At 43.5% G+C, this 144,179-nt stretch overlaps 2 protein-coding genes across 3 annotated transcripts; one reads left to right on the forward strand and one right to left on the reverse strand.

Annotated features, from left to right (window-relative positions):
• Window positions 1–3,600: 3,600 nt before the first annotated feature.
• On the forward strand, window positions 3,601–103,646 carry PCSK1 (proprotein convertase subtilisin/kexin type 1). Of its 2 annotated transcripts, XM_073541903.1 has the most exons (15): window positions 3,601–3,763; window positions 3,898–4,121; window positions 58,588–58,692; window positions 59,761–59,871; window positions 62,690–62,836; window positions 62,937–63,013; window positions 63,254–63,342; window positions 77,597–77,769; window positions 87,497–87,709; window positions 90,108–90,208; window positions 92,508–92,741; window positions 96,726–96,883; window positions 96,982–97,115; window positions 97,278–97,439; window positions 98,733–103,646. In XM_073541903.1, exons 2-15 carry the CDS (start codon window positions 3,939–3,941, stop codon window positions 99,060–99,062), a joined length of 2,217 nt encoding a protein of 738 aa, XP_073398004.1. In that variant the 5' UTR covers window positions 3,601–3,763; window positions 3,898–3,938; the 3' UTR covers window positions 99,063–103,646. The 2 variants fall into 2 exon arrangements, with proteins under 2 accessions (XP_073398004.1, XP_073397923.1); XM_073541822.1 differs by having other exon boundaries at window positions 3,601–4,121.
• Window positions 103,647–123,837: 20,191 nt separating this feature from the next.
• Window positions 123,838–133,270, reverse strand: LOC141080416 (uncharacterized). Its single transcript, XM_073565613.1, has 4 exons — window positions 133,234–133,270; window positions 126,822–127,169; window positions 126,313–126,530; window positions 123,838–123,906 (listed from the first exon to the last, which is right to left on the reverse strand). Exons 1-4 carry the CDS (start codon window positions 133,268–133,270, stop codon window positions 123,838–123,840), a joined length of 672 nt encoding a protein of 223 aa, XP_073421714.1.
• Between the last annotated feature and the right edge of the window lie 10,909 nt (window positions 133,271–144,179).

Here is a 144,179-nt window from a genome sequence, read left to right on the forward strand (position 1 = left end):
GGTTACAAAACCAATTTAGTGCTTCAGGAAGTCAGTAAAAAATAGTTGGGAGTGTTCAAATCAAGAAAATGATAAGGGTGCCCATACTTTTGCACTGGTCAAATTTTGTTTAAATGCAGATTGCACATTTTCTGTTAGTACAATAAACCTCATTTGAATCCAGAAATATAACTGAGTCCATCAGTTATTAGATATATGAAACTGAAATAGCTGTTGCAAAAAACAAAATTGTTATAAAGAAAAAAGGTTAACATTAATAGGGGTGCCCAAACTTTTACATATGACTGTATATATTATCGATCTATCAATAATAACTAATCATTTTGTGTATATATACAGTATATATATACAGTATCTATAGTATAACCGGCTAAGCGTCACTCTGTCCGAAGCCTTTATAGACTGCGCAAGCGCGACATGCCTGCACAGTCTGGCTCCAGACAGAATGAGGCAGCCAGCAGTGAGGAGTGCGTATGGCGTCGGAGATGGCGGTACACATACACACTGCATACCGCTATGTCTGGCGCCATATTTACATACCTGACCAGGAGGAGCGTTGCCGCGGCGCTTCACTTCGGCCGGAGACCGGGCAGGAGTGAGGCCGGAATCATGCATGCGCATGGCGCGATCCGGCGCCATTTTACTGAAGACACATTTGCAGTGTGTCTTCAGCAATATGGCACCGGACAGCGCTATGGGCATGCGCATACTCCGACGCCAGACTCCTCCCCTGGCCTCCAGCAGAACGTGACAGGCAGCGCTGGAGCACAGGAAAGAAGGGTGAGTATAATTTTTTTTTTTTGTATGTGTGTAGTTTAATAGGGGTGAGGGGGACCATGCATACCAGGAAAGGGGGTGTGAGGGGACCATGCATACCAAGGAAAGGGGGGTGAGGGGACCATGCATACCACGAAAGGGGAGTGAGGGGACCACGCATACCACGAAAGGGGGGTGAGGGGACCATGCATACCACGAAAGGGGGGTGAGGGGACCACGCATACCAGGAAAGGGGGGTGAGGGGACCACGCATACCACGAAAGGGGAGTGTGAGGGGACCATGCATACCACGAAAAGGGGGGTGAGGGGACCATGCATACCACAAAAAGGGGGTTGATGGGATTATGTATACCAGGATTGGGGGGCGAGGGGACCATGCATACCAGGATTGGGGGGCGAGAGGAGCATGCATACCAGGATAGGGGGGTGAGAGGACCATGCATACCAGGATAGGGGTGTGAGAGGACCATGCATACCAGGATAGGGGGGGCGAGAGGACCATGCATACCAAGATAGGGGGGTGAGAGGAATATGCATACCAAGATAGGGGGTGAGAGGAACATGCATACCAGGATATGGGGGGTGAGGGAACCATGCATACCAGGATAAGGGGGGTGAGGGGACCATGCATACCAGGATTGGGGAGTGAGGGGGCCATGCATACCAGGATAGGGTTGAGGGTGCCATGCACACCAGGATGGAGGGGCAGCACATACCAGGATGGGAGACCATATACCAATAAAAATGCCCACCACCCGGGCGTAGAAAGGGTTCATAGCTAATATATATATGATATCGATCCATAATAACCAGTCGTTGTGTGTGTATATAAAGCTCTGGCAAAAATTAACAGACCACTGCAAAATTTTCAGTTTGTCTGATTTCTCTCTGTATATGTATATTTTTTAGTAAAATGTAAATTGCTCTTTTATTCTATAAACTACTGACATGTGTTCGAATTTTGAAGCATTAAATTTTTTATTTATTTTCAAAAAATGAGAAATGGTCAAAATAACAAAAAAATGCAGTGCTTGCAGACCTCAAATAATGCTAAGAAAACAAGTTTATAATCATTTAGAAACAACAATACTAATGTTTTAACTCAGGAAGAGTTCAGAAATCAATATTTTGTGGAATAACCATGATTTTTAATCACAGCTTTCATGCGTCTTGGCATGCTTTCCACCAGTCTTTCACACTGCTTTTGGGTGACCTTATGCCACTCCTGGTACCAAAATTTAAGCAGTTCTTCTTTGATGGCTTGTGACTATCCATCTTCCCCTTGATTACATTCCAGAGATTTTCAATGGGGTTCAGGTCTGGAGATTGTGCTGGCCATGACAGGGATATGATGTGTTGGTCCTTCATCCACACATTGACCTAGCTGTGTGGCATGGTGTATTGTCCTGCTGGAACAAACAGTGCTCAGAGTTGGGGAACATTGCCTGAGCAGAAGGAATCAACTGTTTTTCCAGGATAACCTTGTATGCAGCTTGATTCAAATGTCCTTCGCAAATAATAACCTGACCAATTCCAGCTTTGCTGAATCATCCCCAGATCATCACCGATCCTCCACCAAATTTCACAGTGGGTGCAAGACATTGTGGCTTGTACTCCTCTCCAGGTCTCCGTCTAACCATTACACGACCAGGTGTTGGGCAAAGCTGAAAATTAGACTCATCAGAGAAGATTACCTTACTCCAGTCCTCTAGGGTCCACTCCTTATGGTCTTTGGCAAACTTCAGCCTGGCTCTCCTTTGCTTCTCATTGATGAAAGTCTTTTTTCTAGCTTTACATGAATTGAGCCCTGCTTCTTGGAGCCTGTTATGAACTGTTCTTGCCATGCACTTCACCCCAGCTGCCATTTGCCATTCCTTTTGTAGGTCACTTGATGTCATCCTGCGGTTGCTGAGTGACATTCGAATAAGATAACGGTCATCCCGGTCAGAGTCGTTTTTGCCCTCTGCTGGTCTGTAGGTTTGTTGTTCCCATTGTCTGCTGCTTGACCTTGTTGTAAAGGACTGCCGTCTTAGAAATTTTAAGGATGGAGGCAACATGAGGCTCAATGTATCCCTCTGCTAGTAAAGCCAGAATTGTGCCCTTCCTTTCCTCCCTCAAGACTTTTCTTTTCAACTCCTTTGGCATGGCTAAAAGTTATTTTTTCATTCCTATTACTTTTGGGATATTACTAGCACTTGTTTTGCCATCCAGGTTGTCCAAATGCAAGAGGATGGTGAACACCACAGCAGTGTTTTTCATACTTTCCTTCGTTAAATAAGATTTGGTTCAGGTGATCACCTAATCAGAAGCACATTAAGTAGAATGAGGTGTCCTCTGGTTGGAATTCAACTGACACTGGAAAGGAATGGCTGTCAGACGTGTAGAGAAGCTGATTTTTATAAAACTGTGCAGTGGTCTCACAATTTTTGCCAGAGCTGTATATAGATAGATAGATAGATAGAATATTGATCTGTCTGTAATAACCAATCATTGTATGTGTGTATATATATATATATATATATATATATATATATATATATATAATTGATCTGTCTATAATAAACCGTCGATATACCATATGCACCATATCTGAGCAAGTCCTACGAGTGTTGCAGTGATTTTGACGTCCTTGGCTCGCGTCTTGCATGTATCTGTTCCTGGAACATATGTAGCACACAAGCATGAATTAGGCAGAACACCACACAGTCCCTGTGGCAGCGAGGCGTGCTATTGCCTCTCAGCAATGGAAGCAGCGATCTGTCGCCTGTTTCAGTGTGATATTGCTGTTTCTTTCAGTCATTGTGGGCGTCTCCTTGCCTAATTACACGAACTGATCTCTCCGTGGGCAGTGCAGCTACGTGAATCCCTGCTTCCTATTATAGCATCTCTCCTCCCTTTGGGAATACCGTATAGATTTAAGACGCTGGATGTGTGCTTGACGTAGTTTTGACGTGTAAATACTCATTTCCATTGAATGTGGAGAAAGGTTCGTGTTGTGGGATTTTTTTTTTCCAGCTATAGACTCCACAAGAGAAACCTGCTCCTGACATCCGCTCACTAGGCAACAAGGCGAAGGCAAAGGGTTTTATATTTATTACAGGTTGCTTCTTTTTTTTTTAGAGAAGTAATCATTTGTGAACATTGTCGAGATACGTGTTGCAATGGAAGGAGGATGCTGGCCTTACAAGTACATTGCTGTGGTGTCTGTCTTATCGTCATGCTGCTTACTACTTGTGTCTGGCATAGAGAGACGATACGTGAATGAATGGGCTGTAGAGGTACCGGGTGGTCCCGAAGAAGCAGAGTTACTAGCCAGAGAACTGGGCTATGAATTACTTGGTCCGGTAAGACAAAAATACTTTAATTTTGATGTATTTGTGTTGTGAAAATGCTTATAACCTGTGGTAGAGGGGAGAAATCAATACGTACACTTAACAATTTGTTAATAGTTTACCATATTCTTCGAAATATCACTTGGTGCTTATAGAACCTGCTCAGATCTGGCGCTTCATACCTGTGCTGCAATGTTTAATCAGTTGCCTTATAAATTATTATTACTATTATTATTTTATTTTTAAAGTCCCATTAATTTCAGTGTGTTGTAGACATGAAAAAGGTTACATACATATTACATATATATAATATATAAACCATATGTAAAATACAGTAAGCAACCTGGCCGACTGGTACAGACGGGTATAGAACCGTGCCCTCACGGGTTTACAATCTACAGGGAATGCAACCTTCTAAATGCAGAACAGACGTCTCTTCAGCCTCCCAGAATAAGGCGTCATTCATTCATAAGTATTGCACTCATTACTACCATCTTTCCGCCATTCTATTGCGATACGTTGCATACCAGGGTATCTAAATATTTTAATTAACCTTACAATGCAAATGATATCACTATGTATTGTCAGGATTCTTTTTATTTAGCATCAAACATGTGAGTTCGGCAAATACAAATACACACGCTGTATAAGTAAAGAAAGCCAGCATTGCCTGGGAAGGTTTATCTCCATAAGATTGGATAAGAGTGTGATATTTGCTCATCATGTGAATATATCTCTATGTGTGATACTGAAAGTAAGGATTTGGTGATGTGATGGAGGAATCCAGCTCCCATCTTTATACATAGTGGTAGGGGTCCGGTCAGGTGGCATCACACCTACTCATACCCATCTTTCCAGTTGTGTTACGAAGGCAATTACATTCTGAGAGTCTGCAGCCCGCAAGACATATGTCGTCTTCATTAACATTAATCTCTGGAGAAGTATCTAGCATATATTATTTTTCCATATTCAATATGGCTGTGCTCGTTACCAGCATCTGCTTGCCGGAGACACTGATCTGAGTCACGCATGTACTGTAAGCTGTATGAGATCGGGGCACCAAGACATTTTGGCTTATATTAAAATGTATAATTCTTACAAGGTATAATGTTAACTATATGAGTGATCGCTCATTTCTCTGATAGCTAAAGTGTATGTGTTCATGTAATTACAGAAAAATAGTTGTTATCTTATACATTAAAGCAGGACGCAAGCATGAAAGATAACTTTTTACCAAGAAATGGTAAAAAAAACATTGGTAAGGTTTAGGCTGTCACTTGGAATTTTTTGGTGTAGGCCTTGAGATAATATAACGTAGACAGTGTTCACAGGAGATTAATCTTATACTTAATCTTGTACCTTGCATTCATTTTTGTTACAATGTACAAAATTCATTGTTGGAAGAAAACTTCATAACCAAAAGCGGCAGATCTTACCACACTAATGTTACTCTTCACTATAAGTCCAAGAAGCCATAATAGTCCAAGAAGCCGAGACATAGGGAGAAGTTAAGCTGTCTTCACACTGGAGAGAAGTCTTAACTGTGACTGGGCCTCGTGGCCAGTATGGAGGGAGCACTATGATTTTCTTCCCCTGACCCTGCTGAGCCACAATTTTGTCTGTCAGGATAAAAATCACTATTCAGATGAACTCTTAGGGTATGTGCAGAAGGTCAGTAAACGTTACGGGTTGGAAGCTGTGTACTTGTACAGCGTCCAACCTGCAGCATCCAGACGTATGGCGCGTCTCTCCAGACCGCAGCATGTCTATTTATTTTGCGGAGATGTGAGCCTTGGCAAGATAAATTTCACCCATACAATCTATTGGACGCGGTGAATCCGCGCAGTTCAATGAACACATGTGGAATCACCTGCATTCTCATCACCGGCAACACTTTGGACGCAGTGGACATGTGCTGCATCCTAAGCGCTGCCAATTCCTGATCGTCAGCACATAACCTTATGAATTTTTTTCAAGTTTTGGTGTGCATAGAAAGTAAGGGACGGTATAGGGGGACAGGTTGCAGGAGTTAGAACAAGGGTTTCTAGATGTCTATTTGCTCAGTTTATAGGTCATTCTATTTTTCTTCCATTTTAAAAATGTCTCACGTTCAGAAAAGGTAAAATTGCAAAGTGCTAGAAAGCACTTTATTAAAAATCCCCCCTGTTCTCAAAGACAGAGGGATTTTTTATTTTATAGTGTACAGCTTCTTGTTTAGGCTACTGGCCACCTCAGAGTGGCCGGTTACCTAGGCAAGGAATGCGCACCACTAGCATGGTGCAGAGGCAAGGCTGACTCAGCTAGCAGCTTGGGAGAGCACTCTGTTTGGACTTGCACCACAACCATGCTTCTGGTCCAAACTGTCAATCTTCAAAAGTGCCCCGCCTCCAACAAGGCAGGAAGCTGCGGCCTTAGGAGCTGTGCTACTGAAATTAAATCTTGAGAACACCCCTTTAAGTAATATTTAATTTTTTCTTAACCTTTAAAACTGTATATGATATATTCACAGGCTATCTAAAAGAGGTGTGATGTCAATGTGGAAAAATGGCCCATCTATACAAACACCTGGAATTACTGTCAGGCAATGAAGCTATTGGTCACTTTTTTCAGGCAAAAATTGCATCTCCACCTTGATTTGATAATCAGCAGTCATATTAATTGGTGGATTAGAGAAAAAGGGACCCTTGTTGCCTAAATAGGTTGGATCCTAGTGGTGGCATACCCACCTATATTAGACTATGAATATCTCATTTGTTTATGCTGAGAAATCCCTGTAAAATAATTCACACGTGAATTGATTTTCTAACAATTCCATAAAGCCATAATTATGTGGGAGGAAGGACCGGAACAATAAGGACAACGGTGTCTCTGAACCTGAACCATGGGGACTGCCACTAGTGTTGCAGGGGGACAGAGAACCTGACTGGGACAGACCTGTGACCTTCGGCTGCCAGGGGCAGGTCTGTAATAAAAAGGGCTGTGCGTGGAAACTCGGGGCTTTTTTTTTCCGGGAAGACAGGAGTTGCAGCAGCTCCCTCTCTGCTGATAAACCGTCTGATGTCAAACTACTCTTGAGTGCGTACTTCCCAGCATCTAGCAACCGCACCAGTGACCGCTTACCGCTGTCGGCCGCCGACCCTATGCAAACATAGGCAGTAAATGCTGATCGTACTGCTTCACGCTTGACCGCTGACTGTGAAGGGTGCACAGAGACTCTGATTCTACAGCCACTTCTGCGGCCTTGGTACTGGATCCCTCCTCCTCCTTCACTGGAACAGCCACTGGTACCCGAACACACAGCAGCCCATCAAAAGTTCCCGGAATCTTCACCGCCGCTAAGAGACAGTGCCTCCGGTACCTCCAGGACCGCTACCTCAACATGACGCGCCATCTGCGGCGCCATCATGGGATCTTCCACCCACCTTCCTCCGGATGACAGAGTCTGATAAGTTGAAATTTACGATTTTCCCCTTTCCCGCCATTAGCCACTCTGTTTTCTTTTCTTCCCATTGTGGACAGCTGAAAATAGGCTGTCACCTCAATAGACTGTTTTTTTTCATATTTTTGTTCACGCAGTACTCCTGTTTATCTTGTATATTTCAACTCACTGAGTGGAGAAAGCGTTGTCATTTTTTCCCTTTAAATATAAAGCACACCCGTTAACACTTGCTCTGCCTCCTGCTCGTCACTTCATTCTACACACCTGCTAGAATCTTACAATTACACAGACTTCCCATGTCTCAAACAGGAACAAGCGAGTAAAGAGAAGCTGTAAAGGCCTCCACAAAGCACTCATAATAAGCTTCATAGACATACTTTATTGCAACACGAGGTAAATATAATATTGAGCCATTTGTAAACTAGTCCGTTTTTTATGTGTAGCTGAACCCTTTATATTACTAGACAGTGGCACAGAACTTGGCAGTTACACTACTCCTAGACTGAGGCACTGAGCTTGGAGGTTACTTTACTAGACAGAGGCACAGAGCTCGGAGGTTATGCTACTAGACAGTGGCCATAAGCTTGGCAGTTACACAACATTATGACAAAGCTTGACAGTAACAGCATGTTGTGACATAGGGCATTGAACAGATAACTCATTTCAGAATACCACACCTGGTAAAGTCTACAATTGCTCACCCACAGGAACAGTCTACATTGTTTACTTTCAAATACAGCAGCAAATCAGAACTTGAAGATACACACATTTCCAGCAGGCCTTTAGGTATAGGCCCCAGTCTTCCTTGATGGGAAGTCATGGAAGGTCCATGATCCAGGCTTAAGTCAACACAAGTGTTTCCAACCACAGCAGAGCTCAATGTCAGAGGCCACAGTCCTATAAAATCTTAGGACACAGCCACTTGGCATTACAGACTAAATGCCATTCACTATTTCATTGTCTAAAACCTTGCTATTCACACCAAAGACAGATTCTAAGTTGAGCTGGTATAGTCAGTCATAACAGGTTACTATAATGCATAACTTTCCTTGTATATGACCAAGTGTCTAAAATTTAGTTAATGGCATTCCTCTAATTCTGAAGTTCTCTCTCAGGTAGTCATGATAGAGCAGTACACAACTATTCTCCCAGCAAGCTCTTTGATATCGGGGGGCTCAAGTTCTCTTCTTGAGGTAACTAATCAGATATGCATCAGATATGCATTTGACTAGCCACGCTATGATAAAGATTTAACTATATCTTCAGTCTACTTCTTCTGAACACAAGGTGCAGTAAATATCTTATTTGATACACTCTACTCACCTACAGTATGGTGTGAGCAGTACCACATTCTTGAGTCCTACACACGTGATCGGTGTCCTCAGCCAGCCTATAAAATCAAAGACGGTGGTTTGCCGGCTCAACTTCTCATAAAAGCCACCTGTATTAATTTCATCCAAGGTTTCAGGTTCCTAATGGGCAAGTGCCCATACCTAGAAAAACATGAACCTAGCATAACCTGAGGTGACCTAACCCAGTTTGGCCAGTTACAATACTTACCTGGTTCACCACAATAAAACAGTTCAGGGGTACTTTTTTCTTATAAGGAGGTGTAGTGACAGTTATGATCAAATGGTTCCTCAGATAACCCCCCTGTACATGTTATTATGGCTTATAGACTTTGATTGGAATAAGGTCTTCATCATTTACACTAAATACAGTATTTCAGTTGCCATACCCAATATTGTAAACTAGGTAATAACCAATAGATGTTTATTAATGCTCTTCACATCAGTGTTGGTTACTTCAGCTGTTCTTCTCAAAAGAGCAAACAAAAAATTAAGCAAGTGCTGGACCCCTTATATGACAAATAATAATGGTGCCCAATGGACCCCACTGACTATAATGCTCTGCTATTTTGTTGGGTATATTTGACAGAATCCATGACAAAGACTCCTAGTCCTAACAATTTATAAAAATGAATGTGTTTTCTTGAAACGTTTCTAGTTTCTATTAAATGTTCTGATTTTGACTTGAGGCATGATAGGGATTGAAATTAAACCACTTAAATGATTTTGCTTTAAAGGTTTTATTATATGGTATTTAAAGAGCTTTTTAAAAGCACAAAAATCACAAATAAACAGAGCCTCACTTATATGTTTAGGTATTAAGGTTCATTTACACTGCATGATTACTGGGAATGAGCACTCATGGAATGTTCAGTTCCCCACAATCCTGCAGTTTAACCAGGTTGCTTGATTAGCTGACAGACAAGGAAAATGCTTGTTCGTTGGGTAAAATGATTTTTTGGTTTGTTTAAAAGGTTTTTCTCAGCAACGCATTGTTCTGTGTAAACAGGACTTACTAAAAGCAATGATAGCCTATGCACAGCACATGATCTATTACTGATCATGCTCATATTATTATGTGGCCCCTCTGTCTAAATAGGTTTTTAAACAATCTTCAGTTGGCAAATATGTTACGATCGTCAGACATTTAACAATGCACATCAGAAAATGGAAATGCATCTTTAGGCTTTATGCACACGTTGCGGTTTTTGATGCGGATCCGCAGCTTTTTTTCGACGAGCGGAATTGCATCAAATCTGCAGTGTAGTGCAGAGCCAATGTTAGTGAACGGTAACTTGCTGCGCACATGCTGCGTAAAAATCTGCGCAGATTTGCAGCATTTTTCTTCCGCAGCATGTCAATTGTTTTTGAGGATCAGCAGCGTTTCTAGCCTGGCTGGTGTGTCTCTCTCTCTGCTCCAGACAAGGAGCACAAGGGATCCGCATAATTTCCGCATGAAATCCGCAAGCGTTTTACCCTGCGTTTTCTGCCAAGAGATGCGGATTCCCTGCAGAAAATTCAGAAGGCTAATCTGCAACGTGTGCACATACCCTTAGGGTAGAAAATTCCTACAAATTGTGAAGCTCATGTGTATTTAAATAACCAAAGAAATCAAATGTCTATGGTTAATGTTAAACTTTCTAGGTATATGGTCACTTTGATACAGTTCATTGCATAATTAATACAGTACCAAGTAATGATAAACAGAAGAGCCATACATTTTCTTTATGACATTGATAAAAAATCATGTAATCTATTGTAAGGTTGGATAATGGAATCTGATTAACTGATGACTGAGCTGAGCAAAAAAAATCATTAAAGTATCACACATGGAAAGGATACTATACATACCTAATAGTAGACTCGTATGATGGCTCATCAAGCCTCGTCAAAGTAATATCTTTCACACAAACACAAGCGTGCAACATACCAATTCTAAACCGTTTGTCTTTCGCCTTATAAGTCAGTTATATTTTATTACCTTTGAAAACACTCCTTCAGGGATTTCAGACGCCCTGAATTTTCCATGTAGACCCCTCAATAAGCTACATGCTAATATTTATGATAAGAGCTAATGTCACAGTATCGACAAATTAAATCCTAAGAGTTTACACCTGCCTGTATAATACATTGCACGGACCGAACTTCCATTCCTGGAGTGTGCCAATTTTTAACCTGAATCAAGAATTTATGGCAAAAAAAATATTATGAAAATATAATTTACATCATTTTCTTATTTATGAGAATGGCACTAAACTGAAGCTACATTGTAAATAACCCAAATATGTTTCCAGGCTGAAATCTACATTAATGAATGACTTTTCTAGTTTCTATTACATGTTGCAATTTATCTTTAGATATGACAATGGGGCAATGATGCAAAACCATTTGATTTTGTTATGGCTTTATTATATTTAAAGGGCACTTGACATGAAAATCAAAAATCACAAGTTGATATAAATAATATTTATACTAGCTCATGGATTGTTCATGTCATTCATTTAGACAATCTTGTTCATAGTTATTTCATACTTATTTTTTCCCCTTCTATGAATTCCAGGTGTTTGACCCATAAGTTCTTTTTGAGAGGCAGTTCGGTTTTGCCACAAATATTCATGCATTTTTTTCCAAATGCATAATGTTGAAAATCATTTTTTCCAAGTTGTAAAAAATAGTGCCCCCTACCTAATTTTTTTTTTTTTACCATTATAATATATTTAAATAAATATAAGGATATTTACTAATGTGGATACGACCTCACACATAACAGGATACATTGTGACCTAAATATCATATACAGTATATACGGTAACTACTTTTTAGGAATCTTCTATACATTTTTTAAATTAAATAAGTAATAACTCTTTGGAGGAAGTACGATGCGTCGACAGTATATTCAGTTTGGTCTGATATTTTTTCTCCCAGCTTATGCAGTAAACGAATGGAAATAAACATTTTAAAATTGCTTTTAATGTTGATGTCACTTTGTGTAAGAAAACTCCTCATTTTGCAGTGACGGTTGTTGTATTCTGGTAAGACTAATTCCCATTTCCACACGTTAACAACTGTCCACTTCTAGATGGGTGGGTGTCTGCCTACTGAGACTAGAAGGGTACACCTATTCCCTGTGTGAAAGAAGGGTCAGTGTTCATGCACAACCGCGACTCTGTTCTTTCTCAATGGAAACGCCTATGAGCTGTGCTCAGTTATCTCCCATAATCCTTTACTATACAGGGTGCATAACACGGTGGTTGATCATGTGCACTGCTACGTCATTCAGAATTGAAGCATTGGTACCCTATTCTGGAGATTGGGTGAGTGCCTCATTGGTCGGACCCCCACAAACCAGCACTTATCAGTGACTACTTTTGGTAAATGTATTCCTTTAGCCGTGTCAGTGCTTCGGGGAGTAAAAACAGATAGTCTGGTTCAATCGAGGTTACTTGGAAAGAAGCGTGTTCATATGCAAATGTCACCATTAATTATAATTACAATAGGATATGAAAGTAAAGAATTTAAGTAAGACCAATTTAGAAGGCTATTATGCAGGCACAGTTTAGCATCGGTGTTACGGCTGAAATACTCAGACCTCCCCAAGATCTACTTTGCTGAAGATAGATAACTCTGGGATTCTATGGCGAATTGTAGGTCATCATGCATTTTTGAGAGCTTTTAGCTGATCAGTTGTTCAAACTCAAGCTATCTCTCCGGACTTCCCTTTGCACATTCATACTTGCTTCAACCAAATGTGCATATGTTTTCAGTTCATCGAGTTAGCCGCTGCTGTCGGAACCTTAAATCCGGCAGGATCGAAAGGATTATGTGTTGAAATTCAACAAGCCCTATCCTTCTCTTCCCTATACATTCAGTGGAGTTGGAACGCCCAATTAGACATTAGAAGGCCAAATTCTGCAGGTTCAAACAACATTAATTTAATGTTCATGGGGTCTTAAATCTGGAGGTCCACGGGAGGTCCACATGTTATGGCATAAAATGGAAGCTACTATAAAATGGTCCCATATAATGATATAATGGCCATCTGAATGGATGCCCATATACATTTATATGGATAACTGACTTCTCTATATACATGAATACTCGGCACCATCAGGAAAAAGTAAGGAGGCATCCATACACGTCAGGTCAGATGGTTGGCCAGACCCACCAAAAATCTGCAAGTTCAACTGATTTTACTCCAAAATGAGTGTTTTGTAAAGCAATTTCTTCCCAGGATAATATATTACTTTACCTGTTCACCTGTTTCTATTTTTAGTTCACCACTTTGGGAAGAGTTCTTGGTTTCCTGAAGTTTTCTTTGATTCACCATTTACAACTTATTGAAAAGTCACAAAATTTGTTGCAAATGTGCTCTAGTCCCTTCTTGGAGTGATTTTAGGCATGCCAAATATTTATGCCATTTTGTGACATGTTCTCTATTTGCGCTTAAAAAAATGAAACATAAAAATAAAGACCAATTTTACTTTGTGTAAAATTCATGAACCACATACACCATTTTGAAGAATTTGGTAACAAAAATGACAATGGACACCAAAACTAAACAAAAAGCAAAAATAACTTAAATGAAAATGCAAATGATAAATTGGGACTTAAGTGTATCGGCCTTCTTCATTACTGCCCTCCTGGCACCACCTTCCTTTTTTATTGACGGCTCTTTTATTTTAGCAAAGCACCTCTTGTGTTGGATGGAAGATCATACATTTTCAATTTTTCAGTCCAAGCAAGCTACAATTACAGTTTCAATTACAGTCACCGATACAATTCATATTGTATGTGATCTCCATATCACTTGACTTCAAAATGAAAAATATAAGTTTTAGAGGAGTCCATTGTCTTTTCCCAGCCACAAAAGAATCTGATATGTTTAAAAAAAATGTAGAAAAATCTCTACAAATGACAGAGCTGTGTACAGCGATACTCTAGAATACATATGACTCTAGCCTGAAACATGGTTCAGATGCGTTCCTCCACTTTCGTTAAACATCCAAACTTCTTTATTATTATATAAATTCATAAAACCATAATTTACAGACAGGCAGACATCTTATCAGTAGGGTGAGATAAGCTATGCAGTTTCACCTGTTACAGATAGGGTGGGATTCGAATTTAGAACCATGACTAAGAACCTAAGATGGAGGTAGGGGAGAGAGGGAAGATTGGAGATGTTTACGATGGTTGTATAGATGGATCCGTTGCTGTAATTGGAAACCAGTGGGTGCCGTAACTGCTGGTGATAGTAGCTGAAAAAGGAAAAAACAAGGGTTGTTTCCAGTACAACGAACTGGATATAAACTGTAAGTTTATTGAATCAAGTTAAAAGTCCATAAAAATTTAAAACCCAATCAACTGAGTTGAGGTTTGTAACTTTTATGGACTGTAAACTTGATTCAATAAACTTACAGTTTTTATCTAGTTAGTTGTACCGGAAACGACCCTTATTTTTTCCTAAGAACCTAAGATATCTGTAAATAAAGGTATTATGGCTTTAGAATAAGTTTGGATTTATATCTGAAGGGCTTGAGCATATCTGGACTATATTTCAAGTTAGGGCTTGAAATCTGTGTGTCATACAGCCTCAGTGTACACACACCACTTTGCCATATTTCTATCAGTAAAATAGATTTATGCTAATTGAGCAAAAAGAGGTCCAGTTGAAGCGCAGAAGCGCGAAACGGCCGTTGTCTACACTCTCCGCATTGCTCCCAAGCCTATGCATTTTTATCCATGAATAAATATTTCTACTTTTAGTAACGGTGAGTGCAATCCTTTTTTCTCTTTTTGCGCAATTGGATTTTGTATATTTCCTTTGGATTGAGCACCCGTTCCATGTAGGTATTAGGCGTTTATTTATCGCGTATTGTGTGAGTTGTCTCTTTAGACGTTTCTAAGAGACTATGGTGGTGCAACGGTGCCGAATCTGTTTCTTTCTTTTGGACCTTATTTAGATATATGCTAATGCCGGTATGCCTCTATATGAAATATGAGACATAAAGAGGTACTATAGGGACCCATAGAAGTCAATCAGTGTTGTTTTATGACTCCTACCGGTAGGTCACCACAATATGATCTTGTACATGAGTTCCTACAGCACTAAGGCTATACACTAGAGTTGAGCGACTTTTGGTTTTTTAGGGTCGCGTTTCGTTTCGTGAAACCCGACTTTTCCAAAAGTCGGGTCGAGCAAGATCGTCCGATTATAGGGAAAAGTCGGGGTCGTCCCGAAACACGAAACCCAATGTAAGTCAATGGGGAATAAAAGTCGGCAGTGAGAGGAGGACAGGAAACACACCAACAGTGCCCATTTGAATGCCAAAAGCATCAATTCTTCTTACTTAAGCTTGTCAACCTTAATTAACTTCATAATACAAGTTATGCACTGAAAAATGGGGGTTATTTGGCTACAGACTGTGGGGGGGGGGAGGGCTGGCTCCAGGTTTTCATGTGCCCTGGGCGAAAGAGCGCCCCTTTAACACATACCACAACTCATCATGCTCCGATACGGCAGAGAAATAGCGGTATAGTACAATGAAAAATACCTCACTTTTTACATCTCATGACGAGGCCCATCTATTTCTCCATACAGAATCATTGGTCCCATATAATGTTTGAAACAGTATATGATGAGCTCCACATAATGCTACAGTATATGTTGGTCCCCATGGATGAAGCTCTACTGTCTTATGGGCCCAAATAATGCTCCAAACATAATGGGCCCCATTTCTAATGCTCTAGTGTATAATGGGCCCTGTAAATGCTGCTCCAGTGTCTGATGTCCACCTTTGGAATGTTCCAGTGTATGGTGGGCCCCATCTATCATTCTCAGACGGTGTTAGACCCAGTATGGATTGCACGTGATTGCACAAAGGTTAGAAAGGGTACCGTATCCCCGGATAACATGTATGGATAGCGTACACATTCAAAATATATGTCTCAGGAGGCAGGCTCAGACGGTGTTAGTCCCAGTATGGATTGCACGTGATTGCACAAAGGTTAGAAAGGGTACCGTATCCCCGGATAACATGTATGGATAGCGTACACATTCAAAATATATGTCTATACATCAGGAGGCCGGCTCAGACGGTGTCAGGCACAGTGCCCGCGCCCAAGAGTCGGCCTACCCACCTGTCCAGGGCAACGGCACTCGCACGGTGTCGTGCGCTAGGTGGTGACCCCGGCCATGGGGGGGGAGGCAGCACAGTTAGGGAGTTTTAGAAAGTGGCATATGTTGATGTTGGACATTCAGCTGATGCAAAAGGCGAAATAGGTGAAGTACCAGGAAGAGGTGGACCAAAGCAAGCCATTTTTCTGTCACCCTATGTGTCATCAGGGGAAGGTGGGACAAAATCCTTGGAAACCCATGCGTGGTTCATTTTAATGAAGGTTAGATCATTCACATTTTGGGTTGACAGACGTGTCCTTTTTTCTGTCAGGATTGATCCAGCTGCACTGAAGACTCTTTCCGATAGCACACTTGCAGCTGGGCAAGCGAGCTCCTGTAAGGCATATTGGGCCAATTCAGGCCAGGTGTCCAGTTTAGCGGCCCAATAGTCAAAGGGGAATGACCTGTGTGGGAGAACATCGATATGGGAGGAAAAGTAGTTTGTAACCATAGTTGACAACTGCTGTCTCCTGTCACTTTCCATCGATGCAGTATTACCAGTTGTGTGAGCGGTATTTGAAAAATCAGTCCACAACATTGTCATGAAACCCCTGTCTCCAACGCCACTTCTGCTGTGTGCACCACGAACACCTCTGCCAAGCTGCCCCCGGCCCGTACGGCTCGTGTGAGAACCATCACCGCTGCTGTGTGCTGGGAATGCCTCAAGCAACCGATTTACCAGAGTTGCTTGTTTATTAGCCAATATTAGGTCAAGGTTCTCCTGTGGCATGATGTTTTGTAATTTGCCTTTATAGCGTGGATCCAGGATGCTGGCCAACCAGTAGTCGTCATCGTTCATCATTTTGGCAATGCGGGGGTCCCTTTTTAGGATCCGCAAGGCATAATCTGACATGTGGGCCAATGTTCCCGGTGTCAATGATGCACTGCGAGTGCTGGGTGGAGGAGCACTTTCTGGCAAATCCACATCCCTCCAGTCACGCACAAACCCTGTACCAGACCTTGCCACGCCAACATTTTCACTTGCCCCACGAGATGCATCCTCCTCCCCTAAGTAATCATCCCCATCATCATCCTCCTCCTCCTCTTCTTCCTCCACCTCGTCCAGGAGAGGTCCCTGAGCAGACAATGGCTGAATGTCATCAAGGATTCCCTCCTCCTCTTCCTCCTCATCAACATTGGCTGCAGACGCCTGCTCCTTAAGGTGCGTCAAAGTTTGCATGAGCAGACGCATAAGTGGGATGCTCATGCTTAGGATGGCGTCGTCTGCGCTTACCAGCCGTGTGCATTCCTCAAAACACTGAAGGACTTTACAAAGGTCTTTCAGCTTCGACCACTGCACGCCTGTCAACTCCATGTCTGCTCTCAAAGTGCCTGGCCGTGTATCCTCCCACAAATGCATTATGGCCTGCCTCTGCTCGCACAGCCGCTCCACCATGTGCAGGGTGGAGTTCCACCTTGTTGCAATGTCGATAATGAGGCGGTGGTTGGGAAGGTGGAGCAATCGCTGCAGCTTCTGCATACGAACGGAGTGTACAGGCAACCGGCGGATGTGCGCGCACAGTCTTCGCACCTTCTGGAGCAGGGCTGTTAACTCCGGATAATTTTTGAGGAAGCACTGCACCACCAGGTTCAAGGTGTGAGCCAAGCAAGGTATGTGGCTGAGTTTTGAAAGGGCTATGGCTGCCACAAAATTATGGCCGTTATCACTAACTACCTTGCCTGCCTCAAGATGTACACTGCCCAGCCATGACTCAGTTTGTCGCTTCAAGTACTCGGCCAGCACCTCGGCGGTGTGTCTGTCGCCCAAACACATCATCTGCAACACAGCCTGCTGACGCTTTCCACTAGCTGCTCGATAAGGGGACACATCGTGTGCAACAGTGGCAGCTGCAGATGGAGTGCTCGTACGACTGCGCTCTGTGGACGAGCTTTCACTTCTGGAGGAGGAGGAGGAGGGTCGAACGCCTACAGCCAACTGTTTCCTATACCGTGGGCTAGGCAGCACTGTCCCACCACCGCTGTCCCCTGTGGACCCTGCATCCACCACATTAACCCAGTGCGCAGTGATGGACACGTAACGGCCCTGGCCATGCCGACTGGACCATGCATCAGTTGTGAGGTGCACCTTTCCGCTCACTGACTGCTTGAGTGCATGGACAATGCGGTCTTTCACATGATGGTGGAGGGCTGGGATGGCTTTGCGAGAGAAGAAGTGGCGACTGGGTAGGTCATAGCGTGGTACTGCATAGGCCATGAGTTCGCGGAAAGCTGTGCTTTCCACCAACCGAAAGGGCATCATCTCAAACGAGATTAGTTTGGCAATGTGGGCGTTCAAACCCAGTGTACGCGGATGAGAGACTGAGTACTTTCTTGACCTACTCATAGTGTCTGGGAGGGTGAGCTGGACTTGAGAGCTGCATATGGTGGAAGTAGCGGTGGACAGGGCGGACTGAGAGAGGGTTGATGATGGTGATGGAGTTGGTGTTCTTTCTGATGGCCTAGAATCAGTCTTTCGTTGATATAACAGTGGGATTCCCTGACTGCTGTGGTCTTGCAACGACACCTCAACATTTGCTGCTGTGCTAACCGGTGGGCTTACAGTGGGGGAAACAATGTAGCGTTGCTGACTACCTTCGTTGTGATCAGTTGCACATGTGGCACTTGAGGTTTGGTGTTGTGTCCACGCTTGCAAGTGCATGCTGGTTAAATGTCTAAGCATGCAACTGGTATTCAAATTTTTCAGATTTTTCCCTCGGCTAAAGGTCTTTGCGCACTTCTTACAGATAACCTTGGCCTGATCATGAGGATTTTGTTCAAAAAAGTGCCACACTGCACTCTTCCTACTTTGGCAGACATTTTGCGGCCTAGCACGCTGTGATCTTTTGACCCTCTGGACAAGCTGTCCAGCAACTCTTTTGATGTTTGGAACCTGTCTTTGGAGTGCTCCGGGCCTGCCAGATAACAGCTGTTGCGATGTCGATGTCTGCTGTGGATGCTCCTCATCTGAGCTATTGGAAGCAGCACCCTCTTCCCCCAATGGATGCCAATCTGGGTCAACAACTGGGTCATCCATCACCTCCTCTTCTATGTCATGTGCACCTTCCTCTGTGTCACCGTGTATGGTGGTATAGTGTGCGGGAAGGGGCACCTGAGTCTCATCAGGGTCAGAATCTGGCTCTGTACACTGCGAGGACAATGTAGTGCTCTGAGTGAATGTACCAGCAGAATCATCCATCAGCGGCTGTGCATCAGTGCACTCCATGTCAGATTCATCTTGGCCTGGGTAATTCACCATTTCACTTGATAATCCAGGCATGGTATGTGAAAACAGCTCCATGGAGTAATCAGTAGTATGGCCTGCGTCATCCTTCAATCTTGGTTGGGGTGAAGGACACAAGGAAAGGTGTGGTTCATGAACATGAGCCTCCAATGACGACTCAGTGCTTTTACTTTTTACAACTGAAGAAGAGGAGGCGATAGAGCTGGAGGCTGAGTCAGCAATGTAAGACAAAACTTTTTCCTGATGCTCTGGCTTTAAAAGCGGTTTGCCAACTCCTAGAAAACTAAGCGTTCGAGGCCTTATGTAGCCAGACGATGACGCAGGGTCAGCACCTCCTGCATTCGGTCCTATTTTGCTCTTGCCACTACCATCAGATCCACCACCAACACCATCATTACCAGCTGCCAACCCCCGCCCAATTCCACGGCCTCTTCCACCAGCCTTCCTCATTTTTGGTAGAAATGTAGACAAAATCCAACAAACTATATAGTAATGTAAAACAAGGTACAAGGTGTCTATAGGACAGGGGAGATTTTGAATTTCTGCAGACACTGGACACTTTTGGATTGTGTGAGGCCCACTGATATCTGAGCGCTATGTGACAGGCTCGATGGCACAGCTGTGACCAAAGTGACTAGAGGATAAGGGAGATTTTGAATCTCTGCACACACTTTTGGACACTGGACACTTTTGGATTGTGTGAGGCCCAATGAATATCTGAGCGCTATGTGACAGGCTCGATGGCACAGCTGTGACAAAAGTGACTAGAGGATAAGGAAGATTTTGAATCTCTGCACACACTTTTGGACACTGGACACTTTTGGATTGTGTGAGGCCCACTGATATCTGAGCGCTATGTGACAGGCTCGATGGCACAGCTGTGACCAAAGTGACTAGAGGATAAGGGAGATTTTGAATCTCTGCACACACTTTTGGACACTGGACACTTTTGGATTGTGTGAGGCCCAATGAATATCTGAGCGCTATGTGACAGGCTCGATGGCACAGCTGTGACAAAAGTGACTCGAGGATAAGGGAGATTTTGAATCTCTGCACACACTTTTGGACACTGGACACTTTTGGATTGTGTGAGGCCCACTGATATCTGAGCGCTATGTGACAGGCTCGATGGCACAGCTGTGACCAAAGTGACTAGAGGATAAGGGAGATTTTGAATCTCTGCACACACTTTTGGACACTGGATGGACACTTTTGGATTGTGTGAGGCCCAATGAATATCTGAGCGCTATGTGACAGGCTCGATGGCACAGCTGTGACCAAAGTGACTAGAGGATAAGGGAGATTTTGAATCTCTGCACACACTTTTGGACACTGGATGGACACTTTTGGATTGTGTGAGGCTCACTGAATATCTGAGCGCTATGTGACAGGCTCGATGGCACAGCTGTGACCAAAGTGACTAGAGGATAAGGGAGATTTTGAATCTCTGCACACACTTTTGGACACTGGATGGACACTTTTGGATTGTGTGAGGCTCACTGATATCTGAGCGCTATGTGACAGGCTCGATGGCACAGCTGTGACCAAAGTGACTAGAGGATAAGGGAGATTTTGAATCTCTGCACACACTTTTGGACACTGGACACTTTTGGATTGTGTGAGGCCCAATGAATATCTGAGCGCTATGTGACAGGCTCAATGGCACAGCAGTGACAAAAGTGACTAGAGGATAAGGGAGATTGGATTGCTTTTAAAAAAGCAGTTTGCGGAGCAGTGGGTAAACAGCAATGCAGGAATGTCATTAAGCCTTAGAAGGCAGCCCAACAACCAACACCACTGATACACCACTATATAGCCTCCCCTTGCACTGCACACACAGTGACTGGTGTGTTGTGCAGGCCAAATCGCTAGCAGCAGAAGCAGTTTTTTTGTCTTCTTCCCTGCCTAACGCTCTCCCTACAGAATCAGCAGCAACCTCTCCCTATACTAAGATCGGCAGAAGTAAGATGGCGGTCGGCGTGCACGCCCTTTTATACCCCCTGTGACGCCCACCAAAGCAAGCCAATCACTTGCATGCCCTTCTGAAAGATGGTGGTGACCCGTGCCTATGTCATCACGTTGCCCACAGTGTCCGTGGATCCTGATTGGCTGAAAAAGAGCGCAAAACAAACTTTTGAAACGCGACTTTGGCGCGTAAGTCGCCGACCTCGTGGCCGACCTCGTCCTAGGGTCGGGTTTCGTTTCATGAAACCCGACTTTGCCAAAAGTCGGCGACTTTTGAATTTTTTCGACTCGTTTCGCTCAACTCTACTATACACTGATAAGTAATAACATCTGCATGGTGTTTGCTTAGGTTTCCTAACAAACTCTACAGATCGTGGTTAGGATAATTGGCTTCCTATCAAATTAGCCCTAGATTAGGAGTATGTGTGTGTTTGTGTCTGTGTGTCTGTATATGTACATTTGAGATACTGTAGGGAAATTGCATTTTAAGCCTATAAACAGGATTTGTAATGAGTCATGACTCTGCAGAGATAAGACAGAATAGATCTCTAGATCTATATACAGTACACGATCTACTTATCCTTCTCTCGTTATAGAATTATTAATATTGAAATTACCTCTGTACCTGTGCTTGCTAATACGTTTTTCTGAAATAGGCGGTTAAGAACAGGCTTGTGCATATGGTAAATTAGGAGCAACCAATGGTTTATTTTTTTTTCATAAATCAATAGAAAATGTGAAAATGAGAAACTTTGCTATATATCGAATTATAGAAATCTGCTCCTTTCTTCTACTAAACTGATCATTCATTCTCAGAATTCTCAATCCCCAGGTAAAATCTGTCTTCATTAAATAAAGATTTTTCCCTTCCTGAGATAGGAGCTGACAGTTGGTGCCTATAAAGTTCTATGGAGAATAGTAAATGTCGTTTCAGGAGAACTTGCAGCAGAAAGTGAGCATCTGCCTCTAGCTACTCCCACCATAGAATTTTAAAAGCACCAACTGCCATCGCCTATGTTCATAATGGGGGAAAAATAAAATCGATCTTCACATTTTACCCATGAACTGAGAGTGAAAGATCAGTACAGGAGAAGAAAGAAGCAGATTTATCTCCTCAGCTATATTGCAACATTTCAAATTTTCACAAGTGCTATTGATTTATGAAATAAAAATTAAAACGATGGGTATTCTTTCACATTGTCTGTCTTGCAATTATATTCTGTTCTCGAGCTATTTGAGCAAGGAATGAAATATTTGCTTTTGCATGTATTTACCAAGTGCCAACATATTGGGTTGCCACTTGCTGTTGTTTGTTTAATCTTCACATCAAAAGTAAAATCAAATATTATTGTAAGATGTGGAGTTTTTAAACCTTTATATTTTTATTTTCCTATAGTTTAGAAAATGGCAGTTTATTTTTTTTTTTAATCATTACTATAAATAAATATATAAACCATATATTTTCCAGAAGTATTTCTAAGTTTAATGCGACTGTCTCTGAAGTTTCTATGGCCTTTAGCGATAAGACATATCACTGGGCTGTTGTAACTTGTAGCCACATTCCACATAAAATGTCACAGAAATAGCAGATCTGTAGAGCCAGTGATTAACAGAAAGATCCAGACAAGAATCATGGGTATTTCATTGGTAAAACAACTTTATTACTGAAGTGTATGCACTGATTGGCTGTGTAGTTGCATCTCTCTACAGTGCGAGTGGGGTACTGCATGGTCTGTACCGCTATTTACCTGTGTGAGGATGAGCTGCCCTATCGGACTCCAGGTTAGAGAGGCTCCATTATAAGAGCCTTTATAAGGCTAGGTTCACATTAGCGTTTGTGTGCGCAGTGTATCGTCTGCATGCGCAAACGCATGTCAAAACGCATACAAACACATGTTTGCACAGCGTTTTTTATCCACATCATCTTACGCATGACGGCAAAAAAACGCTGCGGTTGCGTTTTTTCAGGCATGCGTACGGAGAATTTCCTTGACACAAGCCACACCCAATGGGCGTGTCTCATTTCCCGGACATGATTATGTGAAGTACGCATGCGTATGCATGCATTCCCATAGACAGTAATGCGTTTATTTTACGCACTCATCCGCATGCACATGAAAGCGCATATTTGACGGATTTTTGCCGCTTCCAAAAATCCAACATGATGCGTTTGCCGGACCCCGCCACACGCTGAAAAACAACGCATGCATACACTGACGCATGAACTGATGCAAACGCATGTCCCTGCGTACACCATGTTAAAGATAGGGAAACATGACACATACGGATTGCTGCGGATGAAACACTGCACAAACAGGTGCAAATGTGAAACCAGCCTTAGACTGACAGCCAGGATCTGGCTGGAATGGCCGGGATTGGAGAAATCTCTGATACCACCTATTTAACCCCCTTGGAGGCCAAGGTCAATAACAACATCTAAACAGTTGGAATAAGGAGAGAGGACAGGTTGTTGATGGTTTGCAATGGGACCACATCTATACCAAAGGCCCCCAGATCTATAAAGGCTTTATGCCTATTAGGCAGTGACAAAGGCAGTAAACTAGAGTTGAGCAAAATTCGATTACAATAATTGGAAAATATTGTTTTTGCAATATTCGCCGAACACAGCCGAATGACATTGGAGTCAATGGGTGTAGAAATGAACGAATATGTTCGGAACCAATCATCAAACATACAGTATATTTGTATGAATCGAATATTCAAAAACCACATCATCATCAGGGCCAGAAACTAACGCACATGCAGTGTGGTTCCCTCATAATCAACAAAGAGTGCAAGTGTGGAGTACTCCAAATGGCACCAAAGCAAAGAAAAAACGCCAGAAACATGAAAGATGTTGAGGTTTTTAACTTTTATGGACTTTTAACCTGATTCAATAAACTTACAGTTTTTATCCAGTTGGTTGTGCCATAAATTACCCTCATTATTTAATCTGTCAGATGCAATCACCAGCAAGTACGGCACGCATTGGTTTCTAATTACAGCAATGGATCCATCTATACAACCAGCGTGAACATCTCCAACCTACTCCCTCTCTCCTACCTCCTTCTCGGCCAAGCAAACACTTTGAACAGCCATTGAAGAGGAGTGGACCAACATTCCACAGGCCCCAATCAACAACCTGATCAACTCTATGCAAAGGAGATGTGTTGCACTGCATGAGGCAAATGGTGGTCACACCAGATGCTGACTGTTTTCTGACCCTTCCAGACCCTGTCAATAATGTAAAATTGCCCATTTTAGAGTGTTCAATGTGTTTCAAAGCCATCAGACATGGAGTCCTGAAGAAGGAGTCTGGTGGCTTGGAAACACGTTGACAAATAAACCACCTTGAATTATCCTCTGGCTTGTGGAATCTTTACTGGAATTTCAGCAGAGAAAACCCACTATCCTAATACTGCACTGCGATTGATTCTTGTGGATACCGCAGCCGATGATGTAAGGCAAATATAGTGGTTGTGTTATACAGAAACTCCATCAGGTGAACACCAACTTTTTATTTTTTTCTCAGCATCATAAATATGTGTTCAGGATAGCAAGCCATAAAGTCAGAGGGTACACCCAAAAAGCTTTATTTATGGAAATAAAAAAGTAGGATGGAATAACGTGCTTATTGACACTATATACATATTTACACCTCCAGATACGGCACATATGGGGACCTAGAAGTTGTACAGTGCCTTGTGAAAGTATTCAGCCCCCTGGAGCTTTTCAACCTTTTCCCACATATCATGCTTCAAACATAAAGATACCAAATGTAAATTTTTGGTGAAGAATCAACAACAAGTGGGACACAATTGGAAAGTTGAACAAAATTTATTGGTTATTTTAAATTTTTGTGGAAATTCAAAAACTGAAAAGTGGGGCGTGCAACATTATTCGGTCCCTTTACTTTCAATGCAGCAAACTCACTCCAGAAGTTCATTGTGGATCTCTGAATGATCCAATGTTGTCCTAAATGACTAATGATGATAAATATAATCCACCTGTGTGTAATCAAGTCTCCGTATAAATGCACCTGCTCTGTGATAGTCTCAGGATTCTGTTTGAAGCACAGAGAGCATCATGAAGACCAAGGAACACAACAGACAGGTACGTGATACTGTTGTGGAGAAGTTTAAAGCCAGATTTGGATACAAAATGATTTCCAAAACTTAAAACATCCCAAGGAGCACTGTGTAAGCGATCATATTGAAATGGAAGGAGTATCATACTACTGCAAATCTACCAAGACCCATTCATCCCTCTAAACTTTCATCTCAAACAAGGAGAAGACTGATCAGAGATGCAGCCAAGAGGCCCATGATCACTCTGGATGAACTGCAGAGATCTACAGCTGAGGTGGGACAGTCTGTCCGTAGGACAACAATCAGTCGTACACTGCACAAATCTGGCCTTTATGGAAGAGTGGCAAGAAGAAAGCCTTTTCTCAAAGATATCCATAAAAAGTGTAATTTAAAGTTTGCAACAAGCCACCTGGGAGACACACCAAACATGTGGAAGAAGGTGCTCTGGTCAGATGAAACCAAAATCGAACTTTTTGGCAACAATGCCAAACGATATGTTTGGAGTAAAGGCAACACAGCTCATCACCCTGAACACACCATCCCCACTGTCAAACATGGTGGTGGCAGCATCATGGTTTGGGCCTGCTTTTCTTCAGCAGGGACAGGGAAGATGGTTAAAATTGATGGGAAGATTGATGGAGCCAAATACAGAACCATTCTTGAAGAAAACCTGTTGGAGGTGCAAAAGACCTGAGACTGAGATGGAGATTTGTCTTCCAACAAGACAATGATCCCAAACATAAAGCAAAATCTACAGTGGAATGGTTCACAAATAAACGTATCCAGGTGTTAGAATGGCCAAGTCAAAGTCCAGACCTGAATCCAATCGAGAATCTGTGGAAAGAGCTGAAAACTGCTGTTCACAAGCGATCTCCATCAAACCTCACTGAGCTCGAGCTGTTTGCCAAGGAAGAATGGGCAAGAATTTCAGTTTCTCGATGTACAAAACTGACAGAGACACACCCCAAGCAACCTGCAGCTGTAATTGCAGAAAAAGGTGGTGCAACAAAGTATTAAGTTAAAGGGGCCCAATAATATTGCACGCCCCACTTTTCAGTTTTTTAATTTCCAGAAAAATTTAAAATAACCAATAAATTTCTTTCAACTTCACAAGTGTCCCACTTGTTGTTGATTCTTCACCAAAAATTTACATTTGGTATCTTTATATTTGAAGCATGATATGTGGGAAAAGGTTGGAAAGTTCCAGGGGGCCGAATACTTTCGCAAGGCACTGTATAACACTAGGCGTGCTTGCAGCCTGAAAAGAGTTGCTTTCGGCATTTGTGAGCTTAAATATGCCTGACGTTATACTAGACAGAGTGTGAGCGATCTCATGATAAGTTCAAGGCAATCAGGGCATTTATCATGTGAGGTAGGTTATGTGTTTTTCCCATTATCTAATTTTCTAAAGCTACCTTTTGCTTTCCTTCAGATTTAACCCTGCACTTGTATGATCTATTTGCTCCAGTCTTTTGTCAATATAGACTGAATTTGTGTTATTGATAGACATGGTAAACATGGTTGAACTTTGTCCACAGGAGGACACATGCACAATGTTCACTGTCTCTGCGTAAGCTAATTGTTGTTATTATATCTGCGTATGCAGGCGTATTTTCTATATGGTCATTTAGGGCAGCACGGCGGCTCAGTGGTTAGCACTGCAGCGCTGGAGTCCTGGGTTCGAATCCCACCAAGGACAACATCTGCAAGGAGTTTGCGTGGGTTTCCTCCGGGCACTCCGGTTTCCTCCCACACTCCAAAGACATACTGATAGGGAATATAGATTGTGAGCCCCATCCGGGACAGTGATGAACATGTGTGCAAACTGTAAAGCGCTGCGGAATATGTTAGCGCTATATAAAAATAAAGATTATTATGGTAAGTATATTACAGACTAGCCGTTTTGAGTTTTTGTCAGAGATGTTTCTTAGTTACTGTAGTTTGGTACCAATCAGTTCCTGGAGTTTATATATCTAATATATAAAGCTCAAGTGTGTATGTGTGTGTGTGTCCGGGATTGGCATCCGCACCGTCACAGCTACAGCCACAAAATTTGGCACAGTCACATGTCTGGACCCCGAGAGTGTCCTAGGCTATGTTGTGAGGTGAAATTTTAACCCCGCGCGTTCCAATTCACCAAACAATTTTGCCCATATCTACATAATGGGGAAAAAGTGTGTGTGTATCAAGCCCCCCCCTCATTATATCATAATGGTTGCCATGGCGACGCTGATGTCATCATAGGTTGCAAGCCCCGCCCCTCACTATGATGTCATAATGCTTGACTATGGGATGGAGGATGTGTGATGGGTATATGGGCACTGGACTATGGGATGGAGGATATGTATGACGGGTATATGGGCACGGGACTATGGGATGGCGGATATGTATGATGGCTGGGTATATGGGCATGGGACTATGGGATGGTGGATATGTATGATGGGTATATGTGCATGGGACTATGGGATGGAGGATGTGTGATGGGTATATGGCATGGGACTATGGGATGGAGGATGTGTGATTGGTTTATGGGCACTCAACTATGGGATGGAGGATATGTATGATGGGTATATGGGCACGGGCCTATGGGATCGTGGATATGTATGATTGGTATATGGGCATGGGACTATGGGATGGAGGATAATTATAATTTGCTATAACTAACCAGTTAGTTACTATGCCCGGGCAGCGCCCGGCTCTTCAGCTAGTATATATATATATATATATATATATATATATATATATAGAGAGAGAGAGAGAGAGAGAGAGAGAGAGAGAGAGAGAGCTAGGTCCAGAAATATCTGGACAGTGACCGAATCTCCATGATATAAGATCTGCATGACACTATTTTAGTTTAAATATGAAACAACTAAGATGCAATTGAAGTGGATACTTTCAGGTAGAACTAAAGGGGTTGAACAAAAATATCCTGTGACTAGAGTTGAGCGAAACGGGTCGGTCAAATTCAAAAATCACCGACTTTAGCTAAAGTCGGGTTTTGCCGATCAAAACCCGACCATAGCGTGAGGTCGGCCATGAGGTCGCCGAGCCCAGTTCCAAAGTCGCGTTTCAAATAATGCTGTCACGCGGGGCTTAGGACAACTAAGGCAGAAATACCCGGGGCCCCTGTGGTGTCCCTTTCACTAGGGGAAACCCTGTCTGACCCTCAACCCAGGGTTTTTGCTGAAGGTGCAAATGCCTGAGCCTCCACCCTTTCCTTATCTCCTGCTCAGCCCTGCACTTAACCCTCCACCCTCCACCCAGTGAGGAGACACACCACCAAAGCTCCCACACAAATAAGACAGACAGGGAGAACTTAAACTGCACTGCGCCGCACACACACAGGAATATACAGTAATGTGAACAGGGCACAACTAAACACAAATATGGGAAGGAGAAAGGATAACGACGGATCATACGACACCAGATACGAATCTCTCTCTCTCTGCAACACCTCCACTCCAGACCGGAACCACTTGGTATGAAAACACATGCTATAATCGGCGACGCCCATATGCCAGTATGACTATTTAAAGACCGTGGGTGTGACTAACCTTCCAACCTGGTCTCCAGCAGGATTAACCCCCGAGAGCCTGAAGATCAAGCCGGCGCCACTGAGGCTATAGTGGCTGGAGGTGGAACTACCTCTGCCTGCCGGACGCTGTGTTGTGAACAGCGTCCGACATGACAGTACCCCGTCTTCTACGAGGGACCCCAGGGCCCTCAAGACTCACAGGACCCGGCTTGTCCGGATGACGACGGTGAAAAGAACTGACCAGCCGATCCGCATGTATGTCTGAGGCTGGAACCCAAGACCTCTCCTCCGGACCATACCCCCGCCAGTGCACCAAATACTGAAGAGTACGGCGTACTACTCGAGAGTCCACTACCTTGGCGACCTCGAACTCTAAATCGCCATCCACCATGACTGGAGGTGGCATCGGCGTCGTGTCCACCAAGCCTACCACCTTTTTCAATAAAGCCCTGTGAAAAACGTTATGTATTTTGTACACCGCAGGAAGTTCCAACCGATAAGCCACTGGGTTAATGATGGCAGAAATCCTAAAAGGCCCAATAAACCTTGGACCCAGTTTTAAAGATGGAATTTTGAGTTTTATGTTCTTCGTAGCTAACCACACCCATTCACCCACACACAGGTCCGGACCTAGCACGCGTCTACTGTCAGCCACCCGTTTGTACCTGGCACTCATGCTCAACAAACGCTGTTTCACCCGCCTCCAGACTGATGACAATTGGGCTCCTAGCTGATCCTCCTCCGGGACACCCCCGGAGTCACCCTGACGTAAGGTACAAAACTGAGGATGTTGACCGTACACACAAAAGAATGGAGACTCTCCTGATGACTCTTGGCGGTGATTATTTAACGCGAATTCGGCCAGAGGAAGGAAAGTAGACCACTCCTCCTGGTTGTCGGACACAAAACATCGTAAATACTGTTCTAGATTTTGGTTCATGCGCTCAGTTTGTCCATTAGACTGTGGATGAAACGCCGATGAATGTGACAACTTGATCCCCAACCTTGAGCAAAAAGCTTTCCAAAACCTCGCCACAAATTGCGTACCCCTATCAGATACTATGTCAGATGGTACTCCGTGGAGTCTGACCACCTCCTTCACAAATACCTGAGCCAACGTCTTAGCATTGGGCAAAGAAGACAACGCCACAAAATGCGCCATCTTTGAAAAACGGTCAACCACCACCAGGATGACAGTGTTCCCTGCCGAGGCTGGCAAGTCAGTGATAAAATCCATAGAGATTTCTGTCCATGGCCTATTGGGTACCCCCAGAGGCTGTAGCGTGCCAGCAGGACGGGTTCGGGGTGACTTGGCCCTAGCGCACGTGATGCAAGCTGCCACATACGAGACCACGTCCTGCCGGATTTTGGGCCACCAGAAACGACGCGATACCAGCTCTAAGGTGCCCTTCACCCCTGGATGACCAGCCAGTACCGAATCGTGGTGTTCCTTCAACACCTTAAGCCGAAGATGCAGGGGTACAAATGATTTGTTGGCGGGAAGTCCTGGTGGTACCTCCTCTTGGGCCTCGGCAATCTCCGCCTCTACCTCCGTCGTGAGAGCCGAGACCACTACCCCTTTCTGGAGAATGGGTACCGGCTCTTCCCGAGGTTCTCCCCCCGGAAAACACCTAGACAAAGCATCCGCCTTGGTGTTTTTAGCCCCGGGACGGTACGTCACAAGAAAATTGAAACGAGTAAAAAACAATGCCCAGCGAGCCTGCCTAGGAGACAGACGCTTGGCCGACTCCAGATAGAGCAGATTCTTATGGTCGGTGATAACTGTGACCTGGTGAGCCGCCCCCTCCAAGAAGTGTCGCCATTCCTCAAAAGCCAGTTTGATGGCCAACAACTCCCTGTTGCCGATATCATAATTCCGTTCGGCCGGCGACAGCTTCTTGGAGAAGTAGGTGCATGGATGCATCTCGCTCAAGGACTAGCCTTGAGACAGTACTGCCCCCACTCCCACCTCCGACGCATCAACCTCTACCACAAAAGGTTTAGACACATCTGGTTGCACCAGAATGGGGGCTGAAGCAAAACTATTCTTCAGACGCTCAAATGCACGTATAGCCACCTCAGGCCAGTTCGCCAGATCGGCACCCTTTTTTGTCATGTCCGTGAGCGGTTTGGCGACAGTCGAAAAGTGTTTTATAAATTTCCTATAATAATTCGCAAACCCAAGGAACCGCTGGAGTGCTTTCAGACTCTCCGGCCTCTCCCATTGCAGCACCGCTTGCACCTTAGCGGTGTCCATTTTAAAACCGGCTGCGGACACAATATATCCCAAAAAGGGCAACTCCTGGACAAAAAATAAACATTTTTCCAGCTTAGCATAGAGCTGGTTCTCCCGGAGCAACTGTAACACCTGCCTAACATGCTCCAAATGAGTGTCCCGATCGCTAGAATAAATGAGGATATCATCCAGGTATACAATCACAAATCTCCCCAGGACATGAGCAAATACATAATTAATAAAATGTTGGAAAACGGCAGGCGCGGTGGTCAACCCAAACGGCATAACCAGACTCTCAAAATGACCCTCAGGAGTGTTAAACGCCGTCTTCCACTCATCCCCCTGACGGACCCTTATGAGGTTATACGCCCCCCTGAGGTCCAGCTTGGAAAACCATTTCGCCCCCGCTACCTGGTTGAACAAATCCGGGATCAACGGCATTGGGTAGGGATCACGGATAGTAATCTGGTTTAACTCTCGGAAATCCAGACACGGGCGTAACTCCCCATCTTTCTTCTTAATGAAGAAAAACCCCACGGCTACAGGCGAGGACGAAGGCCGGATGTGTCCTTTGCTCAGACTCTCCGCGATGTAGTCTTTCAGAGCTTGCCTCTCAGGACCAGAAATATTAAACATCCTGGCCTTAGGTAATTTGGCCCCGGGTTTTAACCTAATCGCACAGTCATAGGCTCTATGTGGAGGCAGTTCTGAGCAACCCTTCTCAGAGAAAACATCCGTGAAATCCTGCAAAGCCTCCGGCAGGCTGGGCGTCACGGCGGACACACATGTGGCCAAGCAATTGTCTTGGCAGAAACCACTCCATTGCACTATGTCCTGAGTTTTCCAATCAATTACCGGGTTGTGCCTGGACAGCCATGGAAAACCCAGGACCATTTGAGCTGGGAGATTACGGAGGACCCTACATGTAACCGACTCAGAATGTAGGACCCCAATGTGGAGTTTCACCTCTGCCACAAACTCAGTAATCTCCCCTTGAGGGAGGGGAACAGCATTAATGGTCACCACCTGTATGGGGTGAGGAAGTTTTTCGATCTTAAACCCGGCGGTGTGTGCAAACTCCTCATCTATGAGATTGGTAGCGGAACCGCTATCCACAAACACTGATATAGGTAGCTCTCTGCCGGCGATAATAACCTTGGCAGGGAGCATACATTGAGATACCATCATGGAGGATATGCATACGCTCAGTTGGGTCTCCTCCATACCCTCTGAGCTTAACAGTTTTCCGCCGATGTGACCCTCTTAGGTAGTACCGGGCAAACGTTAACATAATGACCTCTTTTACCACAGTAGAAACATGCTCCGGGCTTCCGGAATCCCGGAGCGCGAGGCTGAACCTGTGCCACGCCAGCAATCTGCATAGGTTCAGGGGACTCATCTACTTCAACCACACCTGCACCTCTGCTTTCCCCCAGAGGTAGCGTCTCCTGTGCCCCCTGGCGAAAACGGCGATCAATACGTATCACCAAACTCATGGCAGACTCCAATGATGCCGGAGTCTCATACATCAGGAGGGCTTGTTTCACCCTCCCTGATACCCCATGAATAAACTGGCTCCGCAGTGCTGGGTCATTCCACTGTGTGTCTACAGCCCAGCGGCGAAATTCCGAACAATAGTCCTCTGCCAAGCGCTCCCCCATGGCGGAGGGCGCGGATTTTAGATTCCGCTAGAGCCAGCCCTACTCGCTGGGCCTCATTACCTGAGGAGATTGGCCGCATGCGGAAGTATAATTTGCAGGCCTCCCGAAATACGACAAATTTGCTGCGATCGCCTGAAAATCATTCTGGCAGGGGAAACTTCAGCTCTGCACCGATACCTGCAGATGCCGTTTGCACCTTTGCTACTACCAGGCCCTGCTGCTGAACTGCCCCTTTCAACTCGGAGACCTGTAAGGACAGCGCCGCCAACTGGCGGGTTATGGAATCCATGGGATCCATGGACTCCTGAAAAAATGTGGGCCGATTATAATGTCACGCGGGGCTTAGGACAACTAAGGCAGAAATACCCGGGGCCCCTGTGGTGTCCCTTTCACTAGGGGAAACCCTGTCTGACCCTCAACCCAGGGTTTTTGCTGAAGGTGCAAATGCCTGAGCCTCCACCCTTTCCTTATCTCCTGCTCAGCCCTGCACTTAACCCTCCACCCTCCACCCAGTGAGGAGACACACCACCAAAGCTCCCACACAAATAAGACAGACAGGGAGAACTTAAACTGCACTGCGCCGCACACACACAGGAATATACAGTAATGTGAACAGGGCACAACTAAACACAAATATGGGAAGGAGAAAGGATAACGACGGATCATACGACACCAGATACGAATCTCTCTCTCTGCAACACCTCCACTCCAGACCGGAACCACTTGGTATGAAAACACAAGCTATAATCGGCGACGCCCATATGCCAGTATGACTATTTAAAGACCGTGGGCGTGACTAACCTTCCAACCTGGTCTCCAGCAGGATTAACCCCCGAGAGCCTGAAGATCAAGCCGGCGCCACTGAGGCTATAGTGGCTGGAGGTGGAACTACCTCTGCCTGCCGGACGCTGTGGTGTGAACAGCGTCCGACATGACAAATGCTTCCAGCGCCTTTTCTCAGCCAATGATGGAGAATGCACACTGTGGGCAATGAGATGACATGTGCAGCGGCCACCACCATCTTAGAGAAGGGCATTGAAGTAATCACAGTGGCTATAAAAGGCCGTGACCGCCGACCGCCATCTTACTTCTGCCAATCTTAGAATAGGGAGATGTGCTGCTGCTGATTCTGAATAAGGGAGAGCGTTAGGCAGGAAATCAGAAAAAAAATTGCTTCTGCTGATAGCGATTTTCACTGTACAGTTAGTGTGCAATGAAAGGGGAGGATTTTTGTGTGCAGCAGCGCTGGTGGGGATTAGGCTGCCTTTTAAGGCTACCTGATAGCTGCATTGCTGTGTGCACACTGATGTTCAAACTGCTTTTTTCAAAGCACTCCAACTTTTATTATTTTGTTCTGGTGAGTTACCGAGCGTTCATTTTTTCACACACCGTATAGCGGTGTACGCTCCTCACACACTACTGTGTACTGACTGGTATCACGGACAAATACAAGCCGTGTGTGACTCTGGAAAAACAAACCGAGGAGATTTTCCATTTTTCCTGCCCTACACCTTATAGAGCTGTCCGCTTTTCAAACAGTTTGTATATCTGCTGTTTGATAACGATCAAAACAATACAGAGACAGCGTGTGTCACTCCGTATAAAAATAGACGGAGATTGACAATTTTCCATACAGACACCGTATAGCGGTGTACGCTCCTCACACACTACTGTGTACCGGCTGGTATCACTGACAAATACAAGCTATCTGTGTGTGACTCTGGAAAAACAAACCAAGGTGATTTTCCATTTTTCCAGACCTACACCTTATAGAGCTGTCCGCTTTTCAAACAGTTTCATATATCTGCTGTTTGATTATGGTCAACACTATACAGAGACAGCGTGTGTCACTCCATATAAAAATAGACGGAGACTGAAAATTTTCCATACAGACACTGTATACAGCTGTCGATTCTCAAACAGTATTGTATATCTGCCGTTCGCATTACAGTCACATTTATACAGATTCAGCGTCTGTGTGTGACACTCCGTAAATACATATATGGAGATTGTTAGTTACACAAAAAACATATACAGCTGTACACTTCTGATACAGTTCTGTAAATCTGCTTGTTGGATTACGGTCAAATACATACTGTGAGAGCGTCAGTGACTAACAAAATATATACGTAGATTTAATTTTTTTAATACACCTTACACAGCTGGACGCTCCTCATACAGTACCATCTCTCTGCTGGTATTTTTGGTACATTTTCCCAAACATGAGGAAGTATGGTGGAAGAGGCCACGTGTTAGGTGTCGGGTTCCTGCCACTGCACAGCAGGAATCCATAGCCTTGCACCCATCGGTCTCCCATTCTTCTTCAGCTGCAGTGGAGCCTGCTCAGCAGATTCGTCGGTCCCGGCGCTCTGCCCAGGCCAACTCCGTGGGTTTGCTTGCTGCTGCCACCTCTGGCACAGCTATGACAATGCATGCTGCTCAGCAGCGAGATTCTCCAGGGACTAAGTCCTCATGTCGGGCCACTGAGCATGCCCATGGAGTGATCTCCCATTGGAGATCGAGGGTCACGTGCTCAGGTCCTGCTCGTGTTCGGATTGGCCCATCCGAGAAGCCAGGAAGGTCCTGGACGCCCGTGGCTATAAAAGGTTTGCATGGCCGCTTGCCCATGCGCTAGGATAGACTGTATTTACAGACTATGTGGAGTGAGTGATGTATGCACGTATGAATGTCTCTGGTGAATGACTCATTAAGAAACCCTTACCCTTGCTATGCATGTGTTGTGCAGCCTAGCCTGCTAGCACCCAGGCTTAGGCGTAGGTAGGTCTGAGGTTGAGTCAGGCATCAGGCCTCACCAGGGACTCGGCACGCCTCAGTGCACGTGCTCCATAGCCAGCGTCTATAGCGGCACTCGCGGCAGCGATGCCGCGCATTCAGTGGGCCTAGAAGGACTCTAACCTCGTGTCCTAGGGGTAGAGTTTTGTGGCTGTACACTGTGCGCTCTTTTGGCCGGGCTCTGTGAGCTTAACAGGCTCCGGCATCTACGTTCAGCGGTGGTGCAGCTCTGTGCAGTAACAGAGTTCGCCCTGTTCACATTGGGTGACGTAACCCACGTGTGACTGGTTTCACACCGCTTAAATCTTCCGCCATTACTTAGCAGCAGTGAACCACCTCTACACGGTGGACCCCGGGCTGCGAATGCACCTATTATTATTTTATAATTTGGTGTGTTCCGCCAGCCCTAACATTATCCTAGCGCCAGGGTCTGGCTAGTAATGGCGGATGAACAGCGGCTGCTGCAGTAAATCCGGCAGCTGCAGGGCAGGTTGGCGGCTCTCGAGCATTCAGCCTCAGCTGCGGATGTTACTGCGGTCGCTGTTCAGGCAGCCACAGAGGCTGTCTCCCGTGTGACCACAGCTATCCCTGCCCCGACTTTGTCCCGCCTCCCGCTGCCCGAGAAGTTCTCGGGTGATAGTGCTTCTTGTAGGGGTTTCGTAAGCCAGTGCTCTATACAGCTGGAGCTGCTGGCCGCACGATTCCCCTCTGAGCGGGCTAAAGTGGGATTATTTTTTTTCCCTCTTGTCGGCCAGGACTTTGGAGTGGGCCACACCGCTGTGGGAGTGTGGTGATCATGTGGTGCAGAGTGTCTCGTGGTTCTTGGACACTCTGAAGCAGGTCTTCCTGGGACCACGAGTCACCCATGACACAGCGCTCCGGCTGCTGGCATTGTCACAGGGCTCGTCCATGGTCAGCCACTTTGCCATTCAGTTCCGGACGCTGGCCTCAGAGTTAGAGTGGCCAGATAAGGGCCTCATTCCGGCATTCTGGAGAGGTTTGGCTGGCCATGTGAAGGACGCTCTGGCCACCAGGGAGATTCCCGCTACACTGGAGGAGCTTATCACTGTCTCCACCCGTATAGATCTTCGCTTTGCCGAGCGAAGGATGGAGCGGGACCAGTGTAGGCAGAGGTTTAGGTTGGCACCTAGTTTTACTAAACCTCTGGAATCTTCCGATCGGGCGTCCGAGCGTCAGGGGGCTTCCCGTGAGGGATCCAGGCCCCGGTCCGCTCGACCTCCTGTGAGCTGTCATGTTTGCCGGCAGTCCGGTCACCTTGCCAACCGGTGCCCACAGCAGCTGGGAGAACGCTCGCGCCTAGTGGCCGCAGGAGGCGGCGCACTAGAATCAGCGACGTTTTCCTCCAAGCTGTCCTTTAAGGGGACACTTGAGTTTGATTCTTCCACTCTGGCGGTGGAGGTTTGCGTGGATTCCAAGGCAGAGGGCAATTTTATGTCGTCAGCCTTCGCTCAACGGCACGCTATACTCCTGGTTATGATGTCTACACCAGTCACCGTTAGAGTGGTGAACGGCGCCACTCTACCCTCACAGATAACCCACCAGACCGCCCCCTTGTTACTCTCAGTGGCTCCATCTCATCAGGAGACGATATCCCTCCTCATCATGCCCGAGGGTATTGACCAGGTACTTCTAGGGGTCCCCTGGCTGCAGTACCACTCCCCCCATATAGAGTGGTTCTCAGGGAGGAGTATTGGGTGGAGTAAATCATGCGAGGGTAGATGTCTGAGGGAGTGCGTTCAGGTTGCCTCCACCGAGGTTCCCGCAGATCTCTCCTCGCTCCCCAAACACTATCGACAGTATGCGGACGTGTTCTCCAAAAAGGCGGCGGAGACCCTTCCACCGCATCGCCCCTATGACTGTCCTATTGACCTCTTGCCTGGTGCTGAGCCTCCCCGGGGTCGAGTCTATCCCCTATCTCTCCCGGAGACAGAGGCCATGTCTCAATCAGGGAGAATCTGGCAAGAGGATTCATTAGGAAGTCAGTGTCACCAGCGGGGGCGGGATTCTTCTTCGTCCAGAAGAAAAGTGGGGAACTACGTCCTTTCATTGATTACAGGGGTCTTAACGCCATCACCGTTAAGAATAAGTATCCTCTGCCCCTGATATCAGAGCTGTTTGGTAGGCTACGGGGAGCGAGGGTGCTTTCCAAACTTGATCTTCGGGGGGCTTACAACCTGATTCACATCCGTGATGGGGACAAATGGAGGACAGCATTTAACACCAGGGATGGGCACTGTGAATACCTGGTGATGCCCTTCGGCCTCTGTAATGCCCCGGCCATCTTCCAAGACTTTGTGAACGATATCTTCCAGGATATGCTTACCACCTCGGTTGTAGTCTATCTGGATGATATTCTCATCTACTCTCCAGATATTGACTCCCACCGGAGAGATGTTTGCAAAGTTTTCGATCGCCTGTGGGCAAACTCCCTCTATGTCAAGTTGGAGAAGTGTGTGTTTGAGCATGAGTCTTTGCCTTTCCTGGGCTATATCATCTCCGCCCGGGGATTGGACATGGATCCTGCCAAGCTATAGGCGGTGATGGATTAGCAGGTACCTCATTCTCTCAAAGCGGTGCAGCGCTTTATGGGGTTCATAAATTATTATCTCAAATTAATCCCCCACTTCTCGACTTTGGTAGCACCCTTGGTAGCCCTCACCAAGAAGGGTGCAAATCCCAAGTTGTGGTTGGAACCGGTCTCCAAGGCCTTCTCCTCCATTAAGTCCCATTTCGCTAGCGCTCCCATTCTACATCTCCCCGATGTAGATAAGCCTTTCATTCTGGAAGTGGATGCCTCTTCCGTCGGTGCTGGAGCCATCCTGTTTCAGAAGGACACGCCAGGTCGGAAGCACCCATGCTTCTTTTTCTCCAAGACCTTCACACCGGCGGAGAGGAATTATGCCATCGGGGACAGGGAGTTGCTAGAGATGAAGTTGGCCTTCTCAGAGTGGAGACACCTCCTGGAGGGGGCTCGCCACCCTTTCCAGGTATTCACCGACCACAAACACTTGGTATATTTGCAAACAGCCCAGCGGCTAAACTCTCGCCAGGCAAGATGGTCTTTGTTCTTTTCCCGGATCCACTTCACCCTCCATTTTCTCTCCAGGGAGAAGAACATCCGGGCCGATGCTCTCTCCCGCTCCGTGGTGTCATCGGAGGAAGAGAAGGAGGAGCCTCGGCTGATCGTCCCATCCGAGAGCCTGAGGACTGTGGCTCCGGCTGCCCTTGAGTCAGTACCTCCGGACAAGACATTTGTCCCTGCCCGTCTGCAACCGGAGGTCCTCTCTTGGGCTCATTCGTCCAGGGTGGGTGGACATTTCGGGACAAAACGGACCTCTGAGCTTTTGGCGAGGACATACTGGTGGCCGCATATTGCCCGTCAGGGACTATATTCAGGCGTGCGTCTCTTGCGCCCAGAATAGGTCCTCTCGGCAGCGGCCCGCTGGGCTTCTTTTTCCTCTGCTGGTAGCGGACAGGCCCTGGGAGATGGTCGGTATGGACTTTGTGGTGGGGCTACCCAAGTCCAGTGGCAGCACGGTCTTTTGGGTTGTCACCGACCATTTCTCTAAGATGGTGCACTTGGTACCTCTCTCCCAGTTACCTTTTGCGTGGGGCCTGGCAGTGTTGTTCATTAAGCATGTTTTCCACCTGCATGGCATGCTTGGCATGCCGGACAAGATTGTCAGTGACCGGGGTCCTCAGTTTGCATCCCGGTTTTGGAGAGAGCTTTGTTCTCTGCTCTGCATTGAGCTGAGTCTCCCATTCTTCTTCAGCCGCAGTGGAGCCTGCTCAGCAGATTCGTCGGTCCCGGCGCTCTGCCCAGGCCAACTCCATGGGTTTGCTTGCTGCTGCCACCTCTGGCACAGCTAAGAAAATGCATGCTGCTCAGCAGCGAGATTCTCCAGGGACTAAGTCCTCATGTCAGGCCACTGAGCATGCCCGTGGAGTGATCTCCCATTGGAGATCGAGGGTCACGTGCTCATGTCCTGCTCGTGTTCGGATTGGCCCCTCCGAGAAGCCAGGAAAGTCCTGGACGCCAGTGGCTATAAAACGTTCGCATGGCCGCTCGCCCATGCGCTAGGATAGACTGTATTTACAGACTATGTGGAGTGAGTGATGTATGCACGTATGAATGTCTCTGCTGAATGACTCATTAAGAAACCCTTACCCTTGGTACGCATGTGTTGTGCAGCCTAGCCTGCTAGTGCCCAGGCTTGGGCGTAGGTAGGTCTGTGGTTGAGTCAGGCATCAAGACTCACCAGGGACTCGGCACGCCTCAGTGCACATGCTCCATAGCCAGCGTCTATAGCAGCGCTCGCGGCAGCGACGCCGCGCGTTCAGTGGGCCTAGAAGGACTCTAACCCCGTGTCCTTGGGGTAGAGTTTTGTGGCCGTACACTGTGTGCTCTTTTGGCCGGGCTCTGTGAGCTAAACAGGCTCTGGCATCTACGATCAGCGGTGGTGCGGCTCTGTGCAGTAACAGAGTTCGCCCTGTTCACATTGGGTGACGTAACCCACGTGTGACTGGTTTCACACCGCTTAATTCTTCCGCCATTACTTAGCAGCAGTGTACCACCTCTGCACGGTGGACCCCGGGCTGCGAATGCACCTACTATTATTTTATAATTTGGTGCGTTCCGCCAGCCCTAACACCGTGGACGTGGGCAGGGGGGGCGCAGCTGGTGCTGAAGGTGGTGGTGCATCGGCTGGTTCTGGCAAAAGCACAATAGCAGCTAAGGCAGAAGGTGTTGAGCCTGCATCATCGTCTGGCCCAAGAAGGCCTGTAAGGTTCCCTTTTCTTGGAGTAGGAAAACCGCTTTTAAAGCCGGAGCATCAGGAACAGGTTTTGGCGTACATTGCAGAAACAGCCACCAGCTCTATTGCCTCCTCTTCTGAACGTTCGAAACCTGCAAGCACGGAGTCATCAGTGCAGGGTTCTGGTCAGGAAATGCGGCAGCCCACACTTCAGATTACTCTATGGAGCTCTTTTCACATACCATGCCTGAATTCCCCAGTCCAAGATGAATCTGACATGGAGTGCACTGATGCACAGCCACTGCTAGATGATTCTGCTGGTACATTGACCCAGAGCACTACATTGCCCTCACAGTCTACTGAGCCAGAATCTGACCCTGAAGAAACTCAGGTGCCCCTTCCCGCATACTATACCACCTTACATGGTGACATAGAGGAATGTAAAGAGGAAGGTGCAGATGACTTTGAAGAGGAGGTGATGGATGACCCAGTTCGTGACCCGGATTGGCATCCATTGGGGGAGGAGTGTGGCGCTGGCAATAGTTAAGATAAGGAGAAGGATCCGTAGCAGGCATTGACATTGCAACAGCGGTTATCTGGTAGGCCCGTAGCTGTCCAAAAACGTGGACCAAAAACTAAAAGAGTTGCAGGACAGCTTGACCAGAAGGTCAACTTAGCACAGCGTGCAAGGACAGAAAATGTATACCATAGTAGGAAGAGTGCAGTGTGGCACTTCTTTGTCCAAAATCCTACTGATGAGGCAAAGGTTACCTGTAAGAAGTGCGGAAGGACCTTTAACCGAGGTAAACAACTCAGAAATTTGAATACCATTGCATGCTTAGACATTTAATCAACATGCACTTGCAAGCGTGGATGGACTACAAAACCTCAGGTAGCACATGTGCACCTGCTCCGACTGAAGGTAGCCAGCATCGCTCCATCGCTTCCCCCACTGTAAGACCACCGCCACCGTTAAGCACACCATCAGCACTAAATGTTGAGGTGTCGTCGCAAGGCCAAAGCACTCAGGGAATCACAGTGGTTTTGCAACACAACACTGAATCTAGGCCATCACCACCAATACCATCACCAACCCCCTCTCACTCCATCCGGTACACTGCTACTTCCCCCATATGCAGCTCTCCAGTCCAGCTCACCCTACCAGGCACTCTGAGTAGGACAAGAAATTACTCATCCTCTCATCCGCGTACACTGTTTGAACGCCTATATTGCCAAACTAATCTCATTAGAGATGATGCCCTACCGTTTGCTTGAAAGCGAAGCTGACCGCGAGTTCATGGCCTACGCAGTCCCACGCTATGACCTAACCAGTCGGTACTTCTTTTCTCGAAAAGCCATCCCAGCCCTCCACCTGCATGTGAAAGACTGCTTGAGTGCATGGACAATGCGATCAGTGAGAGGAAAGATGCAGCTCACAACAGATGCATGGTCCAGTAGGCATGGCCAGGGCCGTTACATGTCCATCACTGCGCACTGGGTTAATGTGGTGGATGTAGGCTCCACAGGGGATAGCAGCGGTGGAACAGTACTGCCTAGCCCACGGTATAGGAAACAGTTGGCTGTAGGCTTTCGACCCTCCTCCTCCATAAGCGAAAGCTCGTCCACAGAGCGCAGTCGCACGAGCACTCCATCCGCAGCTGCCAGTGTTGCACACGAGGTGTCCCACTATCAAACAGCTAGTGGTAAGCGGCAGCAGGCTGTGTTTAAGATGATGTCTTTGGGTGACAACAGACACACCGCGGAGGTACTGGCCGACTACTTGCAACGACAAACTGAGTCATGGCTGGGCACTCTACATCTTGAGCCAGGCAAGGTAGTCAGTGATAACGGCTGTAATTTTGTGGCAGCCATAGCCTGTGCAAAACTCACACACATACCTTGCCTGGCTCACACTTTGAACCAGGTGGTGCCGTGCTTCCTTAATAATTATCCAGAGTTAACATCCCTGCTCAATAAGGTGCGAAGACTGTGCTCGCACATCCGTTGCTCAAACGTCCACTCCACTCGTATGCAGAAGCTGCAGCGATTGCACCACCTCCCCAAGCACCGCCTAATCATAGACGTTGCAACAAGGTGGAACTCCACCCTTCACATGGTTGAGAGGCTGTGCGAACAAAGGCAGGCTGTAATGCATTTGTGGGAGGATACACGGGCAGGCAGTTTGAGGGAAGACGTGGAATTGTCGGGTGTGCAGTGGTCAAAGCTGAAAGACCTCTGTAAAGTCCTTCAGTGTTTTGAGGAATGCACACAGCTAGTAAGCGCAGACGACGCCATCATAAGCATGAGCATCCCACTTATGCGTCTGCTCATGCAAAGTTTGACTCACATTAAGGATCTGGCGTCTGCAGCGGAGGAGGAACAGGAGGAGGATGAGGAGGGAAGCCTAGCTGACAATCAGCCATTGTCTGGTCAGGGAACTATCCTGGATGAGGTGGAGGAGGATGAGGGGGATGATTATTTTGGGCAGGAGGATGCTTCTCAGGGGGCAAGAGAAAATGTTGGCATTCCAAGGTCAGGTACAGTGTTTGTGCATGACTGTAGGGATGTGGATTTGCCAGAAAGTGCTACTCCACCCAGCAGTGGCAGTGCATTATTGACACCTGGAACATTGGCCCACATGTGCGATTATGCCTTGTGGATCCTAAAAAGGGACCCCCGCATTGCCAAAATGATGAAGGATGACGACTACTGGCTGGCCAGCATCCTCGATCCACGCTACAAAGGCAAATTACACAACATCATGCCACAGGAGAACATATAGATAATATTGGCTAACAAACAAGCAACTCTGGTAAACCATTTGTTTGAGGCTTTCCCAGCACACAGCAGCGGTGCTGGTTCTCCCACAAGCCATAGTGGGCACAATGGAAGAGGTGTTCGTGGTGCACAGAGCCGAAGTGACATTGGAGACAGGGGTTTAATGACCATGTTGTGGAATGATTTCTCAAGTACCGCTCACACAACTGCTAATACTGCATCGATTACAAGTGGCAGGAGACAGCAACAGTCAACTATAGTTACAAACTACTTCACCTCCCATATCGATGTTCTCCCTCACAGGTCATTCCCCTTTGACTATTGGGCCTCTAAACTGGATACCTGGCCTGAATTGGCACACTATGCTTTACAGGAGCTCGCTTGCCCTGTTGCTAGTGTGTTATCTGAAAGAGTCTTCAGTGCTGCTGGATCAATCATGACAGAAAAAAGGACCCGTCTGTCGACCCAAAATGTTGATGATCTAACCTTCATTAAAATGAACCATGCATGGGTTTCAAAGGATTTTGTCCCACCTTCCCCTGATGACACATAGGTTGCCAGAAAACTGCCTCGCTTTTGTCCTCCTCTTCCTCGGACTTGCCCAATTCCGCCATTTGCAGCAGCTGAATGTCCAAACTACACATCAACATATGCCATTTTTTAAACCTCCCTAACTGGGCTGCCCCCCCAAGGGCTGGGGTCAACACCTGGCGCACCCGGGCTAGTGCCGTTGCTCTGAACAGGTAGATGGGCCCACTGATGGCCGATGGCACTGGCACAGGGCCCCTCATAGTACAATACAGTGTCTCTGACAGAGGGGGGGCTGTTATGATTGGGTCACCAAGGAGAAAACAAGACCAAGCTAAGCTACAGAAAACCAGAGAGGTTGGTAACTAAGCGGATTGCAGACCCCTGATCCTATCCACACAACTAGCAGTAGCCGTGGAGCATGCCTACGATGATTCTAGATGCCTCGACACAGCCAGAGAACTAAATAAGCCTAAAGCAAGAAAAGGAGAAATCTAAACTGCCCCAGAGCAGACCCCAAAGGAATAGACAGCCCCCAAACATATAATGTCGGTGAGACAAGATGAAAACACAAACACAGGTAGGAAAATAGGCTGAGCAAACGATGGGGCCCACACTAACTAGAAAGGACAGGAAAGGAAAGACACTGTCTGCAATCACGCAAAAAAACCTGCAAAAATGTCCAACACTTCTGATAGCAAAAACTCTGAAGTCACTAGACTTCTCCCACTATATCAGCACTCTGGCATATTCTGAAAGCAGAGCAAAAAGAGGCCAATCTAATAAGGGACAAAAAACAAACTGACACAAACAGTAACATAAGGATGGAAATTCAGCACAGCCCCAGCCAGGGCTGGCTGACCACACAAAACTGAATAGACAAAACCAAATCAAATGTGAACAGTAGCAAAGAACACTTAGCTTGAGCATGCAGGGAATGAACTGGAAACTAAGACCTCAGGAGGCAGGAAAAATCACCAGCAGGGATAGAGGGAGTCAGCTGTCTTAAATTCAGTCAGAGACTCCAGATGTCCAATCGTCATCCTCATTATCAGGTGGCAGGCCTCTGTCAATTAGATCAGCTCCATTACCTCCTGTAACCACCAGAGGGAGCCCAGAAAGAGAACTTGCGACTCCTCTGTCAATACAACCAGCTCCACTACCTTCACTAGCAACCAGAGGCAGGCCAGAAAGTGAATTCACAACAGGGGGCCCACTCGCCGTCAGACACACCAGCGTACTATGAGGGGCCCTGTGCCAGTGCCGTTGCCCATGAGTGTGCCCCCCCTGCTTGGTCATGGCCAGAGCACTTGCAAGTTGCAATACTTATCTCTCCCTGCTCCACCGCTGTGTAGTTTGGCCAGTTAAATCCTTCACAGGGACGGCCACTACAAATTTGGTGTATTGATCAATGATGGTTAAGATGTAGCTATGGCCTGTCCTGCTGGCCTCTACCTTCAGATGATCAATGGCTACCATTTGTAATGGACGTCAACTTACAAGCGGATGCAGTGGTGCTTTATGATCACCTTTCACAGTTGTAATAGTCACAGACGTGTGACATTCCTGCCACCATTTTTCAATGTCTCCTCTCATGCAAATCCAATAGAATCGCCTACGGCCTTTGGCTTCTGTTTTTTGCACTCCAAAATGACCAGACACATCATGATAGGCAGTGAGGACAATGTCTACATCTCTCCCTGTGATCACAATTTGATGGAGACGAGTAACGGTGATGTGATCCACGCTACTGCAATAAAGCAATCCTTTCTTCACAAAGAACAGTTTTCGCTGTCTCCACAGACACAGTAATTGAGGGTCAGCTTCGCCTCTGCAACATCTACCGGGAGGTTTTCCTGCGATGAGTAATTCCCAAATTTCTGCTAACACTCGACGTTCCGTCTGTACTTGTATCCATGTAATTTCCAGTAGCGGAGAGTCTGGACTGGCTTACTGAGATTGAAATATATACGAAGATTTAAAAGTACCACAACACTGTATACTGTTGTACACTTCGAATACCTTTCCCTTTTTCTACTTTTTAAATTCTGGTGTAATACATAGTGAGCCTGTGAGTGTCTTTGTCTGACTCCGGAAGTATAGACGGAAATTTACAATTGCCCCTAGACTGGATACACCTGGCGTATGCTGATACAGTACCTTTGTTCAAAATTTTTTATTACGGTATCATCCATAGTGAGTGACCATGTGTGGTTTATGACTTCTATATATACGGTGAATCGGAGATACCAATTTTTACCCTATACTCGTTACAGCTTGTATCTTGTTATACAGTACCTTTGTTCGACATTTAGTATTAAGGTCAAATCCATACTGAATAAGGGTCTGAGAGTGACTATGTATACGGAGATTTCAATTGTACCCTATAATATATATATACTTGCTAACTTGTTATCCAGTACCTTTTTTACAACATTTTTTATTATGGTCAAACCCAGACTGAGTGAGCGTCTGAAGGTGACTCCGGAAATATATATCGAGATTTCAAATTTGGCCAACACTGTATACAGCTGTATGCTTCTGATACAGTAACCTTTTTTGCTATTTAGATTCTGGTGTAATCCATAATGAGCCTGTGAACGTCTGTCTGTTACTCCGGAAATATATTTGGAGCTTTAAGATTACCCCAATACTGTATACAGCTGTACGCTTGTGTAACATTACCCATTTACAGCTTTTCATATTCTTGTGTAATCCATACTGGGCATGAGAGCGTTTGTGTCTGCCTCCCGAAATATATACGGAGATTCATAATGTTTACACTATACTATATATACCTTGTATCTAATGATACTGTACCCTTTTTCAACTTTTTATTTTATTGTGTAATCCATACTGAGCCTATGAGCATCTGTGTATGACTCATAAAATATATACAGAGATTTACTGTTATCACTAGACTGTATAGAGCTGTATGCTTCTGATACAGTACCATATATCTGCTGGTATTTTGGGTCCATTATCCAAAACATGAGGAAGTATGGTGGAAGAGGACGCAGACGTGGGCGTGGGGGGCCACCTGGTACTGATGGTGGTGGTGGAGCATCTGCTGGTAGTGCCAAAAACAGAATAGCAGCTAATGCAGGAGGTGTTGAGCCTGCATCATGGTGTAGCTCTGGAAGGCCTGTAAGGCTCCCTTTTCTGGGAGTAGCTAGACTGCTTTTAAAGCCGGAGCATCAGGAACTGTTTTTGGCTTACATTGCTGAAACAGCCTCTATCTCTATCACCTCCTCTTCTGAGGTTTAAAAAAATGCAAGCACTGAGTCATCAGTGCAGGCTTCTGGTCAGGAGCAACCCCTTTCCTTGTGTCCTTCACCCACACCAAAAGCGAAGGATGAGGCAGCACACACTTCAGATTACTCCATGGAGCTCTTTTCACATACCATGCCTGGGTTAAATAAAAATGGGGCCCATCATATACTGGAGCATTCCAAATGGGGGACATCAGACACTGGAGCAGCATTTACGGGGCCCATTATACACTGGAGCATTAGAAATGGATCCCATTATATATGGAGCATTATTAGGGCCCATCAAACACTGGAGCATCATCCATGAGGCCCATCATATACTGGAACATTCCAAATGGGGGACATCAGACACCTGAGCAGCATTTATGTGGCTCATTATACACTGGAGCATTAGAAATGGGGCCCATTATATATGGAGCATTATTAGGGCCCATCATACACTGGAGCATCATCCATGAGGCCCATCATATACTGGAGCATTCCAAATGGGGGACATCAGACACTGGAGCAGCATTTACGGGGCCCATTATACACTGGAGAATTAGAAATAGAGCTTTATTTGGGCCCATAAGACACGGGAGCATCATCCATGGGGACCATCATATACTGTAGCATTATGTGGAGCTCATCATATACTGTATGGAACATTATATGTGACCAATTATTCTGTATGGAGAAATATATGGGGCTCATTATTCTGTATGGCGCACAATGTGGTGGCCATAATACTGTATGAAGTAATATACTGTCCTTTTTTTGAGCTATTGTACAATTTAAAATAGATCAGTCATATCATGTAAGCAGTGAAGTATTTGTCATTGTACTATACCTATATTTCTGTGCCGTATCGGAGCATCATGAGTTGTGGTTTGTGTTAAAGGGGTGCATTGACACTCTTTGGCCCAGGGCACACGAAAACCTGGAGCCAGCCCTACCCCCCCCACAACTTTAGCCAAATAACCCCCAGTTTTCAATGCGCAACTATTATTATGAAGTAAATTAAGGTTGACAAGCTTCAGTAATAAGAATTGATGTTTTTGGCATTGAAATGGGCACTGTAGGTGTGTTTACTGTGCTCCACTCCCTGCCGACTTTGCTTCCCCATTGACTTGCATTGGGTTCGTGTTTCAGTTGGCCTCCGACTTTTCCCTATAGTCGGCCGATTTCGTTCAACCCGACTTTTGCAAAAGTCGGGTTTCATCAATCCCGACTCGACCCTAAAAAAGGCAAAGTCTCTCATCTCTACCTGTGACACATTTAAGTATTGCAACCATTTTTCTACAAAGCCTCCTCATTTCTGGGGCTCAAAAGTAATTGGACAAATTAACTTTACCATAGATGAAATGTTCATTTGTAATACTTTATAGAGAATCTTTTTCAGACAATAACTGCCTGAAATACAGTTTTATTGGGTATCAAAAAAAATTTTCCTTTAAAAATTACAGACTACATGACCATATACTCATAACATACCCCAACGGGGAAAATTGCACAGAATCACAATCAGGGAAAATAATCCTTCTAATAATAATGCACACATGCCACCGGAAGAAGCAAGAGGGCGAAACGCGCGTCAGGCGCGGGGGTCGTTGCACTGGACCGCAATCATTACCACACTCCGGTTTAAGGTAAATATTAGCTGCACCGCTATTTTGATTTTCATTTGGGTGTTACAGATCTATTTAGGCTTATGTCACACTGGGGCTTTTAGATGGCTGGATCTGATTTTTTTCCCCCTTTGTTATGCTGCTATAGCGGTTAGATAGAACACCAGAGAACACCAGGTTTTTGTGCTTTATTCCGGAAGTTACATAAGGTTTTTTTGTGATATGAATTGCATTTTTTATACACTGTGGCATGTGTTTATATATGCATTATTATTAGAAGGATTATTTTCCCTGATTGTGATTCTGTGCAATTTTCCCCGTTGGGGTATGTTATGAGTATATGGTCATGTAGTCTTTAATTTTTAAAGGAAAAATTTTTTGATACCCAATAAAACTGTATTTTATATATTTTGTTGGTTCGCTTCATTTGGGGGTTAATTGGTGATTTCCTGTTACCCCAGAGTGTGCATAATTATGGTTGAAGTGCCAAAACTATTTTGAGGACACTAGAGTGTTTTAATAACTGCCTGAAGTCTGGAGCAAGGTTGATGTAACTAAATGCTAGATTTACTCCTTTGTGACGCTTTACCAGGGCTTTACTGCCGTGGACTTCTGTTGTTCCTTGTTTGTGGGTCTTTCTGCCTTAAGTTTAGTCTTAAGCATGTGAAATGCTGCTCGATGGGGTTGAAATCTGGTGATTGACTAGGCTATTGCAGAATATTCCACTTCTTTGCCTTGAAAACTCTTGGGTTACTTTCGCAGTATGTTTTGAGCCATTGTACATTTGGTTGAATCTGAACAGAATTCATCCAGCTGCTTTTGTCTTCAGTCACATCATCAATAAACATTAGTGACCCAGCGCCATTGGAAGTCATGCATACCTATGCCATCACACTGCCACCACCATATTTTACAGAGAGTGTGGTGTGCTTTGTATCTTGAGCTTCTGTCCAAAAAAAGGGCTGTACTTGGCTGTCTTCTTTAGATTTTTTTTTGGCAAGTCTAACTTGGTCTATTTTTAAGGCTGATTAATGGTCTGCACCTTGTGGTGAACCCTCTGTATTTGCTCTCATGAAGTCTAAATAAGTAATAACAACGCATAAAAAACCATGAATAATAATGATAATAAAGCATGATGCCAATAAAAGTGCCCCCAAACACAGCATGAGACTCCACAGTGAATTCCTCCAGTGAATACCCTCCAAATGCAAAGTATGATAACCTTACTGTACCCCCCCCACCTCAATCCACCCACGGCAAAGTATAGAGACCCCCATCACAGTATGAGTCCACAACTGTAATGCCTTTATAGCCCTCCACACAGCATAATGCACTCCACATAGTCTTCCATACAATATTATGGCCCCACATAGTGCTCGACACAGCATAATGGACCACATATAGTCCTCCATACAGTATAATGGTGCCACGTAGTCCTCCATACAGTAAATTGGCACCACATAGTCCTGCATACAGTATAATGGCCCCTTGCATTGCCTTCCATACAATGTTATGACCCCACATAGTCCTCCATACAGTTCAATAGGCTCAGCATTGCCTTCAAAACAGTATAATGACACCACATAGTGCTCTATACAGTACAATGGACCCCACATAAAAATGAATAAATACTTCTCCTCATCTCTGCTTCAGTCTCTGCCGTACATCTTCTGATCCTCTACACTGCTCGGCACAGCGGGCACGTTGCAACATCTCTCTGAGACATCAGATGCAGAGGGAGAATGACAGCAGAGGGAGGATGCCAATACAGTTGAAAGTTCAATGCTGGCTGAGGGGGCGTGCGGTGTTGTGAGCCAAATATGCTCACCCTGCAGCCAGATTTTGCCAATGGCCAGAAATTGACATGTGTGATTTAGATACTGAAAAACTAACTTCCTGGACAGTATTTTTCACTTTGATGGATGTTGTGAGTGGGTTTTTCTTCAATATAGAAAGAATTCTGCGATCATCCACCACTGTTCTTTAGGTTCTTTAGAAGCACGTAGATCTGGGGACTTATTCTGACGAAATATAGGCTGAACTGGATGGACAAATGTCATTTTTTCGGCCTTGCTAACTATGTTATTATGTTACTATGTTGTCTTTTGTGGACGTCAAGGCCTTTTTGAGTTCCCAAGCTCACCAGTGCACTCTTTTTTTTCAGAATGTCCAAAACTGTTCACTGGGCTACTCCTAACATTTCTGCTATGTATCTGATGGATTTCTTTTTTCAGTCTAATGATGGTCTGTTTTTCTTACATTGAGAGCTCCTTTAACTGCATATTGTGGGTTCACAGCAACAACTTCTAAATGCAAGTGCCACACCTAAAATAAAGAGCTATAATTCCTAAATCCTTCCTCCAACTAGGATGTGAATACCCTCTAATTAAGGCTGAGAGTCTGCACTTTAAACCCATATCGATTATAGAACTGTATCTTGAATATGTTTTGGTAAGCAGTTAAAATGACAAAACTTATGTCACTGTCCAAATATCTGTGGACCTAACTGTATCTTGGCCATACAGATTGTATCACAATTTTGCCCAAATTCCAAAATAATCAAATAAAAAGGATTATTTTAGACATTCTATGCCTCATTCAGATGTCAGGGGGGATTTCTTACATATGAGAAAAACAGACCGCGTTTCATCAATAATTTTCTTCAGAGTTTCATCAGATATTTTTCGTTAATGTGAAAAAAGCTTCTCCTATCTCCGTGAAAAGCAGACAGCACTCGGATGGTATCTGAATGCTGTCAGATTTTTTCATGGACATGTAAGGGACACAAAGGAGTGTTCGTAAGTATACAGATATATACGTATATTATATATATATTTAATGTCAGATGTTATGTACCCTTTCCCTTTAACGTTATTCGTACTTATTGTACATACCATGTAAATGTCTATTTATTGTATATGTTATATGTATTTAACATTGGACACTGTTATATAGATAGGGAAAGTGTAGTACCCTAGTTTGCCCACTAGATGGGGTTAGAGATGCTCAGCTTGTAAATAGTTAAAGTAGGAGGGGTTAACAGCTGTTAAATCAGGGAGCATCTGGAATTTGAATCAGTTGGGCGGGAGCACCCTGCCAGAGCTGTTGGCTCCATAATGTTAAAGTCAAGAGCCCAGTCATACAAAATTCAGGCCAGTATCTCATCGGGGAGTAACACCAGGAGAAGCGCTGACAGTGCAGAATTCGTGGGTCTGCAGTTGCCAGGAGAAGACTAAGCAGTATGGGCAGGTCACTCAGAATGTGGCGGCTTATTTCATCTGTGGATACTCTTGAGACCGGGGCTAAACGGTGAAGAGGATGCTGTGATGCTGAACAGGACGGGACGTCCCGCAGACATGCTAAAGGAAGACAGTGAGAGCATAGGGAAAGTGACAGAATTGTGCACCATGGAATCTGAGGTAACAGCTGTAAAGAAAATGGATATGCTTTGTACAAAAATGAGTAAAGCTGTTATTGTTAAAGTTGAATGGGACTGTGACTGTTTGCTCCACATCGTCTGAGGAGAATGTGCAGCGCATTACAGAAAGCCCAAGAATGGAGCTGCAGGTATGCTGACAGGAAGCTGTCATGTCTATGTGAGGGGAGGCCAGGACACCGTTGCCCTGGAGTCCTCGGACATGACTTTGATCCTGGCCGACCCTTACAGACACATAGACCTGCATTGCCAAATTTAGGCCACGTTCATATGTTCGGTATTTGGTCAGTATTTTACCTCAGTATTTGTAAGCCAAAACCAGAGAGTGAGTGATAAAATACAGAAGTGATGACAGGTTTCTATTATACTTTCCTCGAATTACAAATACTGAGGTAAAATACTGAGCAAATACTGAAGAAGGGAATGTGGCCTCCATCTGACACTTGGATCAATATCAGACATGTCTCCACAATTGGACCAACTAGTCTGGGGAAAAATATTGCATGTGCACAGCCTCACAGACTGTCATAGATACAAGTGCTACCCGTACAGAAAACCCAATAGCACTCGTAAAAAAACTGATATGAGGCCTTATATGAATGCAATACACAGCTATCCCTAGTAATATGGCGCCATCTTTCCCACTGGCCTTATTCTCACAGTTTAGTGCAAATGAGACCTATGGGGGAAAAAACTTCCGTAGCTTGATTATCACAAAACAAAGATTTGTTGCAGAAATTTTCCACATGAAAATAGACCTGTCAGTTATTTCTGAAAAATTATATTGTAAAGTTTATCCTTTGCAATGCACGTGTGGATCTAGTTATACAGTCTATTTGCACTGCGGAAAATCTGAATCAAAACCGCTACGTTTGCAAAACTCCTAAGGGGACCAGACCTGCACACAGTCGATCATAACTCCATTCCAAAGGGAACCATCTATGTAACATTCCCCTCCATGATAAATTCCACCAACTACAAGGACCCCCCCTCCCTGACCGCCCCAACCACTGCGACTCACAAGAAAGATTTCTGGAACGTTAAACACAAGCCCAAACCGTCCTCTATAACAAGATATATATATCTATAATAAATGCCCAAATTCCAATTCCATGAAAAAGAGGGTGGGGGGTGGAACTCTTCCCTCTGGGATCCCCCCCCTGCAGAATGGCCTGCTTTCCCACACTTTTTCTTTTATACACCCTCTCTACTTATTGATCCAATCCTAAAGTCCCAATTCAAACTTTATTTTCTCTCCTGGCCCAATCACCGTCATGTTGGCCTCCCCTTTACCACATAACAAACACCACTGCAAACTATAAGGCAGGAATTACACACGCAGCTTTTGATGAAATTTTAGGTGAAGATTTTGCTGCAGAACTGGATTTAGGGTGTGTGCAGACGCTGCGGAATCCGCTGCGGATTAATCCGCACGGATTTTGCAAAAACCGCAGATAAAACCGCAGGTCAAAAGACCTGCGGATTATCTGCAGTTTAGCCTGTGGTTAGGTCCTGCGGAATCACCATCTCCACAATGGTGGAGATAGGAACCCGCTGCGGATTCCGCAGAAAGAATTGATATGTCAATTCTTTCTGCGGTTTCAAAACCGCAGGAAATCCGCGCGGATTAATCCGCACCGTCTACACAGCGGTTTTTGTTTACCATTCATTTGAATGGTACTGTACACCGCAGCTAAAACTGCTGCGGGTCCGCAGCGGCCAAAGCCGCTGCGGAACCGCAGCGGAATCCGCAGCGTGTGCACATACCCTTAGCAGGAATTAGAATTACTAGGGTATGTTCACTTTGCATTTTTTGGGAGGTGGTCAAAACTTCCTTTTTTCAAGCAGAAAATGCTTTAGGATTTGCTCTTTATCTCTGGCTTTTTTTGTCATTTTGTTCTCCCGGGTGCATTTTATGTTCTAAACGCATTGTTAGCATTTTTGGCCATTTCCTGAAGAGCTTTATCATTGTTTTTTTTAATTGTTTTTCCAACGTTTTTTGGCTGTTTTTTGATGAGTATTTTTATAATTATTTTTGAAATCTATTAAATAATACGCTAAGTTTTTTTTTTGCGGGAAAGCGCAAATTGCTCATGAAAAATTATCTACAAGTTGTGTGAAAAAGTGTTTGCCCCCTTCCTGATTTCCTATTCTTTTGCATATTTGTCATATTTAAATGTGTCAGATCACCAAACAAATGTAAATAGACAAAGATTTTTTTTTTGCCTAAAATACAAAGGAAATGTCTCATCTCTTTCCTTAGGTTTTTAGGGATTATTTCATCTTCAACTTGCTAAGCTGTTCACAATAACTGTAATTTTGACAACTGGTGCCCAAACTTGTACATGCCACTCCATCCATCCATCCATCCATCCATCATCCATCCATCCATCATCCATCCATCCATCCATCCATCATCCATATCTTTGCACATTTTTAACACATACAAATTGGTCAATTCTATTCTACATTCTACTCTGGTACGTGTCACACGGGCAGCACATGGATGTCATCTGAGTGCTGTATATGTTTACACGGACACAGACTTTTAATGGGCTTTGTCATACATGATGCCATAAAAAAAAGGATATGTCTACATGTGGGTCACATGGACACACAGCCCCTTAGGTTATAATGGGTACATGTGGATACGTGTCTCCAGTATGTGTGAAAACGGATACCACGTGTATCGGAGACACGTACATGTGAAGGAGGCCCACCAGACTATGTACACAATGCTTTATTTTTATTATCCTGTAATCACTTCTTTTCTAGTCTGAACTCTGTCAACAGCAGACGTGTGTGATTTTAATATTATTAACCCCTTACCTACAATTGATGTAATATTCCGTCCATGTGACCATGGACCTAATTACCATGGACGGAATATTACGTCATCGCGATCAGCGGCGCCCACGTGGTGAGCGCCGCTGATCGCGGCCGAGTGTCAGCTAATTATCATAGCTGACACCCGGCACAATGTGTCAGGGGCGGTCACGGACCGCCCCCGACACGTTAACCCCTTGCACACCGCGATCAAACACAATCGCGGTGTACCGGGGGTTAAAGGGAAGCATCAGCAGGGAGGGGGCTCCCTCCTTGCTTCCCTGAGCCCCCTACGGCAGCGCAATGTGCAGCGCTGCTGCGGGGGACTCCTTTCCTGCAGGTCCCCAGATCCAATATGGCGACGGGGACCTCCAGGGGCCTGCAGGAAGCTGGCTTCCTCAGTGCCTGCAAAGCGCAGGCATGAGGAAGCCTGTGCAGTGCCTGTGACAGATCGCTGATCTGTGATGTGACAGATCAGCGATCTGTCACAGGACAGTGATGTCCCCCCTGGGACATTGTAATAAAGTAAAAAAAAAATAAAAAAAAGTGTAAAAATAATTTTTAAAAAAATCGCCAAATAAAAAAAAAAAAAAAAAAAAAATATTCCCCAATAAATTCATTTTTTGGAAATAAAAAAAACCAAAACAATAAAAGTACACATATTTGGTATCGCCGTGTCCGTAACGACCCGCCCTATAAAACTGTCCCAATAGTTAACCCCTTAAGCGAACCCCTTAAAAAATAAAAATAAAAAACGAAGCAAAAAATAATGATTTATTATCATACCGCCGAACAAAAAGTGCAATAACGCGCGATCAAAAAGACGCATATAAATATCCATGGTACCAATGAAAACGTCATCTTGTCCCACAAAAAACGAGCCACCATACAGCATCATCAGCAAAAAAATAAAAAAGTTATAGCTCGCAGAATAAAGTGATGCAAAAATAATTATTTTTTATATAAAATTGTTTTCATTGCATAAAACCGACAAAACATAAAAAAAGACCTAAATAAGGTATCGCTGTAACCGCACTGACCCAAAGAATAAAACCGCCTTATAAATTTTACCGCACCCGGAACGGCGTAAACGCACCACCCAAAAGAAATTCATGAAACGCTGGTTTTAGTAAATTCTGCGTCCCAAAAAACGAAATAAAAAGCGATCAAAAAATGTCACATGCCCGAACATGATACCAATAAAAGCGTCAACTTGTCCCGCAAAAAATAAGACCTCACATGACTCGGTGGGTCAAAATATGGAAAAATTATAGCTCTCAATATGTGGTGATGCAAAAACTATTTTTACAATAAAAAGCGTCTTTTAGCGTGCGACAGCTGTCAAACATAAAAACCGCCATAAATAGTAAATCAAACCCCCCGTTATCACCCCCTTAGTTAGGGAAAAATAATAAAATTAAAAAAATATATTTATTTCCATTTTCCCATTAGGGTTAGGGCTAGGGTTAGGGTTAGGGCTAGAGTTAAGGTTAGGGCTAGGGTTAGGGCTAGGGTTAGGGTTAGGGCTAGGGTTAGGGTTAGAATTGGGGGTTTCCACTATTTGCGCACATCAGGTGCTCTCCAAATGCAACATGGCATCTGATCTCAATTCCAGTCAATTCTGCGTTGAAAAAGTCAAATGGTGCTCCTTCCCTTCCAAGCTCTGCCATGCACCCAAACAGTGTTTAACCCCTCATCAGGGTATCAGCCTACTAAGGACAATTTGCAAAACAACTTTTGGGGTCCTATTTCTCCTGTTGCCCTTAGGAAAATAAAAATTTTGGGGCAAAAATATCATTTTTGTGGAAAAAAATTTTTTGTTATTTTCACGCCTGGGCGTTATAAACTTCTGTGAAGCACTTGGGGGTTCAAAGTTCTCACCACACATCTAGATAAGTTCCTTGGGGGGTCTAGTTTCTAAAATGGGGTCATTTGTGGGGGGTTTCCACTGTTTTGGTACATCAGGGGCTTTCCAAACGCGACATGGTGTCCGATCTCAATTCCAGCCAAAAAAGTCAAATGGCGCTGCTTGCCTTCCGAGCTCTGCCATGTGCCCAAATAGTCATTTACACCCACATATGGGGTATCAGCGTACTCAGGACAAATTGCACAATAACTTTTAGGGTCCTGTTACCCTTGGGAAAATAAAAATTGGGGGTGAAAAGATCATTTTGTGGAAAAAATATGATTTTTTAATTGAACCGCTGTACATTATAAACTTCTGTGAAGCCCTTGTGGGTTCAAAGTTCTCACCACATATCTAGATAAGTTCCTTAGGGGGTCTAGTTTCAAAAATGGGGTCACTTGTAGGGGGTTTCCACTGTTTAGGTACATCAGGGGCTCTCCAAACGCGACATGGCGTCCGATCAGAATTCCAGCCAATTTTGCATTGAAAAAGTCAAACGGTGCTCCTTCCCTTCTGAGCTCTGCCATGCGCCGAAACAGTGGTTCCCCCCCACATATCAGGTATGAGCGTGCTCAGGACAAATTGCACAATAATATTTGCAGTCCAATTTCTCCTGTTACACTTGGTAAAATAAAAAAAATTGAACCTGAAGTAATTTTTTTTGTGGAAAAAAAGTTAAATGTTAATTTTTTTTAAATATTCAAAAAATTCCTGTGACGCACCTGAAGGGTTAATAAACTCCTTGAATGTGGTTTTAAGCACCTTAAGGGGTGCAGTTTTTAGAATGGTGTCACTTTTGGGTATTTTCTATCATATAGACCCCTCAAAGTGGCTTCAAATGTGATGTGGTCCGTAAAAATAAAATGGTGTTGCAAAAATGAGAGATCGCTGGTCAACTTTTAACCCTTATATCTTACTAACAAATAAAAATTTTGGTTCCAAAATTGTGCTGATGTAAAGTAAACATGTGGCAAATGTTACTTATTAACTTTTTTTTGTGCCATATCTCTGTGATTTAAGGGCATAAAAATTCAAAGTTGGAAAATTGCGGAATTTTCAAAATTTTCGCCAAATTTCCGTTTTTCTCATAAATAAACGCAAGTTATATGAATGAAATTTTACCACTAACATGAAGTACAATATGTCACGAGAAAACAATGTCAGAATCACCGGGATCCACGGAAGCGTTTCAGAGTTATTACCTCATAAAGGGACAGTGGTCAGAATTGTAAAAATTGGCCCGGTAGTTAACGTGCAAACCACCCTTGGTAGTGAAGGGGTTAAACAGCGATTCCTCTTCAAAAGAACAATTCTTTGAGATCACCCCCTAGAAGACCACTTGCTAATTTTCTGCGCTTGTCCCTGTAATTCACTGAATTGAGGATTCTGAATAGCCATAGTCCATCAGCCGCAGCTAAGCAGAAGAATTTAAGAAATGAGCTTTGTTCAGGCTCACATGAGTCAGAAAGCAAATGCCAATCATCCATTGTGTTGTAACGTATCCGTTCCATTAAATGACTCTTCTCTCATAAAGCCATGATGTCAGTACAGTGCAGAAAGGCTAATTGGTTTTATATGAATATGGAGGAAATAACACTTTCTTCAGAGATAGCACTCTGTGTAATTGTCTAGCACTGCTTGCCTGTGGCTAGCAAAAATGATGAATGCATAGAAACAGATGTGGATAGAGGACATGCACTGCAACCGACGTCATCCATTTACTCAAGCCATTACAGGAGTTTACCATCCGAGATATCACCTGAAAAGACACCACTGCTGCACTATTGCTCACATGTGTGAATAATGACTGCTGCTACTTTTATTTTCATTCTATCTATACATATCTATTTTTATTTTTTTTTACAGATTGGATCTCTTGAAAATCACTATCTATTCAGACTGTCAGCACATCCAAGGAGATCACGGAGGAGCGTGCCGCACATAACAAAGCGGCTAACAGATGATGATCGAGTAAGTGTTTTAGTTGGAAGAAAATATATATTATTTTTAGAGAATGCATTGGAAATCTTGGCAATGGTTGTCTAAAGAGCTCAACGAAAAAAACATAAAATGATTTAATCTACGGTAGTTTATAAGGGAAATGAATATATTGGAAAAAAAGGTCATATAATAATGAATGCTATTTAGCGCTTGTGCACATGGCCGTATTTTCGGTCTAAGTGCAATGCAAAAACATCGGAAAAAATAACAGCATACCTGAGTTTGATCCAATTATTGTTTCACACTCGGCCATGCAAGTCAGTGAGTGCGTGGAAAACAATGTACTGCACTTGGATGACATCCGAGTGCAGTTCGATTTTCACGGACTGACAGAATGGAGATGAAGACATTTTTTCCCCACCTTCTTCTCATTTGAGAAAATCGGATCACAATCTGATCGTAGTGAGATTAGCATAATCAGCCCATTTTTCTCAGATGAGAGAAAATATGCTGTTGTGACCCTAGCCTTACCAACATCACTTAATGCTATGAATCTGCCCTAAACCAATGCAACCAATCAGCGTTTGTTTTTGTTTTTTTGTGATAGGGTTGTTCACTATGGAAAAGGGTCCCATAAAATGTAACTGATCATAGGTATTCTGATATTGGGACCTTCAGGAGCCCCAAGTATTTTGCTACTGAGATCCTCTGGTTCATTGATAGATGTCCAAGATCAATTATCAGCTATATCTTCTTTATTAACGTAAAATAGCCTAATAACGTACTTTAAATTAGGTTTTACGAACCAAACAATCCATTTAAGCCAACGGAATCTTACTTTTTGCCTGCAATGACTTTAAAATGTCACAGATTTCAGTTTCTAGACGTTGTTCAGTTCTGCAAGATTAATGACATCTGTCTGAAAGCCTCAGGACTTTAGAGAAAAGAGTGGAGAGGAGGTTGATAGATGTGCCTAGCTCTTTACTGTGCACAGTCTTGGTATCAATACTGTATATTATAAAACAAATCATATAGGCCCAATAACTGCGATTCACATTGTAATGGCCCAAATATCTTGTGTGTTGTTGCTATCTCTAGGTGTTGTGGGCAGAACAACAATATATTAAAGAGAGGAGTAAACGCTCGGTCCTCAGGCAAAGCACAGAGGATCTTTTCAATGATCCCATGTGGAGTCATCAGTGGTATTTGGTAAGTACCATGTAAAAATTGCATTAAAGAAACATTTGACCACCATTTGAAAATTCATTAAATGTGGACAACTACAGATCCATAATAAAGCTACTGTCAGCATATACACTCCTGGCTTCTTCAAGCAATTGCATTAAAGGGTTTTTTGGAATAATGTCTATAGTAAAATAACGCCTCTATATAATTCTTATTTACACCCTGTAAAAATTGTTGGTGACTGCTGAAATTCAGTTCCTCATGCTTGACTGTTGATTACTCCCATATGAACATTATGGATGGCACAATCAAGGCCCACCTCTAGTCCAGGGAGGGACAGCATGGCGTGTACCCCTGCTGCATCATAGCTAGACCCCTGATATTGCCATTCTTACCATACAGTAGACCCCTGATATTGCCATGCTTACCACACAGTACTGCCCTATTATTGCCATACTTACCATACAGTACTCCCATGGTATTGCCATACTTACCACACAGTACTCCCTTGGTATTGCCTTACTTGCCATACAGTAGTCCCATGGTATTGCCATACTTACCACAAAGTACTCACCCGGTATTGCCATTCTTGCCATACAGTAGTCCCCTGGTATGGCTATACTTACCACACAGTACTCCCCTGGTATTGCCATACTTGCCATACAGTATTCCCCTTATATTGCCATACTTACCATACTGTAGTCCCCTGGTATTGCCATACCTACCACAAAGTTCTCCCCTGGTATTGCCATACTTACCACAAAGAACTCCCCTGGTATTGCCATATTTACCATATAGTATTCCCCTGATATTGCCATACTTACCATACTGTAGTCCCCTGGTATTGTCATACTTACCATACTGTAGTCCCCTGGTATTGTCATACTTACCATACTGTAGTCCCCTGGTATTGCCATACTTACCACACAGTACTCCCCTGGTATTGCCATACTTGCCATACAGTATTCCCCTGATATTGCCATACTTACCATACAGTAGTCCCTTGGTATTGCCCTGGTACTGCCATACTTACCACACAGTACTCCCCTGGTATTGCCATACTTGCCATACAGTATTCCCCGGATATTGCCATACTTACCACACAGTACTCCCCTGGTATTGCCATACTTACCATACAGTAGTCTCCAGGTATTGCTATACTTAATCATACAGTAGTCCCATGGTATTGCCATACTTACCACAAAGTACTCCCCTGGTATTGCCATACTTACCATACAGTATTCCCCTGGTATTGCCATACTTACCATACAGTAGTCCCCTGGTATTGCCATACTTACCATACAGTAGTCCCCTGGTATTGCTATACTTGCTATACAGTATTCCCTTTGTATTCCCATACTTACCATACAGTACTCCTCTGGTATTGCCATACTTACCACAAAGTACTCCACTAGTATTGCCATACTTACCATACAGTAGTCCCTTGGTATTGCCATGCTTACCATACCGTACTCCCCATCAGTCCAGTCAATGGCTAAGGATGCCCCATGTGAGTCTGCCGTGGCCAGCAATCAATGTCATTGCCTGTGCTTCCCTTCCTCAAGTTCTCTAGACAGAGGAGGAGGTTGAGAAGGTGAGTGGTGGACACACAGTGCTGATTTAGCTGCACTCACTATAGAGAGATGATCTTGGTGGTGCTGGTGTACTTCCTGCTCTATGCTACTTTTTCTGGGCTAGGCACATGCTTGTTTTCCCTTTATCTCCACCCTGTTCTTTGATTAGCAACTTTGGTTTCATAGGGCCAGAGAGTGGTGGAGATAGATGAAAAACAAGCTGGTGGGAAGGTGTTTTAAAATTATTGTCCACTCTATGGAGCACCGAATGACTGTACTTGGTTTGAACAGTCATTTTCTGCTGACAGAGTTGCTTTGAGGGTATGTGCACACGCTGCGGATTTTGCTGCAGATCCGCAGGCATTGTACAGTACAATGTTATCCAATGGCTTTTAAAAAACGCTGTGCACATGCTGCGGATTTTTCCGCGCGGATTTGCTGCAGTTTTAAATCCGCAGCATGTCAATTCTTTCTGCAGATTCCACTGCGGTTTGACACCTGTTCCATTGTACAGGTGTCAAAACGCAGGGGCAAATCGCAGGCAAATTCGCAGGTAAACCGCGGGGCATTTTACCTGCGGATTTACCTGCAAATCGGCAGCTGAATCCGAACTGTGTGCACTCACCCTAATCCTCCTCCTGGCATTAAATTCAGGGAAGAGGAAATATTACAGGTAATGTGTGAGCAGGTGCACGCCACTGCCATTTACCCTATCCATGGCTGCACTTCTATGTTGCTGCATGCTTCTGCTGTGGCAGTAGCAATGATGTTAGCACAGAGATCTCAAATATTAATAAGAGGCCTTGAAAAAACATTACTTTCTCATGTCTGTGTCCCATTGTTATGTTGAACAGCAAATCAATCAAGCCCATATTGTTATACTTACCATAGGTTATTATTAGTCACATGGACCTCCTCTTCAGGACCCCTTTATTATTGTAGTACCAATGTAGCTGGAACTGGGTCCAGACCTTGCATTTTGGCGTGTACACATTGAAACCAAGCTACTCATTTACTGACACTGAGTTAAAAAATGATCTGTATACCGCCATATAGAAATAATAGGTACATGGTAAATCTTACAGGCTTGTTGTGTATGGGTCAAATGAAAATATGGACTTATGCTAGAGAAATGCACTTGGAATTGTGTGATAATTAAATCTCTCAACACAAAAACACATTTATTATTGCCACTTTACATCATAACACTCAGATATAAAATATTAAATGTCAAAGATGGTATAAGAAATGTACTTTTATATTCCCAGCAAGACACAAGAGTGAACCCAACATTGCCAAAGCTGGATCTCCATGTAATTCCGGTATGGAGGAAAGGAATAACAGGTAAAGGAGTTGTCGTGACTGTATTAGATGATGGATTGGAATGGAATCATACAGACATCTATGCAAACTATGTAAGTTTATTGTTTGTATTCTAGCATCATAAAAAATGGTAGATGTTTTAATGTGTGTCGCAAAATAGTAAAACAATTCAATGCTATCTCTGCTTTCCAGGATCCAGAAGCAAGTTATGACTTCAATAATAATGATAAAGACCCCTTTCCACGATACGATATCACTAATGAGAACAAGTAAGTATATTGCACACCTTATCTCTATGGTATAGTCTATAGTTTATAGGCAGACCCCAGCAAAGTGCGGCAGCTGAAGGGTTAAAACAGTGCCCACGGTCCGCCCCATGCTATCTGCCGCCCAACACCCACACCGGGATATCCTGAGGCTGCAGATAGCTGTGAATACATTGGCCAAGCAGGGAGCCAGTGGTTATTGCTGGGTTTTGTTTGTCTTTTTAATTTTGCTTTGTTTTCTAGACATGGCACCAGATGTGCAGGAGAAGTTGCAATGGTTGCAAATAACGAAAAATGTGGTGTTGGAGTAGCATATAATGCTAAAGTAGGAGGTACATTCCTTTCTTTTGTTGGCTGCTGTATAATCTACTATATAATCGTCTAATTCTGTCTGTCTGTTTGTAATGGAAATCCCGCATCGCTGCTTGGTCGCACCCGGCCAGCCGCGACCAATCAGTGACAGGCACAGTCCGGCCGCGAATTGGCGCGGAATTAGAAAGACGCATGCCATCGCTACCGTCGGGAGATCTGTGGCGCTAGCTGCTGATCTCCCGACGGAAAAAGAGTTACATTATACTCACCCCGGCGTTCAGTCCGGTCCAATGGGTGTCACCGTGCCGTCCGGCGCCTCCCATCTTCATACGATGACGTCCTCCACCTTGCTTCTCCCTCGGCTCCTGCGCACACGTACTTTATTGGCCCTGCTAGGGCAGAGCAGAGTACTGCAGTGCACAGGCGCTGGACCTCTCTGACCTTTCCCGGCGCCTGCGCACTGCAATACTTTACTCTGCCCTCAACAGGGCAGATAAAGTACGCAAGCACAGAAGGCGAGGGAGAAGCAAGGAGGAGGACATCATCGTTTGAAGATAGGAGGCGCCAGATCGGACCGTGACATCCACCACACCCGTCCCCGACCCCCGGTGAGTATAATCTAACGTGTTTTTTTTATTTTTCAGGTTTCATCAGGGACTTATCTACAGCATTACAGAATGCTGTAGATAAGCTCCTGATGGCGGTGGCCCCAGCTTATGGGGCAAAAATGGGGTGACAGATTCCATTTAAATAAACTACATACATATTCTAGAATACCCGATGCAGAATCAGGCCACCATCTAGTAAATTATTGTGAGACTGGAGAGCTCCGGGAGTTGAACCCTCAGGACCGTGACGGCGAACCTCCCTCGGGCGAGCTGGCCAGGTGTACCACCCCCTATACAGGGAGCGTTAGGGGCAGATCCAGGGGAGACTATCGCCGCGGAAGCTGATACCTGCGAACAGCTGGAAGGAGACGCAGGCAGAGGACGTACAGGCGACCAGATGGAAGATGGTGACGACCACAGGGGAGACTGCTGTAGCCGCAGGGACGGAGGTGGACAGCAAGGGAGGAGGCAGGAACGGGTTCTGGGTGAGACACTGGAATAGGCAGACGAAGGCAGGAACGGACTGGACCTGGAAGGGAACACAGGGAGGTCACAAGTAGGGAAACTAGCGGAGGACCAGGAAAGGTACAAAGCGCAGAGACAGGAGGAACACAGGAGAGCGTGGACCCGATATCAAACGTGAACCACAATTGATAGTCAGGCAGAGAGCATAGGGTGAGGCTGCCTGATATAGGGCAAGCTACAGAACTTCCGGTCAGGGTGCAGCAGTGTCATGGGGCCAAGGGATAGGGCGCCTAGACTAGGGGGGTGTGCCTAGATGTGCGCCTGCGTACCCGAGAGGGAGCAGCAGCCGGCCGCAGGACAGGAAGAGAAGCAGTTGATGGACAGGCGCCAGCAGTGGGGGCGGGCCGAGAGGACCGGGAGCGCCGGAGAGCCCTGGGCGGCGTGGAGGCACGGGAGGCGACTGGGACCGCCGGTGCTGTGACAAGAGGAGCCGTGGCAGAGGCGGACAGAGCGGCGGTGGCAGGAGCACAGCCAGGGGGAGCTGCGGCAGCGGTGGTCAGAGCAGTGGCCGCAGAAGCCGCAGGGCGAGTGGGAGCCGTGGAACAAGAAGAAGAGGTGAGCATGACAATTATATAGTTATCATTGATTAATACATATTGCATTAAAATTCAGTGTCATTAGAGGTTGCTGTTACTGGGGTTTTGCAAATCAATGAAAGTTATTAGTATGTTCCATTTACTCATATTTATACTTGTTAACTTATTTTCTACTTGTTATGAACAGCAGAACTGATTACATGCTATCAGTGTGTCAAGAGTGGGAGAAGAGGGTTGCATTGACAATCCAACACAATGAGCAGCACTTTGAACACATTTTATAAGTGGTCATAAACTTGTAAATAACTCATGAAAGAATAAAGATACGTTAAAACCAAGCACACCAGAATTTTTCTTGTGAAATTCTCAATAAGTTTGATGTGTCACATGACCCTCTTCACATTGGAAACAATAAAGTTGGCTCCAAAATGGCCGACTTCAAAATGGCCACCATGGTCACCACCCATCTTGAAAAGTTCCCCCCCTCCCATAAACTAATGTGCCACAAACAGGAAGAATATATAGTATATATATATACACACACACACACACAGTGGGGAAAAAAATTTCTCCCGCTTAAAAAGATGAGAGACGCCAGTAATTGACATCATAGGTAGACCTCAGCTATGAGAGTCAAAATGAGATAACAAATCCAGAAAATCACCTTGTCTGATTTGGTGATTAACAAATGTTTATCTCAATATTTTGTTATATATCCTTTGTTGGCAATGACAAATTAAAGATATAGGGACAATACTATCACAAGCCCATCAAGCCCATGCACCCTTAAACAGAGAGCACAACCTTGACACAAGCCCACATATCAGATTATATATAGATAGTGGAAGTGGTAGAAGTGGCTGACATGGAGAAATCCAACCAATGGCTGGAGAAAGCTGGACTCTGAGACAGCACAGAGACACTAGTGGCTCAAGAGGAAGCACTAAGTACAAGATCCATAGAAGCAGGAATCTACCACACAAGACAAGACCCAAGGTGCAGACTATGCAAAGAAACCTCAGAAACCGTCCAACACATAGTGGCAGGATGCAAAATGCAAGCAGGAACTGCGTATACTGAACACCATAACCAAGTAATGGGAATTGTATACAGGAACATCTGTGCAGCATATGGGCTAAGCCCCCTTAAGTCCAGGTGGGAGACCCCAGAAAAAGTGTTGGAAAATTAAATGGCTAAAATCCTGTGGAACTTCAAGATCCACACAGATAAGCAAGTGTTGGCTAACCAATCAGACATTGTCATAGTAGACAAGGATCAGAAGACAGCAATGATAACAGATGTGGCAGTGCCAAGTGACAGCAACATCAGAAAGAAGGAATATGAGAAGCTGGAGCAATACCAGGGCCTCAAAGGAGAACTGGAGAAGATGTGGAAGGTGAAGTCAACAGTGATTCCAGTGGTGATAGGAGCACTTGGAGCAGTGACCCCCTAGGTTGGAAGAATGGCTACAACAGATCCCAGGAGCAACATCTGAGCACTCTGTCCAGAAAAGCGCAATACTGAGGAACAACTAAGATCTTGTGCAGGACCCTCAAACTCCCAGGCCTCTGGTAGAGGTCCCGAGAATGAGAAAGGACAACAAAGACCACCCCCATTGAGGGGTGAGAAGGAAGGAATGTACAAACCAAATGGGAATAGGACAATGAAGAAAGCATACACCCAAAAACAGCATACAGCAATCTCCAGCAGCAAAAAATGATCTCCAGCTCTGCGCAGCAACTCCAGGAAACCGGGAAGTAAACTTTCACTTATGAGGAAGAGAAGGTCGGGCCAGATTTTATAGAGAGAGGAAATAGCCAGGTCAGAAACAGCTGTGAGATAGAGCTACATGTTTCTAACCAGCATAGAAAGGGTTGTTAACCTCTTCAGCACCAAAGGAAACGAAATTCATTTAATATGGGACACAAAACAGTAGATTAGGTGAGAGAAAACCAAGAGAAGATATGACAAAAATCCTAGTTGACTATGTAGTCAGTATAGATTCAGAACTGGACATATTATATTGCAGTGATGATGGTGTAGCCTGGAGGTCAGGTGTCAAATGAGATGATCCCAGGGCTTTATTAAAAGGAATTGTTGAGTGCTTAGGAGGGGAGCAGAATTTCACAAAACAGCATGCATTCAACCATGAGCTAAATGGTATTATACAGATATATAACACTACATAATAATTCACTTTATTCAAGAGCAGCATTTAGTGCACCATCTGCACATTGCACAAAAGAGTTAAATATTAATTAGAGCTCTGAAAGCAATGGCAAAAAACACTAAAAGCCACTTTAGTTTACGTAGGGTTTATATGTATAGATCATGTATAATTGTTGGAACATGCGGAAATTACACTCTTCAATATTGAAACTGTAACACCAAGAAGGAAAAGTCATGGAATTATTGAAATCACATGATAGATAGGCATGTTAATGATGTGCAAGTGATGAAAAAAGAGAAACAACATTTTCAAACTTTTCAAACCATCTTGATTTCAATGCACGCACCAAATCCCGACACTTCCACAACTTGGCTGCTATCAATCAGGTAATTGATGGTTGTCTGAGGAACTTTCTGCAACAGTGGATGCACTGGGAGACGAGTTACTGAGATACTGTAACACTTAGAAATTGCTGTAGCAATGCTTCCACCGATAAATTCAATATATCATCGAGCTGTTAGTGTACCTGGATTGAAGACTAAAGGAGTCTGGAAAGCGTTCTAATGCAACCTCACACCATTATCACAGAAGTAGGACTAGTGTGTCATTCCCTCAGTGAAGGCCTTTTCATTAGATTCGAACAATAGCAAATAGTGATCCATTCTGTACTACAAGTGATATTAGACATGACCTACAAGTCAGACATCCAGCTGCAGGAATTCCATTGACCTCATGCCACCACTCTCAAAGGTTATCATGGTGCAGAGCAAGAAAACAGGTTTATTAATTTACTAGCTGAAGAGCCCGGTGTTGCCCGGGCTGTTATAAATGGGTCACCGAGGAGGATAGCAGGCCCAGGCTAAGCCACAGAAAACCAGAGGTTGGTAACTAAGCGGATGCAGACCCCTGATCGTGTCCACACAACTAGCAGTAGCCGTGGAGCGTACCTACGATGATCCTAGACGATGATCCTAGACGCCTCGGCACAGCCGGAGAGCTAACTAAGCCTAAAGCAAGAGAGGGGAAATCTAAACTGCCCCGGAGCAGACCCCAGAGGAATAGATAGCCCCCAAACATGTATTATCGGTGAGACAAGATGAAAACACAAACGCAGGCAGAAAAATAGACTGAGCAAATGATGGGGCCCACACTGACTAGACAGGACAGGAAAGGAAAGACACTGTCTGCAATCACGCAAAAAACCCTGCAAAAGTCCAACACGTCTGATGCAAAAAACACTGAAGTCACACGACTTCGCCCCCCACTATATCAGCACTCTGGAATATTCTGAAAGCAAAGCAAAAAGAGACCAATATAAAAAGGGGACAAAACAAACTGGTACATACAGTAAGATATGGGCGGTGATTCAGCACAGCCCCAGCCGGAGCTAGCTGACCTGCACAAAGCAGAGATAAACAAAACCAGATGAAATGAAAACAGAATAGCAAATGAACCACTTAGTTGAACATGCAGGGAAAGAGCAGGAGACATCAGACCTCAGGTGGCACAGGAAAAAAATCACCAGCAGGGATAGAGGGAGTCAGCTGTCTTAAATCTCAATCAGAAACCCCAGATCTCCAATCATCTTCCTCATTATCAGGTGGCAAGCCTCTGTCAATCAGATCAGCTCCACTACCTCCAGTAACCACCAGAGGGAGCCCAGAAAGAGAACTCTCAATCTGACCAGCTCCACTATCTTCAGTAATCACCAGAGGGAAGCCAGAGAGAGAATTCACAACACCGTACATAGTAACTAATTGTTGTTAGTTATAACAAATTATGATTATATCTATATATATAAAGCTGAGTGTAAAGCCACGCCCACTCTGCATAGCCACATTCACTATAATATCTCACATCATCCCATCAGCCAGAGCTACTGGACTACTACCGCTAATATCCCACATCGCCCCATCAGAGCCAATGGACTACTACCCCTAATATCACACATCATCCCATCAGCCAGAGCCACCAGACTACTACCACTAATATCCCACATCATCCCATCGGCCAGAGCCACCAGACTACTACCCCTAATATCACACATCATCCTGTCAGCCAGAGCCACCGGACTACTACCATTAATATCCCACATGATACTTACAAACAAAACTGTCCTAAATTGCACAAAAAATGGCACTTCCAGCAATATAGTCACAAGGAACCTTGTTGTGATTAGACAACAGGCTCAAAGACGAGAACCAAAAATCAATTAAAAATTAACATTTATTAATAGATATTTAAAATTGATAAAGGACCAGAATCATTTATACACTGAAAATACCCAGAGGGGGACGAAGTAGACCAATTCACACAAGCATAGAAATATATTACAAAGCTCCCTATGCAAAAAAATCAATGTAAGGAAACTAATGGATGATCAAATGATATTATAACATCCATACAGTAATAATCTCACAGCAAAAAACCTGAGGCAAATATACAAACTTAATAAAGTGAAATAGTGCTATAAGCATACTATAATAGTAATACCCAGATTCACAATCCTGGTCTACATGAGGACTACACTCAAAGTTGCTATAAAGTGAACATCAGTTACCTGGGCAGTGAAGTCGCATGAAAAACAATTAGAAGACGGGAGTGAAGGTGGTCCAGCCGTTCCCCCTCGCCCCGACGTGCGATTCGCCCTAGCTTCTTCCGGGGGCAGGAGGACTCTACCACAGCATCCTGTCAGAGCCACCGGATTACTACCACTAATATCCCGCATCATCCCATCAGCTAGAGCCACTGGACTACTACCCCTATTATTCCACATCATCCCATCAGCCAGAGCCACCGTACTACTGCCCCTAATATTCCACCTCATCCTGTCAGTCAGAGCCACCGGACTACTACCACTAATTTCCCAAATCATCCCATCAGCCAGAGCCACCGGACTATTACCCCAATTATCCCACATCATCCCATCAGCCAGTGCCACCGGACTACTACCCCTAATATCCCACATCATCCCATCAGCCAGAGCCACCGTACTACTACCCCTAATATCCCACATCATCCCGTCAGCCAGAGCCTCCGGACTACTACCCCTAATATCACACATCATCCTGTCAGAGCCACTGGACTACTACCCCTAATATCCCACATCATCCTGTCCGAGCCACCAAAATACTACCCCTAGTATCCCACATCAGCCAAAGTCACTGGACTACTTCCACTAATATCCGACAACATCCCATCAGCCAGAGCCACCGGACTACTACCCCTACTATCCCTAATATCCCACATCATCCCGTCAGCCAGAGCCACCGGAACACTACCCCTAATATCCCACATCATCCTGTCAGCCAGAGCCACCAGACTACTCCCCCTAATATCCCACATCATCCCGTCAGCCAGAGCCACCGGACTACTACCCCTAATATCCCACATCATTCCGTCAGAGCCACCAGACTACTACCCCTAATATCCCACATCATCCTGTCAGCCAGAGCCACTGGACTATTACCCATAATATCCCACATCATCCCGTCAGAGCCACCCAACTACTACCCCTAATATCCCACATAATCTCATCAGCCAGAGCCACCGGACTCCTACTCCTAATATCCCACATCATCCTGTCAGTCAGAGCCACCGGACTACTACCCCTAATATCCAACATCATACTGCCAGAGCCACTGGACTACTACCCCTAATATTCCACATCATCCCATCAGAACCACCGGACTACTATTGCTAATATCTCACATCATCCCATCAGCCAGAGCCACCGAACTACTACTCCTAATATCCCACAACTTCCCGTCAGAGCCACCGGACTACTACCCCTAATATCCCACATCATCCTGTCAGCCAGAGCCACCGGACTACTACCCCTAAAATCCCACATCATCCTGTCAGCCAGAGCCACTGGACTATTACCCATAATATCCCACATCATCCCGTCAGAGCCACCCAACTACTACCCCTAATATCGCACATCATCCCTTCAGAACCACCGGACTACTACCCCTAATATCCCACATCATCCTGTCAGCCAGAGCCACTGGACTATTACCCATAATATCCCACATCATCCCGTCAGAGCCACCGGACTACTACCCCTAATATCCCACATCATCTCATCAGCCAGAGCCACCAGACTACTACCGCTAATATCCCACATCATCCCCTCAGAGCCAACATTGTTAGTTTGGCACTGTTACACTGATAAAAAGTATACCTGGGTTGAATAAATCCATCTTGTTTCTTTTTTAATCTGTGTTTGAATTTTTAAGTTAATGAGGATGCTTCATGCCAGACAAAGAAAAGTTCCTAATTCCGGGCTCCCCCTGCAGTCTGTGTCAGAGGGTGGTCTGTGTCGGTATGGTAATAAATTGTGTTATTTCCAGCTTTATAGGAGGACTATTACACCATAGAAATGATAAGAATAATAGGCCTCAGTTACCACAACTATCTACAAGGAAAACTGTTGCTCATAGCAACCAATCACAGCCAATCATCTTTTAACCCCTTCACGACCCATGACGCCTACGTAGGAGTCATGAAAAGCCGTGCCCAAATGACCCATGATGCCCCCGTAGGCGTCATGCTATAAATAGCCCCCCTGCGGGTCGGGTGAGCGGGGTTAATGAAAGGTCGCCCGACCCGCACACAAAGGACCCTTTATGCTTCACCACAGGGAGGGTGGCTTAGCCCCCACGTGGCTACGATCGCTCTGATTGGCTGTTGAAAGTGAAACTGCCAATCAGAGCGAAAGTAATATTTCATCAATGAAATTTGATGAAATATTACAATCCAGCCATGGCCGATGCTGCAGTAGCATCGGACATGGCTGGAGACACTAATTTAACCCCTCCACACTGGCTGGCAGGGGCGATCGGCCCCCGCCACGGACTGACAGCAGCGATGGGCTGCTGCTGTCACGATCTGCCCCCTCCTCCCCTTCCTTCCACTCCCCCCCGATGTCCGATCCCCCCTCACCATCCCCGGTACTTGTCATGTCCCGCTCCGGCTCCCGGTGTCCCGCCGTCCCTCCTGCATGGGCGCCACCATCTTTGAAAATGGCGGGCGCATACGCAGTACGATTGCAATATTTCACCAATTAAATTTGGTGAAATATTACAATACATCCATGGCCGATGCTGCAATAGCATCGGCCATGGCTAGAGACGGCAATCAGATCCCCCACCCACCGACTGATGGCGCCGATCGGCTGCCGCCAACGACTGACGGCAGCGATCGGCAGCCGCAGTCATCATCAGGTCCCCTCCCCCTTCCCTCCGCTCCCCCCAGCCATCCGATCCCCCCACTGTCCTCGATATCTCCTGTCCCTCCGGTACCTCCTTGCCGTCCCGGTGTCCTGCGTCATGGGCGCCGCCATCTTGGAAAATGGCGGGCGCATGCGCAGTGCGCTGGCTGCAGATTCATTCATTTATTTTGATCACTGTGAGAAACTCTCACAGTGATCAAAATAAAAAAAAGTAAATAAAACCCCCCTTTATCACCCCCATAGGTAGGGACATATAATAAAATAAAGAAAATATTTTTATTTTTCCATTAGGGTTAGGGTTGGCATTAGGGTTAGGGCTGGCATTAGGGTTAGGGCTGGAATTAGGGTTAGGGCTGGAATTAGGGTTGGGATTAGAGCTAGGGTTGTGAATAGGGTTGGAATTAGGGTTAAGATTAGGGTTAGGGGTGGGTTGGGGTTGGGATTAGGGTTAGGCTTGTAGTTAGGTTTAGAGTTGGGATTAGGGTTAGGGGTGTGTTGGGGTTAGGGTTGTGGTTAGGATTATTAGGGTTGGGATTAGGGTTAGGGGTGTATTGGGTTTAGGGTTGGAGTTAGAATTGAGGGGTTTCCACTGTTTAGGCACATCACAGGGTCTCCGAACGCAACATGGCGCCACCATTTATTCCAGCCAATTTTGCGTTTTAAAAGTCAAACAGCGCTCCCTCCATTCCGAGCGCCAAAATGTGCCCAAACAGTGGTTTACCCCCACATATGGGGTATCAGCATACTCAGGAAAAATTGAACAACCCCTTTTGGGGTCTAATTTCCCCTGTTACCCTTGGGAAAATAAAAAATTGGGGGCTAAAATAATTATTTTTGTGGAAAAAAAAAATTATTTTTTATTTTCATGGCTCTGCGTTATAAACTTCTGTGAAGCACTCGGGGGTTCGAAGTGCTCACCACACATCTAGATAAGTTCCTTGGGGGGTCTAGTTTCCAAAATGGGGTCACTTGTGGGGGGTTTCTACTGTTTAAGCACATCAGGTGCTCTGCAAACGTAACATGATGCCTGCAGACCATTCCATCAAGTCGGCATTTCAATACCTCACTACTTCCTTTCCGAGCCCTGACGTGTGCCCAAACAGTGGTTCCCCCCCACATATGGGGTACCAGCGTACTCAGGAAAAACTGTACAACAACTTTTGGGGTCCAATCTCTCCTGTTACCATTGTGAAAATAAAAAAATGTGGGCTAAAAAATCATTTTTTGAGGAAAAAAAATATTTTTTATTTTCACGCCTTTGCGTTATAAACTTCTGTGAAGAACTTGGGGGTTCAAAGTGCTCACCACACATCTAGATAAGTTTCTTGGGTGGTCTAGTTTCCAAAATGGGGTCACTTGTCTGGGGTTTCCACTGTTTAGGCGCATCAGGGGCTCTGCAAACGTAACATGACGCCCGCAGTCCATTCCATCAAGTCGACATTTCAAAACGTCACTACGTCCCTTCCGAGCCCCAACGTGTGCCCAAACAGTGGTTCCCCCCCACATATGGGGTACCAGCGTACTCAGGACAAACTGTACAACAACTTTGGGTCCAATCTCTCCTGTTACCCTTGTGAAAATAAAAAATTGTGGGCTAAAAAATCATTTTTTGAGGAAAAAAAATATTTCTATTTTCACGGCTCTGTGTTATAAACTTCTGTGAAGCACCTGAGGGTTCAAAGTGCTCACTATCCATCTAGATAAGTTCCTTGGGGGGGTATAGTTTCCAAAATGGGGGAATTTGTGGGGGAGCTCCAAAGTTTAGGCACGCAGGGGCTCTCCAAACACGACATGGTGTCCGCTAACGATGGAGCTAATTTTTCATTCAAAAAGTCAAATGGCGCTCCTTCCCTTCTGAGCCCTACCATGCGCCCAAACAGTGGTTTACCCCCACATATGGGGTACCAGCATACTCAGGACAAACTGGACAATAACTTTTGGGGTCCAATCTCTCCTGTTACCCTTGTGAAAATAAAAAATTGTGGGCTAAAAAATCATTTTTTGAGGAAAAAAAATATTTCTATTTTCACGGCTCTGTGTTATAAACTTCTGTGAAGCACCTGAGGGTTCAAAGTGCTCACTATCCATCTAGATAAGTTCCTTGGGGGGGTATAGTTTCCAAAATGGGGGAATTTGTGGGGGAGCTCCAAAGTTTAGGCACGCAGGGGCTCTCCAAACACGACATGGTGTCCGCTAACGATGGAGCTAATTTTTCATTCAAAAAGTCAAATGGCGCTCCTTCCCTTCTGAGCCCTACCATGCGCCCAAACAGTGGTTTACCCCCACATATGGGGTACCAGCATACTCAGGACAAACTGGACAATAACTTTTGGGGTCCAATTTCTCCTGTTAGCCTTGTGCAAATAAAAAATAGCGGGCTAAAAAATCATTTTTGAGGAAAAAAAATATTTTTTTATTTTCTCTGCTCTGCGTTATAATCTTCTGTGAAGCACTTGGGGGTTCAAAGTGCTCACTACACATCTAGATGAGTTCCTTCGGGGGTCTAGTTTCCAAAATGGGGTCACTTGTGGGGGAGCTCCAATGTTTAGGCACACAGGGGCTCTCCAAACGTGACATGGTGTCCGCTAACGATTGGAGCTAATTTTTCATTCAAAAAGTCAAATGGCGCTCCTTCCCTTCCGGGCCCTGCCGTGCGCCCAAACAGTGGTTTATGACCACATATGAGGTATCAGTGTACTCAGGAAAAATTGCCCAACAAATTTTAGGCTCCATTTTACCCTGTTGCCCATGTGAAAATGACAAAAACTGAGTCTAAAAGAAAATTTTTGTGAAAAAAAAGTACTTTTTTTTTTTAAGGATCAATTTGTGAAGCACCTGGGGGTTCAAAGTACTCACTATGCATCTAGATAAGTTCCCTGGAGGGTCTAGTTTCCAAAATGGGGTCACTTGTGGGTGAGCTCCAATGTTTAGACACACAGGGACTTTCCAAACGTGACATGGTAACCGATAAATATTCCAGCATATTTTCCATTCAAAAAGTCAAATGGCGCTCCTTCCCTTCTGAGCCCTGCCGTGCGCCCAAACAGTGGTTTATGACCACATATGAGGTATCGGGGTACTCAGAAGAAATTCCCCAACAAATTTTAGGATCCATTTTATCCTGTTACCCATGTGAAAATGAAAAAAATGATGCTAAAAGAAAGTTTTTTGTTGGAAAAATTAAAATGTCCATTTTTTCCTTCCATGTTGCTTTAGTCGCTGTGAAGCACCTGAAGGGTTAATAATCTCCTTGAATGGAGTTTTGAGTAGCTTGAGGGGTGCAGCTTTTAGAATGGTGTCACTTTTGGGTATTTTCTGCCATATAGACCCCTCAAAGTGACTTCAAATGTGAGGTGGTCCCTAAAAAAAATGGCTTTGTAAATTTCGTTGTAAAAATGTGAAATCGCTGGTCAACTTTTAACCCTTATAACTTCCTAACAATAAAAAATTTTGTTTCCAAAATTGTGCTGATGTAAAGTAGAAATGTTATTTATTAACTATTTTTTGTCATATAACTCTCTGGTTTAACAGAATAAAAATTCAAAATTTGAAAATTGCAAAATTTTCAAAATTTTCACCAAATTTCCATTTTTTTCACAAATAAACGCAAAAAATATCAACCTCAATTTACCACTAACATGAAGCCCAATATGTCACGAAAAAACAATCTTGGAATCGCTAGGATGCGTTGAAGCGTTCCTGAGTTATTACCTCATAAAGGGACATTGGTCAGAATTGCAAAAAATGGCCAGGTCATTAAGGTCAAATAGGCTGGGTCATGAAGGGGTTAAACAGCTCTGGTGAAATGAAAGATGCTTAGTGATTGGTTGCTATGGGGCAACACAGGCAGTGTAACCTGTTGTAGTCAAGATGTGCCTATGAAATAGATATATTAGATTTTTATTATATATATTTATATTAGATATGTATTATACATATATATATATTAGATATTTATTATACGGGGCTATATGGAGTGGGTGTGCCTTGATACACACTCATACATACACTCATTTTATATATATAGAGAGAGAGAGAGAGAGAGAGAGAGAGAGAGATTTATTTAGTTTACTCATTTACATAGCACCATTAATTCCACAGCGCTTTACAGACATTATTGGCACTGTCCCCAATGCGGCTCACAATCTAAATTCCCTATAAGCATGTCTTTGGAACGTGGGAGGAAACTGGAGTAAACGGAGGAAACCACGCACACATGTGGAGAACATACAAACTCCTTGCAGATGTGATGGGATTTGAACCCAGGACACCAGCGCTGCAGTGCCAACCACTGAGCCACCGTGCTGCCCATCAGCTGGAAAGGAAGTCTATCATTTTCAGCTATGAGTCCTTCTTTTTGTTTTGGACGCAATAATAGCCAGAAGTTGGTCTGGAGACCATGTGGCCAACAACATTAGGCTGTGTTCCCACAATCAGGAAGTAGCAGCGCTTTGGTCACAGCATATATTTACTGCGTCCAAAATGCTACATTTTAATCAATCAGGTATGTCCACATGTGTTCAATGAACCATGCAGATTTACCGTATCCAAATACATTCTATATAGCGTCTCCGTAAGAAAAATTTACATGCTGTGGCTCGTAAACCCGCGCTGCATGTCACTTTCCGCGGGTGATCCACAGGTGAACATAAACACATAGTGGACATGAGTTTTTTAGAAATCCCATCCACTATGTTGAAACATCTGGATGCTACGCTTTTGATGCTGCCCTTAAGAGGTCGTCATGTGAGAACATGAAAGTGTCATAAGAACTGTTTTCAACACAAGACCAGACTACAAGTCGCTTGCACTACTGTGCGCAGCCTGCATAGCATAAATGTGCTACCATGGCCTGCAGTATCTATGGACTGTGCTTGCATTTTGCACATCGTTTGTTGACAATTGCAAAAGGAGATGCAAGTAGCAGACCTTGATGATATTCTGCATTCAGTGAGCCAGAACATTCCTCAGATAACCTTCTTGATAAAATCCAATGGCTGTAAGGGTGGGGATTTCTGCACAAGGTACTCACATTCCATATTGATTAAATTGGGATGTTTTGAAAAATCTGTTTCAATTTTTGTCATAATTTGCAGATCATTAATATGTCTATCCTTACTGTAATTTCCATAATTCCACAACTTTTCCTTCTTGCTATTTTCATTTCGTGTAATGTACAACTTGTGCTGTTTATTGTAGGGATTCGGATGCTGGATGGTGTTGTGACTGATGCCATTGAAGCAAGTTCTATTGGGTTTAATCCACAGCATGTGGACATTTACAGTGCCAGCTGGGGGCCAAATGATGATGGAAAAACCGTTGAAGGCCCTGGGAAACTGGCCCAAAAAGCCTTTGAGTATGGTATCAAACAGGTAAGATACTGCAAAAAAACATGTAATTAAAGACTATTAAACAGATGATCACACAATCAAATGAAAGCATTTATATGCCATTTTCTGCTCTAAGATGTATCCAAGATATACATATCCTTAGGAGAGAGACATTTAGCCCTCTGGATGGCTGTGGTTTCTTCTCTATAGTACATGACCCACTGACACTCTTTCATTCAGGTATGTATGGTAGTATAGCTCAGCCCCAGGTCAGCCACATTCACATCATGACAACCTATCCATACAGTACATATAAGAACAGAGTTGGCTGAATAAAGCCATTTTGTATCAGAAGAAAACTACACTTTGATTCAATTTGTTTTTTTGCTGCAAATATATATTTTTAAATGCCTTTTTTTCATGTCACAGTCTGTTTAAAAACAAAAATAGAAATCTTTCAATTTTCACACTGGCCACTCGGACTATTTTAGACTCATTCTTCCTTTCCTTTCACAACTAGTTTTCATCAGGTTCCTTATCATCAGAGGCACAATTACAGTGACAGCTAGCAACTCTATACACAGCAGATAACACAGGATCCACCAATCAAAATAGGTGTCCCTGCTCCATCTCCCTTCACAAAGACTATTGCACATGCTTCTAAAAAGCTTCATTACAAGACATGGGGTCAGAGTCAGAATATTGCTACAGCCCCATTGGCCAGTGTGAAAATTAGCAATTTTTTTTTTTACAGATTATGATCTGAAAAACAAAAAAATACCCAATTTTGAAAAATACATTTAACAAAAACATGATTTAATTCAAATTCGTATATTTGCATTTTCATTTCCCCCCCCCCTCCTTCCACAAGCCATAAATTTTCCTATTTCTCTGTCCACGTAGAATTATGAGGGCTTGTTTTTTTTTTTGCACAATGAGCTGTTGTTTTGAATACCAGTCATGTTACCATATAATATATGGAAAAAAAATTCTAAGTATGGTGAAATTGGCAAAAAAAGCAAATTCCAACATTATTTTTTTGTTTTTATGGCATTTTTTGTGCAGTAAAAATGACATGGCACCAAAATTTTCCAGTTTGGTAGGATTATGGAGGAGATACCAAACTTGTCCAGCTTTTTCTTTTATTATTTTAGAGGCGAAAAAAACATTTTTTGGTTTGTGTCACCATTTTCCAAGACCTGTAACATTTTTATTTTTTGATGCATGGACCTGTGTGAGGGCTTTTTTTTTGCAGGGTGAGCAGTTATTTTTATTGATACTATTATGGGATATATATGATATTTTATTTGCTTCCTATTTCATTTTTTACAGCGATAAAAAAACTCAATGTTGGTGTGTTTTTTTACATTTATGTTGTTTACTAATTGGCTTAATTTTATATTTTGATAGATCAGGCTTTTATAGATGTGGTGATTTCAAATACGTGATTTTCTGTTGTCTACCACTTATTTTTAATTGGAAAAAATGGTGTGATTTGATGTTTTCTTAATATGTTTTAAAACTATTTTTTTTTACTTTTTATTGTATATGTTAGTCCCACCAGGGGACTTGAACCTGAGATCATTTGATCACTATACTATATAATATAGTCAACAGGATTACTGTATATTACTGTATATCCTAAAAATCATGGTCTCCCTTGAAGCCCAGTGATCGTGGGGGCCGATGAGCATCTAGAACAGCGCACCCCGATGCTGGCGCACTGAAAATGATGGTCACAGATTGACTGCGGCATTTAATAGGTTAATAGTCGCATTGAGAGATCTGTATGGGGCTGTTAGGGCCGTATAAATCGCATGAGTGCATAGCGAGAAGCAAAGGGATTGCACTTGGACTAGTGTCAGGCAATGAGGCCGTGCAGATCTGTCATTTTTCTCAGCTATATTGAGTATCACAGCCAGTATCTGCTGGGTATGGGGCAGGCTCAGCTTCTGTCCCACTCTAGAAGAATATTTAGAATTGAGAGTCCTCAGTGGTTGATACCTTTTAATGGCTAACTGAAAAGATGGTTACACATTGCAAGCTTTCGAGACTACTCAGGTCTCTTCATCAGGCTAGACTAATTCCTATCTACTGGCTAACACGGTACAAAGATATATATCTTTCCTGTGTCCCACTCTAGACACTCGTTCACGACTTGACCTTCATTTATGTGGGAGATAAGGTGCCAAAGGAGGTGTCTGACAGAAAAATCTGGTCTATATAGTGGTAATGTTACCTGAAAAATTTGTAGAGGTTTCATTGTTACCACCGCCATGAATAAGGCATCAGTAAATACTGCTCCCTCCTCCGTCACTATAAAATCTGTTTAAAATGAAGCTTTTCTCAGAAAATGATCTATTGCTTAAATCAGATGTTTGTCTTACACGTAAAAAAAAGGCTGCTGGGGCTTTTTATATGAGGTTTCATATCATCAGAGGCAAGATTAAAATGACAGATGACACCTTACCAAACAGCTGATAACACAGGATCCACCATTCACAATAGGCGATGTCACCACTGACTGTTCCTTTTCCCTTCACAATTACATTTGCACACGCTCATTAGATGCTTTTGTAGGTATGTGCGCCGACTGGGAGGGTGGTCCCTTTTTCACCGCAAACAGACAGGTGATAGAAACCGGTGTACGTTCAACAGGTCCTCTTTATTGGCCGTCCTCCCGACGACCCCAGCAGCATGACAGCTTCCGTACAAACAGGCCCGGGTACCTTCCACCTTCTTCTCCTAAATTGAAGTCCCTCGCAGTTCTATCACTGTGGTTGCCCTAGGCCTACCACCACAGCGCTTTGCCTGTCTGAGTCCGTCCGTCTGGTACCCCCGGGCTTCCTCTGTCCTGTGGATCTCCTGCTGGCAGGGCCACCCCCCTGACTGTCTCTCCTTCCAGTCCCTTCCGGAGCTCTTCCTCTTTCATTCTCTTCCTCCTTCAGTCTTCCCCTCCGCTGAACTCCTCCTCCTGGACTGGCTTCCCTTGGGCTCTCTCTCTAGTGGCTAAACCTTAGTACTGCACTGTCTCCTTCCCCTGCTGTTCTTTGTCTCCCCCTAGTGGCCAAAACCCAGTACTTCACCATCTTTCACTATTTCTAGCTGTCTCCCCACATGTATACACCAGTTCACGTCAAGTATATTTACTGCACATCTTACATTCACTTTCCTGCTTCAGACAGGTCCATAGGTCAGTCCACTTCCCTACACTTTAATACAAAAAGAGAGTCAGGCTCTGTTCATGTTGACTATTGTTTGTGTTCTTTCTTGAAACAACAGAAAGGTAGAGTTTAAAATAGCCCCAGCAGTCAGTGTGAAAGATTTCCATTTTTTATTTCTAATCCAGATTGTGATATGAAAAAAAAGCATTGCCAAAAATAAAATACATTTAAAGAAAACCTGATTTAAACAAAGGTTATTTACTAAAGATAGCTTCCCTTTAAAGGTTATTATACTTATATTTCAGTAGATATACTTTACCCCTCATCTAAGATATGTAGGGATCCTTTTGTACGTTGTGTTAGTTTGCACACCTAATACATCTGTACAACAGCATTTTGGTCCCATTGAGTACAACAGTCCAGCACAGTCTGGTGTATGGATGTACATGTGCAACTCTATACAGAGAACTCAGGGCAACATTTTTATTGCAACTTGCCTATTGAATTTAGTGGAAAGCTGAAATTGGACATTTCCATAAAAACTGAGTCTGATTTTGCCTTTCAAAGACATAATTTAATTTCAATAGACTGGCGTGGGGCAGAACAAAAGCTGTCTATAAAAGACACAATATATGGAGCACAGAAAGAAAATTATGGCATAAAGAAGTGGGAAAGATGAGAACAAAATGACACAAAAGACCTTTCACTAACCCAATTACAAGAAAATAGTGGTGAACAGAATAGTCCTCTGAAGTAAGAACATGTGAAAAGCACTTGGGCAGCTGGGTCATTACTTCAATCAGTAAGAAAGGAATTACTAGGTCAGATCAAGCTTTGCAGTTATTCCAGCAATGAACAATGCAAGAACATGTGGTTTCTATATAGTAGATAAAGAATATTCAACTAGTGGTTGTATGTCATTCCATGACTAGGCTTTCCACAACTTCTAATGAATGAATAATAATAAATTTTATTTCTATAGCGCCGACATATTCCGCAACACTTTACATTTCAGAGGGGACTTGTACAGACAATAGACATTACAGCATAACAATAATCACATAGATCATAACAGATACCAAGAGGAATGAGGGCCCTGCTCGCAGGCTTACAATCTATGAGGAAAAAAGGGAGACACGAAAGGTGGGTGGTAACAGTTGCCCTGATTGTATGGACTGTTGTGAGTTGATTTTCCCCTTCATCACTGAGGTCTGGTGAACTCCCTATTCTGGTAAAGGAAGGTAATGAGCCTGATTATCAGGCACCTGAGCCTAATGAGGATGACTGGCTGAGTGGAGTCACGGACTGGATATAAGGCTGCCGACGCCCTTCTGCCCTGCGGGTGACTTCTCTGTGGACTTCTAGGACACCAGTCTGATTCCTGCTCCTTTAAAGCTAAGTTTTCTGTTTTGCCTGTTAGCATTTTTGTTTTGTTTTTTGTTTTCCTTGCTTTTCTGTATTCTGCCATTCCCTGCTGGGGTGAGCTGAATCTCCTTTTGCCTGTAGCTCTGTCTTCAGAATATTCCTGAGTACTGACATAGCTTTTTTGAAGCCTAGCGTCTTCAGGGCCTTTTTCACTGTCAGTCTGTTGGCCCTTATTTTCATAGGGTTTTTCACGGATTGCAGACAGCAGCCTTCCTGTCCTTTTCTATCTAGTTAGCTTGGGCCCCGTCTTTGCTCAGTCTATCTTTCTGTCTGTGTTAGTATTTTCATCTTGCTTCACCGTCATTATATGTTGGGGGCTGCCTATTGCTTTGGGGTCTGCTCTGGGGAAGTTTAGATTTCCCCTTTCTTTCTTTAGGTCTATTTAATTCTCCGGCTGTGATCGAGGGGTCTAGGGCATCGTAGGAACCCCCCAAGGCTACTGCTAGTTGAGTTGATAGGTTCAGGGGTCTGCAATCCGATAGCTGCCAACTTCTCTGGTTTTCTGGACTTAGCTAGCATTTCTGTTTTTGCCTCCTACGGTGACTCAATCATAACAATGGACCAGCCATAATGTTAAGTGTGTAGCAGTACAGACACAGAGGGCTAATGGATGCATAAAGCATGTGGGAACATGATGGGGAAACCTGGTTATGGTAAAAACTTTTGGCTGTGCCACATAGGGATAGATTAGGTTAATGTGTTGAGGCGGTAGGCCAGTCTGAATAAATGAGTTTTCAGGGCACGCTTAAAATTGTGAGGATTGGGGACTAATCGTATTGACCTGGGAAGTGCATTCCAAAGAATTGGCGCAGCACGTGTATAGTCTTGGAGACAGGAGTGGGAGGTTCTGATTATTGAGGATGCTAACCTCAGGTCATCAGCAGAACGGAGGGCGCGGGTAGGATGGTTTACTGAAACAAGGGAGGAGATGTAGGGTGGTGCTGAGCCATGAAGAGCTTTGTGGGTGAGGGTAATAAGTTTGTACTGGATTCTGGAGTGGATGGGTAGCCAGTGTAATGACTGGCACAAGGTAGAGGCATCGGTGTAACGATTGGCGAGGAATATGATCCTGGCAGCAGCATTCAAGACAGATTGGAGTGGGAGAGTTTGGTAAGAGGGAGACCGATTAGAAGAGAGTTACAATAGTCGAGATGAGAATGAATAAGAGAAACAGTAAGAGTTTTTGCGGAGTCAAAAGTAAGAAAAGGTCGAATTCTAGAAATGTTTTTGAGGTGCAGATAACAAGAGCAAGCCAGTGATCGAATGTGGGGGACAAAGGAAAGCTCGGAGTCAAGTATGACCCCAAGACAGCGGGCATGTTGCTGGGGAGTAATAGTGGAACCACACACAGAAATGGCAATGTCGGGTATAGGTACATTAGTAGAGGGAGGAAACACAAGGAGTTCAGTCTTTGACAGGTTCAGTTTCAGATATAGTGAGGACATGATGTTAGACACAGCGTTTAGACAATCGCCGGTGTTTTCTAGAAAGGCTGGCGTGATGTCAGGAGAAGAAGAGTATAATTGGGTGTCGTCAGCGTAGAGATGGTACTGGAAACCAAATCTACTGATTGTTTGACCAATAGCGGCAATATACAAAGAGAAGAGGAGGGGGCCTAGGACTGATCCTTGAGGAACCCCAACAGTAAGGGGAAGATGAGAGGAGGTGGAGCCAGCAAAAGGTACAGTAAAGGAGCGGTCAGAGAGATAGGAGGAGAACCAGGAGAGAACGGTGTCCTTGAGGCCAATGGAATGGAGCATAGTGAGGAGGAGCTGATGATCCACAGTGTCGAATGCTGCAGAGAGATCCAAGAGAATTAGCATGGAGTAATGACCATTTGATTTAGCTGTTAGTAGATCATTAGAGACTTTAGTGAGGGCAGTTTCAGTAGAGTGTAAAGAGTGGAAACCGGATTGGAGAGGGTCGAGAAGAGAGTTATCAAAGAGATAGCGGATAAGACGGGAGTGGACCAGGCGTTCCAGGAGTTTAGAGATGAAGGGAAGATTAGAGACAGGTCTATAGTTAGTGGCCCAGTTTTGGTTGAGGGATGTTTTTTTAAGTAGTGGATGTATGATGGCATGCTTAAATGAGGAGGGAAAGATACCAGAAGCGAGAGAGAGGTTAAATATTTTAGTTAGGTGAGGGGTGACAGCAGGGGAAAGGGGCTGGAGTAGATGTGACGGAAATGGGTCACTGGTGCAAGTGGTTGGGCGAGAAGATGCAAGGAGCCTGCTTACATCTTCTTCTGTGACTGGTTCAAAATCAGAGAGTGAGCTAGATGCAGTGGGGGAGGGAGGACAGTGCATGGTATGAGGTGATTGGGAGATAATTTCCTGTCGGATCTGGTCAATTTTTTCTTTTAAGTGATTGGGCAGGTCGTCAGCTCAAAGCTCCGTGGTTGGGGCCTGTACTCTTGGGTTGAGTAGAGAATGAAAAGTGTCAAAGAGACGTTTAGGGTTATTGGACAGTGAGGTGATGAGGGTGTTGAAATAGGTTTGTTTTAAGAGGAGAAGGGCAGTGTTGTATGTACGAAGCATAAACTTATAATAGATGAAATCTTCGGGTAGGTTGGATTTTCTCCACAGACGTTCGGCGCACCTGGAGCACCACTGCAGGAAACGTGTTTTCAGGGTGTGCCAGGGTTGTCGCCATCTGTGTTGTGGTGTTCTATGTATAGGAGGTGCAAATTCATCCAGGGCACTTTGAAGTGTTTCATTGTAATGCTTCAATGCAGAATCAGGACATGAGAGGGAGGAGATAGGGGCCAATGAAGACTGCAAGTTCTTCATAAGTTTCTGGGTGTTAATGGCCTGTATGTTTCTATAAGTCTGGAAAGTGGGGGTGACCTGAGCAGCCTGGCAGTTCTTGATGTGGTCTGAGAGCGGGAGAGGGGAGTTTGCAAAATCATCCACTGCACAAAGCCGAGATGAATGAATTCTACCTAAGTACATAGGGCCCGAATCATCAAGACCTGTGTTAGTCACATCAGTCTTGATGAGGAGATATGCTGGAGTCAGACGCTTCTGATTCATGATGAGGCGTATGCTTCAACATGAATCAGCTGCTGCGGACGAGCGGCGTACCTCTCTGTGTATGCCTCACCACAAATCCTAGTTCAGCTCCTGCTGGAGCACAATTTGTGGCATAGCAAATGCTGCTACTCATCTAAAATTTGACCAGTAGCGGTTGCCATGCCCCTCCCCCCGTGAAGAGTTACAAAATTTAGACACAATTCTAAGTAGCTCCTGAATTTTGTGAGTTTTTAAAGCTTTTATGACAGAATTCTGGAGTGAAAGTTTTGATGCATCAGGCCCATAGACTTCCCCTTGATGTATTTTTTCAGATATATTACATCTGCCATAGGTAGAGATGGGAAAAACAGGACTTTGGTCTATCGTCCAGGTCAGTAATCTGCGAGAGCTGAGAGCTGTATGTGAGGCCTGTGAATCTCCTTACCACCTGGCATTCCCAGCTCCTCTTTTGATTAGCCTAGGATGGTACAATGTCGTGTGCATCATGCCACAATGATATTGTGGTGCCAGCTAGGCTAATCAAAAGAAAAGGTGGGAATGCTGGAAGGTAAGGAGCTATGCAGACCTCCAATAAAGCGGTCATAGATTACTTCCCTGGCCAATGAATTGAATACATGAGAATCGATTCCTCCGTCTCTAACAGTAGATGACAAGATCATGGAGAATTTTTAGATAAATATAAAATTCTGTCTATACATATAAAACACTGAGCTATCTTCTTGTAGGAAATCCAATAATGACTTAATTCTCTTTTTCTGAGTATGTTAGTCTTGAATGAAAGTAATAAACTAACAAATGTTGAGTGACAGCTATGGCAAGGTTGTTATTTAGCTATTCACAGTTTAAAAGGAACCTGTCACCCCCCCCAGGTGTTTTGAAGTAAAAGAGCCACCTTGTGCAGCACTAATGCTTCATTCTGTCAGGGTGGCTCTTTTATTTGGCGTCCCTTCCACCGCAGAAAGAAGCATGCGCGATAAGTAAGACATCATGTGATGTCAGTGGACGGGCAACGCTAACTGCGCATGCCCAAGAAATAATATTACAGCGCAGGCGCCAGGAAAAAAAAAGAACGCTGAGGAGGCAACGCCAAAAGGAAAGGAGGAAATGACTGATGGATGTGAGGTGTCTGTTTCCCGGGGGGGAAGACCTGCCCCCAGATCAAGCTTCAGGTATGAGTGACAAATTTTAAAAACGCTTCTTTCTGCTGAGGAAGGGACACCAAATAAAAGAGCCACCTTGACAGAATGCGTCATTAGTGCTTCACAAGGTGGCTCTTTTACTTCAAAATGCCTGGGGGGGTGACAGGTTCCCTTTAATCCTGTCCTTGGCGGATGCCACCCAGTTACATATTACATGTCTAGTATGTACATTATATTCTCAGTAGAAGGAGTAGACTTCCCTTTTCATACTATGTATCTGTACAGCAAGTATATGTAGAAGTCTCAGTTTATCAATTGCATTTAAATTATTTCTTTGTTTTGTCTTTCTGCTTTCTTTTGTGATCTTTGCACATAATTGAGCAAAATGGTACGCAATGTTTGATAAATTTGTTGCACAATTATAAATGCTTTTTTTGCTATTTTTCATTTTTAGCAAATTTTAGAGTAAAATGTTACACGATCTTATCACTTGGATTTAAAACTATCTACGTTAGTTTTCAATTGCACAATCAAATAATACATTTTGTATTGCACATGGGCATGGAGAACCATTGCACAAAAACTTTGCATTGCAAATGATCAAATTAGGTAGTTGACAAAATCAGGATAAAGAAAATCATACCAACACGTCATAATTACAAATGTCAAATGGTGCTAAAGTCATTATAAATAAAAATGCCTAAAATCCAAACTTTTACTCTAAAAAGATGATAAATGGGGTCAAAGTGTCCCTGTGCATTGTATCCCGTAGTTATTTAAGTCCAATATTTGCTTTATCAATTTTTATTACAGGTTGTACGTCCTGAATTTTCACCATAAGAAGATTTTAATGGAAAAAAATATAATAATCTTCAAAATAAATCTTCAGAAATAGTAAAGTGCATTAGTGCCCAATATATTATGCATTAGACTGTCATTCAGATATAGAACACAATACATAACTAGCAAAAGTCAGAGTATAATGATGTTGCAATGTTTCTATCGATAGGGCCGAAATGGAAAAGGTTCCATCTATGTCTGGGCTTCTGGTAATGGTGGCCGTCAAGGGGATAACTGTGATTGTGACGGGTACACAGACAGCATCTACACCATCTCTATCAGCAGTGCCTCCCAACAAGGGCGGTCACCCTGGTATGCAGAGAAATGCTCATCGACATTAGCTACAGCATACAGTAGCGGGGATTACAAAGATCAGAGAATTGTAAGTAGAAAAATATATATTTAAACATGATTCCTACTAAAAGCAAATGCATAGGAAGAAATATTTAGATTTATTGATCAGGGTTTCTGGCCTAAAAAAAATTGACAGGACAAGTGATAAGCGACTGCTGAGCTTCTACCGCTGATGAACATAACTGACCATTGCTACTTGTCAATCTCCTTCACTGCCAAAGACTTTAAATAAAGGGACAGGGCACATGTAAAACATCCATTCTATTTAAAAGGGGACATGGGGCCACTGTTCACATGGTCAGAAGGGGGCCCAGTGGTGGGATCTCCAGTGATCAAACACTTTTCACCTATCCTGTGGATAGGTGATAACTTGCAATTCTAGAAATATTCCCTTTAAAGGGAATCTACCAATAGGATCAACCCTCCTAAGCTGTCTATATGGGCATGTAGATCATAGGAAGCTGAATAAAATTATATGTTGATATCTGCAACCTGATGTTTTATTCCAGAGATATTGACTCTTTTTTTAATGTAAACTAGCTGAAGAGCCCGGCGCTGCCTGGGCATAGTAACTAACTGTGGTTAGTTATAGCAAATTATAATTATCCTCCATCCCATAGTCCCATGCCCATATACCCATCATACATATCCACGATCCCATAGGCCCGTGCCCATATACTTATCATACATATCCTCCATCCCATAGTCGAGTGCCCATATACCCATCACACATCCTCCATCCCATAGTCCCATGCCCATATACCCATCATACATATTCGCCATCCCATAGTCCCGTGCCCATATACCCATCACACATCCTTCATCTCATAGTCGAGTGCCCATATACCCATCACACATCATATCCTCCATCCCATAGTCCAGTGCCCATATACTCATCACACATCCTCCATCCCATAGTCCCGTGCCCATATACTCGTCATACATATCCTCCATCCCATAGTCCCGTGCCCATATACCCATCACACATCCTCCATCCCATAGTCAACCATTATGACATCATAATGAGCAGCGGGGCTTGCAACCTATGATGACATCAGCGTCGCCATGGCAACCATTATGACATCATAATGAGGGGCGTGGCCTGATACACACTTTTTCCCCATTATGTAGATAGGGGCAAAATTGTTTGGTGAATTGGAACACGCGGGGTTAAAATTTCGCCTCACGACATAGCCTAGGACACTCTCGGGGTCCAGACGTGTGACTGTGCCAAATTTTGTGGCTGTAGCTTGCGACAGTGCGGATGCCAATCCCGGACATACACACATACATTCATACATACACACACTTGAGCTTTATATATTAGATGACCTCTTCCAGGCTATGGGCCGGACACTGACATGAATGAGAATCTGCCTGCAGAGATTATTTTTAAATAAAAGGGGGCATTACCAGCCTGAGACAAGTAACTGACACACTACAGTAGAACTGAACTTTGTCTTCTTGCAAGCAGATTTGCTGCAGCTCTCACAACTGTGCTGTATTGCAGCACTGACTGCCTGTTAGCTGGAAGCTGATGCTGAGATGAACCTGCAGATGTGTCAGGTATAATCACACACAGCTCTGCAGTGAGTTCCAGACAGCAGTGAATGTTCATCACACATCACACTGGTGACGCTCCCTTTCATTTACAATAATCTTTGGAGGCAGATTCTAATACAAAACAGTGTCTGCTCCATAGCCTGGAAAAGCTTATTTACATATAAGAAAAATGTGGATTTCTCTACACAACAAGACATCGGAGCACAGAAATAAAGGTATCATTTTACTCAGCTTTCCATGACCTGCATGCCCATATAGACAGCTTAGGAGAGACAAACCTACTGAAAAATTCCCTTTAAGTCATTAAAACTGGATTTTACATAAGAAACTTTTCTCAGAGTTGACTGAGAAGGTTGGTTCCTAAATATATTTAGCATAGTTTAGATAATTCTCTATTTTATCCAGTAATTTAATAGAAAATATTTCTAATGCAATCATTTATTTTTGCTTACAAATTAAGACTACCGTATATTCATACGTAGTTTTTGCTCTCTGAATAGGGTGTATCCCGGGAAAGCTCTCGATATACACACTATCTTGTCCAAAGATCTCTGATGCCAGACAGAAGCCAATAAAAATTTATTTTTTTCTCCTGACTAACCGGTATAAAATATTGTACTACAAAAAAAAAAAGGTATGGAATAAGGTATCACATACTTTTCCATCCTGCAGGATTTAGTAAAATCCATATCCTTTTAATATGGTAAATGGCTGACAGTTGTCATTTTAACATACATGTCAGAAACTTTTCTAAATATATAAACTAATCAGTGTGTGGACACGGCCTACATTTTTTAAACATTTTTTAGAACTAAATATTTATTTGATTTACTATGCTGCTTTTTCTTTTTCTCAATCTTTAGATTAGTGCAGATCTACATAATGACTGCACGGAAACACATACAGGCACGTCTGCGTCCGCTCCTCTGGCTGCTGGAATCTTTGCTTTGGCTTTGGAGCAAAAGTAAGGCCAGAAGTATCCTGCAATTCACTGTTTCTATGTTTTTTTTAATAGTCAAGCTAGAACAGAAATGAACAAATCATAATAAAATATAATATAATCTGTCATCACTTACACCTTTAGAAGAGTTGTGTTTCATTTTACCTTCAATAATCAATGTCCTCTGCAAGGACAATTCTTTGCTCGATTACAGTAAGGCTATGTGCACACGTTACGGAATTGCTGCGGAAAATTCCGCGGGAATTCAGTAATTCCATTCCATGGGAAATATGCGAGAAAACCGCTTTTTAATTCCTGCCTATTTCCCACAGAAAAACTAGCGATTTGCAAGCGTAATTAGCTTGCAGAATGCTAGCGTTTTCCAAGCGATCTATAACATCGCTTGGAAAACTGATTGACAGGTTGGTCACACTCGTCAAACATAGTGTTTGACTAATGTGACCAACTTTTTACTATTGAGGCTCCCTATGCGGCATCAGTAGTAAAAAGATCTAATGTTAAAAATAATTTAAAAAAAATAAAAAATGGTGTTTTTCTCACCTTCCAACGTCCAGTGCAGCATTCCCGATCATCACGATGCTCCCGGCAGGTCCCGTTCCCAGTGATGCATTGCAGCAATGACCTTTGATGACGTCGCAGTCTCGCGAGACCGCTACGTCATCAAAGGTCATTGCCGCAATGCATCACTGGGAAAGGGACCTGCTGGGAGCATTGCGGAGGTCTGTTGACGCTGCGAGGTACATCGGAAGGTGAGAATGTCAATTTTTTTTATTTTAATTCTATTTTTTACAGGGATATGGTACCCAGAGCCTGGAGGACAGTCTCCTCTCCTCCACACAGTGGGTACCATCCGCAAATGTTCTGCTTACTTTTCGCATGGTGGGCACAGCCACATGCAGAAAGTAAGCAGAACAATGCATTCCTATGTGTGCAGAATCGCCGCAATTCCACAAAATTAATGAGCAGGCTGAGTATTTTTCCGCGATGCGATTCCACCGCAGAAAAATCCGCAGCATTAGCACAGCATTGCGGAATCCCATAGGTTTGCATGGGATTCTTATTTTTTGCGTTTTCGCAGCAAAATCGCGAGTTTAAAGACGCCGCGAAAACGCAAAAAAAAGCTACGTGTGAACACAGCCTTAAAGTTCTCCATAAGTCTACCTTCTTGAGATGATAACCCCTTTGTTTAGACAAGATCTCGGTTTTATTATATATCATTCACTTTGGCTTACATTCTCTTAGGCCGGTTTCACATTTGCGGTTGTGTCCGCAGCGTTTATGACGCATACATCTGCATGCGTCATGTTTTCCCATCTTTAACGTTGTGGACGCAGATACATGCGTTTGTATGCGTTCGACCGCACTTGCTTACGCATGCGCCGTTTCAGGTTGTGCGGCGGGGCGGGGCTAACGCAACCTGTTGCAATTTTGGAGGCAGCAAATTGCTGCCTCCAAACGCATGCAGTCCTTTGCGGAAGGGATGCGTCTAAACAACGCATTACAGTATATGGGAACGCATGCGTACACAAGCACATGCGTACGCGTTGTGTTTGCATATGCAAGACTTTACATAAGACATGCCCATTGGGCGTGACTTGTGTACATTCAAAAATTCACCGGGAAAATAGAACTTGCCAATCATCCGCAACCGGAAACGTATGTATGCGTTTGCATGCGTTTTTGCATGCGGTTGCGGTTGCAGACGATACACTGCATACTCAACCGCAAATGTGAACCTAGCCTTAGAGGACCGTTCCTTGAGAAGATCATTTTAATGCAGTTTCAAGTGTTGAACCCAAATAGGTTGAACTGAATAACTGTAATTTCATTCACAGTACTCTGCCTTTCACATTCATCAGCATAAGATTGCTATACATGGAGCTTTTGTTCTGTTATGTCATGTGAAGTTAAGGCTGTTGCTTTACAGACTTGGACTGGCCCTCCGGGAAATAGGTGAATCCCCTGGTAGGCCCCTGTGCAGGAGAAAACTACTTTCCCTCCCAACATAAGCACTAGTTTTCCAAATACATTTGATTCACTATGTACAAACAAAAGCAGCTTCTCATCGTACATTCAACACAGCACTTAGCTTATTATTATATAAGGAAATTTGTGAATAAGGGTAATGTAATATTTGCATGTTGCTGAACAGTGGGCTTTCAGAGTCGATGTTACTGGTGGGCCCTTGCCATCTTAGTATAACACTGTTGCCATATGTTGATAAAGCAAAATGCTATTGTTATGGCCTTTGAAAAACTTGGGTCTTATAGGTTTGTTTTTTTTTATTTAAATATTTTATCAGCCCTAATCTAACATGGAGAGATATGCAGCATCTTGTGGTCTGGACAAGCGAGTATGATCCATTGGCTAATAACTCTGGCTGGAAGAAGAATGGAGCAGGTCTCATGGTGAACAGTAGATTTGGATTTGGCTTGTTGAACGCTAAGGAACTTGTGAATTTAGCAGATCCTAAAACATGGAAAGGAGTTCCTGAGAAGAAAGAGTGTATTGTTAAAGACAGTGACTTCACCCCAAGGTAACCTTAAAGAAAATTAAAGACAAATGGAGAGTTGATTATCTTTGTGCCCTCTTTTCTATTTCCATCATGTGATTAGAATACCGGTCATGCCTGGATCAGTAATGTATGTAGAGGGGAATTTACACTGCAAGATCATCGTGAATGAACGCTCTTAAAAATGTTCATTTATTGATGTTAATCGGTTTAAAGAATCTTTTGTGCAGCAAGAAAGATAATCATTCTTGGTGGTGCATTGTCCTGTGTAACTTGGGCTCGCACTACAAAGAACAATGGCTGCTTATGTGCGACAAGCAATCTAATATATAAAGTTCAAGTGTGTGTATGTATGTATGTGTGTATGTATGTGTGTGTCCGGGATTGGCATCCGCACCATCACAGCTACAGCCACAAAATTTGGCACAGTCACACGTCTGGACCCCGAGAGTGTCCTAGGCTATGTTGTGAGGAGAAATTTTAACCCCGCGCGTTCCAATTCACCAAACAATTTTGCCCCTATCTACATAATGGGGAAAAAAATGTGTGTGTGTCAAGCCCCGCCCCTCATTATGATGTCATAATGGTTGCCATGGCGACGCTGATGTCATCATAGGTTGCAAGCCCCGCCGCTCATTATGATGTCATAATGGTTGACTATGGGATGGAGGATGTGTGATGGGTATATGGGCACTGGACTATGGGATGGAGGATATGTATGACGGGTATATGGGCACAGGCCTATGGGATGGCGGATATGTATGATGGGTATATGGGCACGGAACTATGGGATGGAGGATATGTATGATGGGTATATGGGCATGGGACTATGAGATGAAGGATGTGTGATGGGTATATGGGCACTCGACTATGGGATGGCGAATATGTATATATATGTATGATGGGTATATGGGCATGGGACTATGGGATGGAGGATGTGTGATGGGTATATGGGCACTCGACTATGGGATGGAGGATATGTATGATGGGTATATGGGCACGGGCCTATGGGATCGTGGATATGTATGATGGGTATATGGGCACGGGACTATGGGATGGAGGATAATTATAATTTGCTATAACTAACCACAGTTACTTACTATGCCCGGGCACCACCGGGCTCTTCAGCTAGTTTATTATAAATCGCTTGCTGCTCATCATTTACTTTGCCCTGCCTGTGTAAACAGCCATTCATATGATCGGTGGTCATATCTAGCCGGATCCTAAGGCTAGGTACAAACTACGTTTGTGGCCTTTCTAAGGTCTATAAGTTCATACATTTCTTTGCAGTGGCTGCACTTTCTATACAGTTAAACAAATGGTCTGCAGTCGTATAGCGGCCAGATGAAGGCTGAAAGTCTCCGTCTCATGAATGATGGTCTATGAAAATGTTACACAGTATATGTCAGGCAAAGCTCCCAATATATACTGTAGACAAAGTGCACAGATGCAATGGGCACTTAGCCTAATCAGTACAGAGCCACATCACTGGTGACAGGAACAATAAAAATATATAGTCAAGACAAGGTACTCTTGTTAATGGTCGGTGCTCAAGAAGGGTGATATTCCGTCAGGAAGCTATGTTGAAAAACTTGGCACTCAGAAAGTTGCAAAGTAGATTGTTTGCTCTGCAGTTTTCTCCTCTATTTCCATTTATGGCAATCTGTGCATCTGATGAAGGTCTGTGGTCTGACCGAAACATAATACACGTACAACTGTGGATTGCATCGGTACATAAAACATTCTACTTTTCCACTATCTGTGAGTGCCAAGTTTTTCAACTTTGCAAGGCGCAAAAAAAGTCAGACTTTTTATGTGGGTATCCTAAAAGTCCAATAAAATAGTCCATTTTACTTATTTTTCAGGCTGTATTTCTTTGTACGTAGATTTCATGCACAGTTTTGCAGTGTAATATGAAGAGTATATAAAATGGCAGCACAATTTTTTAAAATAATTTAAAAGTCTCTTTAATATTAGTGTTTATATGTTATGATAAATATGTTGCTTGTGACATATCCTCATTTCCCTGCTGCCTGCCTGCTGACTTGCCCATACTATACAGCAGGGCCGGACTAGCCATCTGGAAATTTTGGCAAATGTCAGAAGGGCCTGTCTGGTCATCGGTCACCTTGTCTGCAACATTGTTAACAAAATTGGTGTTCTCAAGACACCCATACTGTTAAGAGCTGTGAGAGATCACAAAGTCGCTGACTCCATTACTTATCCCAGCAGGCCACTGGAATCATTAGACATATTGGTCATGTAGTAAATCTTACTTTCCTCCATCCAGGGCAATATTAGTAATATATTCCATCTGGTGCTTGGGGACAGGGACACCATGGGCCTGTATTATTTCAAATGCCAGTGTTGAATTTCCGTCCCAGTCCGTACCTGCTATACAGTTATCTAGATCAAGGCTTCCAAAACTTTTACAAGAATGGCCTCACCGGAAAGATCAAGGTGAGGCTTTTGCCCTCACTTGGCCAAAGACAGTCCTTAAATGAAAAATATTGCTCGAATTACATTTTACGTATCTTCAAAATAACGTAAAAAACAACAAAATGAGGAAATTGCATTGCTAATCCAGACACTGTCGCTACAGTGTGAAGGACTGTGCAATTTAAAGTCAATTCTGTGAAAACGGTATCTTCCCCAACAACTAGGGGGCGTCTCGCAGGTGAGGTCAGCCTCCAAATTGGACATACAGTGACCTGTATGATGCCTTTAACCATTTCAAACTATTTTATCTCGGAAACTGGAATTTATTATAATGGTACCAAATAAGGATCTTGTGTACTGTATGGCTGTGGTTGTTACTGGGTAATAAAAGATTATTTTGGCATACTCTATCAAACTACTTTTCCAGGCTCGTTAATAAATTGGCAAGCTATATTTACCAAAATATTTACCAGAATTTTCTATGACATTATTAATTTTGTTCCATTTATACCAAAACTCTTATTATGTATTCACCCGCAATAGATAACTGCACAAGTCAAACAAAGATAATTAAGTAAATTATCATCCTGCTTACACTCCTATAATTTCATGTCATGGGGTAAATTAATGTCATGGAAGTTTGTAACATATCATTAGTCTACGAGGCTTAAAATAAGTAGCTGACACTGAGAAAATGTAGTCAGTAGAGTCGCAATATCAGCCTTATAACAATAATATCATAGTAAAACAGTTAATCAACCACTCAGGAGACAAGATCTTCCTACGGGATCCCCTTGTAAAATTTTACATAATGTACTGTATAATATTAAACTAATTGCTTCACAATTACCAAATAATATAATTTTGTGCACTTTTGTAGCAAATGAATCACTCCAGCGGATTGTAGGCATTACAACTACACTTTACCATATGTAGAAATTTTATGTGACCCCATAAATCTAATAATGTCTATTTTTAATTTTTAAAACACATTGTGATATGGAAAAAACATTGCCAAAAAATACATTTAGCACACAAACATGATTTAAACAATAGCTCACTTCTGATGACTGCTTCTCTTTAAACCTGTGTGACAGGAGCTGTATAATCATCATCAGTGACTGCGAGTTTGGAATGTCCCCCTATTCTACCTGTGAAGAACTTTTCTGGTAAAGCTATGCAGTTTCATCACACAGGATTCTCCAGCGACTGATATGGTGACCTCCCTGTGACAACTTAAAGTTTTGTAATTTCCAGAGGGTCACAAAGAGATCACATAATAACATGAATTTTCAGATAAGGGATACAGAAAAATAATTACTGGCTGAATATTAAATATATTGGGGTACTAGTTACAGAACATATTTACTTTAATGGTGTCTCTCAAAGGCATTTGATGACACCGACATAAGTGGATCATGGCAGGTGGTGGAGCCAGAAATTAGGCTTAGTACAGACTCTATTATAACATTATACTATTTTGTACCTTTCATTTCTGATATTTGTGGTCAATTACACGGTTATTTAAATATAGGAAACATAATATCTAATAAAAATTCTTATTTTCAGACTTTTAAAATCAGAAGATGAAATTACCATTGAGATTCCCACAAAAGCTTGTAAAGGGCAAGACAATTACATCACGTCACTAGAGCACTTGCAGCTGGAGGCAACTATTGAATATACGCGCCGGGGGGATCTTCACATCACACTAACGTCACCATCAGGTATTTGACAAAACACATGAGAGTGACACATCAGCTATACAGCCATATAAGACATTAGAAAAATAAGTTGATCTAACAATTACTGTTTTTGTATTCAGGAACCAAAACTGTTCTACTGACTGAGCGACAGAGAGATACATCTACTAATGGTTTCAAAAACTGGGACTTTATGTCTGTCCACACCTGGGGAGAAGACCCAGCAGGAACATGGACAGTCAAAATCTCTGATGTTGTAAGTATAAAGATGTTGTACAATCTGTGTCATGTACTGTGTTATGTAGAGAAGTGAGACGGTGTCACAGTATTGTTCTGTGTGTCAGCCCTTCGATGCAAGTTATTGTAATCACATTTTTCAGCCAAAATGTGAACATACGTTTTTCTTTTTACAATATAGTCTGATAGAAAGCAAAATGAAGGAAGGATCGTTAACTGGAAGCTGATTCTGCATGGAACATCAACCCGTCCAGATCACATGACTCTTCCCAGAGTGTATACTTCCTACAATGTTGTCCAGAATGATCGAAGAGGTGTTGAGAAAAATGTAGATGCTGAAAAGGTAGGCAATAGACTATGGGTAGACCCATAGACTTCACTTGCATGCTCGCTTATTGGTTTTCTTCTAAAGGGATATTCACATCTCACATATTTATAGCATATCCACAGGATACATCATAAATGCCTAATAGATCTCAGTCCCACCTTAGTTCACCGCACTTCTTCAAGAACTTGTGTCTACCAACACTCATCCCACAGAAAAGTTGACTGTGTCGGCGCAAGCTCTCTCCATTCAAATATATGGGAATTCAAAAATATTTGTCAAAATGTCGTTACATTGAAAAAGTTGTTGTGGTTGTCAGGCCTCTTTTTTGTACTTGGGTACTAGAGTGTATCATAATCAATTATTCTCCTTAACTGTTTCACAGCCTTTGACATACATATATAACAAAAGTCGTGTCCCTGCCTTTTATGCGGGCTCGCACACTGATCCTGCATATTTCCCGGCAGATGATGGCTAATTTAATCAGCCATCATGTGCCGTTAACAGTCGCAAGTGAAAAGAAGCTCTGCTCAAAGCTGTAAACTTGTTAAATGCTGCTGTCAATCTCAGAAAATGGCATTTAACACCCTCTGGCAGAGGAGCACATCATTCCACGCGCCTATTGCGATATATAGATGTCAAAATAAGAGGTTACCTGCTTACCGTATCTTTTTGCCAAAGTCCTGCATGTTCCCTTTCAAGAAGAAATATTCACCCACCCAGAAGCAGTGTAAAAAATGATCTGTTAGGCTAGTTTCACACTAGCGTTCATGGGCGCAGCGCAGGGCCACCGCTAAGCCCCACCCCCGGCCACTCCCACTCCTGTCAGTTCCTCCTCTGATCGCATGAGTCTGCATGCGATCAGCGTATCCTATATTTAGCATTGGATACGCTGATCATGTGCTGACCATGCGCTGGTCTGGTTTTGCTGGTGCTGCGCCCTTTTGGCGCTGCGCCCAGAGCACAAAATACAACACAGCGCGTTTTTGTGCGCTGGGTGCAGCGCCAAAAGGGCGCATCACCAGCAAAATCAGACCAGCGCATGGTCAGCACACGATCAGCGTATCCAACGCTAAATATAGGATATGCTGATTGCATGCAGACTCATGCAATCAGAGGAGGAACTGACCGGAGGGGGCACGGCCGGGGCGGGGCTTAGCGGCGGCCCTGCGCTGCGTCCAAGAACGCTAGTGTGAAACTAGCCTTATATCTATACAGTACAAAGATAAATTATATGTTACGGTAGCATTCTAATACACTAAAGTAGCATGAACCATGGTTCAATAAGTAAAACGTCTCATATAATTTCAGGAACCCACTATCGAAAAAATAACTACAGCAAAACCAACAACTTCCCCAGAGAATGACGGACTGGAGGATGCAGTGAAATCTGAAGCAATGCTACGCCTTCTGAAGAATGCTTTTGACAAAGAGGCAGCTTTTTATGCATGGGGGCAAACAGAAATTCCTAAGCATCACTATTATTATGCCCTGGATAAAATAAGCAAGCAGCCAGATGTAAAGGACAGAGAGAACAGTCTATACAATGACTATATTGATCGATTCTATAAAAACAAGTCTTACAAGCATAGAGATGATGTTCTATTGCAAGCTTTACTGAATATTGTAGACAAGGAGTAGTAAAATTTTCAGTGTTGGAATCATGCCACCACCCATTATTATTTTGATCTTTGCAAACCTAAATTTCCAGGAAATTGCCAAAAATGAACACTGTAAATATACTATATGCATTCCAGGGAAGATACAGTTTGACCAATAAAGTATAAAATCTTGATATAGTCAATGACTGAACCCTTGATCATCTGATATATCAAGTCCTATGAATGTTCCATAAATCTTTGCAACTAGTGCAAATGAAAATACATGTTTGGCTCATATAAACAGATCAGATTTCACCAATTTACTAGTGTGGATAAGATTTTAGCTGGGGTCACACAAGCGTATATTCTTTCCTCAGAGAGAATCGGATCAATTGTGTTAATGATATGCTGTTCAAACTCTGATCCAAGTGTCAGCTTAGTGAGATCTGATTCTCTCGGATGAGAGAAGGTAGCACACTGTTAGGAGAAGATGGAGTACAAAAGTTCTCCATCTTCTCCATTGTGTGAGTATGTGGAAATCGGACTGTACTCAGATGTCATCAGAGTGTAGTCTGATGTTTTCCATGGGCCCACAGGCAGGTACGGACTGGGCTGAAATTCAGCCCTGGCATTTGAAATCACACAGGCCCATGATGTCCCTGTCCCCAAGAAACAGATGAGATATATTACTAATATTACCCTGGATTGGAGGAAATCAAGATTTATATCAAGACCAATATTTTTAATGCTACCCATAGCCTGCTGGGGTAAGTGACGGAGTCAGAGACTTTGTGCTCCATCACAACTCTTAACAGTATGGGTGTCTTAAGAACACCGATTCTGTTAAAAATGTAGCAGACAGGGCAGCCCACAACCAGACAGGCCCTTCTGGCATTTGCCAGAATTGCAAGATGGCCAGTCCGGCCCTACCCACAGGCTTGCATTGGTGAGCGTAATCCCATTATCGGAGCCATTCGCAGCACCGAATTGGTATGAGAAAAAAAACGTTCATCAGCACTGACCCATTGAATAACATTGGTCCGAGTGCTATCCGATAAAACATCAGATAGCACTCATTCGATGCATACGCTTGTGTGAACGAACCCTTAAAGTGATACTCTGGCAAGCTGCTATGATACCACACAGGATTTCAATGGTGGATCCACTGGTTTCCTAAATTACGGAGCAGCAAAAAAAATTCTTCCACATTCTAATCAAATGTTTTCCAGGAAATATTGTGCAAGATGGCAAAATGTCTTATATCTAAAGAATATCATCTATATTTTCTATGCTGTGCCAAATAATTTACATAATGAGGAGATATGTAGCTAGGTCGCACAAAATTTATAGTGCAGACCAACTTTTATGAAAAGGAAAGATAACCTCGGCCACTCAAGTCTATAGGTCCGTGAGAAAAATCAGACCGTACTCGGGTAAATTCAGTGGAGAAGATGGAGATTTTTTTTGTTCACCACATCTGAGAAACTAGGATCATACTCTGATCAAACTCTGACCAGACTCTGACCAGAGTGTGATTAGCATAATTGGACCAATTTTCTTGGATGAGAGAAAAACAGTTATGCGACCCTAACCTTATAGTAATGTAGGCAAAAAAATCTAAAGGTTCATGAACAAGGCAAAGCCTTGTGTACTGAGCCTGTAGTACAGGGTACTGTCATATTGGTTCTATTGAACTGCATGCACAAGGAGTTCCATATTCAAGGACTTCAACAGAGCCTGTATGAGAATAAGACCGGAGTCACCCTACCATATAACACGGCAGAGAGTAATGCGATAAAACATCTTGGCCCAGTGTTATACTATGGGGCAGCTCAGATCTACGATTATTCCCTCATGCCCATTCGGCATTAGAGAACAATCGCAGCATGCTACAATTGGCAGTGAGACTCGGCTCACTCGCACCCATACAAGTCTATGGGTGAATGTGAAACATCGGACTGCACTCGGATGTTATCCCATTACAGTCTGATATAAGCTGAGACAGGCAATAGAGGAGATGGAGAACTTACTTTCTCTGTTTCCTCCACACCTGTGCTGCGATTATCCGATGCGAGAGGATCAGAGCACAGGGCACTGACATTTGGCTCCCACTCGCAGCAATGCTGGAGCCGAGTGTCCTTAGCATATCGCATCAGATGCCATATGCTGGGCTGATTCCAGCCTAACCCTAAATATATGGAGTCCAGTGGAGCATTCTATTTCTCACTTATTCTAACCCCTGCTTCTCCATGGTAGACCACTGCCATGACCTTCACCAGTACAGGAAGGGATGATGACCCATTCTTTGGTGACCTGACTGGTAACGTCTGTGGATAACTACAGCAGTCGGGTGACGTGAAAAGGGCATCAACATTTTTGTAACTTTCAACCCTTTAAAGATATTTATCCTGCAAAACAATAAAGTTCACAGAACCAAGGTATACAAAATTACAAATATATTTTTTCCTTTATTTACTCACAAAACATACAGTACATAAAAGATGGGTTAAAAAGTAAGTCACCAAGCTGGTAACATGACTCACTCATCAGCTCTATGTCCACTTTGTTCTTTCGTGGAATTTATGGTACTGGATTGTCCTGAGTCTTATTTATCCTCTAAGATTAATAAAACCCTTGACACATGCACATACCATTAGGCTGCGTGCACATGTTGTGTTTTTGCTGCTATACTTCAGTGCAGATTTGTCAGGAAACTTAAGGGTACGTGCCCAAGTTCAGGAACTGCTATGGGTTAGACGCTGTGTACTTGTACAGCGTCCAACCCACAGCGGTCAGATGTTACAGCATAGTGGATGAGATTTCTAGAAATCCCACGTCCACTATGCGTGCATAATCGCCTGCGGCTCACCCGCGGACACTGACATGCGGCACGTCTTTCCAGACTGCAACTTGTCAATTTCTCTTGCAGAAACGCTAGTCTTCGCAACAGAAATGACATCAATGGAATGTATTGTATGCGGTAAATGCGAGCGGTTCAGTGCACACATGCGGATTCGCCTGCGCTCAATAGAAGGTCGCGCTGTGGACGCAGCGAACATGCACTACTAGTTCTGGATTGTGAGCATCCGGCCTAATGGGTTTTCCTGGTGCCAACAAAGTGAATGAGAATCCTGAAGTCTCTTGCACACGTTGCTTATTTGTGACTTGCAGATTTGGTGCAGCAGAATGTCAATTCTTTCTGCGTTTTTGCTGCAGAATTCACTCATAATAATGAGTGGGAAACATCTGCACCCAAAAATGCAGCAAAAACACAGCAAAAAAACGTGTCTTTGCTGCTTTGTTTTTCCTGCCAAGAGGTTCAGAAATGGTGCAGAAATTTCTGCCCAAATACTTAATGTGTGCACATACTTGCATACTTAGGCCGGGGTCACACTTGCGAGAAACTTGGATGAGTCTCGCATGTCAATACCCGGCACTGCCGCCGGCACTCGGAACCGGAGCGTGCCGCTGCATGTTTTTCTATGCAGTTGAACGCTCCAATCCGAGTGCCGGTGGCAGTGCCAGGTTTTGACTTGTGAAACTTGTCTAAGTTTCTCGCAAGTGTGACCCCGGCCTTAGACATTAAATTTACTTTAAGAAAAAACATTCTGCTTGGAGTGTCATTGCTGTATGCACTGATTGAACTTATAACCTGGGGGAATGTTCAAGTATTTATAATTTATCTAATGTTTCCATCAAGTATATTAAAGATTCCTTTATTTATTGATTTTTTTTTTGCAAAAAATCCTAGATTCCTAAATAATAAGATATTTATCTACATCTTGACATATAACTTACCAAACAAGTCTGCCGTCATACATCTTTTACTTTGATGAACTCACTATATTTATATTCCCTTATTCTTTATCTTAAAGAGAACCTGTCACCAGAAAAACACGCTATCAACCTGCAGCTATGGGGTTAATCTGTCGGTTAATAGCGTTATTAACCTGCCTGGCGCCTGCACTAAGTTGGACACTGGAGGGATTAAATTAACTTTATTCCAGCCGGCAGCGTTCCGGTTTCAGTCATGTTTGTGGCACCGGTGCGGGTTCAGTCACCGGTCTGAGGGTAGAGAGCGGGAGCTGTAACCGCGCCCCTGGCCATAACTAATACTGGATCTGTATTAGGGCCGGGGGTCAGTTAGGGCCGGGGCGTGGTCACAGCCGCCACTCTGAACTGATGACTGAACCAAAGCTGGCGCCGCCCCATGACTGAAACCGGAACGAAGACAAATCCAGGACTAGATTGGTGACTTCACACATTAGTGACAATGACAAATGAACGCAATTGACCCTCTCGCACTGGTCATTGCCCGGCACAGATCTCTGAATCACTATGGTTTAAATGCTATTAATGAGAATACTGTATACTGTAATACAAATATATTAGAGTTATATTATTTTTGTACTACTTTCCATAGATATATTCCAGTACAAGTTGATGAAATAATATTTTTTAACTGGGAATTACAATTTCATATGTAAAATAATACTTCTATATTTTAATAATATACCAGTGTCTAGTAACATTATTTACAGTTATTTTATGATTCTAAGAAGTACTGAAACGTTATGTATTAAATCAGAAACCAATTCATGATGAAAAGTTCAGAGAGACCTTATCTGGCTATGTGATTATTACTGTAATTAATTATATATTTATGAGGTGTGCATCTAATCTCCGTGTTGACGTGAATTGATGAACCAGCTTCCTTTACACATGCAGCTTTCTCATATGTGTTCTCTCCGTGTTTTTCACCTACAGCTAAGGTACCAGTTAGACTCAGCATGAATCAAACTTACCCATTCAAATCTACTCAACCGTGGAAAAGCTCTGATGAAAGGCTGATTGTAAAAACTAACATAAAAAAAGGGAAATCAGACCGCTTTTCAAATAAGTAAAGAAAAAAAAGGACATGCAAGACTGGCTGTAAGGCCTCATTCACACGTCCGTGTTGCATGTACGTGTTGTATCTATCTTTTCATGGATACAACATATACCCATTATAGTCTATGGTTATGGTCACATGTCTGTGTTTTACACGGGCCGTGTGCCTGTGCAAAACACTCGGAGACTTGTTGGTTTTTTTCCGGTATTACGGATGAAAAGGGCCAGTACAAGTCTACATTATGTGTCCATGAAAAACAGCACCCTGTGTGTCATCGGTGTGCTGTACGTGTTTAACACTGCAAAGTGCAGGAGAAGCTTTGGAATTTATTTACTTATGTGTCCATGAAAAATGGTGATGATAATAACGGACACACGGATGACACACTGATGGTACAAATGGACACACGGATGACACACTGATGGTAATAAAGGACACACGGATGACACACTGATGGTAAAAACGGACACACGGATGACACACTGATGGTAAAAAGGAACACACGGATGACACACTGATGGTACAAATGGACACACGGATGACACACTGATGGTAATAAAGGACACACGGATGACACACTGATGGTAAAAACGGACACACGGATGACACACTGATGGTAAAAAGGAACACACGGATGACACACTGATGGTACAAATGGACACACGGATGACACACTGATGGTAATAAAGGACACACGGATGACACACTGATGGTAAAAACGGACACACGGATGACACACTGATGGTAAAAAGGAACACACGGATGACACACTGATGGTAAAAACGGACACACGGATGACACACTGATGGTAAAAAGGAACACACGGATGACACACTGATGGTAATAACGGACACACGGATGACACACTGATGGTAAAAACGGACACACGGATGACACACTGATGGTAAAATCGGACACACGGATGACACACTGATGGTAAAAACGGACACACGGATGACACACTGATGGTAAAAAGGAACACACGGATGACACACTGATGGTAAAAACGGACACACGGATGACACACTGATGGTAAAAACGGACACACGGATGACACACTGATGGTAAAATCGGCACACGGATGACACACTGATGGTAAAAACGGACACACGGATGACACACTGATGGTAAAAACGGACACGCGGATGACACACTGATGGTAAAAAGGAACACACGGATGACACACTGATGGTAATAACGGACACACGGATGACACACTCATGGTAATAACGGACACAAAGATGACACACTGATGGTAATAACGGACACACGGATGACACACTGATGGTAATAACGGACACAAAGATGACACACTGATGGTAAAAACGGACACACGGATGACACACTGATGGTAATAACGGACACAAAGATGACACACTGAAGGGTAAAAACGGACACACGGATGATACACTGATGGTAAAAACGGACACACGGATGACACACTGAAGGGTAAAAACGGGCACACGGATGATACACTGATGGTAAAAACGGACACACGGATGACACACTGATGGTAAAAACACACGGATGACATTCTGATAGTAATAAAGGACACACGGATGACACACTGATGGTAAAAACGGACACACGGATGACACACTGATGGTAATAACGGACACAAAGATGACACACTGATGGTAAAAATGGACACACGGATGACACACTGAAGGGTAAAAACGGACACACGGATGATACACTGATGGTAAAAACGGACACACGGATGACACACTGATGGTAAAAACGGGCACACGGATGACACACTGATGGTAAAAACACACGGATGACATTCTGATAGTAATAAAGGACACACGGATGACACATTGATGGTAAAAACGGACATACGGATGACACACTGATGGTAAAAACGGACACACAGATGACACACTGATGGTAAAAACGGGCACACGGATGACACACTGATGGTAATAAAGGGCACACGGATGACACACTGATGGTAAAAACACACGGATGACATTCTGATAGTAATAAAGGACACACGGATGACACACTGATGGTAAAAACGGACATACGGATGACACACTGATGGTAAAAACGGACACACGGATGACACACTGATGGTAAAAACGGGCACATGGATGACACACTGATGGTAAAAACACACGGATGACACACTGATGGTAAAAACACACGGATGACATTCTGATAGTAATAAAGGACACACGGATGACACACTGATGGTAAAAACGGACACACGGATGACACACATATGGTAAAAACGGACACACGGATGACACACTGATGCTAAAAATGGGCACACGGATGACACACTGATGGTAAAAACGGGCACACGGATGACACACTGATGCTAAAAATGGACAGACGGATGGCACACTGATGGTAAAAACAGACACACGGATGACACACTGATGGTAAAAACAGACACACGGATGACACACTGATGGTAAAAACTGACACACGGATGACACACTGATGGTAAAAACGGACACACGGATGACACACTGATGGTAAAAACGGACACACGGATGACACACTGATGGTAATAACGGACACAAAGATGACACACTGAAGGGTAAAAACGGACACACGGATGATACACTGATGGTAAAAACGGACACACGGATGACACACTGAAGGGTAAAAACGGGCACACGGATGATACACTGATGGTAAAAACGGACACACGGATGACACACTGATGGTAAAAACACACGGATGACATTCTGATAGTAATAAAGGACACACGGATGACACACTGATGGTAAAAACGGACACAAAGATGACACACTGATGGTAAAAACGGACACACGGATGACACACTGATGGTAAAAAGGAACACACGGATGACACACTGATGGTAAAAACGGACACACGGATGACACACTGATGGTAAAAAGGAACACACGGATGACACACTGATGGTAAAAACGGACACACGGATGACACACTGATGGTAAAAACGGACACACGGATGACACACTGATGGTAAAATCGGCACACGGATGACACACTGATGGTAAAAACGGACACACGGATGACACACTGATGGTAAAAACGGACACGCGGATGACACACTGATGGTAAAAAGGAACACACGGATGACACACTGATGGTAATAACGGACACACGGATGACACACTCATGGTAATAACGGACACAAAGATGACACACTGATGGTAATAACGGACACACGGATGACACACTGATGGTAATAACGGACACAAAGATGACACACTGATGGTAAAAACGGACACACGGATGACACACTGATGGTAATAACGGACACAAAGATGACACACTGAAGGGTAAAAACGGACACACGGATGATACACTGATGGTAAAAACGGACACACGGATGACACACTGAAGGGTAAAAACGGGCACACGGATGATACACTGATGGTAAAAACGGACACACGGATGACACACTGATGGTAAAAACACACGGATGACATTCTGATAGTAATAAAGGACACACGGATGACACACTGATGGTAAAAACGGACACACGGATGACACACTGATGGTAATAACGGACACAAAGATGACACACTGATGGTAAAAATGGACACACGGATGACACACTGAAGGGTAAAAACGGACACACGGATGATACACTGATGGTAAAAACGGACACACGGATGACACACTGATGGTAAAAACGGGCACACGGATGACACACTGATGGTAAAAACACACGGATGACATTCTGATAGTAATAAAGGACACACGGATGACACATTGATGGTAAAAACGGACATACGGATGACACACTGATGGTAAAAACGGACACACAGATGACACACTGATGGTAAAAACGGGCACACGGATGACACACTGATGGTAATAAAGGGCACACGGATGACACACTGATGGTAAAAACACACGGATGACATTCTGATAGTAATAAAGGACACACGGATGACACACTGATGGTAAAAACGGACATACGGGTGACACACTGATGGTAAAAACGGACACACGGATGACACACTGATGGTAAAAACGGGCACATGGATGACACACTGATGGTAAAAACACACGGATGACACACTGATGGTAAAAACACACGGATGACATTCTGATAGTAATAAAGGACACACGGATGACACACTGATGGTAAAAACGGACACACGGATGACACACATATGGTAAAAACGGACACACGGATGACACACTGATGCTAAAAATGGGCACACGGATGACACACTGATGGTAAAAACGGGCACACGGATGACACACTGATGCTAAAAATGGACAGACGGATGGCACACTGATGGTAAAAACAGACACACGGATGACACACTGATGGTAAAAACAGACACACGGATGACACACTGATGGTAAAAACTGACACACGGATGACACACTGATGGTAAAAACGGACACACGGATGACACACTGATGGTAAAAACGGACACACGGATGACACACTGATGGTAATAACGGACACAAAGATGACACACTGAAGGGTAAAAACGGACACACGGATGATACACTGATGGTAAAAACGGACACACGGATGACACACTGAAGGGTAAAAACGGGCACACGGATGATACACTGATGGTAAAAACGGACACACGGATGACACACTGATGGTAAAAACACACGGATGACATTCTGATAGTAATAAAGGACACACGGATGACACACTGATGGTAAAAACGGACACAAAGATGACACACTGATGGTAAAAATGGACACACGGATGACACACTGATGGTAAAAAGGAACACACGGATGACACACTGATGGTAAAAACGGACACACGGATGACACACTGATGGTAAAAAGGAACACACGGATGACACACTGATGGTAAAAACGGACACACGGATGACACACTGATGGTAAAAACGGACACACGGATGACACACTGATGGTAAAATCGGCACACGGATGACACACTGATGGTAAAAACGGACACACGGATGACACACTGATGGTAAAAACGGACACGCGGATGACACACTGATGGTAAAAAGGAACACACGGATGACACACTGATGGTAATAACGGACACACGGATGACACACTCATGGTAATAACGGACACAAAGATGACACACTGATGGTAATAACGGACACACGGATGACACACTGATGGTAATAACGGACACAAAGATGACACACTGATGGTAAAAACGGACACACGGATGACACACTGATGGTAATAACGGACACAAAGATGACACACTGAAGGGTAAAAACGGACACACGGATGATACACTGATGGTAAAAACGGACACACGGATGACACACTGAAGGGTAAAAACGGGCACACGGATGATACACTGATGGTAAAAACGGACACACGGATGACACACTGATGGTAAAAACACACGGATGACATTCTGATAGTAATAAAGGACACACGGATGACACACTGATGGTAAAAACGGACACACGGATGACACACTGATGGTAATAACGGACACAAAGATGACACACTGATGGTAAAAATGGACACACGGATGACACACTGAAGGGTAAAAACGGACACACGGATGATACACTGATGGTAAAAACGGACACACGGATGACACACTGATGGTAAAAACGGGCACACGGATGACACACTGATGGTAAAAACACACGGATGACATTCTGATAGTAATAAAGGACACACGGATGACACATTGATGGTAAAAACGGACATACGGATGACACACTGATGGTAAAAACGGACACACAGATGACACACTGATGGTAAAAACGGGCACACGGATGACACACTGATGGTAATAAAGGGCACACGGATGACACACTGATGGTAAAAACACACGGATGACATTCTGATAGTAATAAAGGACACACGGATGACACACTGATGGTAAAAACGGACATACGGATGACACACTGATGGTAAAAACGGACACACGGATGACACACTGATGGTAAAAACGGGCACATGGATGACACACTGATGGTAAAAACACACGGATGACACACTGATGGTAAAAACACACGGATGACATTCTGATAGTAATAAAGGACACACGGATGACACACTGATGGTAAAAACGGACACACGGATGACACACATATGGTAAAAACGGACACACGGATGACACACTGATGCTAAAAATGGGCACACGGATGACACACTGATGGTAAAAACGGGCACACGGATGACACACTGATGCTAAAAATGGACAGACGGATGGCACACTGATGGTAAAAACAGACACACGGATGACACACTGATGGTAAAAACAGACACACGGATGACACACTGATGGTAAAAACTGACACACGGATGACACACTGATGGTAAAAACGGACACACGGATGACACACTGATGGTAAAAACGGACACACGGATGACACACTGATGGTAATAACGGACACAAAGATGACACACTGAAGGGTAAAAACGGACACACGGATGATACACTGATGGTAAAAACGGACACACGGATGACACACTGAAGGGTAAAAACGGGCACACGGATGATACACTGATGGTAAAAACGGACACACGGATGACACACTGATGGTAAAAACACACGGATGACATTCTGATAGTAATAAAGGACACACGGATGACACACTGATGGTAAAAACGGACACAAAGATGACACACTGATGGTAAAAACGGACACACGGATGACACACTGATGGTAAAAAGGAACACACGGATGACACACTGATGGTAAAAACGGACACACGGATGACACACTGATGGTAAAAAGGAACACACGGATGACACACTGATGGTAAAAACGGACACACGGATGACACACTGATGGTAAAAACGGACACACGGATGACACACTGATGGTAAAATCGGCACACGGATGACACACTGATGGTAAAAACGGACACACGGATGACACACTGATGGTAAAAACGGACACGCGGATGACACACTGATGGTAAAAAGGAACACACGGATGACACACTGATGGTAATAACGGACACACGGATGACACACTCATGGTAATAACGGACACAAAGATGACACACTGATGGTAATAACGGACACACGGATGACACACTGATGGTAATAACGGACACAAAGATGACACACTGATGGTAAAAACGGACACACGGATGACACACTGATGGTAATAACGGACACAAAGATGACACACTGAAGGGTAAAAACGGACACACGGATGATACACTGATGGTAAAAACGGACACACGGATGACACACTGAAGGGTAAAAACGGGCACACGGATGATACACTGATGGTAAAAACACACGGATGACATTCTGATAGTAATAAAGGACACACGGATGACACACTGATGGTAAAAACGGACACACGGATGACACACTGATGGTAATAACGGACACAAAGATGACACACTGATGGTAAAAATGGACACACGGATGACACACTGAAGGGTAAAAACGGACACACGGATGATACACTGATGGTAAAAACGGACACACGGATGACACACTGATGGTAAAAACGGGCACACGGATGACACACTGATGGTAAAAACACACGGATGACATTCTGATAGTAATAAAGGACACACGGATGACACATTGATGGTAAAAACGGACATACGGATGACACACTGATGGTAAAAACGGACACACAGATGACACACTGATGGTAAAAACGGGCACACGGATGACACACTGATGGTAATAAAGGGCACACGGATGACACACTGATGGTAAAAACACACGGATGACATTCTGATAGTAATAAAGGACACACGGATGACACACTGATGGTAAAAACGGACATACGGATGACACACTGATGGTAAAAACGGACACACGGATGACACACTGATGGTAAAAACGGGCACATGGATGACACACTGATGGTAAAAACACACGGATGACACACTGATGGTAAAAACACACGGATGACATTCTGATAGTAATAAAGGACACACGGATGACACACTGATGGTAAAAACGGACACACGGATGACACACATATGGTAAAAACGGACACACGGATGACACACTGATGCTAAAAATGGGCACACGGATGACACACTGATGGTAAAAACGGGCACACGGATGACACACTGATGCTAAAAATGGACAGACGGATGGCACACTGATGGTAAAAACAGACACACGGATGACACACTGATGGTAAAAACAGACACACGGATGACACACTGATGGTAAAAACTGACACACGGATGACACACTGATGGTAAAAACGGACACACGGATGACACACTGATGGTAAAAACGGACACACGGATGACACACTGATGGTAATAACGGACACAAAGATGACACACTGAAGGGTAAAAACGGACACACGGATGATACACTGATGGTAAAAACGGACACACGGATGACACACTGAAGGGTAAAAACGGGCACACGGATGATACACTGATGGTAAAAACGGACACACGGATGACACACTGATGGTAAAAACACACGGATGACATTCTGATAGTAATAAAGGACACACGGATGACACACTGATGGTAAAAACGGACACAAAGATGACACACTGATGGTAAAAACGGACACACGGATGACACACTGATGGTAAAAAGGAACACACGGATGACACACTGATGGTAAAAACGGACACACGGATGACACACTGATGGTAAAAAGGAACACACGGATGACACACTGATGGTAAAAACGGACACACGGATGACACACTGATGGTAAAAACGGACACACGGATGACACACTGATGGTAAAATCGGCACACGGATGACACACTGATGGTAAAAACGGACACACGGATGACACACTGATGGTAAAAACGGACACGCGGATGACACACTGATGGTAAAAAGGAACACACGGATGACACACTGATGGTAATAACGGACACACGGATGACACACTCATGGTAATAACGGACACAAAGATGACACACTGATGGTAATAACGGACACACGGATGACACACTGATGGTAATAACGGACACAAAGATGACACACTGATGGTAAAAACGGACACACGGATGACACACTGATGGTAATAACGGACACAAAGATGACACACTGAAGGGTAAAAACGGACACACGGATGATACACTGATGGTAAAAACGGACACACGGATGACACACTGAAGGGTAAAAACGGGCACACGGATGATACACTGATGGTAAAAACGGACACACGGATGACACACTGATGGTAAAAACACACGGATGACATTCTGATAGTAATAAAGGACACACGGATGACACACTGATGGTAAAAACGGACACACGGATGACACACTGATGGTAATAACGGACACAAAGATGACACACTGATGGTAAAAATGGACACACGGATGACACACTGAAGGGTAAAAACGGACACACGGATGATACACTGATGGTAAAAACGGACACACGGATGACACACTGATGGTAAAAACGGGCACACGGATGACACACTGATGGTAAAAACACACGGATGACATTCTGATAGTAATAAAGGACACACGGATGACACATTGATGGTAAAAACGGACATACGGATGACACACTGATGGTAAAAACGGACACACAGATGACACACTGATGGTAAAAACGGGCACACGGATGACACACTGATGGTAATAAAGGGCACACGGATGACACACTGATGGTAAAAACACACGGATGACATTCTGATAGTAATAAAGGACACACGGATGACACACTGATGGTAAAAACGGACATACGGATGACACACTGATGGTAAAAACGGACACACGGATGACACACTGATGGTAAAAACGGGCACATGGATGACACACTGATGGTAAAAACACACGGATGACACACTGATGGTAAAAACACACGGATGACATTCTGATAGTAATAAAGGACACACGGATGACACACTGATGGTAAAAACGGACACACGGATGACACACATATGGTAAAAACGGACACACGGATGACACACTGATGCTAAAAATGGGCACACGGATGACACACTGATGGTAAAAACGGGCACACGGATGACACACTGATGCTAAAAATGGACAGACGGATGGCACACTGATGGTAAAAACAGACACACGGATGACACACTGATGGTAAAAACAGACACACGGATGACACACTGATGGTAAAAACTGACACACGGATGACACACTGATGGTAAAAACGGACACACGGATGACACACTGATGGTAAAAACGGACACACGGATGACACACTGATGGTAATAACGGACACAAAGATGACACACTGAAGGGTAAAAACGGACACACGGATGATACACTGATGGTAAAAACGGACACACGGATGACACACTGAAGGGTAAAAACGGGCACACGGATGATACACTGATGGTAAAAACGGACACACGGATGACACACTGATGGTAAAAACACACGGATGACATTCTGATAGTAATAAAGGACACACGGATGACACACTGATGGTAAAAACGGACACAAAGATGACACACTGATGGTAAAAATGGACACACGGATGACACACTGATGGTAAAAAGGAACACACGGATGACACACTGATGGTAAAAACGGACACACGGATGACACACTGATGGTAAAAAGGAACACACGGATGACACACTGATGGTAAAAACGGACACACGGATGACACACTGATGGTAAAAACGGACACACGGATGACACACTGATGGTAAAATCGGCACACGGATGACACACTGATGGTAAAAACGGACACACGGATGACACACTGATGGTAAAAACGGACACGCGGATGACACACTGATGGTAAAAAGGAACACACGGATGACACACTGATGGTAATAACGGACACACGGATGACACACTCATGGTAATAACGGACACAAAGATGACACACTGATGGTAATAACGGACACACGGATGACACACTGATGGTAATAACGGACACAAAGATGACACACTGATGGTAAAAACGGACACACGGATGACACACTGATGGTAATAACGGACACAAAGATGACACACTGAAGGGTAAAAACGGACACACGGATGATACACTGATGGTAAAAACGGACACACGGATGACACACTGAAGGGTAAAAACGGGCACACGGATGATACACTGATGGTAAAAACGGACACACGGATGACACACTGATGGTAAAAACACACGGATGACATTCTGATAGTAATAAAGGACACACGGATGACACACTGATGGTAAAAACGGACACACGGATGACACACTGATGGTAATAACGGACACAAAGATGACACACTGATGGTAAAAATGGACACACGGATGACACACTGAAGGGTAAAAACGGACACACGGATGATACACTGATGGTAAAAACGGACACACGGATGACACACTGATGGTAAAAACGGGCACACGGATGACACACTGATGGTAAAAACACACGGATGACATTCTGATAGTAATAAAGGACACACGGATGACACATTGATGGTAAAAACGGACATACGGATGACACACTGATGGTAAAAACGGACACACAGATGACACACTGATGGTAAAAACGGGCACACGGATGACACACTGATGGTAATAAAGGGCACACGGATGACACACTGATGGTAAAAACACACGGATGACATTCTGATAGTAATAAAGGACACACGGATGACACACTGATGGTAAAAACGGACATACGGATGACACACTGATGGTAAAAACGGACACACGGATGACACACTGATGGTAAAAACGGGCACATGGATGACACACTGATGGTAAAAACACACGGATGACACACTGATGGTAAAAACACACGGATGACATTCTGATAGTAATAAAGGACACACGGATGACACACTGATGGTAAAAACGGACACACGGATGACACACATATGGTAAAAACGGACACACGGATGACACACTGATGCTAAAAATGGGCACACGGATGACACACTGATGGTAAAAACGGGCACACGGATGACACACTGATGCTAAAAATGGACAGACGGATGGCACACTGATGGTAAAAACAGACACACGGATGACACACTGATGGTAAAAACAGACACACGGATGACACACTGATGGTAAAAACTGACACACGGATGACACACTGATGGTAAAAACGGACACACGGATGACACACTGATGGTAAAAACGGACACACGGATGACACACTGATGGTAATAACGGACACAAAGATGACACACTGAAGGGTAAAAACGGACACACGGATGATACACTGATGGTAAAAACGGACACACGGATGACACACTGAAGGGTAAAAACGGGCACACGGATGATACACTGATGGTAAAAACGGACACACGGATGACACACTGATGGTAAAAACACACGGATGACATTCTGATAGTAATAAAGGACACACGGATGACACACTGATGGTAAAAACGGACACAAAGATGACACACTGATGGTAAAAACGGACACACGGATGACACACTGATGGTAAAAAGGAACACACGGATGACACACTGATGGTAAAAACGGACACACGGATGACACACTGATGGTAAAAAGGAACACACGGATGACACACTGATGGTAAAAACGGACACACGGATGACACACTGATGGTAAAAACGGACACACGGATGACACACTGATGGTAAAATCGGCACACGGATGACACACTGATGGTAAAAACGGACACACGGATGACACACTGATGGTAAAAACGGACACGCGGATGACACACTGATGGTAAAAAGGAACACACGGATGACACACTGATGGTAATAACGGACACACGGATGACACACTCATGGTAATAACGGACACAAAGATGACACACTGATGGTAATAACGGACACACGGATGACACACTGATGGTAATAACGGACACAAAGATGACACACTGATGGTAAAAACGGACACACGGATGACACACTGATGGTAATAACGGACACAAAGATGACACACTGAAGGGTAAAAACGGACACACGGATGATACACTGATGGTAAAAACGGACACACGGATGACACACTGAAGGGTAAAAACGGGCACACGGATGATACACTGATGGTAAAAACGGACACACGGATGACACACTGATGGTAAAAACACACGGATGACATTCTGATAGTAATAAAGGACACACGGATGACACACTGATGGTAAAAACGGACACACGGATGACACACTGATGGTAATAACGGACACAAAGATGACACACTGATGGTAAAAATGGACACACGGATGACACACTGAAGGGTAAAAACGGACACACGGATGATACACTGATGGTAAAAACGGACACACGGATGACACACTGATGGTAAAAACGGGCACACGGATGACACACTGATGGTAAAAACACACGGATGACATTCTGATAGTAATAAAGGACACACGGATGACACATTGATGGTAAAAACGGACATACGGATGACACACTGATGGTAAAAACGGACACACAGATGACACACTGATGGTAAAAACGGGCACACGGATGACACACTGATGGTAATAAAGGGCACACGGATGACACACTGATGGTAAAAACACACGGATGACATTCTGATAGTAATAAAGGACACACGGATGACACACTGATGGTAAAAACGGACATACGGATGACACACTGATGGTAAAAACGGACACACGGATGACACACTGATGGTAAAAACGGGCACATGGATGACACACTGATGGTAAAAACACACGGATGACACACTGATGGTAAAAACACACGGATGACATTCTGATAGTAATAAAGGACACACGGATGACACACTGATGGTAAAAACGGACACACGGATGACACACATATGGTAAAAACGGACACACGGATGACACACTGATGCTAAAAATGGGCACACGGATGACACACTGATGGTAAAAACGGGCACACGGATGACACACTGATGCTAAAAATGGACAGACGGATGGCACACTGATGGTAAAAACAGACACACGGATGACACACTGATGGTAAAAACAGACACACGGATGACACACTGATGGTAAAAACTGACACACGGATGACACACTGATGGTAAAAACGGACACACGGATGACACACTGATGGTAAAAACGGACACACGGATGACACACTGATGGTAATAACGGACACAAAGATGACACACTGAAGGGTAAAAACGGACACACGGATGATACACTGATGGTAAAAACGGACACACGGATGACACACTGAAGGGTAAAAACGGGCACACGGATGATACACTGATGGTAAAAACGGACACACGGATGACACACTGATGGTAAAAACACACGGATGACATTCTGATAGTAATAAAGGACACACGGATGACACACTGATGGTAAAAACGGACACAAAGATGACACACTGATGGTAAAAACGGACACACGGATGACACACTGATGGTAAAAAGGAACACACGGATGACACACTGATGGTAAAAACGGACACACGGATGACACACTGATGGTAAAAAGGAACACACGGATGACACACTGATGGTAAAAACGGACACACGGATGACACACTGATGGTAAAAACGGACACACGGATGACACACTGATGGTAAAATCGGCACACGGATGACACACTGATGGTAAAAACGGACACACGGATGACACACTGATGGTAAAAACGGACACGCGGATGACACACTGATGGTAAAAAGGAACACACGGATGACACACTGATGGTAATAACGGACACACGGATGACACACTCATGGTAATAACGGACACAAAGATGACACACTGATGGTAATAACGGACACACGGATGACACACTGATGGTAATAACGGACACAAAGATGACACACTGATGGTAAAAACGGACACACGGATGACACACTGATGGTAATAACGGACACAAAGATGACACACTGAAGGGTAAAAACGGACACACGGATGATACACTGATGGTAAAAACGGACACACGGATGACACACTGAAGGGTAAAAACGGGCACACGGATGATACACTGATGGTAAAAACGGACACACGGATGACACACTGATGGTAAAAACACACGGATGACATTCTGATAGTAATAAAGGACACACGGATGACACACTGATGGTAAAAACGGACACACGGATGACACACTGATGGTAATAACGGACACAAAGATGACACACTGATGGTAAAAATGGACACACGGATGACACACTGAAGGGTAAAAACGGACACACGGATGATACACTGATGGTAAAAACGGACACACGGATGACACACTGATGGTAAAAACGGGCACACGGATGACACACTGATGGTAAAAACACACGGATGACATTCTGATAGTAATAAAGGACACACGGATGACACATTGATGGTAAAAACGGACATACGGATGACACACTGATGGTAAAAACGGACACACAGATGACACACTGATGGTAAAAACGGGCACACGGATGACACACTGATGGTAATAAAGGGCACACGGATGACACACTGATGGTAAAAACACACGGATGACATTCTGATAGTAATAAAGGACACACGGATGACACACTGATGGTAAAAACGGACATACGGATGACACACTGATGGTAAAAACGGACACACGGATGACACACTGATGGTAAAAACGGGCACATGGATGACACACTGATGGTAAAAACACACGGATGACACACTGATGGTAAAAACACACGGATGACATTCTGATAGTAATAAAGGACACACGGATGACACACTGATGGTAAAAACGGACACACGGATGACACACATATGGTAAAAACGGACACACGGATGACACACTGATGCTAAAAATGGGCACACGGATGACACACTGATGGTAAAAACGGGCACACGGATGACACACTGATGCTAAAAATGGACAGACGGATGGCACACTGATGGTAAAAACAGACACACGGATGACACACTGATGGTAAAAACAGACACACGGATGACACACTGATGGTAAAAACTGACACACGGATGACACACTGATGGTAAAAACGGACACACGGATGACACACTGATGGTAATAACGGACACAAAGATGACACACTGAAGGGTAAAAACGGACACACGGATGATACACTGATGGTAAAAACGGACACACGGATGACACACTGAAGGGTAAAAACGGGCACACGGATGATACACTGATGGTAAAAACGGACACACGGATGACACACTGATGGTAAAAACACACGGATGACATTCTGATAGTAATAAAGGACACACGGATGACACACTGATGGTAAAAACGGACACAAAGATGACACACTGATGGTAAGAACGGACACAAGGATGACACACTGATGGTAAAAACGGACACACGGATGACACACTGATGGTAAAAACGGACACACGGATGACACACTGATGGCAATAACGGACACACGGATGACACACTGAAGGGTAAAAACGGACACACGGATGATACACTGATGGTAAAAACGGACACACGGATGACACACTGATGGTAAAAACGGGCACACGGATGACACACTGATGGTAAAAACACACGGATGACATTCTGATAGTAATAAAGGACACACGGATGACACACTGATGGTAAAAACGGACATACGGATGACACACTGATGGTAAAAACGGACACACGGATGACACACTGATGGTAAAAACGGGCACACGGATGACACACTGATGGTAAAAACACACGGATGACATTCTGATAGTAATAAAGGACACACGGATGACACACTGATGGTAAAAACGGACACACGGATGACACACATATGGTAAAAACGGACACACGGATGACACACTGATGCTAAAAATGGGCACACGGATGACACACTGATGGTAAAAACGGGCACACGGATAACACACTGATGCTAAAAATGGACAGACGGATGGCACACTGATGGTAAAAACAGACACACGGATGACACACTGATGGTAAAAACAGACACACGGATGACACACTGATGGTAAAAACTGACACACGGATGACACACTGATGGTAAAAACGGACACACGGATGACACACTGATGGTAAAAATACACGGATGACACACTGATGGTAAAAACGGACACACGGATGACACACGGATGGTAAAAATACACGGATGACACACTAATGGTAAAAACACACGGATGACACACTGATGGTAAAAACGGACACACGGATGGCACACTGATGGTACAAATGGACACACGGATGACACACTGATGGTACAAACGGACACACGGATGACACACTGATGCTAAAAACGGGCACACAGATGACACACTGATGGTAAAAACACACGGATGACACACTGATGGTAAAAACGGACACACGGATGACACACAGATGGTAAAAACACACGGATGACACAATGATGGTAAAAACACACGGATGACACACTGATGGTAAAAACAGACACACGGATGACACACTGATGGTAAAAACACACGGATGACACACTGATGGTAAAAACAGACACACGGATGACACACTGATGGTACAAACGGACACACGGATGACACACTGATGCTAAAAACGGGCACACAGATGACACACTGATGGTAAAAACACACGGATGACACACTGATGGTAAAAACGGACACACGGATGACACACTGATGCTAAAAACGGGCACACAGATGACACACTGATGGTAAAAACACACGGATGACACACTGATGGTACAAACGGACACACGGATGACACACTGATGGTAAAAACGGGCACAAAGATGACACACTGATGGTAAAAATGGACACACAGATGACATGCTGATAGTAAAAGCGGACACACGGATGAGACACTGATAGTAAAAATGGAAACACAGATGACACACTGATGGTAATAAAGGACACACGGATGACACACTGATGGTACAAACCTATACACGGATGACACACTGATGCTAAAAATGGGCACACGAATGACACACTGATGGTAAAAACAGACACATGGATGAGACACTGATGGTAATAAAGGACACACGGATAGCACACTGATGGTAAAAACGGACACACGGATGACACACTGATGGTAATAAAGGACACACGGATGACACACTGATGGTACAAACGGACACACGGATGACACACTGATGCTAAAAACGGGCACACAGATGACACACTGATGGTAAAAACACATGGATGACTCACTGATGGTAAAAACGGACACACGGATGAGATGCTGATGGTAAAAACGGACACACGGATGACACACTGATGGTAAAAGCAGACACACAGATGACACACTGATGGTAAAAATGGAATCACGGATGACACACTGATGGTAAAAGCGGACACACAGATGACATGCTGAGAGTAAAAATGGAAACACGGATGACACACTGATGGTAAGAAGGACACAGGGATGACACACTGATGGTTTGGAGTAAATTATTGTAATCAATATTAGGGCTCGCTCATGTGAGCATATAACTTGGACGAATGCTAACTGATGTTTTATTGGACAGCACCTGGACCAGTGTACAATTGGGCTGTTTTTTTCTACAAACCGTATCAATCTTTGGAAAAAAATCACAGCATGCTGTAAGTGGCTCCATAAATCAGATCATGTGCACCCATACTAGTCAATTGGTGCATGTAAAATATCAGACTGCACTCGATTGCCATCTGACTTCAGTCTGATTTACAGGGACACAGACAATGGAGAAGTTAAGTTCTCCATCTTCTCTACACCTGTGATACCATTCTCTCATTTGAGAGAACCGGATCACCGTAAGAAGACACGTGGCTCACACTCTGATTAGGGTTTGAGCAGAGTGCAATTAGCATAATCTATCGGAAGAGAGAATCATCACTTGTGTGAGTGAGCCCATAACACAATTTACCTTACACACAATTCTCTGATACAGCGGACCATTCCTTAAATAATGTTTATCTTTGTGGTTCAAGACAAATAGTAAAGAAAGTATTTGCAACCAACTGCATAATGTATGTAACATTTTACTGAAAGTGTACTCTAGTATCCAAGATCCTGTCACAATATGTGGTAGGTGTAATAATAATATTAGCAAATACCTCCAATTAGAAATGTAGTGTAGTTTTTCTGATTTGCTATGTCTCTTTCCGTATATGCAGGCATTGCAGGACCTTTAGGTATCTATCAGGGTCCTGACAGAGCCGGCGTACAGCCTCCGCTGAGCAGGGACTCACCCGCACTGTAGGGACCCCTGGGGACAAGAACAGCCAGAAAGTACAGATGCACAGGACCTTAACACTGAAGTTTAGCAAGCCGGCACAGAACCTACGGTCATGTGACTGCAAGGGGGCGGGGCTTAGCATCCTGCTTTCAGAGAAGGTAGAAAACTCAGAGTCGGGCAAAACGGAGGTCATACACAGTACGGGCAAACGAGGTACAGGAGGGGTAAACAGACGGGAGGTCAGACAAAGCCAAAGGTCATACACAAGAGGGCGGTGCGGTACCAAAGGGACGAGCAGAGAGCAGTCGAGTCACAAGCAGAGAGTCATACACGAGAGAGCGGTGCGGTACAAGAGGGGCAGGCAGAACTCATAACAGGGACGGAACCGGATCACAACCAAACAAGTTATCAGGCACAAGGCACACGTATACAAGAGGTCAACTATCTCAGCCGAGGGCAGGAGTATAACTGACACCGGACCCAGGTCCAGTGAGCATTAAATAGCTGCCCTCTGCCAGAGAGAGGCAGAACAATTAACCCCCAGTCTGACCAGGACGGGCCAAAGCGAAACCCCGTCCTGGATCATGACAGTATCCATTTTTTACTACCACTGATATAATGACAGCAAGCTGCTAGTGGTTGTAACCATGGATACCTAAGGTCCTGCAATGCCTGCATATAAGAAAAGAGACATAGCGAATCAGAAAAACTATGCTGCATTTCTAATTGGAGGTATCTGATATTAATAATATTATTATCACACCTACTACATATTGTGACAAGATCTTGGAGATGGGAATACCATTTTAACTCTTATCTGCCTTCTAACTGACCTAACATCGTAATTACTAGTAATTATTATATAGCCCAAGTTGGTTTATTTTTTTTAATAAACAGATTGAAAAATATGGCTTTTAACTCAAATGTGATATTTATTAACCCCTGCTCCACTTTTAGTGGTTGGAGTTTCTGATTGCACGGAACACATGAGAAACGAGGATACTTATCACCACTTTTCTTCAAATTGTCCAATTTTTCTTTAGATTTTCAACTGTTAGGGCAAATGAATGAACCTATTCGTCGTCATCCTCAGGAATCTTTGTAGAGGCTGTGAAATTAGACATATTTCGTAGGGTCTGCTCCTATATATAGTGATGACACAAGTTTAATCATTGCAATCTGCTGCAATCACGATTCGCCTTCTGTTTTTCTTATTTGAAAATGTATTATAATTTAAGTATTTTCCATTTAAAATGACACATCATTAAATAAAGCTTTTGAAAATGGCATGTTCCAACACTAGTACAAAGATACGTGATGTGATGTTATACTTTAGTTTGTCTATGAAGCATAATACATTGTGGAAGCAGTCAGCCCAGTGTGTGTTTTTGACATTAAAGTGAATGTAAGAAAATGCGGGAGTGCACACTAGGGCGACCACAAAAAATCGATGTCGGAATTTTGTCCGTCTGGACCCCACAAAACGATTCCCCTTTCCAGATATTGAGATAGCCAAAATTTGAGCTCGATCAAACGACGTTAACCCGTGCCGCTCGTCGCTCAAAGTTTGAAAAAATCCAAATTGTTGGCCAAAAAGCTGACATATGGAGCCATAACTCCAGAACGGTAAATAAAAACACGCTTAATATCTCAAAAGAAAGCTAATGTTGTTCTTCAAAATTTATATTTTATACATAATTGTTGTTATTTTAAGTCAAACTGAGTTACAACAGCTTTTAGCCCCAAGAACGTGACCTGGTACCACTAGGAGCAATGGAGCATACTTCGTATATTTTGTTATTAAGTGATAAATTTTGGGGTTTTTTTGTATATTTTTGAGTTTAAAGTAGAAATATAACAAAAAAACAAGTAATACTGATAAGTCTAATGACATTTTTTATTTTAAAATAAAAAAATGAGGTATATAATACATACAAAACAGACACAGAAAAGATACAGACGTAGTACCTACATGAGTTGATAAATTTACATAGTTATCTAATCTATTCTAGAGCTTTTGTTAAAGTAGTTTTTGAAACGTCAGAATATAATGTTCGGCATTTGCTTACAACTTGCAGGACATATTGCTTTTGTTCTTCATGTTTTGTCAGAAGGTCGTTAAAGTCGGTTATTAATTTAACACCACGCTCAGCCATATCATTAACTACTTTTAATGTTTTGACAATTTTCAATCCTTCTTGGAAGTCATTATTTTGAGGCCTGGTGTTTGGATTTTGTCTTAGGAAATCTGTTTTTATATTAAATCGGTCAAAGAATGTAAATGTTTCTGTGGTAAGTAAATTTACCAATCCTCCATCAACTACCTCTTTTAATTTTTCTTTCCTAACTTTTGGATTTACAACCCTAGCGTGCTCTGATGGTTCATCTGTGCTACTGAGCAATTTATTAGCCATTAACAACTTTTCATTGTCTGTAATGGTGGGATCAAAAAACGATAATCCCACCAACTCTGCATTCAAATACCACAAATGGTTCGAAAATTTGGTCAGGGCTATTTCTGCAATGTTGTTGTCACATTCTTTATAGTCTAACAGACTATGCAAAATACCTAAATCTTGCTTTGGCGCAAGATGAGCTTTTGGAGCATTGAACCAAGCTTTACAATAAATTTTAACTAGGAAAACAGAAATGGCACGCACAGAACTTTCTTCTTCTTTAGACATCTTAAATTGACGACGAAAAATGAACATTTTTAAGCAGTAAATAGCCTTTGCCATCCACCTAGCGTGATGAATGGCTCCTGGAGTTCTAAAACCCACAACATTGCCGTCTAGTGATCCAACAAATACGAGAACCAACTGCAACAGATCCTTGTAGTCATCTCTGGGGTGGCTCTCAGTTAATTTGGTCTCGAATTCAGCAGTAACATTTGCAATTACTTCTGGAGTTAGCTGCTTTTGTATTAGATTGTCACTGATACCTCTGTCGTATTTTCCTTTGTCTATCTTGGGCCACACAGTGAGGAATCTTTTGAAAATGTCTCGATGAGGTCCAGTGGTTGATCCCATTTTTGTGTCGAATACGCCTCTTAACACAATTTCCAAGATATGGTGACGGCAAGCTAGGTGTAGCAATTCTTTTCCTAACATTTGCTCCAATAGGACGCATGCTCCTTTGAGTCTTCCCGTGTTCGATGCTGCAGTGTCGAAGCACATCGCCTTGACGGTGTTGGGAAGACCCCATTCCTGTAGGCATTCATATACGGCTACGGCTTGCTCTTCTCCAGAGTTGCTTGCTGTTACAGGAACTCCCAGCAGCTGTTCCTTTTCGCCATATGAAATAGCAATAGCTATTCGCTCACATTGCTCATGTTTTAAAACACCCGGTAAAAGTTTACCATCCCAATGGACAACCACGGGCTCTTTTTCAGGAATGTTTACTTTATCTAAAAAAATTTTAGTATATTGTTCTCTGAACATTTGCCTTCTAGAATGTAATAAAGTTTTCGAGACTTTGTACTCAAGAGGGTCAAGGTTTAGTGCTTCTAGAGTAGCTATTAAAATTCTCGTGGCATTTGTGTCGGATACCTTACATCGATCTAACACAATGGATAATTTCATGTTTAAAATCTCTTTAACGCCCCTTGCAAATGAAACTTTCATCCTCTTGCTCTCAGATGGTCCTGGATCTTCTGCAGCTTCTTCAGGGATGTCCATTTCCTCCAAGCTCTCAAGTTCCTGGTAGATGCTGTCCTCTTCAGTATCTTCTTCTTTTCCTTCTTCGAGCTTGTCTTCATCATCCGTCTCTAAGAAGCAACAAAAGAAAGAGAAAAAAAAGACTATAAAAACTTGTCGTTTTAGCAGAATAGTAATAATACATAGGTACTAAATTACCTACTTCTAATTATCAATAGGTATTATTTTAAGAATATAAACTCAATCATAAAGATGCCAAATGATGCTCTCATGTACAATTTTCTTTCAATTATAATGAAACTATTTACTTATTTGTTTATCTACTTTTTAGAATAATAATAATAATAATAATAATAATAATAATAATAATAATAATAATAATAATAATAAAATAAACTCACCAATATCAAAAGTTTCTTCTTGGATTTGTCGGTTCATTTTTGCAAGTTCCTTTTGCGCCTTGATTTCTTCAGCTCGAGACAACTTGAGATCCACTCCAGCCATGGAACCTGGGCGGCCCTTCTGCCTCTGTTTCACGAGAAATGCCTTATCTTCTTCCAATTTCATCAGAGCCAAGGCATCTTGTTGAGCAATATCAAAGAGATCATTCAACTTTTCAACAAACTGGTTAAATTTGTTCTTGGCCGTTTCCGATGTTTTCTTCCGGTCTTTTTGAAGACTTCTCCACTCGGCGTGAAGTTTTTCCAGCTTAGTAATTGCATCTTGTTCATGTTTAGTTGGGATTCGAGCTTTCCCCCAAAAAATGAACACTTCTCGTATGGTCAGTTTTGCTGATTCTCTTACAGTTAATTTCACAGTACGTAAATTATAAAATAAAGCACATAAGACTTGACGATTTGAGGGTAGTTTACAACCGGTGATCTGGTGAATGGGATAGCCCACAAGAAATAATTTATCCTTGTTCCAGCTTTGTACACCTGATGTGAATGCCATTTCAGAGTCCAATAGGTAAATAACAGTTAACTAGAAAAACGAAACAAAATATATTACAAACTTTAATTTCAATAAAATATTTTCAAATATCTTTTAAAATAATACTATAATATCGCGCATCACCCCTACTCTGGAACTCTCTACCACAACATATCAGACTCTCACCTACCATCGAAACCTTCAAAAAGAGCCTGAAGACCCACCTCTTCCGACAAGCCTATAACCTGCAGTAACCACCGATTGACCAAACCACTGCACGACCAGCTCTACCCTCGCCTACTGTATTATCACCCATCCCTTGTAGATTGTGAGCCCTCGCGGGCAGGGTCCTCTCTCCTCCTGTACCAGTTATGACTTGTATTGTTTAAGATTATTGTACTTTTATTATGTATACCCCTCCTTACATGTAAAGCGCCATGGAATAAATGGCGCTATAACAATAAATAATAATAAAAATAATAATAGCTATAAAAACAATAACACACACACTTGGAAAATTTAAAAAAAACGTTAAAATATCTTCACTGGATAATTGTTCGATCTAACCAGCTCAAAGGCACTTTAGAAACTAAACTGAATAAATAAAAGGTCGGTTGTACGCTGAAGTAAAATCACTATCCCTAAAATAGAAATTACATGCACCCTGTGTGTAACATATAAATTTTGAAGAACAACATTAGCTTTCTTTTGAGATATTAAGCGTGTTTTTATTATTTACCATTCTGGAGTTATGGCTCCATATGTCAGCTTTTTGGCCAAAAATTTGGATTTTTTCAAACTTTGAGCAACGAGCGGCACGGGTTAACGTCGTTTGATCGAGCTCAAATTTTGGCTCTCTCAATATCTGGAAAGGGGAATCGTTTTGTGGGGTCCAGACGAACAAGATTCCGACATTTTTTTCCCCCCATATGAGATCCGGTCACCCTAGTGCACACGTGTGTGAGGGCAAAATAAGGATCGCAATGCGTAAAGCAGATTTTGATTATGAAATTTGTAAAAAGTAACTATAATTACTATAAAAATATACACAAATACAATAATAGACACCATAAAAATGTACATGTTATTTAATATTCCCAAAGAAAAAAGTTTCATGTAAGTCCTTAGAGATCTTCTGCTTTAGGGCTCACACTAGCGTATACCTCGGATGAATGCGATCCGATGATTTATTGCATAGCACTCAGACCAGTGTTATTCTATGGGGCACTGCAGATCAGTGATTTTTTTTATTTTTCTCAAGCAGATTCGGCATGAAAAAACAATCACAGAGTGGCTCCACAAATCCAGCTATGCACACCCATTCAAGCCTGTGGGTACGAGTAAAACATTGGATTGCACTCGGATGTCACCTGAGTGCAGTCCATTTTACATACAGAGGCAATGGAGAAGATGGAGAAATTAAGTTCTCCATCTTCTCCGCAACTATGCTCATGCGAGAGAATTGCATCTCACTAAGATGACACTTGGCTGAAACTCTGACAGAGTTAGCATAATGGGCCCGATTCTCGAGCATGCTAGTGTGAACGAGCCCTAAGAGAATTCTGAGATAATCAAAGTGGCTCCCTGTTCAAGATCTTTCTCTACGAGCTCATTCACTCATTTTTCAATCTGAGTACTTTCCATCTTTCCATAAAAAAAAGGACAGCACTTGGACCAATGAGGCAGTGCGGATGAGCGATTTTTTTCACTCAACTAATCTGCGTAAGAAAAAAAAAATCACAAAAAGCACAAATCGGATGAGGCTCGCTCATTCAAGTCTATGGGTGTGTTAAAAAAAAAAAAATAATAAACACGATGCCATACAGAGACACAGCATATTTTTACGGATACATTGCAATTTTGTAACACAGGAAACTGTAAATGGCTTAATAAATTATTAACAGCTGCTGCAAAAAATGGACTGCACATGGATGACAATTCAAAAATGGTCCCACTTTTCTGGATGAAACGCTGAATGATTTTTGTACACTTGTGTGAACCTACTCTATTACTCAAGAGTATTCACATGGAGTGGCTCTCTCTGGAGGACCTAGAAGGTCTATGTATTGGAAAGCCTATTTATTTACCCTGCTGTGGCGCTGAAGGGAAACTGAACAAATGCTCTTAGATTCTTGCCTACAGGGCTGGACTGGCCATCTGGCAATTTTGGCAAATACTGTTAAAAGTTGTGACGGAGCACTAAGGCCTGTTTCACACATCCGTTTGTCACCATCAGTCAAGATCCGCCGATTTGCTAAAAAAAGGATCCGTTTTTTTCCCCATTGACTTGCATTATCGGCGGATCTTGACGGATGGGCATCCGTTTGATCCGTTTTTTTACGGATCCGCCAACATTTTTGCGTCCGCTGAGCGGACAGGATGGACAATGAAACTTTTTTTTCACTGCCGGATCCGCATTTTCAATTGCAAATGCCCGGGAGAAGTGCTTTTGCCGGAATTTTAACCCCTAAATCATTTCTAGTGGCTGCATAAAATTTCTCTCTCTCTCTCTCCCCCCCCCCCCCCGGGCAGCGGTTCCTTTAAAATTCTTCCTTCACCAGATCCGTTAAAACAACGGTCCCGTGGCAAACGTTGAGGTCACTACACGAACGGATCCGCTTTCCGCCATTTTAGCGGATTTTAACTGACACAAAAAACTGATGTGTGAAACAGGCTTTAGTCTCTGACTCCGTCACTTACCCCAGCTGGCCACAGGTATCATTAGAAACATTGGTCTTGTAGTAAATCTTGCTTTCCTCTATCCAGGGTACTATTAGTAATATATCTCATTTGGTGCTTGAGGACAGGGACAGCATGGGCCTGTGTGATTTCAAATGCCAGGGCTGAATTTCAGCTCCAGTCCATACCTGCTTGCCTACCTATGTTACAATTCGAGTACCCAGTAGCGCAATCTGCTATGATCTGCTAATAAACAGAGGAGTCACTCTAAGGGCGCAGTTAGGCTGGTTTCACACTTGCGTTTGGCTGCTCTGCGTATGGCTGCGTACATCCTCCCTTAAGCTCCGCCTACTTCTGCATGCATCCTACGTACCTATCTTTAACATTGGATACGCAGGGACATGCGTTGTATACGGATGCATCCGTATGCGGCGTTTTGACGTGCCCTCCGACAGCAACATGTGATTCATGCAAGCGGTAGCATGCTGAATAGATGGGCACAGCTTCACTCAATGCAAATGTATTGAAAGAAGCCAGACACATCTAGTTGTAATGTGACCAGGAGCATGCAAACCGCTCCCAATACTGGAGAACCCTCACAGTTTGCAGTGCGGACGCTGTAAGGATTGAAAAGTCTGTGGTGCGCACACTGCAGGAAAACAGCCCGCATGTGAGATTCATTGGTGGGGGAGAGGAGAATGAGGAGGTGTGGCCTGAAGCTAGAAAGGGCGTGATTACTGCTTCTCATTGCATTGCGGGACAAGTAGCTCAAGGCCGGGGCAGCGGGCAGAGTCTCAAAATCTGAACTGTCCTGCTGTATCTGGAAAGGATAGGAGCTATGTTACCATAAAGCACAATGTGTCACGGAAAATCATTTTCAGAATCACTGGGATACATGGAAGCATTATTACAACATGAAGTAACACTGGTTAGATATCAAAAATTTGGCCTGGTCATCACTAATGGGTTAAAAAAGAATGAGAAAAAAACATGACTCTGGTAAGGTCGATTCCTCGTGGATAATTCCCTGTCCCCCCCCCTTCAAACAAAGACCAGCACAACCATTCTTGGGTGTAAAACGGCCACAGCAGCCAATTTATTGATATTTTTTATACTTAAGAGACACTTGGTGAGGTCCTCGAAGCTAAAAAGGGGGGGTCTGATAGTTTACCATTCCAGGGCATTGTCCCTTCCCTCCCAACCTTACTTTTAGCTGATAGACCAAGAAGCACCAATAATCCGAGGGAGAGGTTGCCCTCCTGTCAATGTGATCTCGTCATTCCACCACCGGGTATCACCCAAACTCCTAGTACTGTCACCCCGGCGCTCCGGCGCCGGGTGTCACCCAATTTTTTCCATTAATGTGAATCCGACGTTCCACCACCGGGTATCACTCAATCTCACCAGACCACCACCACAACACCGTCCAATGAAGGAGATCCATATATTCCAGGAGTCCCCAAAATGTAATTTTAACCAACTTCGAGGACCCACCAGCGCCACGTCGAGAGCACCTTGACCACTCAAGTGCTCGAGACCCCACCAAATGGCATTGCTGTGGCCTCCTGTATTTTTTTTTTTGTCCCCAAGTCCATAAATCCATCCCCACCGCATTAGATGTAGTCCATCTGCCAACCAAAACACTTTTCCATACGATTAGAAAACTGCATGGCGTTCTGCTACTGTCCCATGCAGCTCCACAAATTTGGATACTTCCTTGTTAACTTTTCCGGGTATGACCACACTATTTCAAATTCGTGAACCCCACCCACAGCTGCTTCAAATCTCTCTTTATGTCGCAAACTAGTTGCTTCCCAGAGTGTACTCCCAGGTCATTATCCCCTACATGTAAAACTAATATATCTGGAGCTCCATGATGAAGAACTGCTGTTTGATACTCGTGTGGATTACCCTGCCCCAAGTTGAACCCTTAACTCCTCTGTCTCCTGTCCGTCAGTTTGTCTGCTCGTAGTGCTCCCCAGTGAACCTGAGAATGGGCTAGAATCCAAATTAGTAGCGCCACTTGCTCTGTAAGAGAACAAACGAAAGTTAATGCACCGTTTTAGTTAACTGAAACTACACCATGTAATATCCGGGAGGTCATACGTAGGACCGCTACCGTTGCGACTCCCACTGGTCAATTCTCATTATGATTCCTGGACTTAAACATCCTCTCACTGCCTCCATAGCAGCCCCTATTTGAAAAGAATGACTTCCCTAATTGTGCGACTCCATAACTGCTTCCACCAATCACTTTTTGAAACACCTGACAAACTGATATTTCGACAAGAATGACCAACCTCATGACATAACAGGGGTCCTCCGTGTCAGGGCCTGGAGGCCATGAAAATACCAAAACATAGCCACAGGCATCCAATAGAATCCTGCACCTTTCCCAACATAACCTTCTTTCCTTTTGCCCTTTGATTAGTCTTCGACTTTCCAATCCCAAATTCCAACCTTCTGTGTGTGGCTATAATATCTCCAGCTAGAATACCCACGTCTGTCTGACTAAAAATTCTTTGTCAAATCAGTTCTCTTCCGAAGGGGAGGGGGGTAGCAATAGAATGCATAACTGTATAATGACATGTGTCATCCTTCAAAACTATTATCCTGCCCGTATTGTAGCCAGCTGATCAATTTCCAGGCTTTTGTCTAGAATCACCCATATGTGCAATAATTGGGTCTAGAAACACCTAAATGTACAATAGTTGGGTCTAGAAATGCCCATATGTGTAATAGTTGGGTCTAGAAACACCCAAATCTACAATAGTTGGGTCTAGAAACGCCCATATGTGTAATAGTTGGGTCTAGAAACACCCAAATGTACAATTGTTGGGTCTAGAAACGCCCATATGTGTAATAGTTGGGTCTAGAAACGCCCATATGTGCAATAATTGGGTCTAGAAACACCCAAATGTACAATAGTTGGGTTTAGAAACGCCCATATGTGTAATAGTTGGGCTATAAACACCCATATGTACAATAGATAGTTGGGCAGTAATAATTTTTTAAATCTACCTACTACTATTCCTGGAATAGTGCTGAGTATATAGGGGAAGATATGATAAATATAGAGTAATTAAAAGCTGTACCCAATGTAGCATCAACCTTATAACCGACTATTAACTAACCTTCATAATACCTGGACATAGTAATTGAAATGAACCTATGTTACTTGTTTTTCGTGCACTGATTTACCCGCACTTGCTGGGTCCAGGTCATCGGGGCTAGGCATATCGCAGTACCTGTTCATGTATTTATCTACATTACCCGTAGCTGCTCCCCGTTAATGAAAAGGAAACTGGGAAGAGATACATTCTATTTTGTGTTAATGCACTTGATCACTTCTTTCTTTAGTTGCTCCCCCTGACTGACGGTCCTCAGATTAGGCATACAGCTCTTCAGGTTATTGCACCAGATTACTGCTTGTCCAGAGGTCAGCCTTAAAGAAACAAGATTTGGTCAATATAACAGTCACGATTCGTGCCGCAGCATTCCCAACTCACCAACACACATGAACAGCCAGAGGGGGTCCTCCAACTTCCTGGCTCACACACCAGGACCATGATAATTATTACGATTTTTCCCCATCCTGGACAAAGGCATTGCCATGAAATAGAAAAATTACGCCGAGCGCTCCACAACATTGGACTATACCCATTAGTCACCAATCCCTGTGTTGCCTCATTCCTCACCCACCAAATTACTTAAATTAGGGAAATTCATATAGGATAAAGACCCCACTCATGGCTTTGTCCACTCTACTTAATGGCCGACACTGTTGTGTTTGTGCCTCTGCTAGATCTCATTAATGACTAGCATGTTTGTGTCCATGGCTGTACCTGACTTCAGTAATGCCGGCACTTGCTGCCCTTCGCAGGTCTGAGGACAAAGAGAGTGAATTGCCCCTTGCCCTGTCCTTTGTGTCATCATTTAACCCCACCTCCCTCATGTCATTTCCTTTGTAGCCCCCTATACCATAGCTTGTCAGCTCATCTACCCCTTTTCCCTGCAGCCGTCTCGTCTCTCCCTCCCATCGTCATGTCAGCCTACCATTATCACTTTGTTTTCATGTCCGGCTGATACTTGATACTTTCACAACCTGCGACATATTTATTATGTGTTTAGACACTTTTTGTGCCTTACCCAACTAGGGGGCATGGCCCTGTTAAAAAAGAGTATGGATTACTGAAAAATGGGTATTGTCTAACATTGCCACAATTCAACAAAAATGCACAATTGTGCACAAATTTCTAGTAGAAAGTAAGTCAACTATAAAGTGAGGTAAAATTACTCTAGACTGTCCTTGATAAATTTAGCACATTTTAACCCCCTAGTGACAGAGCCAGTTTGCAGCTTAATGACCAGGCCAATTTTTACAATTCTGACCACTGTCACTTTATAATAATAATCTTTATTTTTATATAGCGCTAACATATTCCACAGCGCTTTACAGTTTGCACACATTATCATCACTGTCCCCGATGGGGCTCACAATCTAAATTCTCTATTAGTATGTCTTTTAGAATGTGGGAGGAAACCGGAGTACCGGGAGGAAACCCACGCAAACTCCTTGCAGATGTTGTCCTTGTTGGGATTCGAACCCAGGACCACTGAGCCACCATGCCACCCTACTTTATGAGGTTATAACTCTGGAACGCTTTAACGAATCCCGCTGATTCTGAGTTTTTTTATGACATATTGAACTTAATGTTAGTGGTAAAATTTCTTCGATAAGTCTTGTGTTTATTATGTTAAAAACAGAAATACGGCGAAAATTTTGAAAATTTTGCAATTTTAAAACTTTACATTTTTATTCCTTTAAATCAGAGAGATGTATCACACAAATTTTTTAATAAATAACATTTCCCACATGTCTACTTTACATCAGCACAATTTTGGAAACAACATTTTTTTTGTTAGGAAGTTATAAGAGTTAAAAGTTGACTAGTGATTTCTCATTTTCACAACAAAATTTACAAAACCATTTTTTTTAGGGACCACATCATATTTAAAGTCATTTTGAGGGGTGTATATGACAGGAAATACCCAAAAATGACACCATTCTAAAAACTGCACCCCTCAAGATGCTCAAAACCACATTCAAGAAGTTTATTAACCCTTTACATGCTTCACAGGGACTAAAGCAATTAACATTTAACTTTTTTTTACAAAAAATATACTTCAGAACCAATTTTTTTTATTATCACAATTGTTAAAAGAGAAAATGAATCACAAAATTTGTTGTGCAATTTCTCCTGAATTTCGCTGATACCCAAAATGTGGGGGTAAACCACTTTTTCAGTGCACGGCAGAGCTTGCAAGGGAGGGAGCGCCGTTTGACTTTTTCAACGCAGAATTGGCTGGAATTGAGATCGGATGCCATACTGCATTCGGAGAGCCCCTGATGTTCCTAAACAGTGGAAACCCCCAACAAGTGACCCCATTTTGGAAACTAGACCAAATAAGGAACTTTTCTAGCTGTGTGGTGAGCACTTTGAACCTTCAAGTGCTTCACCGAAGTTAATAACGTAGAGCCGTGAAAATAAAAAATCATTTTTTTTCCACAAAAATGATCTTTTTGCCCCCAAATTTTTATTTTTACAAGGGTAACAGGAGAAATCATACCCCCACAGTTGTTGTGCGATTTGTCCTGAGTACGCTGATAACCCATATGTGGGGGTAAACCACTGTTTGGGCGCACGGCAGAGCTCAGAAGGGAAGGAGTACCATTTGACTTTTTCAATGCAGAACTGGCTGGAATTAAGATTGGATGCCATGTAGCTTTTGGAGAGCCCCTGGTGTGCCTAAACAGTGAAAACCCCCCACAAGTGACACTATTTGGGAAACTAGACCCCTTAAGTTACTTATCTAGATGTGTGGTGAGCACTTTGAACCCCCAAGTGCTTCACAGAAGTTTATAACGCAGAGCAGTGAAAATAAAATAATCACTTTTTTTCCTCAAAAATGATAATTTAGCCCACTATGTTTTATTTTCTCAAGGGTAACAGGAGAAATTGGACCATAAAAGTTATTGTGCAAGTTGTCCTGAGTACGATGATACCCCATATGTGGGGGGGAACCACTGTTTGTGTGCATGGGAGAGCTTGGAAGAGAAGGAGCGCCATTTTGGAATGCAGACTTTGATGGAATGGTCTGCGGGCGTCATGTTGCGTTTGCAGAGCCCCTGATGTGCCTAAACAGTATAAACTCCCCACAAGTGACCCCATTTTGGAAACTAGACCCCCCAAGGAGCTTATCTAGATGTGTGGTGAGCACTTTGAACCCCCTAGTGCTTCACATAAGTTTATAACGCAGAGCTGTGAAAATAAAAAAGTCTTTTTGTTTTCCACAAAAGTGATTTTTTTTTTTAGCCCCCAATTTTTTTATTTTCCCAAGGGTAACAGGAGAAATTAGACCCCCAAAGTTGGTAAATAATGGAAACCCCCCAATTCTTGCTCCAACTCTAATCCCAACACACCCCTAACCCTAATCCCAACCCTAATCCCTAATCCTAATTCTAACCCTAATCCTAATTCACCCTAACCCTCATTCTAACCCTAACCCTAATTCTAACCCTAACCCTAGCCCTAACCCTAATTCCAACCCTAACCCTAATTCCAACCCTAACCCTAATTCTAGCCCTAACCATAGCCCTAACCCTAGCCCTAATGGAAAAATGAAAAAAAATATATTTTCTTTATTTCATCATGTTTGCCTAACTAAGGGGGTGATAAATGGGGGGGTGTTATTTACTATTTTTTTTATTTTGATCACTATGATAGTGATCTAAATGAATGAATGGAATCTGCCAGCCGGCACATTCGCAGCGGGCGCACTGCGCTTGAATCCGCCGGTTTCTTCCGGATCCAAGATGGCGGCGCCCACCGGAGGATGCCGGCGGGACAGAAGACCACCGGGAGGGAATCCAAGACCACCAGGAGGTACAGGGGGGGATCGGGGACCCTATTTCTCTCTCCTCTGATGTGCGATCACATCAGAGGAAAGAGAAATTAAATGCAAAATCGCGGCTTTTTTGTGATCGCCGTTATAGGGTTAATAACGGTGATCGCAAAAGCGGGGTCGGTAAAAACCGACCCGATTCATGTTCTCTGGGGTCTCGGCTACCATGAATTAACGGCGATGTAGTTTTAGTACCCTTAATTACTGCCGTTAAAAGGTTTGGCCCACACGTTAGCTATAAGCACAGACAAGGATCAGATTTGGTTGTTAGGAATTGGGAGTTGCAGGCACAGAAATAAAGGCAGGCTCAATTCATGAGATTGAATAGTGTGAAGGCAAAAATTGACAGGTGATTTTCAGTATTGTTTCTGTTTATTTTTCAACTTAGAACCATGGAGTTAGAAGGGGCATACAGTGAGTTCTTGAGAGAAGACAAACTATGTGAGTGACACTGAGATGATTTCTAGAGTTCATTCTTCCAAAGAGGGAATTGTGTTCTTGAGTTTGGGGGAAGAAGTTTCATGAGAAATCTTCCAAACTGATCTCTTATGAATGTTTACCTGTGGCAGATAAAAGAAGCGGGTCTCTAAATGCAAAAATGGTTGTAAATCTCATTATAAAGTATGGGAAGATTTTAAGTCGACATAAGCGAAGTTGTTCAGTCAGTATGAACCTTGCACAATCGGATTCGTGTTCAGATTCCCGAGCATTTTCCTCAAAATCAGCAAAATTCGGCCAAAGTTCGGTAAATTATCGAATTTCCACTAATGCCTTTGTTAGGACTTTGGCTAGGATAGTGCTGAATGATGAGCAGGGATGTGCTTGATGAGGGGAGGGGGTGGGGAGAGATCAGAGTAGAGGCGGATTTTATTTTTTTATATTAAAGGGAACCTGTCAGCAGGATTGTGTGCAGTAACCTACAGACAGTGTCAGTTTGGCGCCGTTATACTGATTAAAATGATACCTGGGTTGATTAAATCTGTCTTGTGGTCATTGTTTAATCTTTATTTTCAGTTTTCAGTTAATGAGATTCTATAGCTACTACGCAGGCACTGGCGGCGCCATCTTGCTAGAGAAAAAAATAAATTTGCTCCTCCATCATGGCGCTGCCGGCGCCTGCGCAGTACCACTCGCGATCATGCTGCAGCGCAGGTGTCACCGCCTGCCTGCAGAAGGTTTTTTTTCTGAGATATATAATATTCATTATGTTAACTAGAGTTAGGTCACTGAGGGATCAATGACCTGTCAGAAGCCATACAGATGAATATGTAATCAGAGCACCACATGAAGACCCCCCACAGGCCGCCCTGGAGCACGAGCATATCATTAACTCAAAACTGAAAATAAAGATTAAGCAACAAACACAAGAAGGATTTCATCTCCCAGGTATCATTTTAATCAGTATTACGGCACCAACCTGACACTGTAGGTTACTGTGCATAATCCTGCTGACAGGTTTACTTTAAATTAAGATTAAATTAACAGCCAATCAGGGTGCAGAAATCATCCACAATGTCCAGACACAAGGGCTTCAGTCACTGGCTGCCGAAGTCACATGTGCCTCTCCATATAAAAAGCGGACATGTTGTTTTTGCGCCATTTAAAAAGAGCATGTACTCCAGTGGATAGCAAGCTCTGTATCAAGTGGCCTCTCCTCCTCTTTTTCCACCTTACCATCACACAGAGGATTCACTGGTGTGTGCAGGAAGGGGTAGAAAGCAAAACAGGGAAGGATAAGGGATTATCAAGCATACAAACCAAACAAAAGTCGCTTATAACTCCTCCAGCTCTCCTTCTCAGACCAGCTTCTCTCCCTCCTATTGTCATGAAGCGAGTGCTAACTCTGACAAGGACTAGGTAATAGAGCCCAGATTTTATAGGGGAAAGGAGTGACTAACCGAAAACAGCTGAACACAGGGATTTCCAACATGGCCGATTAACCCCTGTTCTGCTGGAAGAAATAAACACATTTAATAAACTGGAATAGTGCTTCTTCTCAGAGGCGGAGTAGGAGCAACCAGACGCTATGGTGTTCTCGCTCCACTCTGCTGCGGTAACCCCATGACACTGTAACTGTACTGTAATCTCTTACTTGTTCTGCAGCACTGGTATCTACCACTATGTCACATATGGCGGTAATATCAGAGTTTGTCTCTGTACAGATAATTTTTTAGTAACAGGATAAACATCTGCTGAGGTTCTCCTACATTCACTGTTAGGGTGCGACACCATAGTTGTAATCAGTCTACACCCCTCTAAGGTAAGTCTGGCCCGTAGCGCAGTGAATCCATACCCACCAGCGTTACACATAAAGTGTAATGTACTCCATTCTGGCTCATTTTGGGGCTTCCATACAGTATAATATTCCTCTCTGTGAGTCCCAATAGAGTATAATGTCCCCTTTTGAGTTCCCTATACTGTATAATGCCACCTATGTGGTCCCCACACGTATAATGTACCTTTCTGTGACCCTCATACAGTATAACGTCCCCAGGGTGAGCCCCCATACAGTGTAATATCTCATATATAGTATAATCTACCTTTCTGTAACCTTTTTACAGTATAATGTCTGACTATGCGCTCCCATATTGTATAAAGTCCCCCACTGTGGCCCTCATATACAGAATATACACATTAAAGGAGCATCCAGCCCTACATAAACCATGACACAAAATGAATATAAAATATACCTTTTATTAATCATCACATAAAACCACAATAAACATAGAAATGATATATGAGGTGGTCGGTTTTGGGAGACAAACAGAAAATACTTCCCGAAGCCACTCACAGCCTAGACACAATAATATGCACCATACAGAAAAATCTCCACAGGAGAAAAATAATAGTAGAGTGAACCACAAAATCTGACTATACTATAATTCAACGTCAAAACATCATCCTGCCGATAATGATATCCATAAGAGTCCCATATAAGTCAAGGGTAAAAAATGCAACGCAGGGTGACAGGACTATGAAAAGATAGTAGATGTGGCTACCCTAAAGTAACTCTCCCAGAGGAGAGTCTGTATATCAAGGTCATATCCCAAAATATATAAAGTGACGGTGCAGGTTAAAGTGCCATTCAGTGCTTACCCATGTGGGTGAATGTCTGGCTCCAGGAATGTGATAGAATGAATTTCTGCGGTCACCATCCTTCACTATAGATTATTCTTCTGACGTTTGACCTTTTTTAATGCAATTGTATTAGAAACATATGTCCGTTGCAGTTTCTGACAAATTTTTTGTTTTGTTCCCTTGTTTACTCTGTCTGTAAATTATAGTTTTCTACCAAAAGAAACCAAAAAAACCTTTCTGATGAAGGTCCGTTGTTGGACCGAAAACGTTCGTACGATATGAGTCTATTTTTGTCTGGATGCTAAATAAAGAATATACTGCTTCTTCATTTTTGAGTGCCAAGTATTTTTGTACATATTTATGGGTTGGAAACCTTTCTTGAGCACCGAACAACCTTCCTTTTTCTCTGGAGTGCCGTGTTCTTTTGCCTACTCAAGGATTAATATCATTCTTCAACCAGTAAGCAGAAAATTCAAGGGACGTAAGGAGAAATCAACTTCAACCTATATTTGTTAAGTACCATCATGGGGTAACATATCGAAAGTCCTAATGGGCTTCCTTGCCCCAAAAAATAATAATATGCAACCCTAATAAAGTAATTTTGCTCATATAAAAGCCCCTTAGTGTTCCCACACACAAAGGTACTCTTTTTATGCATTTATGCAGGGACAGTTTTAGACAAAGTGGGGCCTGACTATGTGGAAAATGCACCCCATACGGCCCAATGTTTTATCAAGGTGTTAGATCTAATGAATGTTTTCAATATGGACTAATTTCTACATATTTCAATGGGTTAAAAGGAGCAGAACGGCACAGGATCCTGGAGAGAGAGGCAGTAGGTCTGTTTATTAATACCCTCACACTACACTACATGCACATATACACATATATAATTAAAAAATATACATTGGAATGCTTCTTTTACAAGATTATATGTATATATACTATTGATGAGCGAATGTGGTCTGATATCGTGTTATCCGAGCATGCTCGGGTGCTAAAGGAGTATATTCGGCGTGCTTGAAAAATACGTTTGCGTCCCCGCAGCTGCATGTCTCCCGACTGTTCGACAGCCGCAACACATGCAGGGATTGCCTGTTTGTTAGTGCGCATTTTTTAAGCGGTTTGACCCCGAAAAACGATTAAAAAAAAACACTTAAACACTTACATGGGCACACAGCCTTAATGTTGCCGCAGATCTCTGTATTGTGACACTAAGAAAAACTTAGCCTGACGGATGAATAGATGAACATGACGACGAAATAGAAATACTAAATCCGATAGAAAAGAAAAAGGTTGGAGGGTTCCCTGAATACAGGAGCTGCAACAAGAACTGGCACTTAATATTACATATTTACATAGTTCCATCAGGTTTAACCTTTCTCCACCAGTTATATATGGGGTAGATTAATTATACCCCACAATGCCATATGCTGTGCAAAACGTATCCAGCCCTATTTCAAATGCTGATATAATGTAGTGTCTGCCATTACTACCTCTTGCTGTTGGGTATTCCAGTGTCTTACTGCTCTAACTGTAAAGAATTCTTTCCTATTTAGCTAACACTATCAAACAGTATTTATGAAACCTGGAATGGTAAGCAGTCAACAAATTAATCACAGTGAGAACACAATTACACAATGATTTACATGCTTATATGAGCTATTTCTTACACGATGCAGTAGAAGAAGTCACATCCTGATGTGTTGTGCATTCATTAGACCTTAAAGATTATGGACACCTTTTATTACTTGAATGTATGTACCGTACTTTGGCAACACAATGTAAAACTTTGCTTTGGTTGGTGTTCTGTCCAGCCATATAATTGCTGTCTAGAAAGTCATTTTTGTGTGTATTAATCTTTATATATTTCATACTGTAAGGTAACAGCACCACCTGCTGGCCGTTTAATGCATAGATTCTAGTTTAATTTGCAATGTATTGTGGGATTGTTCCTGCTACATCATAGTCTTGTTTATGACACTGTGAGGGGAACAGCAGCCATTATTCCTCCATGTGTCTTAGGAGAAACTGCACCATTCGTGTTCTTCATGCTTCTTAAACAGCCTGCTCTAAGCATAGTTGGTAAGCACTATCTAGGTGTTATAATCCTGTGTTTATAACGTTTGTTGTATTAAATAGGTAATCATCAGCTATGTATTACCTCATGGTACCTATGTATTACCTCATGGTACCTATGTATTACCTCATGTTACCTATGTATTACCTCATGGAACCTATGTATTACTTCCATGTATTACCTCATGTTACTGTGTATTGCAGACTATCTGTATTTTATGCTCTGTGCAGTAATATATTCTGAACTGCTCCTGTTATTGCATCCTATAGTTTCACCCTTTCCTGTCACATCTGCAATCAATAAAAGAAGGTTACAATTTTACAGCCTCTTTTCTTAAAGAAGACAGGGGGTTTAGCTACATGTCTTATTGCACACCCTGCTAACGTGTATGAGGACAGTATAGTGAAACAACTGCTGAGAACAAGCTCAGAAGATCTGACGTTACAGAGGCCGCCATTATCCAAGCATACGGTTATTGCATACGGATATTGCAGCAACCTCCTAACGGTCGGACCGAATAATCGGACCATACGGAGCCCGCCATTATCCACGCAGAGACGACAAAGTGATATCACAGCGGTCGCCTAACTGTTGAATCATGTCTCAAGGACGAGCATCCTCTTTCAAGACGAGATCACGAGTTGGTTCCTCCAAGACATCATCCGTCAGCAATGCCGCCGCTATTGCCCGCGCAAAAGCTGAAGCGGCAAAAGCAAGAAGCACCTTTGCTGAGCAAGAGATAGAATTGAAACTACAACAAGCATCCCTGGATGCAGAAAAAGCACGCCAACAAGCATGCCTGGATGCAGAGAAGGCGCGCCTTGAAGCAACATTACAGAAACTTGCTATTGAAAAAGAAACAGCAGCTGCCATAGCAGAAGCAGAAGCCTTAGACGCTTCCGTATATTCTGACGATGAATGCAGCAGTGTGCTAGGCCTACAGCAAGTTACTAATGATCCATTGCAGCCTACTGCAGAGTACGTCCATCAGCATTCCAAATCAAATGACGATCCAGACCCACAGGCAAAGACAGATCATTTTGTCAACAAGTCAAACCAACCAGATAATTCGGACCCCCAGAAAGCCAACTATCAGTCTCCCTACCAAAAGCAAGGAAATACACATTGGGATGATACTGACTACAATAATCTTTCTCTAGAACAGAAGATCCAGAATCTGTCCCGGCTTAAAGAGAATCCCTTCGCTTCAGAAAGGTACTACAGCAGTTGGACAAAACCAGAGACATCTAACAGGTATGATGGCACAGCACACATGTACCCTGACAACACTCCATCAGCTGGCATCAGTGCCAATCAAGCCACAATGGACTTTGCCAAGTTCCTTGCTCGATGTGATTTGGTCACTAAGGAACTTGTAAAGTTCAGCGATCGAGCTGAAAACTACAGGGCTTGGCGAGCCTCCTTCAAAAATACCATAAGAGACATAGGTCTATCATGTAGAGAAGATGTGGATCTCTTGGTAAAATGGCTAGGAAGTGAGTCTGCTGAACACGCAAAGAGAATCAGAGACATTAATGTAAATTATCCAGATGTTGGTCTCAAAAGAATTTGGAATAGACTTGATGAATGCTATGGCTCAGTAGAGATTATAGAAAGTGCCTTGTTTAAAAGAATGGAGGACTTTCCTAGATTAGTGAACAAGGATTATTCAAAGCTCAGAGAATTAACTGACTTGTTAATGGAGTTGTGTGTAGCAAAAGCAGAAGGAGATCTTGAGGGGTTGACATATCTTGACACTGCTAGAGGTGTGAACCCCATAGTTCAAAAACTCCCATATAACCTGCAAGACAAATGGGTTATATATGGTTCTAGGTATAAACAGACTTACAATGTACCATTTCCTCCATTCAATGTGTTTGTAAATTTTGTCTCAGAACAAGCAAAAATTAGAAATGATCCTAGCTTTGATTTCATGCTGTCATGTGCCAATGACTCTGTTAGTAAACCTCGTAGAACAACTGTAGAGGTCCACAAAACTAACATTTCTTCCACAGGTTCAGTT

Source organism: Dendrobates tinctorius, unplaced genomic scaffold (genome assembly GCF_039654945.1).
Source record: "Dendrobates tinctorius isolate UK_male_01 unplaced genomic scaffold, ASM3965494v1 ptg000003l, whole genome shotgun sequence".
Taxonomy (NCBI): domain Eukaryota; kingdom Metazoa; phylum Chordata; class Amphibia; order Anura; family Dendrobatidae; genus Dendrobates; species Dendrobates tinctorius.

Excerpts from the sequence above, each read along its gene's own strand:
- LOC141080416 (XM_073565613.1), bottom strand. The coding sequence starts at position 133,270 with ATGCCTAGCCCCGATGACCTGGACCCAGCAAGTGCGG. Across the intron at positions 126,531-126,821 it reads AGAAGAAACTTTTGATATTG|AGACGGATGATGAAGACAAG; the intron begins GTGAGTTTATTT and ends GTTGCTTCTTAG. Across the intron at positions 123,907-126,312 it reads TTGTGTTAGATCGATGTAAG|GAGCAGACCCTACGAAATAT; the intron begins GTATCCGACACA and ends CACTATATATAG.
- PCSK1 (XM_073541822.1), top strand. The coding sequence starts at position 3,939 with ATGGAAGGAGGATGCTGGCCTTACAAGTACATTGCTGTGGTGTCTGTC. Across the intron at positions 59,872-62,689 it reads GGAGTCATCAGTGGTATTTG|CAAGACACAAGAGTGAACCC; the intron begins GTAAGTACCATG and ends TTATATTCCCAG. Across the intron at positions 92,742-96,725 it reads GACAGTGACTTCACCCCAAG|ACTTTTAAAATCAGAAGATG; the intron begins GTAACCTTAAAG and ends TCTTATTTTCAG.